Genomic DNA, 139,671 nt, shown 5'->3' on the forward strand with positions numbered 1-139,671 from the left:
AGTTTATGCACTGAGGGCCAGGGTCTGCGCTTGGGGGAAGGGATGCCGACCCCACCCCGGCTACACCACTGCACACCGGGATCCCAAGACCACATCAGAGGGACAGGATTCAGTCTTGAACCTGGGTACACACCAAGGAGAAAGGTCAAACAGGACTCTGCACAACAACCCAGCCACTAACAACGTGTTAACATTCACCCATTAGCAGCAACAACTTATTAGCGCTCTCCTGATCACTCTAGCCAATCCTTAACAATTTAGCCCATTCTCTCTGGGGATCCCCCAGCTGGGAGCTTCTGGGTTCCCACCTACTAGACTCTGGGTGTCCCAGATCGACTGCTGCAGCTCCAGACTTTCCTTCTTGAACATCTTAGGCCCACCATAACTTTTCAGTTCCTTCCCTCTGGCCGACCTACCTTTGCCCCTCTCTCCCATCACCCCTCCCTCCCCTTCCCCACAAACCGACTTCCATCCATCCTTCCTTCCCTGCCCCTCCATTTTATCCTTTCCAAGCTCTGTCCCTCAGCCCCCTTGCTGCCCCACAGCTTTGGCCATATGCTGTCGGCGGAACCCCCACTCCGTCATGAAGTCCCTTCATCCTTGACCTGTTCCTGACCTGCTTCTCCTCACCATTACTGAACGTGACTCTCCAGAAATGACATTGTCTTCCCTGCTGTTCTTGCCAAAGGGGGTCTCATTTTCTCCCACTCCCCAAGACTCAGTGGGAAAGGGGGAGGAATTTCCTTCCTTCTTGCTTCCTAATGCCATTTTCATACCATTCCTGCCTCCTCCATCCCTCTTTTTCCCTTCATTTGAAATCCATATCATGCATGTCCACCACCCCCTGCAGTTACTAATCTACCAGCCTCCAAGCCCCACCTCCAACTTTCTGAATCATTTTGACCCCTTTCTCACATACCTTCTCGCTTTCTCCAACCCTACATCGACCCTTGGGGACTTCAATATGCATGTCAGTGTTCCCGATGACCCAACCATTGTCCTCTTCCTCTCACTCCTCAACTCCCATTGACCTCCTGCTTCACCCCACCTCACCTACTCACCAACTTGGACCCAGGTTTGATCTCATCATCTCTAGTCACCACAATGTGTACCCTCATCAAGTCTGAAATTCCTCTACCCAACCAGAATCTCTTCTGTCTTCTCTCCCACACACCCTCTCTCAGAAAATATGTCTGGTTCTCCCCATAGAGACCACAGTCTTTGAGCTCTCTCCAATTTTCTAAAGTCATTATGCCCTATTTGGTCTCAACACTCAGACTACCTTCTCAAAGCACAAATTGATACCCTCAACACTGAACTCAACTCCCTCGCTCCCCTCTCCTTCCGCCAATATCATACCACTAATTTCACTAATTTACAAACCTGGATCACTTCCACAGTATGCTTCCCCTGCTCCTGAGCTTGAGTTGTGAAGCACTGCTGCTGGACGAAATCCAGACTTTTACCATCTCAAAGTCATCCCCACCTGCTTTGATTCTGCCCATATCGAAGTCATCCCCACCTGCTTTGATTCTGCCCTCTTGTCCTCCTGGCAACAGTACTTCTCCATCCTTATTGGCTCCCATGCCCAATGCCGGCACCAGCAGATCCAGACTTTAAACTGGAGAGGCCCATTTTCCTCCCATCCTTCCTCCAGTTCTTGCTCTTAATGAACTGGCCACATACTTTATTGATAAAATTGAAACCATCAGGAGTAATATCCTTAAAATCTCCCCTGCTTCTCTCCAGGCCCTTCCCCATCCTGTCCCCTCTTGAACTCTCCCGTGTGGGCAGGAAATGTGTCTGTTTATTGTTATATTGCACTTTCCCAAGCACTTAGTACAGTGCTTTGTGCACAGTAAGTGCTCAATAAATACGATCGAATGAGTGAATGAATCTTTCCCAGAAGTGACTCGAGAAAACCTCTCTCCTCCTCTCAAAATCCACCCTCCACCTGCACCTCTGAACCCATTCTTTCACAACTTATCAAAACACTTGCCCCCTCCTTTCTTCCCTACCTGACTGCCATCTTCAACTGTTCACTTCCCAGTGGCTTCTTCCCCACCACTTTCAAACATTCGAAAGTACCCCCTAGCCTAATGAAAACTCCCTTGACCCCATGGCACTCTCCAGTTATCATTCTGTCTCCCTTCTTCCATTTCTCTCCATATTCCCTGAGGGAGTTGTCTACTCCCACTATCTCCACTTCTTCTCTTCCAATTCTCTCCTTGCCCCCCTCCAATTTGGCTTCCATCCCCTTCACTCCATGGAAAATGCCCTCTCAAAGGTCACCAATGACCACCTTCTTGCCAAATCTGATGGCCTCTTCTCCATCCTAATCCTTGACCTCTCAGCTGCCTTTGACACTGTGGACACCCTCTCCTGGAGACATTATCCAAACTAAGCTTCAGTCACACTGTCCTCTCCTGGTTGTCTTATTTTTCTGATTTCTCCTTCTGAGTATCTTTTGCAAGTTCCTCTTCTCCCTACCAACATCTAACTGTAGGAGTCCCTCAGGGTTTAGTTTTGGGTCCCCTTCTATCCATAGGGAGCTCATTTGTTCCCATGGCTTCAACACCATCTCTTTTCAGATGACTCCCAATTCGATCTCTCCAGTCCTGACCTCACTCTTTCTCTGCAGTTTCGCATTTCCTCCTGCCTTCAGGACATCTTTATTTGGGGGTCCTACTAGCACCTCAAACCTAACACATCCAAAATAGAACTCCTCATCTTCCCTCCCCAACTCTGCCCTCTTCATGACTTTCCCATTACTGTAGACAACACCACTAATCTCCCTGTCTCACAGGCCCATAACCTTTTGGCATTATGCTTGCCAATCATCTCTCTCATTCAACCCACATATTCATTCTATCCCCCAAATCCTGTGGGTTCAACCTTCACATCAGTAAAATCCTCCCTATCCTCTTCAACCACTACTACTATCGACTACTATGTTGATCCAAACATTTATCCCTTCCCACCTTGACTACTATATCAGCCTCCTCACAGACCTCCCCATCTCCTGTCTCTCCCCACTCTAGTCTTTACTTCATTCTGCTCTCTGGATCATTTTCCTACAAAACCATTCAGTCCAGTTTTCCCCACTGCTCAAGAACCTCAAGTGATGGCCCATCTATCTCCACATCGAACAGAAACTCCTTACCCTGGCTTTAAAGTACTCAATCAGTTCTCCCTCTCCTACCTTATCTTGCTGATTTCTTAGAACTACAACCCAGTCTTCACACTTGGCTGCTCTAATGCCAACCTACTCACTATCTCGAATTTGCCCAACTCTGTGCTGACTCCTTGCTCATGCCCTCTCTTTAGCCTTAAACTTCCTCTTCCTTCAATCTGACAGGTCATCACTCTCTCCACCTTCGAAGCCTTATTAAGATCATTTCTCCTCCAAAAAGCCTTACCTGACTAAGCCCTCATTTCCCTTACTCCCTCTTCCTTCTGTGACACCTATATATTTGGTTCTGAATCCTGTCAGCGCTTGATACTTATCCCGCCCTCAACCCCATAGCACTTTTGTGCACATTTGTAACTTATTTTCAAGTCTGTCTTGCCCTCTAGACTGAAATTCCCTGGCGGGCAGGGAACATGTCTACATACTCTGTTGTATTTTACTCTTCCGAGTGCACAGTAGAGTGCTCTGCATGCAGTAAGTGCTCAATAAATACCACTGATTGATTTTTCCTAGGCCTGGAGGTGTAAGACCACCATGGCTAAGAAGCTGCAGTGCTCCACACCAGATGCAGCTGCATTCCTAAATGGCCCATGGCCCCTCAAAGCTGCCACCTAACATTCTTGTAGACACCCCACACCAGAACCGTTAGCAAAGGGTTTGTTTTTTCTTCAGGCCCGCCTTGCCACTCTGAAGGAGAAAATGGGCTCTGACTTGGAAATAACTGATGCCTTCTCTGGGTCCAAGTTCGTTTACAAATAAAATTATACCATTTCCTGTGGTTAAGTGATGAAAGCGATATCGGCAGGCAGACTCAGAATGATTCAAATGCAAACAAATCAAGCCTCCTGGTGGAACCTGTTGTTGAAAAAATGCCCCGGCAATTAAAAGAAAAAGAGTAGGGTCCCAAGATGGGAGGATGGGTTTAATTGAACTCAGAATGTTTTCAAAGCACATTTCAGATGTTCCTCAAGTCCTCCAATCAGTCTCTCCCTATCCCTGTCCCCAGCAGCCTAACTCCCCCTCTCTACTTGGTTCTGAGTCAAGCAGTTTGACGAAGATATTTCTACTGCTCCAGTGGCCAGGTCTGGGATGCTTTTAATGTTGGCGTGAGGAGGAGAGAGGTGGGGCTCCTTGTGGTGTTCTTATCAACTAACCCTGCCAAAATGTGCTCCAAAAACAGCCACCCAGAGACGCCCATCAAAGAAGGCTTTCAAAATCCGCTGCACCATTTTAGTTTTCTTCCCGCCAACAGATCATTTTTAATTTCTCAGCAAAAAGAACTCTTCTGGATTCAATCTCCTTACCTGAGGCTTAAAACAAGTTTATATACTTAGAATTCTGGAGTCTTCAGTCATTTTACAGGAGAAAAGGGGCGGGGGGCACTTCCCCTTTTAGCATCAAACACTTCTTTAATTTGGTAGTGAGCCAAAGTCACTCATTAGCTTCAAGGAGACATCAGTTGAACATTATTTTTAAGACAGCATGTTTTCTGGGTCACTGCGATTGAAAAAAAAACTAATCTTTTTCAATACATGATTGAATTCTTGTGTTTAAATGAGAAGCTGTCTCTTCAACCCCATTTTAGAGACAGAGAATGGGGATGCTGAGAGAAAAAGTGACTTTAAATTCCCATCAAAAGTCTGGGGGCAGTTGTGAGAACAGAGCCATAGAATTCCATTTACCATTCCATAACCCAGCCACCTTATGCCCTTCTTTCTACTTGACTTCTACTGTTTGAACCCTTAAAAAGTGACAGAAAATCAGATTTTGGTCTTGATAACAGAATGGGTGGCTGGAAGCATTTTCCTATGCCCTTGAATCCTCACCCATTAACCAATCAATCAATCCGAACAGTCCCCAGCTCTATTCCCCACATCAAGAGTACAGTGTTGTTCCCCGTAAGAGATATGCAAAGCTAATCACCCCAGTGTGGACCTCGCAAACTGAACAGGCATTCTCACTGGGAGAAGACTGGATAAACAACAACCACAAATAAAATGCAAACAATTCAGAGACCACCCACCAGCCAAGAATATTCAGAATCAATCTCATCTCAGTCTCCAGATTTTTATCCATAAGATTTTTTTTCTCTGGTCCAGCACACAAAAATTAAAAACACTCTTGATTGCATTTATACAGTTACTTCAGTATTTTCCATTCTACAACCACTTGCTCTAATCTTATCTTTTAATGACTCCAATATAACCAGAAAAATTATAAAAGGCTAAACCAATGTTAATCATAAAAAAACAAGAACAAAAACAAAGACACTTCAACTTTAACCTTTTCTAACTGTCGGCTTTTCTAACTCTCAGTAGGGTGCCTGCTCTCTTCCTTAGTTGCTTCGTGGGGATTGTCATCTCTCAATTTTGCTAGGTGACCTGGAAGTATCAGGAAGGGAAATTGAGGCCCAGAGTGGTTGGGATTCTGTTAATGGGTGTAGCAGTCCTTTGGTTAGATTTGCCTTTCCCCAGTCACCCTCTATGGAGGTACCCCTCTGCACCTCAAAGCTGGGTTTCATCCCTCATTAGTCAATCAATGAATGATATTTATTGAGTGTTAACTCTGCACAGGGCACTGTCCTGAGTGCTTGGGCGAGTTTGGTAGAATAAGTCGATATGACCCCTGCCCTCAAGGAGTTTACAATCTAGTTGGGGAATTTTAAATCTTGTGCTATTTCCTTTCATTCCTCTCCCTATTTAAGTGCTTGATTTCAAGGTAGATTCGTTGGCCAGAAACATAGCATGACCCCTCCCAGCAGTGTGGTAGACTCGGGGGGGGGGGGGGTGCTTTCTAGGGAAAGGGCTCAGGGACAGTTGGTCTAACCCAAGGGTTCAGCAGAGGGAGGTAGCAGATCCACCCCTTTAGAGATAAGCAATGTGACCTAGGAGAAAGAGCGTGGGCCTGGGAGTCGGGGGACCTGTGTTCTAATCCTAGTCTCCACCACTTGCCTCCCGAGTGACCTTGGACAAGTCACTTCACTTCTTTGTGCTCCAGTTTCCTCATCTGTAAAATGGGGAGTTGATACCTGTTCTCTTAGACTGTTAGCCTCATGTGGGACAGGAACTGTGTCTGATCTAATGATCTTGTATCTACCTCCACGCGTAGTACAGCACTGGGCAGATAATAAACTCTTCACAAACAACACAATGATTCTTATTTGGAGGATCCCAGTCACATTCAGCCCACGCTGGGGTCTAGACCAAAGAATCTCCATAATGATCTCTTCCTGTCTCTTCCCTCTTCCTTCTCCTCTAGCCCTTCTGCCCCTCCTTTCCCCTTGGGGAACCCCAGATTCTGGTGCTGATTCTGGTAGGCATTCTGGTAGATAAGCAGCCTGGCTTAGTGGAGAGAGCACAGGCTTGGGAGTCACAGGTCTTGGGGTAGAGAAGCAGCGCGGCTCAGTGGAAAGAGCATGGGCTTGGGAGTCAGAGGTCATGAGTTCGAATCCCGGCTCCGCCACTTGTCAGCTGTGTGACTGTGGGCAAGTCACACTTCTCTGTGCCTCAGTTATCTCATCTGGAAAATGGGGGAGGCCCACCTGGGGCAACTTAATAATCTTGTATCTCCCCCAGCGCTTGGAACAGTGCTTGGCATATAGTAAGTCCTAAACAAATACCGTTATTATTATTATTATTATTAGTCTTCCAGCCGCACTGAGCTCAGTGGATCCGGGGAGTAGAGTGGCCTAAGGACTGATGGGCAACAGTACCCCCTAGTGGTCCGACTGGAAACTGCAAGCAGTTCTGATCCCTCTCTTAGAGACGTTTAGGGGAAAGTGAGTTCTCAAAAGCAGCGGCTGATGATTGTGGGGAGAAAAGGCCCCAGGAAATGCAGGGCACCTGAACCCTCCCTTCGGCCTCGGTGAGCCAACCGATAGTTGGGTTGCAACTATTGGAGAGAATCTTGCAGCTTGTCCCTAGATTGACAGCCTTGCGTGTCTGATCTGATCATCCCGTGTATCTACCTAAGCACCTAGAGCAGGGCTTGGAACACAGTAAGCGCTTAATAAATACCATTTAAGCCCCGTGTCCTTTGGGAAAGCTGCACCCACACTGCGTTTCTCCTGCTCAGGAGAGCTGCTCCAATCACCGATCGTCAATTTCGCCAAGTTCCCACGGACCTTCCCTCCGGCCCAAGGGAAGCCCCGTGTCTCCCTCCTAGGGTGATGAACCCCAATGAAAAAACGACTTTGCACATCTCACCTGCACGCCTCTGGGGAAGACTTTCTGCCCGACTCTTCGCCGTCCCTCCCCTCTGGCCTGGGAGGCTTTGCAATCGGGCTCCTTCAACGGCTGCCTCCTCTGTGACCTTGTGAACTGCCCCCTGCCGTGATAGAGTCTTGGCACCTTGGCAGGATGCGGTTGGGGAGGAAGCCGCGTCTTGGGGGGCCTGAGTCATTCTGGGGTTTCCGGCAAGCTTATCGCCCGAGGGCACAGACAGACCACTGTCTGGTTCCAACTGAATGTGGCTGCACCCCTCAGCTCGCCCTCCCCCATTCTCACCGCCCCATCTTTGATCAGCTTCGGGGTGGGGAGTGGGGGGAGCGAAAAGTAGCAGTGCCCTGTCCTCGGCTCAGATCCAAGAGGCCAGGCCACCCTGGAACGTTTTAAAGGGTACAATCTGGTGGTGAGGTGCCCAAAATGGTGCCCATTCCTTCTCATGCTTTAGGGAAAACGTGGGGTCGGCATCTCCCCTATCAATCAGTCGATCAATACTTATTTAATGAGCACTTATTAATAATAATAATTGTGATATTTGTTAAGTGCTTACTATATGCCGAGCACTGTACTAAGCACTGGAGGGGATAGAAGGTATTCAGGTTGTCCCACATGATGCTCACAGTCTCAATCCCCATTTTACAGATGAGGTAACTGGGGCCCAGAGAAGACAAGTGACTTGACCAAGATCACACACCAGACATGCGATGGAGTCGGAATTAGAACCCATGACCTTCTGACTCCCAGGCCCGTGCTGTATCCACTAGGCCGTGCTGTTACCGTGTGCAGAGCACTGTACCGTGCATTTGATAAATGTGATCCTCTTCTATCCCCTCTCCTCCCCAACTTTTGCCCCCTAGTTTACTTTCTGAAAGCTCTAATCAAAGGATCACATCATCCTGCGATCCGGAGGGATCTGGAGAGGACATTTAGTGCAACCTCCTGTCTCCAGGCAGAACTACCCCTAAATCATCACAGACAGATACTCACGCAGCTGGCACCTGGTACGCAGACTCAACAGACTCTCACCCTCATACTGATCTTAAGCAAGATCAGTGGTCTTCGGTTCAATTCAGCGTTCTATCTCCCCAGCGGTAACACGGTGCTTGGAGGAACCCTGAGATGGTAACCCTTCTCTATCTCTAGTCTAATGATTAGAGATGCATCATTCAATATGCTTAATCAGCACGGCCTAATGGAAAAAGCACTGGGCTGGGAGTTAGAAGACCTGAGTTCTAAGACTGGCTCCGCCACTTACCAGCTGCATGTTCTTGGGCAAGTCATTTCACTACTCTGTGCCTCAGTTCCCTCATCTGCAAAATGGTTTCCCTCCTACTTAGACTGTGAACCCCATGTGGGACCTGGTGATCTTGTATCTACCTCAGCATTTAGTCCTGTGCTTGACACATACTAAGCGTGTAACAACTGTCATTATTATTACTAATGTTATTATTAACTTCCCTCTGACAGCCTATTATCCAAACCCTGGGACTAGAATCTCCTGATTCCCAGAGGTGTGCTCTTCCCCTTGAACCACAACAGAGGTACTCATCAACTGTCGATGCCCTTATCTGTCCTTAAGGCTTTAGGTCTAGTGACGGTAGCCTAAGCCTTACATTCTCAGCCTTTTTGGTCCCTCCAGAACCCCAGCATTGAAATGTTATTCTCATCCTCAGAATAGCATTCCTCCCTCCAGAGGATCAGAAATACATCAGATGAACCCCAACGGTTAACCAGGGTCGTACCTTTTCCATTCTAGGACTAAAGGGAGACTCTGTCAATACCATCATTATCACCATCTCATCATCATCAACAACAACTAAATCCCTCTTGAACCTGCTATTTTATTTATTGTACGACCTCAGGTTTGAACAAATTCCTTGTACTTACCACTTGCTGGGTTGAGAAGTGTTCCTATTGCTTTGAACTTGCCACCTTCTAGCTTTGGAAGATGACCCTTCAAAAAAAAAATAATAATAATAATAATAATAATAAATTATAATAATTACATTGGTTAAGGGTGTACTATGTGCCAAGCACTATACCAAGCAGCAGGGTAAACATAAGATAATCAAGTTGGACACAGTCCCTATCCCACATGGAGCTCACAGTCTAATAGGAGGGAGTAGGATTTAACCCCAATTTTACAGTTGAGGAAACTGAGGAACAGAGAAGTTAAGTGATATGCCCATGGTCACATAGCAGAAAAATGGCTAATCCTACCCCACCTTGGCTACTGCATCTGCCTCTTCTCTGACAGACCTGCCTTCTGTCTCTCCCCGCTCCAGACAATACTTTATTTTTCTAAAGAAATATTCAGTCCCTGTCTCCCCACTCCTTGAGAACCTCCATTGGCTGCCTATCTATCTCTGCATCAAAAAGAAACTCCTTACCTTTGGCTTTTAAGTAATAAATCAGTTCTCCCCATCCTACCTCACCTCACTGATCTCCTACTCCAGCCCGGCCTGCTTGCTTCACTCCTCTAGTGCCAGCTTACTCACCATAGCCCAATCTCATCTGTCTCACCACTGACACCTTTCCCACATCCTCCCTCTAGCCTGGAAATCCCTCCCCCTCCATATATGCCAAATTACCATTTTCCCCATCTTCAAAGCATTATTAAATTCACAACTCCTCCAAAAGGCCTTCCCTGTTTAAGCCCTCTTTTTCCCAGCTCCCTCTCCCTTCTATATGCACTGTATCTATGACCTTCAGACATTTGATCTTCACCCCACCCTCAAACCCACAGCACTTCTGTAATATCTTTAAATTTGATATTACTTTATTTTACTGTCTGTCTACATTTGTAAACTGTAAACTCATGTGGGCAGGGAATATGTCTAACTCTGTTGTAGTCTCTGAAGTGCTTAGTACAGTGCTCTGCACATAATAAGAGCTCAATAAATACCACTGATTAATTGATTTATTGGAATGACAGATCTGAGATTAGACCTTTGACTCCAGGACTGTGCTCTTTTCACTAGGCCACGCCCCTTCAATCAATCAAATGTATTTATTTAGCTCGTGTGACCCCTGCTCACAAGAAGTTTGCAATCTACCCAGGGGAAACAAAATAATTTACAAATAGGAGGAATATATGCTCAAAAAGTAAAGTGTATAAATTGATATATCAAAAAATCAATCAATCCATTAATCAGTGACATTTATTGAGCACTTATTGAGGGCTGAGCACTGTACTAGGAAGCTGGGAGAGAAAAATCCATTAGAGTTGATAGACACATTCCCTGCCCACAAGGAGCTTACAGTCTAGAGGGGAATGCAGACATTAAAAAAAGTAGTGAATGTATACATAAATGCTGTGGGGCTGGAGGTGGGAGAATAACAAGTGCTTATTGGGTACAGATTCATTCATTCATTCAGTCCTATTTAGACTGAACAGAGCACTGTTCTAAGCACTTGGGAAAGTATAATAAACAATAAACAGTGACATTCATTGCCTACAACAAGCTCACAGTCTAGTGGGGAGAAACAGACATCAATACAAAGAAATAAAATTACAGATATGTACATAATAATGTTGGTATTTGTTAAGCGCTTACTATGTGCCGAGCACTGTTCTAAGCGCTGGGGTAGTCACAGGGGAATCAGGTTGTCCCACGTGGGGCTCACAGTCTTAATCCCCATTTTACAGATGAGGTAACTGAGGCACAGAGAAGTTAAGTGACTTGCCCAAAGTCACACAGCTGACAAGTGGCCAAGCCGGGATTCGAACCCATGAACTCTGACTCCAAAGCCCGTGCTCTTTCCACTGAGCCATGCTGCGTGGTGAGGGGAAGAGCATATATCTATATATATGTGATATATAAATATAGATAGATAGCATATTATATATGTGTGTGTGTGTGTGTGTGTGTGTGTATCCATGCTTCTATTTATCTTGATGGTATTGATACCTGACTACTTGTTTTGTTTTGTTTTGTTGTCTGTCTCCCCCGTTTAGAGTGTGAGCCCATTACTGGGCAGGGATTTTCTCTATCTGCTGCCAAATTGTACATTCCAAGTGCTTAGTAAGTGCTGTGCACATAGTAAGCGCTCAATAAATACAATTGAATGAATGAATGAATGAATGAATGAATGAATGAAAAGATCAAAGGGAGAGAGTCAGGGCAACACAGAAGGGAGTGGGAGACGAGGAAAAGTGGGGTTTAGTCTGGGAAGGCCTCTTGGAGGAGATGTGCCTTCAGTGAGGTTTTGAGATGGGGATACTAACTGTCGGATTTGAGAAGGGAGGGCGTTCCAGGCCAGAGGCAGGGCAAGAGCTAGGGGTCAGTTGGGAGACAGTTGAAATCGAGTCACATTGAGAAGGTTAGCACTAGAGGAGTGAAGTATGCAGACTGGGTTGTAGAAGGAGAGAAAAGAGGTGAGGAAGGAGGGGACAAGGTAATATTCATTCATTCATTCAATAGTATTTATTGAGCACTTACTATGTGCAGAGCACTGTACTAAGCGCTTGGAATGTACAAATCGGTAACAGATAGAGACAGTCCCTGCCCTGTGACGGGCTACAGTCTAATCGGGGGAGACGGACAGACAAGAACAATAGCAATAAATATAATCAAAGGGATGAACATCTCATTAAAACAATAGCAAATAAATAGAATCAAGGCGAAGTACATTTCATTAACAAAATAAATAGGGTAATGAAAATATACAGTTGAGCAGACGAGTACAGTGCTGAGGGGAGGGGAAGGAAGAGGGGAAGGAGCAGAGGGAAAAGAGGGGAGAAGAGGGTTTAGCTGTGGAGAGGTGAAGGGGGGAGGTAGAGGGAGTAGAGGGAGAAGGGGACCTCAGTCTGGGAAAGCCTCTTGGAGGAGGTTAGCTATAAGTAGGGTTTTGAAGAGGGAAAGAGAATGAGTTTGGCGGAGGTGAGGAGGGAGGGCATTCCAGGACTGCGGGAGGACGTGGCCCAGGGGTCGATGGTGTCATAGGTGAGAACGGTGGACGGTGAGGAGGTGGGCGGCAGAGGAGTGGAGCGTGTGGGGTGGCAGTGGAAAGAAAGAAGGGAGGAGAGGTAGAAGGGGGTGAGGTGATGGAGAGCCTTGAAGCCTAGAATGAGAAGATTTTGTTTTGGGCGGAAGTTGATAGGCAACCACTGGAGGTTTTTAAGAAGGAGAGTGACATGCCCGGATCGTTTCTGCAGGAAGATGAGCCGGGCAGTGGAGTGAAGAATAGACTGGAGCGGGGCGAGAGAGGAGGAAGGGCGATCAGAGAGAAGGCTGACACAGTAGTCTAGCCGGGATATAACAAAGCCAGTAGTAGTAAGGGAGCCGTTTGGGTGGAGAGGAAAGGGCGGATCTTGGCGATATTGTAAAGGTGAGACCGGCAGGTCTCGGTGACGGATAGGATGTGTGGGGTGAACGAGAGAGCCGAGTCAAAGATGACACCGAGGTTGCGGGCCTGAGAGACGGGAAGGATGGTCGTACCATCCACGGTGATAGGGAAGTCAAGGAGAGGACACGGCTTGGGAGGGAAGATGAGGAGCTCAGTTTTGCTCAGGTTGAGTTTTAGGTGGCGGGCAGACATCCAGGTAGAGATGTCTTGGAGGCAGGAGGAGATATGAGCTTGAAGGGAGGTGGAGAGGACGGGGCAGAGATGTAGATCTGTGTGTCATCTGCATAGAGATGATAGTTGAAGCCGTGAGAGTGAATGAGTGCACCGAGGAAGTGAATGTAGATGGAGAACAGAAGAGGGCCAAGAACTGACCCTTGGGGAACCCTAACAGTTAGAGAATGGGAGGGGGAGAATAATAATAATAATAGAGTGCTTTAAATCCAATGGTGAGTTTTTGTTTGATACGGAGGTGGATAGGCAATCACTGGAGATTTTTGAGAACGGGGGTGACATATCCTGAACGTTTTTGCAGAAAGATGATCTGACCAGTCAAGTGAAAACTTCTCACTCTAGGCTTCAAGGCTTTCCATCACCTTGCCCCCTCCTACCTCTCCTCCCTTCTCTCTTCTACTGTCCACCCCGCACACTCCGCTCTTCTGCCGCCCACCTCCTCACCGTCCCCCGTTCTCACCTATCCCGCCGTCGACCCCTGGGCCACGTCCTCCCACTGTCCTGGAATGCCCTGCTTCCTCACTTCTGCCAAACTAATTCTCTTCCCCTCTTCAAAGCCCTACTGAGAGCTCACCTCCTCCAAGAGGCCTTTCCAGACTGAGCTTGCCCTTTACCCTCTGCTGCCTCTTTGCCCCCACCTTCACCTCCCCTCAGCTATGCCCCCTTCTCCCCCCTTTCCCTCTGCTCCTCCCCCTCTCCCTTCCCTTCCCCTCCCCTCAGCACTGTGCTCATCCACTCATTTGTATATATTTTTATTACCCTATTTATTTTGTTAATGAGTTGTACATCCCCTTGATTCTATTTATTGCTATTGTTTTAATGAGATGTACATCCCCTTGATTCTATTTATTGCTATTGTTTTTGTTTGTCCGTCTCCCCCGATTAAACTGTAAGCCTGTCAATGGGCAGGGATTGTCTCTATCTGTTGCCGATTTGTACATTCCAAGCGCTTAGTACAGTGCTGTGCACATAGTAAGCACTCAATAAATACTATTGAATGAATGAATGAATGAAAGTATGGACTGGAGTGGGGAGAGACAGGAGGTTGGGAGGTCAACAAGGAGGCAGATGCAGTAATCTAGGCAGGATAGGATGAGTGATTGCATTAATGTGGTAGCAGTTTGGGTGAAAAGGAAAGGGCGGATTAATAATGGTGGTATTTGTTAAACGCTTACTGTGTGCAAAGCACTGTTCTAAGCGCTGGGGGATACAGGTGATCAGGTTGTCCCACGTGGGGCTCACAGTTTTAATTCCCCTTTTACAGATGAGGTAACTGAGGTACAGGGAAGTTAAGTGACTTGCCCAAAGTCACACAGCTGACGAGCGGTGGAGCCGGGATTCAAACCCATGACCTCTGACTCCCAAGCCCGGGCTTGTTCCACTGAGCCACGCTGCTTCCCTTACAGATTACAGATTTAATTACAGATTACAGATTCAAGTGCATAGGTGATGCAAAATGGAGGGTGAATAAGAGAAATCTATTCATTAATCCACTCGTTCAACTGTATTTATGGAGCGCTTACTGTGTGCAGAGCACTTTACTTAGTGCTTGGGAGAGTACAATACAATAAAAAGACATATTCCTTGCCCACAAGGAACTTACAGTCTAGACAGGGAGAGACAGACATCAGTACAAATAAATTACAGACATGTATATAAGTGCTATGGGGCTGGGACGGGGGACAACAAAGGAAGCAAGTCAGGGTAAGGGTCATAGAAGAGAGTGGGAGGCAGAAGAGAAATGAGGGCTTAATCAAGGAAAACTGAGTGCAGACGTGCTAAGGTGGTGCCAAAATGTTCCAGTGATAGTCAGAAGGTTGCCACCTAGAGAAAAAAAATTAATTAAGGAAAGCTTCCTGGAGGAGGTGGGATTTCAAAAGGGCTTTGGCATAGTGGATAGAGCATGGGCCTGGGAGTCAGAAGGTCATGGGTACTAATCCCGGCTCCCACACTTGTCTGCTGTGTGACCTTGGGCAAGTCACTTCACTTTTCTGTGCCTCAGTTACCTCATCTGTGAAATGAGATTTGAGACTGTGACTCCCACCTGGGACAGGAACTGGTTCCAGTACAATTTGCTTGTATTCACCCAGGGCTTAGTATAGTGTCTGGCATAAAGTAAGTGCTTAAGAAATGCCATTATTATTATTGTTATTATCTGGTGGATTTAAAGTAGGAGGGAAGGGTTTTATGGTACTTGTTAAGAGCTTACTATGTTCAAGCACTGTACTATAAACACAGAAATAGATAAAAGATATTCTGGTCAGTCACAGTTCCTGTCCCAAATGGGGCTAGAGTCTATGTTCCAGGCAGAAGGGAAGGCATGAGCCAGGGGTGGAAGAGTGGAGAAGGAGAAAACTCCTCACTATTGGCTTCAAAGCTGTCCATCACCTTGCCCCCTCTTACCTCACCTCCCTCCTCTCCTTCTCCGGCCCAGCCCACACACTTCTCTCCTCTGCTGCTCACCTCCTCACTGTGCCTCATTCTCACCTGTCCCACGGTGACCCCTGGCCCGCTTCCTACCTCTGACCTGGAATGTCCTCCCTCCTTACATCCACCAAACTAGCACACCTCTGCCCTTCAAAGCCCTGCTGAAAGCCTACCTTCTTCAGGAGACCTTCCCAGACTGATGCCCCCTTTTCCTCTGCTCCTCCTCCCCTCCCCATCGCCCCTACTCTCTCCCTCTGCTCTACCCCCCTCCCCGCCCCACAGCACTTGTGAATATATGTACATATTTAATGTTCAATTTATTTTATTAATGATGCATGTATATCTATAATTCTATTTATTTATATTGATGCTATTGATGTCCATCTTTTTGTTTTGTTTTGTTGTCTACCTCCCTCCTTCTAGACTGTGAGCCCGTTGTTGGGTAGGGATTGTCTCTATTTGTTGCCGAATTGTACTTTCCAAGTGCTCAGTACAGTACGCAGTAAGCTCTTAATAAATACGATTGAATGAATGAATGAGGAGAGCTGGGGATGGATAGTGAGTGTGAGCTGGGGTGTAGCAGAATAGAGCAGATAGGTAGGAGGGAGAGCCTTGAAACCAGCAGTTTCTCCTCTGGTGCTTGTTTGGTCCTCTTGGGGACAAGGAACAATTAGTCCAGATCCTTCAAAGATTTTCCCAGGTTTTCCATCCCCCCTTAGAATGAGGAAGTTTTTATTGGCTAGACCTAGGATGGGCACAATGTAATGAAGAAAGCAGTGGCAAGGTAGAAAGGAAAGCAGAAAAAATAAAGAGACAGTTGTTGTGGTTTTAATGTAATCATGTTTGCGCAAACTGTTTGGAAGCACTCTTCTCCAAGATAAACACTCCCATCTCCACCCCCAGAGCCCCCAAGCAGGGCTCCTTCTCCGGATCTGGCTCCAGAGAAACCGAGGCCCGGCCAGAGACGGGAAGGAGCTGCCCAGGAGCAGGAGGGGACCCAGGGGGCCGGGTCTGGGAGGGGCTGGGGTGGGGATCCGTGGGCTGACATATCCCCCACTGCTCAGGTCCTGCTTCCCACCTCCGCCGCGTTTTCCTCCCTCCCTCCCAACCGGGAGACCCCCACCCCGGGATCGAAGGCCTCCCCAGGCCGGCCTCCGGATGAAAGAAGCGCTTTGACTTGGTGAATGACCCACCGCCGGGGCTGGGGAATCCGGCCAGAGAAAAGAGGGGGAGAGACCCCCCAAGTTTGGAAACTGTCCAACAAAAGCGAGAGCCCAGAGGACCCCTCCGTCCCACTCCCATCCCCTGACCCTGTACCCCCAGATCCCCCATACCGAGGATACCTCCCACCCCAGGGTCCTTGGGAAAGGGCTCTGCCCCTCGCAACGAACTCGTCCCCTGTTTGCTTGTGGACTTGGTATGCCCCAGGGACACATGCCTTCGGACACACGCTTTAGCTTTTGCAAGGCTGCAAAGTTGGATGAAGTAGCTGGAGGGTTGGGGGGTGTTGGGGGGAGGGGGTCGATCGGCGGCAGAGAACCCCTCTCTCAACCTGACAGGTAAAAAGGGGACCGGGGCTCTCTGGGCGGTGGGAGTCAGAAACGGGGGTCCCCTAAGGCTGGGGGCGGGAGGTCAAGGCCGGGCGTGGAAGGGGGAAGGGAGTCTGGATTTGGGGGTCTTGGAGGTGGGGGGGTGGGGGGTGATTTATCGCGGGGCGACTCTTCAGCTCCTCACCGTCCCCTGCACTGCAACCTCCTCCAGCCCACCCGGGGCCTGGCCACGGGAAGCAAGGAAGTCAGACAAAAGAAGAAGCCCTGGGCCCTGGGGGAGGGAGCCAGGGTCAGAGGGGCGCTTGGGGAGGGACACCACTTCCCTTCACTTCCTTGCTCACTCTCCTCCTTGGAGAGAAGAAAAATCCCACCAGCTCAGAGGGAGGGGAATAATAATGATGGCATTTGTTAAGTGCTTACTATGTGCGAAGCACTGTTCTAAGCTCTGGGGAGGGATACAAGGTGATCAGGTTGCCCCACGTGGGGCTCACAGAAGAGACACAGTGTTGTGAGTGCTGAAGTGGATCCTTAGGGAGCATAGAATGGGAGCGTAAAATCCGATTCCAATCCCGGCCCTTGAGGAGTTTGTGTGAGGGGAGGGGAAGGGAGGAGGAGGAAAAAAGAACAAGAGCCCAGAGCTTGTAGGTTGGGAAGAGAGGGAGACCAGAGCTTGGGTTGGATTTGGTAAAGACAGCTTGAGGAGGAGGAAGGAGGAAGAGGAGGTGGAGGAAGAACAACAACCAAAGACCAGAGGTTGTTGTAGATGGGGGTGAAGTTGGGGAGAGAGGAGACCAGAGGTTGGATTGGATAAAGAGAGGTCGATGTGGGTGGGGCAGGGGAAATAGAGGTAAGTGGGGAAAAAATTAGAGGGGTTGTGTCTGGGGGAAAATCAGAGATTTGTGAGGGGTAAAGAAAGGGTAGGAGGAAGACCAGAGGAGGTGAGGTGGGGAAGGAGGGGGGCAGAAAAGGATGGAGGTTTGGGAGGAAGGATGCAGAGACCAGAGGTGGAGGGAAACAGAGAAGGAAACAGACCTAGTTATGAAGTTTGTTTTTTTCCTCGTTCAGCCCTCTGAGACTCCACCCTTTGCCTCCCAAATCTGGGCTATAAATCTGGCATGTGATTCTTTTCCATGTAAAAGTGGCTGTCATAGCCAGGGCCAATGTTGATGTTTTGAGTCAGTGTTCGCAGCTTCCTTGTTCCTCTGTCCTTCCTGCTGATCCTGGCCTGGGGAGTGGGAAGCCCAGTGGGAAAGGCACATATCCCAGTAGGAGTCCAGGGAAAGGGACCAGACACCACCATGTGTTCTCGCCTGGAAGATGTGATTGAGGGGTGGGAGTTTTTTGTTTTTTTGTTTTTTTAATGGTAATAGCAACAAGTGAACTCAGACCAGCAGCTGACAAAGTTCTGTGCCCCTTGCTCTGCACCCACGCTGTGACTGGGTTAGGAGAACAATGTAAGATGTGGAGGCTAAAGTCTCTCTGCCCCCTCCCCTCTCCTCCATCTCCTCATCGCTGCCTCCATCTCCGTGACCCTAAAATGGCCATATTTTCTGTATCTCAAAGTGTGGCTTCCAGTGCCGGGAGCTGATGGTCAAAAAGTAGTTAGTTAAGGGAGGATGAAATAATTATTGTGGTATTTAAGCACTCATAATTGATTGACCACTATTCAATTAATGGTATTTCCTGAGTACTTTCTGTGTACAGAACATTGCACTAAGCGCTTGGGAGGGTAAAATAAAATAGAGTTGATAGACACAGTTCCTGCCTTCAAGGAGCTTACAGTCTAGTGGCAGAGACAGACATTAAAATACATTACAGATCAGGGAAAAGGCAGAGTATAAGGATATGTACAGAAGTTCTGTGGGGCTGAGGATGGGATAAGGATCAAAATACTTAATGGATACAAACCCAACTGCATAGGTGATGTAGAAGAGAGGGCAAATAGTTGGGGGAATCAGGGGTCAGGAGAGGCCTCTTAGTGGAGGTGTGATTTAAGTAAGGCTTTGAAGATGGGGAGAGTAGTGGTCTGTCCCATATGAAGGGGGAGAGAGTTCCAGGTCAGAGAGAGAATGTGCCGCAAGAGGTGATAGAAGAGACAGTTGAGATCGAGGTACAATGAACACTGTACTAAGCCCTGGAGTGGATACAATATTATCAGATCATCGACACAGCTCCTATCCCACACAAGGCTCAGAGTCTAGCAGGAGGGAGAACAGGTATTTAATCTTCATTTTACAGTTGAGGAAACTGAGGCAGGGAATGTGCTTACCAACTCTGTTGTATTGTGCTCTCCCAAGTGCTTAGTACAGTGCTCTGCACACAGGCAGTGCTCAATAAAAATGATTGATTGATTGATTGATGGACTTACCCAAGATGAGGGGAGCAGCAAACACACTCAGGTAGAGGAAATGGACACCAACCTCCCCAACCCTGCTCCCTGACGAAACATACACACATACATTTTTGCAGATGAATCTCTGCCTGCTGTGCTAAGCTGCTCTCCAGGAGGTTTCTTCCATGGCCTCCCTGTGCCCAGCTTTGGCTCTAGTGGAAACTACTGGGGAGCTGAAGCCTAGACCATTGTGGTAATAATAATAATAATAATTGTGGTATTTGTTAAGCACTTACTATGTGCCAGGCTCTGTAATGAGCACTGGGTAGAAACAAAGTAATCAGGTTGGTCACAGTCCATGTCCCACATGGGACTCACAGTCTTAATCCCCATTTTATAGATGAGGTAACTGAGGCACAGAGAAGTGAAGTTACTTGCTCTGGGTCACACAGCAGACAAGTGGCAGAGCTGGGATTAGAACCCAAGTCTTTACTCCCTCCGACTCTCAGGCCCGTGCTCTTAGTCAGTGACCATCGTGGTAGGGTCTGGACCATTTTGACTGCCATGTCACCCTGCTACTCGTTGGACTGGGGGTGGGGGGCAGTCAGGCAATCAATTGTATTTATTGAGCACTTACTGTGTGCAGAGCCCTGTACTAAGCTCTTGGGAGAATACAGTATAACAGACACATTCTGTCCACAACGAGCTTACAGTTTAGAGGGGGAGAGAGACATTAAAATAAATAAATTACAGGTATGTACATACGTGCTGTGGGGCTGGGAGGGGGGATGAATAAAGGGAGCAAATCAAGGCAGCACAGAAGAGAGAGGGAGAAGAGGAAAGGAGGGCTTAGTCAAGGAAGGCCTCTTGGAGGAGATGTGCCTTCAAGGCTTTGAGTTCGGGGGGAAGTAATTTGAGGCGGTGGGACTGGGAAAGTCTTTTTAAGGTGGTGGGACAGGTGGCCCATATTGTGGAACTCATGGTCACCTTCCCCTTCCCCCACAAAGCAGCCCCTTTCCCCCATTCACCTGGGATTTCTCCGACCCCTTGAGTTATAACTGAAACCTGTTCACTCCCGGTGCCTCTTCCGTCTGTTCGGTCAAAGTGGTTGTGAAGCCCAGAGTATAATTCAGGACCTAGCCATTGGAAGGGTGCTTCATATACCAGGGCGGGTAGGCACCATAGCCACGGTGTTTTAGGAATTTATGGTAGTTGCTAGTTAATCCCTTGCACAGGCTTGGGAGCTAAGCAGGGAAACTAATAACTCAGGGAGAAACTCAAGCACAAAGCCCAGAAGTTCTCTCCTGCATTTCTGACCAGGCTATCCTGTGGCAGGTGTCCCTGCCACTCAGTCTGGCTGACTCCAGCTAGACTTGGGGGTGGCAGGCCCTTTGTTTTGGGGTGAGAGGGGAGGGGGAGGCGGAGCCGGTGGCCAGGCATCAAAGCTCTGGACTTGCCTTTTCTGTTCAGCTGCCCCCAGAGTGTCTGGGGGTGGGAAAAGGGTTAAGACTAGAGATGTTATCTAAGGTCAGGTGGGCTGGGGGAGGGCCCAGAGATTGTTTGAACTAAAGGTGTAGGGAGGAATGTGAGAGTGCTGGAAATCTGGGAATGAGGGGGTGGGGAGAGGGAGAAGTGAGGAGAGGAGAGCGGTTGTGGGAAGGGGAGGGGCTGGAGGCTACAGACTGAAACTAACATTCCACGTTTCCACGGAGAGATTCTGCCACTCCTTGAACCCTGACTGAGGTCAGCCAGCCTGCTAGTCAATCTGCTAGCCGGATGGAGGATGGACTGTTCGTGAAAGCCTATTATGTGTCAAGTGGAAGGAGCACAGAATTCATTCATTCAATAGTATTTATTGAGCGCTTACTACGTGCAGAGCACTGTACTAAGTGCTTGGAATGTACAATTCGGCAATAGATAGAGACAATCCTTGCCCACTGATGGGCGTACAGTCTAATGAGAAGCAGTGTGGGAAGAGCACGGTCCTGGAGCTATAAAGACCTGGATTCTAATGCCAACTCCATCACTTGTCTGCTATTTGACTTTAGACAAGTTACTTTAGTTATTTGGGCCTCAATTCCCTCATCTGTAAAATGGGGATTAAGACTGTGAGCCCTATGTGGGACAGGAACTGTCCAGCTCAATTTGCTTGTATTCATTCCATCGTAACTATTGAGTGCTTACTGTGTGCAGAGCACTGTACCCGCCCCAGCACTTAGTACAGGGCCTGGCACATAGTAAGCACATAACAAATACCATTTTTAAGAAAATTGGGAATCAGAGGATCTAGGTTCTAATCCTGGATCTGCTTCTTGCCTGCTGTGTGACTTTAGGCAAGTCACTTAACTTCCCTGGGCCACTGTTACTTCCTTCTTAGACTGAGCCCAATGTGGGACAGGGACAGTATCCACTCTGCTTATATTACATCAACCTCAGCTCTTAATGCAGTGCTTGACACATAGTAAGCACTTATCAAATATCACTATCATCATCATCATTATATTAAAATAGGGATGAAATACCTATTCTCCTTCTCCCTTAGGGTGTCAGTCCTGTGTGGGAAAGAGATTGTGTCTGATGTGATTTTCTTGTATCTACCATTGTCTTGTCATATGCTGTCAAGTTGGCTCCGATTCATAGTGACACCAAGGACACATCTCTCCCAGAATCCCCCACCTCCATCTGCAATTGTTCTGGTAGTATATCCATAGGGTTTTCTTGGTAAAAATACAGAAGTGGTTTACCATTGCCTCCTTCAGAGCAGTAAACTTGAGTCTCTGCCCTCGACTCTCTCCTATGCCGCTGCTGCCCAGCACGGTTGAGTTTTGACTTGTAGCAGATTGCCTTCCACTCGCTAGCCACTGCCCAAGCTAGGAATGAAATGGGTATGCCTTTGCTTGACTCTCCCTCCTGTAGTCGGGACTGGTAGAATACTGGAAACTCTCCAGGTGCGACCCTGAGAGGGGTGTATCTACCACAGATCTTTTTTTATGGTATTTGCTAAGGTGTATGTGCTGGACACTCTTCTAACTGCTGGGATAGATATAATAAGGTAATCAGGTTGGACAGTCTCTGTCCCACGTGGGGCTCACAGTCTTAACCCCCATTTGACAGATGAGGTAACTGAGGCCCAGAGACATGAAGTGACTTACACAAGGGCACACAGAACACAAGTGGTGGAGCCAGAACTAGAACCCAGGTCCTTCTGACTCCCAGGCCTGTGGTCTATCCACTAGGCCACACTGCTTCTTATTCATTCAATCATATTTATTGAGTGCTTACTGTGCACAGAACCCTCTGCTTGACCCATCCATCATAAGCACTTAACAAATACCACAATTGTTCTTATTGTGGAAACTGGAGAATAAGGAAGGAAGGAGGAAGACACAGTCTCTGCCATTGAGGAACTGGGAGTCTGTTGGAAGATGAAGACAGACAACTAGACACACAGTAACATGCATGCACTCACTCTCCACTATTGGACACTGTGTGGAGGGACAGAGAAAGGACAAGAACAAAGGAACTGAAAGTTTAAGGGCAGAAAATCAGGTCATAAAGTACAAGTAATAGGGGCAAAGAGCATAAAAGACATATGTGAGTATCATTGACAAAGATTTCAAAAAATCTAAATTATAGTCACATGCTTACAGTGTACTGGATTCAGGGGGGAAGAATAGAGAGAAGACCAGAATGAATGGAATCGGGAAGGGTGAATCTGGAGGAGATGGGTTTTTGCATTTGTACTTATGTATCTTTGAATTATATATTGTAAATTACTTATTTATTCCTATTAATGTCTGCCTCCCCCTTCAACAGCTCATTATGAGCAGGGAGCATTTTCCATTGCATTGTACTCTCCCAAGCACTTAGTACAGTGTTCTTCATGTAGTAAGTCCTCAATAAATACCATTGATTGATCAGTTGATTAGTAGAATTTGGAATGAGATGTGAGAATCAAGTTTGGGGAAGAAGAGATTCTCAAGGTCACAGAGAAGCAGCAGGGCCTAATGGAAAGAGCTTAGGCTTCAGCGACAAAGTACCTGAGTTCCAATCACCTCCACCATGTGCTGGCTATGTGACCTTAGGCAAGTCACTTAACTTCTCTGTGCTTCAGTTTCCTCATCTGTAAAATGGGGATTCCATACCTCCTTCCTTAGACTGGTAGCCCTGTGTAGGACGGGAACATTTGGTGTTTTTTGTGTATCCCAGCATTTAGTACAGTGTTTGGTACATAGTAAGAACTTAATAAATACAGTTACCATCAATCTCATCACACCAGGAGGGGATCTGAGGGGAATAGTTTGAAGGCATAGCTGAAGTGCTTTGATTGGTGCAGAAGTGCTAAAGTGTCAGTTTTCCAGGGGGCTAGGTCCTCAGCAGATTGGAATATAATCGGGGAAGACCTCCTGGAAGAGATGGGCTTCAAAGATGGGGAGAAAGTATTGGGTAAGAGGGGAGGATGGAAGCAAGAAGTTGGGAAGAAATGGGAAGTGGTTCAGTCTAATGGATAAAGCACAGGCCTGGGAGCTAGAGGACTTAAATTCTAATCCTGATTCCACCATTTGTCTGTTTGTGACCTTAGGCAAGTCACTTAACTTCTCTTCCCTTTGTTTCCGCAACTGCAAAATAAGGATTCAATACCTGTTCTCTCTCCTATTTGACTTTAAACCCTATGAGGGACAGATGCTGTGTCCCACCTGATGAACTTGTATCTACCCCAGCACTTTGAACAGCAATTGACACAAAGTAAGCACTTAACAAATACCATTTTTTTTAAAAAAGAGAGTGAGGCACAGTGAGTAGGTGGGCTTGAGAGGACCGAAAAGAGTGAGCTGTGGCATGGTGAGAGAGAAAAGTGGAAAGAAAGAATGCGAGCTGACAGAGTGCCATAAAACTGTCGGTCAAGCGTTTTTACTTGGTGCGCAAAGGAATGGGGGGACCACTGGAGGTTTTTGAGAAGTGCAGGTCTGTAGTAAACAGCCCAGCTCTTGCCCCCAACATTTTGAGTGAACTCTGCCCAGAAGGAGCTGGGGTTCCTGGGCAATGGGATAAGATGGGTAAGGGACTGAGGCTTCCCTTGATATAAGACTGAGAGCTGGGGCCCCTGGGTCCTTGGCTGTGCCCTATCTGGAAGGAGTTGGGGAGGAGCCTCCACTTTTTCATCTGCGGAAGGGGGAGTAGAATTACAGACCCTTTGGAGGGTGAAGGCATTGACCTTGGAGACGGGGCTGGTCCAGAGGGTCCCTTTGCTCTCTCCCAGCTCTTGGATGCCAGGGCTCCATGAATCCTGGACTCCCAGTCCTCAAATTTTGACTCAGAAGGGTCCCATATTCTCCCTGGTTCTCTGGGACAATCCAACTGTGCCATCAAGGAGTTAATCTTCTCTGTTTTCTCCTCACCTCCTCCCCCAACCTCCCCCCCAACACACACACACACACACACACTCCCAGGCACCTGGGCGCCAGCTCTCTGTCCCCTCCCTTTCCAGACAGGGCCACTGAGGCATGGGACACGTGCAGACACGCCCATGGGCCTCCAAGGAAGGGAGGGAGGAGGAGGAAGAGAGGGGGAGCTGGGCTCTGGGACTCGCCCAGTTTACTGACCCTCGAGGTCTCCTTAGAGCAGGAATCTGAGGAGGTGGGGGCGGGGGGTGGGGGTCTGGCCCTTGCTGAGCAGCCAAGGTGGATTCCTCAGCTCCCTTAGGGTCCTCTCTAGGGCTCTCCCGGAAGCTGGGTGGCGGCCGGCTGGTCTCTGGAGCAGGATTAGCCAAGGAAGATGTGGCCCTCACCTGCTCCTCCCCTCTGACTCAAGTCAGAACAAGTCAGCCGGTTTCCCCGGCCCAGCAGCTAGGGAGGAGGGAGCAGCAAGGGAGCAAGCGAGTGAGTGAGGGAGGGGAACGCCAGCCCCAGCCCCAGCCCCAGCCCAGGGAGCTGAGGATGGCAGGCTTTTAGCTTGCAGCAGCAGGATTACTTCTAAAACCTTCTTCCTTCCCTGTCTCGACTTGGACTTCCTTCCCCCGGGACTCAGCAGGTCTGAAGCCAGGAGGTGAGAGCAGAGGCCGAGGGCTTTGGGCCAAGGGCAGGGGGTCGGGGACTGGGGGGCTGGGGGCCTAAGTGGAGGGAACATAACTTGGGGCAGCCCACCCTTTCTGAGAGACCCCCGCTCTCTGCAAGTGGGGCACAGAGAGTCCTATCGGGGCCAAAGGGTAGGAATATGAGCGCCGAGCAAGGAGGAAGTGGACATCTGGGTTTGTTGTTCCTGATGTTTGTCTTGCCTGGGTCTTTCAGGAAGGAGGAAGGGTTGAGCTGACGGGAACAGGCCCTGCCAATGGGGGTCCCATCCCTGTCCCTCTCCCACCTTGTCTTTTTCCCTTGAGATTCCCCCATCTCCAGTGATGTTTGGGCCAGGTGTACCAGAAAAGCGGAGGGAGGGTAGGGGCACAGGGGCCCCAGGTGAGGACTGGCTAACTAGTGACCAGCTGGAGGTGCCAAACATCAGGCCAGGCTGGTGGGATGTGCAGGAGTGGTGTGCCAAACCTGTTCTGGGACTTGGTGGAATTCTCTGGGGCTCCTACTCCCCAAATCAATCAATCAATCATTGGTCTGGATAGTGGGCTGGGGGCCATGTGGGTGGGCTCTGTGCTGTCATTATGGTCCTGGCGGTAACTGGGCACTGCGCCTCTGGGGGCTTGCACTGAGGTGGGCACCCACAGGGCTATCAAGCTGGACCCGAGCAGCGGTGATGAGGACTCTGACATCAGATGGGGGTTCTCGGTGGCCAATGCCTGGCCCCGGGTCACTGTTCTCTGAGCCCTGGGTCACTTTTCTCTGAGCCCCAGGGTCTCCTGTTGTTCCAGGAGGCCCTCAGAGGCTGCTAAGAATGGTCCAACGTGGGGTTGCCAAAGGGTGGAACCAGAGCAGTAGCATTAATGGAGGGTGGGCAAACTTCTGTTGGGGGAGAGGGGCGAAAGAAGTGGAAGACGGTGCTGAGACTAGGGGCTAAGACCCCTATGTTCTTTTCTCAACCCTACCACTGCCTTGTCATGAGGCTTCATTAAGTAGGGAACTGATCAATCTTCCCATCCTTGAGGAAGAATTTCACCCTTAGTGACTATCTTTTTTTTTGGTCTTTATTAAGCGCTTACTATATGTCAAACACTCTACTAAGTGCTGGGGTAGGTACAGATCATTTCGCCCCAACTCCCTCCCTGATGTCAAAGGCAATGACACCCACCTCCCTTATGGGGCCTATTCTGGAGCCAGGAATCAATCAATAGCATTTATTGAGCACTTGCTACACTCAGCTCTTAGGCGAGTACAATACGTTAGAGTTGGTAGACGTGATCCCTGCCCCTCAAGGAGCTTATAGACTAGTGGAAAAGACAGATATTCAAATAAATGACATATAGGGACATTAAAATAAACATGAAGCAGTTGCAGGAATCCAGGGTTCCCCACCTGTCAGGGTGCAGGAGGCTAAGGAATTGGTTGGGGGTGGTCATGGAGAGGAGTCCTCGGCTCTATCGGAAATGAGTTTCTGAGCGCCCCAAGGATCTCAGTGAGGTCAGCACCAGGAAGGCTCAGGACTGGTTGCAGCGGTGAGGTTTTGGGCTTTTTTTATGGTATTTGTTAAGTGATTACTACTGGCAGGCACTATGCAAACTACTAGAGCAAATACCAGCTAATCAAGTTGGACACAATCCATGTCCCACATGGGGTTTACCATCTTAATCCCCACTTTACTATCTCTCCCACTTCCTGCCTCTGGCCTGGAACACCCTCCCTCTTCATATCCGACCGGCTATCACTCTCCCCACCTTCAAAGCCTTATTGAAGATACATCTCTTCCAAGAGACCTTCCCCGACTAGGTCCTCATTTCTCCTTCTACTCTGCTCTGCATCACCCTTATACTTGGGTTTGTACCCTTTATTCCCCCCTTCCTCAGCCCCACGGCACTTAGGTACAAATCCGTAATTTATTTATTTTAATGTCTGTCTCCCACTCTAAACTGAAAGTTTGTGAGCTGAGAATGTGTCTAGCAACTCTGTAATATTGTACTCTCCCAAGTGCTCAGTAGAGTGCTCTGCACCCAATAAGAGCTTGATAAATTGATTGATTGATCCATTGATTGATGAGGTAACTGAGGCATATAGAAATTAAGTGACTTGCCCAAGATGACACAGAAGATAAGTGGCAGAGTCAGAATTAAAACACAGGGCCTTCTGACTCCCAAGCCTGTGCTCTATCCTTTAGACCACACTGCTTCTCAGTTGGGGGTTGAGGCCCCGATTCCCTGCAGCCTCCAGAGACCCATTGTATCACTCAGCATTTTGCTTACACTAAGTATTCTGCCATGCCACTCCCTCTGTGAGGACTTCCCTGCACATCACCCTCTCTACTCTGGCCTTCCTGGCCCTCATCTTATGGATCCCCAGTTCTCACGGAAATTGTGGCATCGTGAGACATGTTTCCTCTCCACCAGATTGTAGCCCCCCCTTCAAGGGCAGGGACTTTCTCCTGGAATCTTCTCAGGACTAGGGCAATTCATTGTCCAAAATAAACAAACATACTCCACGGTAATAGACAACTTTTTGTTTATGTAGGACCTACATGCATGTTTTACATAACTCCTGTGTAAACAAAGGGCTGTACATCTTCCTCTCTCCCAGTCTCATTTATGGTATTTGAGTTCTGACACACCCTCGGCCTCCTCTGCCCTGTGTTATTTGGGGTTGGTTGTGTTGTTTAAGTGGGACCTATAAAAATCTCCTCACTGGTTTGAAAAATGATTCTCGCTAACTCCTGGTTTGGTTTGGCCCCGGAGACCAGAAAGGGGGCCCAGTCCACAGTACTCTAGCTGTTTCCCGGCGATTACGGTCAAGCAATCCCTCCTCCCTGCCCAGCCCCTGCATCCTTGCCTCAGCCCCACCCCACCCACTGTCCCCCAGCTCTTGCTGCCCAAAAGAGGCAGGATAAGCTCCAGACAGAAACTCTGGAGGACTTTTGGACTCTTGTGCAACGAGCTGACTCAGCTAGGTGGTGGCTGGGCTCTTGCTCCAAAGTGCCTGGAGCTCGGCGCTTGTCTCAGCCCATTGTAAGCAGCTGCCAGACCCTCTCAGCAACAGGTGTCTCCCTCCCTTGCCAGGGTCCGGCCCAGGGGGACCGCAGTGGGTGTGTTGGGGGATGGCGGTCAATTCGCTGTTATTTTGGCATTTGAGCTGAGTTGTAAGACCCTGTTCTGTTTTGCCCCTGGAGCAGAGAAAGAGGGCCTGGGGCTCTCTGGACCTTGGAAGACCCCGGTTCCATGCCTGGGGTTCTCCAGCCCCTTAGTGGCAAGTGGCAAGTGGCTGTTGGGTCAGAACAGCGTGGCCTAGTGGATAGAGTATGAGCCTGGGAGTCAAAAGATCAGGGGTTCTAAAGCCGGCTCCGTCACTTGTCTGCTGTGTGACCTTGGGCAAGCCATTTCACTTCTCTGGGCCTCAGTTACCTCATCTGTAAAATGGGGATTGAGACTGTGAGTCCCCTCTATTCTTCCCACCCCAGCTCTTAGTACAGTGCCGGGCATATAGTAAGTGCTTAACAAATACCACAATTATTATTATTATTACTTTTATTATCTCGGAGGGGGCGAATGGCCAGTCCTTTTGGTTAGGCCTTCGGGTTTCACTTGGCCTGGGACTGGGCCATGATGGGTATGAGGTTGGCAGTTCCTCAGGTCTGAGAGCCAATTCTACCTTTAAGGGCAGTAAAGCAGGGAGAGTCCTCTCTTGGCATGCCCCCGGCTTTCTACTGCTTCCTCCCCGCACCCTAACCTCTCTGAGGGAGTAAACCACTTGTTCCCAGGAGCGGGGTGGTTGGGGTTACTGACTCTGAGGGGGTTCTGCCTCTGGGGCAGACTTCTCTGTAAGTTCCTTCATTTCCTCTTGGGACCACTGACCTCTTGGGGTGGCTGGTGTGGGCCCAAAGGATTTTGTGAAAGTGGGGTTTTCTGAGAAGGATCTGGGTTGGGACTGAGACTTGAGAATTGACCCCAGAACAATTGACTCTGCGCTTCCTTTGGGCTGCCTCTCTCTTTTTTTTAATGGTATTTGTTAAGCACTTTGTATGTGTCAAACAGTGTTCTAAGCAGTGGGGTAGATGCTAGTTAATTAGGTTGGACAGAGTCCCTGTTTTGCAGCCTAAGTAGGAGGGAGAACAGGAGAACTGAAACACAGAGAAGGTAAGTGAGTTTCCCAAGATTACACAGCAGACAATGGCAGAAAGAGAAGCAGCATAGCCTAGTGGATAGAGTATGGGCCTGGGAATCAGAAGGACCTGGGTTCTAATCCCAGCTCTACCACTTGTCTGCTGCGTGACCATGGGCAAGTCAATTCACTCCTCTCTGCGCAGCAACTCATCTGGGGATTGACTGTGAGCCCCATATGGGATATGGACTGTGTCCGACCTGATTAGGTTATATCTACCCCAGTGCTTAGTATGGTGCCTGGTACATAGTAAGCACTTAACAAATACCATTAAAAAACATTTGGCGGAGCTAAGATTACAAGCCAGGTTCTCTGACTCCCAGGCTCATGCCCTTTCCACTTTGCCATGTTCTTCTCTCTGTGGGGCCTAGGCCCCTGATCTCCGGCAGGTCTCTTCTTCCTCACTGGGGGCTGCTGTGCCCTTCCTGTTGGGTCAGCTTCCTTCTTGTGAGAGGTGGTCAGGGGAGAGCTTGCTCAGAGAGGGGTGGCATTTGCTCTTTCTCCCCCCACCCCCATCCTGCGTCAGGAGTCTGCTGGAATTAGGGGCTGAGGTCTCTGCCTCTGCTTCTCCTAGAACCCTTGTGCTTCTCCAGCGCCTCAGAGAGAGGGACTTGGGCAGACAGACCCTCCTCTCCATCATGGGACCTTCCTTCCTGGGAAATGGGGATGGGGACAGGGGTCGGGGGCCAGAGAAGGGCTGGAGGAAATGGATACTAAAGGGTTGACATGGGCTGAATGTGAACTAGGGTGAAGGTGGAGGTTGGGAGAAAGAGGACTTGGATGGAGATGTTGGTTTGGAGCTTTGGTTGTCAGTTGAGTACCCTTGGAAATCTCCATGGATCATGCTCATTCTCCTGCCCCCTCTGCCAGCTTGGGGCCTACTTTGGGTCCCAGCAGACCTCACAACCTGGAAGCCGGAGTGGAGGAAGAGGATGGAGGGATTCTGGCTCCCTCCATTCTAATAGCACCCAGTTTGCTACTGCCAGAACAACCAGCTGTTCAGAGCTTTGCAGCCCCAGACTCCACGACCTACTCCTGAGACCTTCTGCCCGCTAGGGGATTCTGCCCTCTTCTTCAAGAAACACTAATTTAGAAGGCAGTTTTATTTATTTTTTTATGGTATTAATTAAGCACTTACTATGTGCCGGGCACTGTTCGAAGCACTGGGGTAGACATAAGCTAATCAGGTTGGATACAGTCCCTGTCCCACATGGGGCTCAGTATTAATCTCCATTTTACAGATGAGGTAACTGAGGCCCAGAGAAGTGAAGCGACTTGCCCAAAGTCACAGAGCAGATGACTGGCAGAGTCAGGATTAGAACCCAGGACCAGTGCTCTATATTTTGCCTCTCAACTCCCTAAAACTGCAATCAATCAATCGTATTCACTGAGCGCTAACTGGATGCAGAGCACTGTACTAAGCACTTCGGAGAGTACAACCCAACAATATAACAGATAGATTTCCTGACCACAGCAAATTGCAGCTGGCCCTGCCCCTGGTCCCATCATGTATCCTGGCTGGGGTTGGGGCTGTCCCCTCCACAAATTCCTCTTTTGTCCCCTGGTAGAATGGGGTTCTTACCCCGGGGGTTGATTGTTCAGCTCCTGTCCTGGGGAGCGAGGGTGTTGTCGGCCTGCTGATCACATTTTGATTCATTTTGGAATAGGGGAAACTCCAGATCTCCCCAGGCTTTGCCTAGGGCAGAGAGTGGTGTCACCTACCACGCGGTGGGGTGAGCCCCCTCACTCAGCCCAGCCCACCATGGAGAGCAAAGATGAGATCAGCGACACAGACAGCGGCATCATCCTGCAGTCCGGTGAGTGAGATGTGGGGAATTTCCACCCCTCTGGGGGCCGTCTTTCTCTAGGGAATCACAGTCTGGATTCCCTCTGTGTTGGAAAGTGCTCCCACCTTCTTCAAAAACCCTTCTAAAAGCTCTCCTCTTACAGGGAGCCCTCCAAACTACCCCACCAACTGACTCCAGTCATTATGATTGCTCCAGTTACGTGGAGTGCTATAAACTAGGTGCTTTGATCACTTGCAGTCTCTGGTCTGCTATTTATTTCTCTCATTTATGTTGTGTACCTGTCAATGTTGTGTCTGAGGGTTTGTTGGCTCTCTCCCTGCATCAGAGTGGCAGCCCCTCGAAGACAGGGACCAAGGCTTCTCCTCCCTCTGTTCCTTTCACTGCCTTCTGCACCTCCCTGCTCAGCACCCCATGGGTGCTGGGGACCAACTTTTCTCTGCCCCTCAGGTAGCCTTGAGAACAGGCTCTGGGTTCACTGTGAGGCAGAAAAGGCAGCTGCCTAAACCCTGAACCCTGCTGGGCAGAGTGCCCAGCCCTGGCTCTGTGTGTGTGTCTGTGTGTGGGGAGCTTCCCAGTTGGCTGCCAGTGTGCATGTTGGGGGGGATGACTCCCCAGTTGGCTGCCCATGTGCGTGTTGTGCCGAGGGAGGGTGCTCCTCCAATAGTTGCCCATGTGTGAGTGTGTTGAGGTGGGGTAGGGATGGCTCCCCAGTTGGCAGCCTGTGTGCGTGTTGGGGGGGGCTACCCCATTGGTTGCCCACCAGCGGGTGGGAGTGTGAATGCTGCATACATAGGACTGGATGAGAGTGGAGGCTTGGCACTTTAGAAGTGAGGGCCTCTCTTTGGCCCCGTCTCTCCGGCTCCCTGACGCCTGGTGCCTGCTTCTCCTCCTCCTCCCCATGCAGGTTCCGACAGCCCTGTGTCCCCACTGAAGGAGCTGACGCGGGCCGTGCGCAAACAGCAGGAGTTGCTGGAGGCGCGGCTGGAGGCCTGCTTGCAAGAGCTGAGGAAGCTGTGTATGCGCGAGGCGGTCAGTGCGAGCCCCATGGCTCTGCCCTAACCCTCCACTTCCCCTCCGGTCCCCTTGACAGAAGGAGGGCAGCTGGGAACCTGGGGTGGGTGGAGGGCAGTTGGGGGAGAGGGGTCACGTGGAGGGTACTGGACTGAGTCGGAATGGGAATGAGGGAGTGCCCGGCCTATCGCTCGATGTGATTTATTGAGCACCTCCTGTGAGCAGAGCATTGGCATTGAGGCTTCACGAGAGTCCCTCAGGAGCAGATGCAGTCCCTGCCCTCAGAGGATTTTTCCCTCCTGATGGTAACCTTTCTCCACTCCCTTGCCTCTGCAGGAGCTGACAGGCACACTGCCCCAAGAGTACCCGCTCAAGCCTGGAGAGAAGCCCCCCAAGGTCCGACGGAGGATCGGCGCTGCTTACAAGCTGGATGACCTGGCCTTCCACAGAGAGGTGAGGGGGACCCCGAAGAGGCACGCCCCCAGATGAGCTGACGCGGGCCTTCCACAGAGAGGCGAGGGGGACCCCAAAGAGGGATGATTCCAAATGAGCGAGGAGACACAGTTCCCTCCCGGGCCCCAGTTGTCCCTGGCCATTCCACTCGCTGGCCAGCGCCTGCGGGCCAAGGGGTGGCTGAGGGACCAGGAACTCCCAGTTGGGATCTTCCACCGGTCAGCTGCCATGATCCCAAAGGTGACCTTTGTTCCCGACTCACCAGCCCCACCCTGGAGGAGAAAGTGTTTCAATGTGCTGGCCAGGCCAGACCTGGGCAAGGTCTCCACCCTCTTAAGCCTCCTGGGGAGGGAGGGATGGTGGCTTGTGGCCCATGGCTGGGCTGTCTGGTCCGTGGGTGAGCCTCAGACCTGGCTTTTCTTGCTAGTTGAGGTGGCTTAAGTTTGGCTGTGGAAATTTCCGGGTGTTTCCTGTGACTTTTCTGCTGCAAGAAACTGGGCCCTCGGTCTCAGGAGAGAACCTCCTTCTCTCCCCAACAGCTGGTTACTGAGAGGCTAGGATGAGGGGGTGGCATCCACCCCAAGTGGCCCCGATTGGCTCTTGTCGCCTCCCTTTCGCCTCTAGTTGGCCATCTGATCGATCTCTTCCCCGTCTGCCCCCAGGACCCTCTGAGCAGCCTGGAGGGGGCATTGGTCCTGCAGCAGCAGATCACCGAGGCTGCCCGTCACCTCTACCACGAGGAGAACCTCAGCAAGCAGGTCCGCCGGCGGCGCAAGCATGCGGTCCTTCAGGAGGAGAAGAAGCTGCAGGAGCTGCAGCGCTGTCTCAGCGAGAGGCGCCCGAGCAGTGGAGGCGGCCCCCTGCCTGCAGTCCCCCTGGGGAGAGGTGAGCTGACCAATCTTGGGGCGGTGGGGACCGGCCCCTGGGTCCCCCGGTTAGGCTTCGCCACATGCCTGGGGTCAGCATTGGAAGAGACCTCAGGAACTAAGCCTCCACTTCAGTCGGAGGTATTGAGTGCTTACTGTGTGCAGAACACAGTACTAATCGCTTGGGATAGTACAGTACAGCAGAGTTGGTAGACACAATTTCTGCCCTCAATAATAATAATAATAATAATAATAATAATAATAATAATAATGATTGTGGTATCTAAGCACTTTTGTGCCAGGCACTGCTAGAGGGAATACAGGTAAATCAGGTTAGATACAGTCCCTGCCCTGTATTGGCTTCACAGTCTTAATCCCCATTTTACAAATGAGGGCACAGAGAATTGAAGTGACTTGCCCAAGATCACACAGCAGACAAGTGACAGAGCTGGGATTAGAACCTATGACCTTCTTATTCCCCGGCCCAGGCTGTATCCACTAGTCCAGGCTGCTTATTTGGGAACTTACACTCCCCCATTTGGGGTTTGGTTGGGGCTGGGATGGCAGGGTGGAATCTGGGGGTTTATTGTCCTGCCCAACCTCCATAAACAACCAGGGGTGCATGGAGGAGAGGCAGAGCAGATGGAGATCTAAGTGGAGGCCTGGGGAGCCCCAGCTCCATGGTGGTACCTGTGGACCCCTCTCGCCACTGGGGCCAGTGAGCCCATCCATCGCCATCTCATCTAGGCATCAATCAGTCAATCAATAGTATTGATTGAGCATCTGCCCTGTGCTTTTTGGGAGAGTGCATTAGAATTAGTTGGTACCATCCCTGCCCTTGAAGAGCTTACAATCTAGTGGGGGAGACACACAGAAAATGAAAGAGAAGTAGCATGGCCTAGTGGATAGACCCCAGTCCTGGGAGTCAGAAGGAGCCTGGTTTCTAGTCCCAGCTCTGCTACTTGTCTGCTATGTGACCTTGTGCAAGTCACTCAACATCTCTCTTCCTCATTTACCTCATCTGTAAAATTGGGGATTAAGACTCTGAGCCCTATTTGGGACATGGACTGTGTCCAATCTGATTACTTTGTATCTACCCCAGCGTTTAGAACGGTGCCTGGTACATACTAAGTGCATAACGAAGGCGGTTTAAAAAAGAAGAGAAAGAATGAGAATTGAAGAGAATGTTAGCCCCCTTTTTCTGGAAGCCTCTGTCCATCCTGTTATTTTGCCTTGAGATCTGGGTAATAATAATAATGTTGGTATTTGTTAAGCGCTTACTATGTGCAGAGCACTGTTCTAAGCGCTGGGGTAGACACAGGGTCATCAGGTTGTCCCACGTGAGGCTCACAGTCTTAATCCCCATTTTACAGATGAGGGAACTGAGGCACAGAGAAGTTAAGTGACTTGCCCAAGGTCACACAGCTGCCAAGTGACAGAGCCGGGATATCACTCTGCTGTCCTCTTGTTGCTGGATCCTTCGACCTCTGTCTCTCCTGGGCCAGGGTCAAGGTCTGAGCCAAGCCTACTGGGTTGTTAGCTCTCAGTTTCTGTCCATCTGTAGTAAATGATCTAGTTCCCCTCCTCCTCACTTCTCTCCCTTCTGCCTCTTTTCCCTTGCTTTCTTTCCCTCCTCTCTCCTTTCTTCTTCTTCTCTACTCTGTCTCCTCCCATTTCCCTTCCCCCTCCTTCCTTTCTCCTCCTTCTTTATGTGCCACTCAATCGGGGAAAGCAGGGGAGGCTCATGTGAGGAGATTGAGGAGGGGAGGGGGGTGGACACTTCCCCGGGGTCCCCACCAGTGAGGCTGGCTGGGTTAAGAACTCCTGGGTCTTGGTCTCGGGCTCAAGTGAGTTTACCTTAATGCCCCCACCCTCCTCCACCTCTCCCTGTACCCCTACCCCCCTTCCAATGCCTTCGCCTGTCCTTCCCTGCTCCTTTCAGTCAGGCCTTGGGAAATTTGAGAGCAAAGGCAAGTGGAGCATGAGAAGGGATTGGTCTTGTCAATATGGGGATCTCATGTTCCCCACAGCTGGGAAATGTTCCCAATGATGGGGGGACCCTGGGCCTGTCCTCTTTGCCCCTCCACCTTCAGGGTTCATGGAGGTTCATGAACCCTGAAGGTTGTCTGACCCCTGCCCCAGTTACCCCCATTCCAGGGTTGGTGCCAGGCCTCCCCCCAACTGGGAAATTCCCCATAGGAAGTGGGAGGGAGCTGGGGGAAGCACCCCATAAATCTGTCAAGGGAGAAGAGAAGAAAGGGGCATTGACCTGGACCATGAAGCCAGACACTTCAGGCCCAGCCTGTTGGAGAACGATATTTCTGGTTCTTGTTGTAGGCAGAGAATGTGTCTGTTTATTGTTATATTGTTATTGTTATATTGTACTCTCCCAAGATCTTAGTACAGTGTTGTTCACACAGTAAGCATTTAATAAATACAATGACTGACTAACTGGGATCCTGGGGAAGTCCTGGAGGTGCGCAGAGAGGGGGTGGTCCAACTGTGACCATGGGGAACCATTTGGGTGAAGGAGCAGCCGGCCATGCCCATATGCCCACTCCCATGCCCATATGGAGCAATGTTTGGTTGATAGCTGGAAGAACAATTTCCACATCTAGCTCCTTTCTCCCTCTCACCCTCTTCCCTCCTTGCCTCCATCCTGTTCTCAAGCCTACTCCACTTGAGGCATCTAGTAAGCTCTTCAGAGTCAGTGCAGGCCAGGCCCTGGGTCTCTTCTTAGGGCCTTGAGCCAAGGCTGGAAGGGTGGGAGCTACAAGGGGCACCCCTCCCCCCCACCCACCCAGCAGCTTCCTCATCTCAACCCAGCATCCAAGTTGGCTGCTGGGAACCTCTCTTTGGCTGGGCGGAGGTGTCCCCAGCATATGTCTCCTTGTTAGAGATTGGCACGGGGGTGGGGACAGGGAAGGAAGGGATGGAACACAAAAATTTACAGTGTACAGGGTGATTTTCCCTTCTTTTCTTCCTTAATAATAATAGCTGTGGGATTTTTAAGCCCTGTCTATGGACTAATAATAATAATAATGGTATTTGTTAAATGCTTACTATGCACCAAGCATTGTTCTAAGCAATGGAGTAGATACAAGGTAATCAGGTTGTCTCACATAAGGCTCACAGTCTTAATCTCCATTTTAGAGATAACTGAGGCAACAGAGAAGTTAAAGTGACTTGCCCAAAGTCATACAGCTGACAAGTGCCAGAACTGGGATTAGAACCCACGACCTCTGACTCTCAAGCCTGTGCTCTTTCCACTAAGCTATGCTGCTTCTCAAGCAGCACTGGGCAGATAAGGATAATCAGATCACAAGCAGCCCTTGTCCCACATAGGGCTCACAGTCTAAGGGGGAGGAAGAAAAGGTATTTAATCCTCATTTTACAGAATAGGAAAGGAAACTTGGGCCCAGAAAAGTTAAGTGACTTGACCGAGGCAAATGGTGAAGCCAGAATTAAAACCCAGGTCTCCTGTATCCCAGTCCTGTGCTTTTTCCTCTAGACCAAGCTGCTTCTCCTCCTCCTCTTCCTTCCTTCCTCTCCATCCCTGACCCTTGCATTCTGGCTTCCCCTTACCTTGGCCCCAGATGGCCTGGGCTAGCTGTCCCTCCCAGGTCCCAGGAAGGTGGAGATGGGGGAGGGAGTGGAGCAGGTCTGCCGTGTGCTTTTCCCCCCTTCCAGTTGTGCCCCATGACGTCGTGTCCGCCGGGGCGGGCGTGAAGAGCAGGCAGGAACATGCCTGGCTCTGGGTGAGACGTGGGAGCATCTGGCTTAACCCTTTAAGGCTGAGGAGCCTGGATCCTCAGGACCCATCTGGGCAGGAGAAAATGGGTAAAACCCCTCTGGGACCAAGGGCCATGGGGTCTCTGGCCCCCACCCCATTTCTGAGCTGGCTGGGGTCTGAAAGTGGCTTGCCCCTGGTGGAGAAAGAGGGTGAGGAGGAAGAGGAGGGGAAGGGGAAGGGAAGGGTTCTAAGAAGGAGGAAGAGGGCAGAGGCAGCAACTGTGAACAAGCTTCGTACTGGAGCTTCCTGGCACTGCCTGAAAGGATAAAATGGAAAGAATTAATAAGTTAATGACTGGCAAGTAAAGAACTTTGAAGGCAAAAAAGAGTTTCGCCCATTAAAAGGAAAATTTTTCTATTTTGAAAGCTAATTGTCCTCATCAAGAGGCTGGTTTCTCCCCGAGGACCTGCTGAACAGCTAGAGATGCCCAGAGACAGGATGTAGATGGGCACAAGGTTACATGACCACAAAAACACAGGGCCAGAGGCACAAGGCCACGAAGCCATAAGGCCTTTCCCCCTCTCTGGGGTGAGGGGAGGGGTCAGGAGAGCCACACCTTGTGTTTACTGTCTCTAACCTCCTGGGAAGGCAGCCATTTTGGGGGCATACTTGCGTAATGAAGGGGTACTCCTCACTGTGGTGGATAAATACTCTTTGGGGCCACATGGATTGAATTCGATTCGATTCGATTAGATTAGATTCGGTTAGATTAGATTAGATTAGATTAGAGCAGCAGTGTGGCCTAGTGAATCAGAAGGACCTGGATTCTAATCCGGGCTCTGCCATTTGTCACTACTGAGAGCTCACCTCCTCCAGGAGGCCTTCCCAGACTGAGCCTCCCCTTTCCCTCTGCTCCCTTCCCTTTTCCCCCCTACTCTTCCCCCTTCTCCTCAGCACTGTGCTCATTTGCTCATTTGTATATATTATTACCCTATTTATTTTGTTAATGAGGTGTATATCTCCTTGATTCTGTTTATCTTGATGATGTCTTGTTTTTGTTTTGTTCTGTTTTGCTTTGCTGTCTGTCTCCCCCGTTTAGACTGTGAGCCCGTCACTGGGCAGAAAGTGATCCCTATCTGTTGCCGAATTGTAATTGTACATGCCAAGCACTTAGTACAGTTCTCTGCGCATAGTAAGCGCTCAATAAATACTATTGAATGAATGAATGAATGAATGAATGAATGAATGAACACAGCAGACAAGTCACTTCACTTCTCTGTGCCTCAAATACCTCATCTATAAAATAGGGATTAAGGTTGTGAGCCCCATGTGGGACACAGACGGTACAATCTGGTTAAGAACTTGTATCTACCCCAGCTCTAAGTATAGTGCCTAGCACATAGTAAGCACTTAATGACAAATACCATAAAAAAAGTTTGATTAGGACTTTCTTGGTGAGGAGGCTGAGTGTGCGTGGTCAGGGGTCGGAGGTGCTGAGGTGACCGCTCTGTGCCCGGAAAGAAGTCCTGACCTTCTCTCCTGACTCCCTGTTCCTCTCCTCTTCCCGCCTCCAGTAGAATTGAGCGCCTCTGACGACAGCTCCCTCTCTGATGCCGTCCTGCTAGAAGAAGGTAAGAGGTGCTTTCTTGGGGGAGGGTCTGCTAGGATGCCCCTCAATGTCATTTACAACATTTGGTTTCATGCCCCTAAGGGCCCAGGCAAGGACTGACAGTGAGTCTTCACAGAACAGGATTGGGGGGACCCGGGGAGGGTTCTCTTCCCCTACAAGGGGGAATCCAGAGAGAAATAATATGTCATGGTCCAAGCAGGGAACTGGGACCCTCTGGGTTCAATTTCTCTGCTTTGGCACAAGCTCCCTGTCTTTCCGAGACCTCTTTCGGTGTGCCAAGGTGCACCCCTGCTGCAGGGTAGGAGATCCATGGGGCTGAATCTCCAGGGATGATGAGGTCAGGGGTTGCCAGCTGCTCTGGGACCTCACCTGTAGGACTCTGGGATTTTGGTCTGTGGGGCTACCAGGGTGGGCAGGCCAGAGTGTGGAGAACACCCTGCTGGGACTTAGAAGTGCCTCAAAGCAGTTGGAGTTAGAGATGCAGACATGGGTGATCCCCAGAGCTGGGAGAGATCTTCTTCAGGGAATGTCTGTAGTTTCCAAGGCAGTGGAGGGCGAGAAGAAGAGGAGGAGGAGAAGACAGGGAAAGAAAGAAATTTACACAGATTGTTCTCCACTGCTCACTTCTAGCCCCACCCGGGGCCAAATGGAAAGCTAGTCCGATCGCCTGAGTCTGGTCCTGCTGTCCCTAAAGGGATTTGGGGTTTGAGTTGGGGCCCGGGCAGAGGGAGCAGAGGGCTGGACTCGAGCTCCGGCTTTCCCGTCAGGCCAGTTTCCCCGCCCGTCGCCAGCTCACCCTGCCACTTGTCCCCACAGAGGAAGCCCGTGTGCCACCCCCAGAGCCCACAGTGCCCCCGGCGTCCCCGGCGCCCCCCTCCCGGCCCCTCCCGCCCCAGGAACTGGAGGGGCTGCAGCCCGTCCGGCCGGAGTCCGGTGGGTCCGAGCGCTCCCCCATACAGAACAGCCCCTGGAAGGAGACCAGCCTGGACCACCCCTATGAGAAAGCTAAGAAGTCGTCGTCAGAGACCAGCAGTGAGGCCAGGTGAACGCATGGGAAAGGCCTGGCGTGGCCAGAGCCCGGGGAGCTGGTGGGAAAGATGGTGACAATGGCAATATCAGCTGCTGCTGCTGTAGAAGAGTGATTGGTGGGAGGGAAGGCAGATTGACTTGGCTTTGTCAAGTCTTTTTTTCTTTTTAATGGTATTTCTTAAGCTCTCACCATGTACCTGGCTCTATACTAAGTACTGTGGTAGATACAAACTAATCGGGTTGGACCCAGTCCCTATCCCTCATAGGGCTCACAGTCTTAACCCCCATTTTACAGATGAGGTAACTCAGGCCCAGGAAAAGTTAAATGACTTGCCCAAGGTCACACAACCCATAAGAGGCAGAGCTTAGAACCCAGGTCTTCTGACTCCCAGGCCCGTGGTCTTTTCACTAGACCATGCTGCTTCTTCCTCCTAGTAATTGTAGTTGTAACACTGTGTGCCAAATACTGTGCTAAGCACTGGGGAAGAAGCTAGATAAACAGATTAGTAGATGCTAGATAAGCAGTGCCACTTAGGGCTCTAGTAAATTCTTTTCTATGCCTATCTCCCCATGTTGAATTTTAATTTTAAACAGGGTTTGTGTCTACTCACTCTATTGTATGCTCCCAAATATTTCATACAGTGTTCTGCACTCAAGTAGCACTCAATAAATATGACTGATTGATTTTTCTGAGGTGCTGTTGGGCCTCTTCAATTATTGTATTTTTCAAGAGCTTACTCTGTCAAACACTTCTAAACACAGGGGTAGATACAAGTTAATCAGATTAGATACTATCCCTGTCCCAACTGGGGCTCATAGAATAAGTAGGAGGGAAAACAGGCATTTAATCACCATTTTACAGATGAGGAAACTGAGGTACAGAGAAGTTAAGTGTCTTTCTATGCTGCTTCAATTCAAGCACCAGTCAAGTTCGAAGCACTGTACTAAATGCTTGGGAGAGTACAACAACAGCAATGCTTAGACTATAAGCTCATTTGGGGCAGGGATCATGTTTTGGGGGGGTGGTTTATGTAATCTGTTAAGTGCTTACTATGTGCCAGGCACTGTTTTAAGCGCTGAGATGGGTAATCAGGTTGGACACAGTCCACCTCCCACATGGGGCTCACAGTCTTAATCCCCATTTTATAGATGAGGTAATTGAAGCACAGAGAAGTGAAGTGACTTGCCAGGGTCACAAAGCAGACTAGTTGCAGAGCCAGGATTAGGACCAAGGTCTACTTACTCTGTTGTATCAATCAATCAATCGATGGCATTGGTTGATTGACTGAATGACCCATCTGACCCCTTTCTCTGCAGCAGCCCGGCTACCACTCCCCAGGAGGGACCCAGCGTGCCCGACTTGTGTGTGCCGGAACCTGCCTCGTACCATGTGGTCCACGTGCGGGGCGTGCCTGGGCAGCTGCAGGGCCGGGCGAGTGCCCCCTCCACGCCGGAGATGACCGGGAGAAGAGGGTCGGTGCAGTGTCTCAGGTGTGGAATGGGACTCCGTAGGTGGCCAGGATGTGTGGAGGAGGTAAAGGGGGTTGTCCAGCAGGAGGCCGGAGCCCAGGAGGCTGGCGTGACCTAATGACAATAACTGTGATGGTTATTAAGTGCTTACTATGTGCCAGACACTGGACTAAGTGCAGGGGTAGAGACAGGATACTATCCCCGACACACCTGGAGCTCGCAGTCCGGGGGCCCTTCTGCCAACTTTATGCCCCCTCGTATCCTGTCGTCCATGCCACCGCTACAGCCCTAGCAAAGCCAAGATTCAGGAGGTCATCTGATTCAGCCCCCTGCCTCCAGAGGGGTGCCTGTTCAGGTTTTAAAAGGTCTGCAGAGATAGAGGTTTCCTGATCTTTCTAGTGGGCCAGATCCAGTGTTGGAACTCTTAGCGCCGGCCCCAGCCCCCGACGGTCCCGTTTCCCCTGTGGGCTTTCTCTTTTCCAGGCCACACGAGCCCAGGCTCCCTGACCTTTCACCTTTGTCTCTGGCTCCCAGAGCGGAGGCTGACGGGGTGGGGCTACCTCTCCTCCCTTCAGGGTGGACTCGATCCGGGACAACCCCGAAGGCAGAGGCCGCAGTTCCTTCCCCCGTCGCCGCCCGACCCACTACACGGTGACCGTGCCCGACTCCTGCTTCTCATCGGCCAGGCCGCCGCCAGCCCGGCCCGCCCGGCCCTCCGGTGCCGAGGACAGCGGCTCCGACGTGTCCAGCCTCACCTACGTCTGCTCAGCGGGTCGCGGCAGCCCGGACATCTTCCTGCGCCCGGGCCCGCCCCCGCCGGAGCGGCCTCGTGGTCCCCGCTACTGTTCCACACTGCTGCTCCCCCGTGGGCACCTGCCGGCCGGCGGCTACCTGGTGCTGGCCGAGGGCTGCCTGCCGGAGTCCGGCTGGGAGCGGTGCCTCCCGGGGCCCCGCGACCCCCGTATGGATGGGGATGGTGCCCCTGTGCGCTACCAGCGGCTGGTGCCGTCCCACAGCCGGATCGTGCGGACGCCCTCGCTGAAGGACTGCCCCTCGGCGGCCGGCCGGACCCCCAGCAAGGCCGCCGTGTCCGAGGAACTCAAATGGTGGCACGAGCGGGCACGGCTACGAGGCTCCCGCCCTCACTCCCTGGATCGGCACGGGGCGTTCCGCAACCGCTGCTTCCCTGTGGGCAGGGAGAGCTTGGGTCGAGGCCCAGGACCTCAGACACAGGTATGGGCACCCAGCTGGAGGGGGAGTATTCGGGTGGCAGGGGCCTGAGCCGGTGGGGGTGGCTGGGGGAGCCGGAGGAGCAGCGGGTCGGACAGGCCGGTAAATCCCCGGGGAAAGCGACGACACAGAGAAGACCGAGTGGCTATCGTGGCACGTAGTGAGCGCTTACTGTGTGCTGGTTGTGCTAGGTCCAAGTGAATCAGATCGTACACGGTCCCCACCCCATGTGGGACTCAAAGTCAAAGAGGGAGAGAGCACTGGTGTCCCTATTATACAGTTGAAGAAAGTGAGGCTCAGATAAACTAAATGAGTATCCCAAGGTGATCCAACAGACCAGGGGCAGATGTGGGACCAGAATCTGGTTCCCTGATTCCCAGCCCCGAACTCAGACCACTAGGCTACGCTGCCTGTGGCGGGTGGGTGCAGTGAGACTCTGGGTCACGGTTCTCGGGGCCAATGCCAAAGTCAATAAAAGGTGGTCCTAGCTGGGGATGCCTTGGCTTTCAGGGGTGGAATAGAAGCTGAGGCCCCTCAATTCTCTCCCCATGGGCTGTCCCCTGCCTCTTGACCTGGGCCGGCTCAGAGGGCATAGCCTAAACAGCATCCTCCCTCGCGTGAACGGTGTCATCGGGGACACAAGGAACACCCAGATGGCAGGGAGGGGTGTCCTTACAAGGACCAAATGCCCCGCCCCCAGCTGGCCCGCTGACCAGCTGTGTGTCCAGGCCTTTCTCAACCAGTCAATCAAACATGTTTATTGAGTGCTTATTGTGTGCAGAGCACTGTACTAAATGCTTGGGAGAGTACATACAACAGAATTAGCAGACACGTTCCCTGCCCTTAGCAAGCTTACAAGTTCTCCTTCTCTGGAGGGGTGAGGGCAATTGATCAGTAATATTTATCGAGCACGTACGTGAACAGAGGACTGTACTAAATGCTTGGAAGAGTAGGTAGACCTAGTCCCCGCCCACAGTGAGCTGGATGCCCAGGATCAAGCTCACTAAGCCAGCCCTCTCACTCTCCTTGCGGCTGCCTTGAGCCAGGAGGACAGGCAGGGGATTTAGAGACGGGAACACGAGACGGGAGTCCCCAGGAGCCCGGGTGCCCATCCCCTGGGTTCCGACTGCTCCCCGGGTCTCGGCCCCGGCCACCCTCCCAGATGACACGCTCGGCTTCAGGGCGAGCCAAGGCCTGTCCCTCCTACGCTCGGGCCGCTTCACTCTTGCCGGGAAGCGGGAGGAGGGGCAGGCTCCCCCAGACCTCGCTATTCCCCAAGAGGGATTCTGGGAGCTGGCGGGAGTGGGCGGAAGAAGGTGCCAAGACTTTAGGGGCGTGACAGGGGCGGGGTGCGCCAGGGAGGGTGGGGCAGGGAGCCGTGTGACCTCAGGGCCGCGGGTGGGTGGTGCCCTGGGGGGTGGGAAGGGGCGTGGGGCATCCCGCCTGGCTGGCTAAACCCGCTCCTTTCTTTCTCCCCGCCCCGGCAGGTGCCCACAGTCTGTGTGCTGCGGAGGTCGCCTGATGGCTTCCCTATGCAGGTGTTCCTGCCCGAGAATGGGGAGATCATCAGCCAGGTGTGACGGTGCCGCTCTTCTGTGCTGCCGGGCCCCTCCAGCCAGGCCCCCAGGCCTCACCGCCAGGTCTCTGGTTCCCCGCTCGTGGGCTGGACCCCAGATTTCAGGAGAGGGCAGCTGGCCAGGGCCCGTTATCTGCCCCCTGAATCTCCTTCAGCTCTCCAACCCCCATTGCAGGTCAATGATTGGGAGCTAAGGTCTCCTTCCCTTTCCCATCCCTCCGTCCTTCCCTCCTCCATCCCTCCCTTCTCTTTCTTCTCCCTGCCACTGGGGACAGCTGTGCCCAGTACTTGCTTGTTGTTCTCCTATATCTTTAGCATTGGGAATGTGGCCCCAGGAGAACTGATTCTACCTGCCCACCCACCTACCACCTGTCTACTCCCCTGCTCCGCCACCTGGGCAGCAGAGCCAGGGATGAGGGACCTCAGGGCTGGGAGGACCCAGGTCCTGAGTTCGGGGCCCCATTCCGCAACCCCGACAGCACTCCGGAGCGAACACTGCCATCTGCGACGTTGGGCTGCGGTGGGGCATGGGACCCAGATAGGGGCCCTTCTGGCCCTCGTCTGATTCTGAGTCCTCCAAGGATGGTGACGGGGGTAGGGGGTGGGAGGAGCGCCTGGAGTGTAGGTGGTTATGTCAGTCATTCAATCGTATTTATTGAGCGCTTACTGTATGCACAGCACTGTACTAAGCGCTTGGGAGAGTACAGTATAGCAATAAACAGACACATTCCCCACCCACAATGAGCTTACAGTCTAGAGGTGCATTCCTAGGGCTCTGGATCCCCTGCAGGATGAGTTGAAGATGCTCTCTTCAGGATGCTCCTGTCTCCATGGGGCTGCAGAGGTTGGGGAGCCGGAAGGGCCCTGCTTCCTGAGCAGATGATTTAAACCCTTCAGAAAGACCCTTGGGAGGGCATTTCTCAAGACCTCAGTGCTGCTGTGGAACCTTCAGACCCAGAGGCCCCATCTCCCTATTAGTCTGTGGGACTGTTGTTTGGGAGATGCCCACTGGGAATCGGCAAGTCCTTGTGGATAAATCCCAGAGATGCCCAGCCCTTATCCCTGGCCCACAGGGTGTCGGGTTCCCAGCAGGATGAAGGTGAGAGTTTCCGAGGCATCGCCACAGCACCCACCTTGGTGAACATCTTCAGAATGGTCCTGCCACTGCTATTCTGTTTTATGGCACAGTCTGAATGTCCAGAGAGGACATGGACTCCTATTTGTTCATCTTTTCACCTGCTTTTTCTAAACTTTATGGCCAGAAGAGTATTTAACCAAGAGGTTTGCTCCCCAGGTACCTGCCCGGGCATTCCAGCTAGAAGAGACCAGGAATGGGGCAGCCCAGGGCAGAGGTGTGAAGGGAATTCAAACAAGGGCCATATCTGCCATGCTGGTGCTATTCCTCTGAGACAGTAGTCCACCAGTAGGCGACCAATCTCTGGATTTTGGTCTCTGCCCGGGAACTCTGTCCACTTTCCCTGCTGCTTGCGTAGCCCCCCTTTCAGGCCTTACCCTGGGACCAACCTCCCCTACCCCCTTCCCACCTGTCCCCAGCTCACTGTCCTGAGCCGGGCAGGGTGTCCCCCCAGGCAGACTTTATCCCCCTGGGAACCAGAGCCTTTTTTATTAACTTATTTGCCGTGAAGTTACTGCATTTGATACTGTTGTAAAGACAATTTGTATTCAGTTTTGTATGCAACCTCAGGGGCTCGAACTATGTAGAATTGTGTGCCAAATCCTCTTTTAATAAAATGTATAACCAGTGGATGGCCCAGATATGCTCCAGGTGGGATGTCCTCTACGGGGGACTGTGGTGGAAGGGTGAGGGGTCACGGGGAGGCAGAACCCCTAAGAGCACACTTGGAAGGTGGCCGGATGCTGGGAGCTACGTGAATGGGGTGACCCAGCCTCCTGCCACCCCCCACACATTCATTCCGCTGCTCAGTTCATTCATTCAATCATTTATTGAGCACTTACTGTGTACAGAGATTAGCAGCGTGGCTCAGTGGAAAGAGCCTGGGCTTCGGAGTCAGAGGACATGGGTTCGACTCCCGGCTCTGCCACTTGTCAGCTGTGTGACTGTGGGCAAGTCACTTAACTTCTCTGTGCCTCAGTTACCTCATCTGTAAATTGGGGATTAACTGTGAGCCTCACGTGGGACCACCTGATTACCCTGTATCTACCCCAGTGCTTAGAACAGTGCTCTGCATATAGTAAGCGCTTAACAAATCCCAACATTATTATTGTATCTCCCCCCAGTGCTTAGAACAATGCTTGACACATAGTAAGCGCTTAACAAATACCATCATTATTATTATTACAAAGGTCTGTACCAAACACTTGGGAGAGTATAATACAACAACAGGGACATTCCCTGCCCACAATGAGCTCAGGTATTAATCAGTGATATTTACTGAGCGTTTAGTGAGTGCAGAGCAGTAATAGAGTTGCTAGGCACAATCCCTGTCTAAAGTATTCTTACAGGCTAGAGGGGGAGAAAAATGGGAGGGTTTTTTTTTTCACTTTAGGGGAGCAGCTGGGGATATTGAGGGATCAAAAGGGGGCACAAAATGAGGTTGGCGATCTCTGGTGGCAGGAGCTGACTGAATGCTGCGGCTTTTTCTGGGGGATGAAAAGAAAAGGCTGAGATCCATCAATCGGTCGTATTTGTTGAAGCGCAGCAGTGTGCCAACTGAAAGACGAATCAAAAGAGAAGAAAGTACCAGGTGTTGCTAACTTTAAGTACAGTAGCACAGTAAGTGACAACCTTTTTGAGTGTTCATTGTGGCCGGAACTGGATCCCGTATTGGTCTATCCAGTCACACACGTATTTGCCTGTAAACTTCACTGTCGGAGGTGTCTTCAAGTACAAAAGATATGTGTGCACACACACATGGTGTGCTGAGTACTGTATCGGGTGCTTGGGTAAGTGCAGCATGAGAAGCAGCGTGGCTCAGTGGAAAGAGCCTGGGCTTGGGAGTCAGAGGTCATGGGTTCTAATCCCGGCTCTGCCACTTGTCAGCTGTGTGACTGTGGGCAAGTCACTTCACTTCCTCTGTGCCTCAGTTACCTCATCTGTAAAATGGGGATGAAGACTGTGAGCCTCACATGGGACAACCTGATTACCCTGTATCTACCCTAGCGCTTAGAACAGTGCTCTGCACATAGTAAATGCTTAACAAATACCAACATTATTATTATTATTACAGGAATTAAGACATGATTGCTGCCCTCAAGGAGCTTACAGTCTACAGATGATTGCCTGAGGCTTTCTGTTCCAAAGTGTCACTTTTGGGAAGTGGGTTGTGGTGTATAAAAGGCACAGAGCCCCCACTTCAGTGTTTCTTCTAGGCCTAATCTTAGCTCTTCCCAAACCTTTTTCCCTCATAATGATAATAGTGATATTTGTTAAGTGTTGATTGTGTGCTTCATGGTGGGGCATATTCAAGATAATCATATCAGACACAGTCCCTGTTCTGCATGGGGCTCACAGTCTAAGGACATAGAAAAAGAGCTATTTCAATCTCCATTTGCAGGTGAGGAAACTGAGGCACTGAGAACCTAAGTGAATTGTCCAGTTACACAGCAGTCAAGGCGGGGAACAAGCACCAGAACCGGTGGGCTAGAGACAGAGCACAGGCCTAGGATTCGGAGAACTGGATTCAAAGCCCTGCTCTGGCACTTCTTTTTTTTTTGGTACTTGTAAGCTGTGTGACCTTGGGCAATTTCCTTCACATCTCTGAGCCTCAGTTACCTCATTAATAAAATGAGGATTAAATCCTCCTCCCTCTGACTTAGACTGTAAGTCCCATTTGGGGCAGGGAGTATGTCCAACCTGATTATCTTGTATCTATCCAGCACTTAATATAGTGCTTGACACATAGTATTATTAACAAATATCATTAAAAAATAAACTAATATGAAAACCCCAGGTCCTTGGAGTCCAAGGTCTGTGCTCTGTGCACTTGACCACATTGCTTCTCCTCCCCCTTCCCACCTGGTTTTCCACAAGACTAAATACCTTGTAAAATGTTTTCCACTGAGCCAGTTAGTGCTCCAAATAAACCAGTCTGTCATTTAAGAAGTTGTCTCTCCTGTCCCCTGCCCAGCTAGGCGGTTGCTTCAGGGACCACACCTTCCTTAACCCCTGCACTTGGCCTTACGGGATCCCTGGCATCCAGGCTGATCCACCTGGGCCACTTAGCTTGGCTCAGTAGTGCTTTAAGTGGGCCTAAGTGCTTCCTGCTGGCTGTTGGCTCCCCCCACCCCCAACCATCAAAAGATTGACCAAATTGGGGAAGGTGGGTCAGGCTGGCCCCAGGAAATGACTTCTCGTGCTGCATTCTTTGGCAGGACCAGTCTAGGGTGGCAGCCAGGGCCTGGTCCCCCACATCTCTCCTCCGCTGCCCAGAGTCGGAGCTAAATCCGGGAAGGTCCGACTCCCTGCTGGCCCTCAGCCTGAATCGGGTTTCTGGCTGAAAGGTTATCAGGGAAACGGAAGGGCCAAAGGAGCTGCTGGGAGCCCTGTTTCCATGGCAATTCGGGGGGGCAGCCCGGAGCTGGGAGAATGACCATATCCCAGAAGTCTTTGCGGCAGAGACAGGCCAGTACAAGGGGGCTGTTTAGACTGGTGGGAAATTTGTCTTGAAAGTCTTCAAATGGCCCTGTGTATTTCACGCTTGGGATGATGATCTAGGTCCCTGACTTTCGGTTCTTGGGCTGGCTTGTCGGGGGTCAGGGAGGAAGGAGACGGGTGGAAGTGGTGTCCTGGACTTCCTGAGCTTTGCAGACAACTGTACGTACCAACTCTTAACCTATTTCCTTCCCCCATTCCACACAGAGACCATATCTCCTCTTGGCCCAAATGCCTCCTCTGCCCACCCCCACTATCTTCTCCTACCTTTTAGCCAGGCCCCACTCCCCTCTCTGCCACCCGTTGGGCACTTTAAATCATGAGCGGTCCCCATGGTCAGGAGGCTTGGGCTCTGGGGTGACTCTGAGTGATCGGTGCTCAGGCCAGGGAGGGTTGGGAGCAGAAGCCTGGGGTCTCCTGGGATCACCCCTCCAGTGACCTGTAACCCTTGGCCCGGTTTTTTGCCTTGGCTGTGTGACAGGGTCAGGAGCTATGTAGAGAAGTGCATGTGGTCATCAGGGTGGCATTTGCAAGGTTTTGGAACCAGGAGGGCAAGTAGCTGGTCTCCCCTCCACCTGAATCAGGCTGAGGACTCTAGCCTCAAGCTGCAGCAGGAGTGACTTTGGGTAGACGCCAGCAAGAATTTCCTGACCAACAAGGGTGTGTGTGACATGCTGGAACAAGTGAGTGAGGGTGGCAGCCGACTCGCCTTCCGTTGCGTCCGGGGCCTAAAGGGAGATGTCAGGAGTCAGGTGAATGGGAAATTGAGGATCTACTTGCCACTCCTCTAGAAATCCAGTTGTTCCCTGCAGTACAGGCTCTGTCGCTTCACCTGACCCTTGGCTCCAGGCCAAAACAATTTTTTCTGGGGCCAGATGCCCATCCAGCTCCAGATGCCCATCCGGCTCCAGCAAACCGATAACTGCCAATCTTCCCGTCCTGCCAGGGATGGAAAACCAGCTGGAGCGAAGGTGAGCCGGCCTCCCCAGACACTGTTCCTAGGACGCCCGGATGGAAAGACCATCTTCAATTCTGTATGTTTTACCAAAACCAGGCACTTCAGTCTGATTACCCAGAAAAACTGTAAAAAGAAATTCTCTCACCCTCACCCTTACCACATGCTCCTGAAGTTTTATTTGGAGAAGGAGTTTGGCCTAGTGGAAAGAACATGGACCTGGGAGTCAGAGGACCTGGATTCTAATCCTGAGTCCTCTTCTTGCCTGCTGTGTGACCTTAGGCAAGTCACTTAACTTCTCTGTGCCTCAGTTCCCTCATCTGCAAAATGGAGGTTCAGTATCTGAGATCCCTCCTACTTCGAATTTCAACCCCATGTGGGACCTGTTTATCTTTTATCTATTCCAGAGCTTAGTACAGTATGTGGCTTATAGTAATTGGGAAGCAGTGTGGCTCAGTGGAAAGAGCCCGGTCTTGGGAGTCAGAGGTCATGGGTTCGAATCCCGGCTCCGACACTTGTCAGCTGTGTGACTGTGGGCAAGTCACTGAACTTCTCTGGGCCTCAGTTACCTCATCTGTAAAATGGGGATTTACTGTGAGCCCCACGTGGGACAATCTGATTACCCTGTATCTGCCCCAGCGCTTAGAACAGTGCTCTGCACATAGTAAGTGCTTAACAAATGCCAACATTATTATTAAGTGCTTAACAAATACTACAATTATTATTATTATTATTAAATACCTAGAAACAGGCAGTTCACTCAGATCCAGAGCAAGGAGGTTAGGGAGTATGGGCTTGGCCATTGCTGAACTGGATTTGTTTCAGCTGTCCTTGGGCAAGTTTGGATACAGCCCTGCCTAGAGGCAGGGAGATGGATGAGATGATCTTTCCCAGGCCCTTCTAGCTCTGTGACCCTGTGATTTCCCCAGACTTACGACAGACCCCATAGAGGCAGATGTCCAAGTTAGCAGAGAGGGTGCCAGTGCCACCGAAGGATTCTGAATATTTCATCCCAGGAATTCCCTGAAACATGACAGGAAAAGGATCACCTCTCTCCTGAGCCCGCTCAGCCACCTCTCCCACCCCCACCCATCCATGCTTTGCCCCCAAGGTGGAGCTGGGACCCCGGGAGAGAGGTGTAAGCTACCAGGACTCTCGTTGGGGCAGAATGGCAGATGCCTCCAGGGCAGAAGACGACCCGGACCCCGAGTCCCCGGAGATGTGAGTCCAGCTTATGGTTTCTGGAGCCCCTCCCTTCATAGTGAGACCCTCTCTCTCACACTGGAGCCCCTTTCCTGTGAAACCCCTCATTACAGCTCAGCTGGGGTCCGGGGGACCAGAGTGGGAGTTGGACTTGGGCTCAGCCCACTGTCCTAATTGGGCTTTTCCCCTGCTGTCATTACAGAAAGCTGGTGGTGGTGGCTCCCCAGGTGAGGTCAGAGCCCGAGTCCTCTGAGGAGCCCGGCCCACCAGCCTCCGGCACAGATCAGCCGGAGGAATCAGCCCAGCCGACTCCCACCCTCTTGGGCGACTCTCAGGCCTTCAGTCCCGGTGAGCAGTCTGGTGAGGCCCGGGCAGCAGTAGACGGCACCTGGGAGGTGACATCCGATGGGAGGCATCTGAGGGGTGGGTCTCTAGGCCTTCGCTGGCTCGATCGGAGACCTTCTGGGGCCACTCCCACTCCCGGGACGTGAAGGTGCCTCCGATCTTTCCGGTCTTCCCTCTGCTTCCGGCCACCGCCTCCTCGTCTTCCTGATGCTCCTCTCCCCGATTGCCCTTTCTGGAGCAAGGCCTTCCAGGGCGGCAAGGAGTGGGCGGAGACAAGGGGATAGGCTGGAGTCCCGATACTTTGTCCCCGCCTCCGAGAGAGAGAGAGGCTAGCAGCTAGAGCCGAGGAGACTTTGGTCCAGGTTGGCCTGAGATGAGGAGGATTAAGCTGTTAACCCAGATCCCATCCTCATGGGGAAGGGGGGAATTAACCCAGATGCCATCCTCATGGGGAAGGGGGAACCGTGTCCCCAATTTCACTTCCTGATGTTGGCAGTAGGGATTGGGAAGAGGACAAATGCAAGGATCCAGGGGAGCTGTGGCCTCCATGATCCCACTTACCTTACATTAGTAAAGCAGGAGAGGAAGAAGTGTGTCCGTTCTCTCCCCCTCTTCCTCTGTCCACCCCCCGGCCAGGCGTTTGGACAACAGTGGGCCATGCTCAGATTTGGGTGTGGTTGTGGCTTGGGGGCAGAGCGGAAGGGCACTCCACTCCACTGTCTAGCTGCTCAGATAAGTGTCTGCAGTCCAGCTGTGGGTAGAGTTTTCTAGGGTGCGGTAGAGGTTGAGAACTAGCCAGGGATCATCTACACCCTCAAGAGCTCCCTGGAGCACTCCCCTTTCAGAACACTGGACAAATGTCCAGGTGTACAAGTGTTCTCTGGGCTCTGCCTTGTGCTCTGTGCCTGCAGCTTCAGGGGCGGGGGATAGGGAGGTAACTGCTCTGTATCCTGGGAGGTGCCCTCTGGACCTTGCTTTGCTCAGAACCCAATCCTCGCCACCCACTTCCCAGAGTTATCCTCAGAAGAGAAGGCGGCGCTGGACTTCATCGAGACCTTTCTCAAGTCTGAGAATCAGGTAGAGCTATCCTGAAGGGCAGGACCCACAGTGGCTTCCTGTATGGTTCGTTCCCAACCCGGGCCCCGCTTCTAAAAACCTAACTTAAGGCTCTTAGGAATATCATTTCCCATAGTCCTCAGGACTTGGGCTTACATGGGTCCTTCCAGAAGCTCCCCTGAAGTGTCTGCACCCTGTCTGAGGAGCCCCTGAGGGTCTGGGCTGGACTGGGGCATCCTTGGTACTGAAGATCTTGGGAGACAATAAAGCTATCGATCAGTTAATTGGCTCCAACTCTCTCCTCTAAACCTTTGGGCTGGTGCTTGGAGGTTCTGGGAAGGTCTGGGTTTGGCCTAGCCCGACTCCTCTCTCTAGGGTTCTTGGGAAACTTTTAATAATGAGAGTGGAGGAGTCTTGGGCCTCTGTCCTCAGGAAGCTGGGTGGGATGAACAACTCTGCCTTGACCATGTGCTGGCCAGTGCTCAGCTGTGTGTGTGTGTGTGTGTGTGTGTGTGTGTGTGTGTAATAAGTACCTCCTGCTGTGGACCTGGAGAGGGGGAGGAGAGAGGCCAGGATGGATGGATGGGGTAATCTGTGGGTTGTTTCCTAGGATGAAACCAGCAAGCTCAGTTTCCTTAAGTCAGTCAGCCTCTTGTGCCAGGCCGAAGGAGTCATCCAGGGCCACCTCGAGAGCTTCTGCAGCAAAGAGGTTCTGGTCCAGACACTTCAGGTCTGTGAGAGGATGGACAGGGAGGGAGGGGAAGCAGGGAGAGAACGAAAAGGGGAGGGAGAGGGAGCAGGGAGAAGGGACAGAAGGGAGGAGTGGGTGCCTGGGAGGATTCTGGCTCTTAAGAGCAATCTTTCTGAGTGGTGCCCCTTCTTCCCACAGTGCATCCTGCCCTTTCCGCTACCTCCCCAGGCCAGGTCGGGGCCTGGTCCAGAGGCAGTGATGCCCTCCCACCTATCACTCCAAGAACCCATTTTGTTCCAGTCCTGTGGAGTTGGTGTGCCATGGTGGCACCCTCTACCTAGTCCCAATGGGAGGCTGCAGGGGAGGGCTTGGGCTCAGGAAGCTTGTGCTCCCGTTGACCCTCCTCTTCCTCCTTCCCATCCTTCTTCTCATCCTCTGGGTGCCCCAGGCTCTGATCCTGCAAGAGATGGATAACTTTCTGCCCAGCTCGGTGTTACCGCAAACTTTGCTTTGCATTGCTGATCTCAGGTATCCACCCTCCTCTGGGGCCAAATTTGTAGGGGTGACTTGGTGCTCCCGAGGTTAAAGATCCCTTGGGCAAATGGGGTGTGGTTCAGCATGCTATCCTGACTCAGGCACTTGGGGTCTGCCCTGCACCAACAGTCAAACCTTTCAGGTCTGGGGCCCCAGCTCCCATCCAGAGACTTTCTCCCCGTCATGCCCCACTACCAGACCCACTGGGCTCAATGCAACAGGCCTCTTTCTCCTCTTCCCCGCCTCTCTCCCCCGTCTCTTCTCTTCCCTCCCCCTCCTCCTCCTGCCTTCCCCCGCTCCCCTCCTCATCTCTCCTTCCCTCCTCTTTGCCTCCCATCTCCTCCTCTCTTTCTCTCCCCTCCCTTGCCCTCACTACCCAGTCAGGTGAAGCCCGGCCTGCACCCCCTACAGAAACAGGGCCTGATCGAAGTGAGCATTGGCAGCCTTTTCTCCCTGCCCTGCATCATCCTGCTGTCCCCCGATCCCGTGGGCCCCGCTGCTCTGTACATAAAGGTAATCTCTACTTCTGGCCATCTGGGGCTTTTGAGGGCAGGGGTCCTGCCTGCTGCTCCTGAGCACTGGATCCCAAAGGCCCAAGACCCTGGGAGAGAGCTAGAAGAGGGCCTGTGTCCACCAGAATGGGTGAACCTAATGGATTCCTGCAAGATAGCACCTCTGATATCATCATATTACGCGGCAGTGCCCGGAGTGATACGGTGATACGGTGATGCAAGTGATACGGTGATACAGTGGTGATACGGTGGTGTCTCATTATCTGGATACCCCTACTGTTGCCCTCCAGGGGAAGAGGCAGCTTTGTTTGCCGGCGGGGGTCCGGGACCCAAGTAGTGGAAGGGGGAGGGGAGCAGGGCCAGGTTAAGAGGGGCCTCTGAAGGGATAAAATCTGGGCAGTGGAGGTTTGGTCCAGCTTCCAGCTGGTGCCACTGGGGAGGGGTGGGGGCCACATCCTGGGCTACTTTCTTTTCCCACCAGACGGTGAATGCTCTGAGTACACTGCTGAGTGCTCTGTTAGTGGAGAATTCGAAACTGAACATGCTCGTGTTGCAGGACATTGTAGAGGTCTGTCGGTTGACGGTGGGCTAGTACAGGGGGTGGGACTGGGTTGGGCAGGGCACCAGGGAGCAGGGGGCTTGGGAAGCAAGGGGCACAGGAGGTTGGGCCTGCAGCACAGGCTCTGGACCAGCTCAGAGACCCACAGAGGGTCATCCATTGCCTTGAGAATCACCCTGCAGTCACTACAGATGGAAAGGCGCCAAAACCCTACTAAAATCACATCTCTTCCAAGCAACTTTCTCTCACTAAGCCTTCATTTCCCCTACTCACTCCCTCACTCCTTTCTGAGGTCACTTCAAAACTTGAATCTATATCCCTTAAGCACTTGATACTTATCCTATCCCCATCCTCAGACCATTTATGTACATACCTTTAAACTCTTCCAGTCCCCTAACAGTAATGTATTTTAATACCTTTCTTTCCCTCTAAACTGTGAGAATGTGCCTAATACCTCTTTTATATTGTGCTCTCCCAAGTGTTTAGTAATGTGTTCTGCATACAGTAAGCACTTAATAAATATGATTGGTTGATTGACCTACTATATTGTTCTCACTCAAGCACCTTGTACAGTTTTCAGCATACAATAAACACTCAGCAAATACTGTTGATTGACAAATGAATTGAAGAGGAAACGGAAGAGGAGGAGGAGGAACAGTATGGGTGGGATGAGGGATAAAGGGAGACCAATGGTCAACATTCAGGCTTAGTCCTCGCTTCCAGGCCCAAGAGGCTAAAGGCATCAAGGCCTCTTCCTCCTTGAGGTAGTGCTGACAGCATTAGACTGTAAGCTTGTTGTAAGTAGGCAGTATCTATTATATTGTTATATTGTACTCTCCCAAGCCCTTAGTACAGTGCTTTGCACACAGTAAGTACTCAGTAAGCACGACTGACTGACTGACAGACTGGCTGGGAGACTCCTGCGGGATCTCCTCATCCCTCAGCCTCTCTTCCTAGGTCACCCTGCCCTGGTTGGCCTCTGATAAGGTCCATGAGCGAGCCCGAGCTGTGGGTACACTCGCCCAAATGCTGAAATTTGTTGACGATTACCCCGTGCTGAAGGTGAGTGCCGTGCACGGGGCCCCGCTTTGCCTGGCCCGGAGCCGGGCCTCTCCGGGAGGGTGGGTTAGGGTCGGGGGAGAGGGAGGAGATGAACATGCCCACTCTTTCTGGAGCAGCACATGGATCTATTCAGCTTGGCCGGGAAGCTGACGGGCTCCCTCAGTCTTTGCTGCATAGACCTGAGCCAGGAGATCTGCTTGTGGTCTTCCCAAGCCCTGAGTTATTTCTTCAGCATCATCACCAGGCAGCGGTGTAAGTGAAGCTTTCCCCCTCCCCCTATGGCAAGTAGTCCAGTAGTCTGGCCTGGCCCAGAGAACCCCACCCCCAATCCCCATTCCCATCCACTCCACCATCCTCTGTCCTTTTCCCCTCTGAGTCCTCCAGACCCTTTTGTGCCAGCTTGGGATCACTCCTAGGGGCATGAGCAACCCCAGCCTCAGGTTCTGGGTGGAGGCACTTGGGTGCCCTACCTGGTTCTTGCCCTGTATGAGTGGAAGCCCCCGGTGGGGCAGATTAAAAAAAATCATATCAATCAAAGAATGGTATTTGTTGAGTGCTCACTGTGTGAGGAGCACTATCCTAAGCACTTGGGTGAGTACAATACAATGGAGTTGGTAGACATGATCCCTGCTCACAAGGAGCTTATAGCCTAGAGCAAGAGAAGCCCGTCAAATGGCAGGGACTGTCTCTATCTGTTGCCAACTTGTTCATTCCAAGCGCTTAGTACAGTGCTCTGCACATAGTAAGCGCTCAATAAATACTATTGAATGAATAAATACTATTGAATGAACATTGAAATTAATTATGGATATGTACAAAAAGTGCTTTGGGGCTGAGGGTGAAGTGATTACCAAGTGCTTAAAGGGTACAGATTCAAGTACATAGGTGATAGAGAAGAATCATTCAGTTCGTGTCTCCACATTCCTCAAGAACATTTAGTGCTTGCCCTTTGCGTCATATAGAAACTCTTTACCACCGTTATTAATGCAGTCAATCAGCACTCCTCCTCCTATCTTACTTCTCTGATTTCCTATTTCAACCTAGCCTGCAGGTTTCGCTCCTCTATCGCCCACCTCAATCTCATCTATCTCGCTGTCAACCCCTTGCCCACATCCTCCGTCTGTCTTGGGACTCCCTCCCCTTCATGAAGCAGTGTGGCCTAGAGGAATGGGTATAAACCTAGGAGTCAGAGGACCTGGTTTCTAATCCCAGCTCCACCTCTCACCTGCTGTGTGACCTTGGGCAAATCACTTAACTTCACTGTGCTTCAGTTCCCTCATCTGCAATATGGGGATTCAATGCCTGTTTAACCTCCTTCTTAGACTGAGGTACATATGAAGCCTGATGATCTTGAGTCTAGCCCAGTACTTAGTTCAATATTTGGCACATAGTAAGTGCTTAGCAAATACCATCATCATCATTATTATTTATTAATATCTGACAGCCAACTACTCTTCCCACCTTCAAAGCATTATTAAAATCACATTTCCTCCAACAGGCCTTCCCTGGCTAAACTCTCATTTCCCCTATTCACTCTCCCTTCTGCATCACTCTTGCACTTTGGACCTACCCTTTAAGCACTTAATATTTACTTCATCCTCAGTCCCATAACACTTATGTACATATCCATAATTTATTTTCATGTCTCGCACCCCCTCTAGACCAGAAGCTCCTCAAGGGCAGGGAAAGCACCTGCTAACTCTGTTGTGTTCTCACAGGTGCTTAGTACAGAGCTTTGTACACAGTAAGTGCTCAGTCAGTGGAAAGAAATGGAGGGTTTAGTCGGAGAAGGCCTCTTGGAGGAGTTGTGATTTTAGTGAGACTTTGAAGGTGGGGAGAGTGGTAGCTTGTTGGATATGAAGGAGAAGGGAGTTCCAGGGCTGAGGGAGGACATGAGCAAGGAGTTGGTGGCAGATAGATGAGACTGAGGTACAGTGAGCAGTAGGTTGGCGTTAGAAGAGCAAAGAGTGTGGGCTGGGTTGTACTAGAGATGAGCGAGGTAAGTAGGAAGTCAAGAGCTGATTGAGTGCCTGAAAGTCGATGGTAAGAAGTTTCTTTGATGTGAGGGAGGATGGACAAAGGGCGGATGGACAACCATTGGAGGTTTATGAGGATTGGGGAACGTGGGTTGAACTTTTTTTAGAAAAATGACCTGGGCAGCAGAGTGAAATAAGAGTTGGAGTTGGGGGAGACAGGAGGCAGGGAGGTCAGCGAGGAGGCTGATAATAGTAATAATAATAATTATGGTATTTGTTAAGCACTTACTATGTGCCAAGCACTGTTTTAAGCCGTGGGGTAGATACAAGGTAATTAGGTTGTCCCACGTGGGGCTCACAATTTTAATCCCCATTGTACGTATAAGGTAACTGAGGCACAGAGAAGCTAAGTGGCTTGCCCAAGATCGTACAGCAGCCAAGTGGTGGAGTCAGGATTAAAACCCATGTCCTCTGACTCCCAAGCCCTCGCTCTTTCCACTAAGCCGTGCTGCTTCTCTATGCAATATCAAGGAGGGCTAGGATAAATGCTTGGATTAGCGAAGTAACTTTTTGGATGGAGAGGAAAGGATGGATTATAGAGATGTTGGGAAGGTAGAACTGAGAGGATTTGGTGACAGATTGATTATGTGGGTTGAATGAGAGAGATGAATTGAGGATAATGCCAAAGGGAAGGGCTTGTGAGACAGGGAAGAAGAAAGGAGGACAGGGTTTGGGTGGAAAGAAGAGGAGTTCTATTTTGGACAGGTTAAGTTTTGAGGTGCTAAGAAACAGGAGGCAGGGAGGTCAGCGAGGAGGCTGATAGTAATAGTAATAATAATTTTGTTTATTTATAAATATGCTGTCTGTATGTCTTACCCCTAGAGTGTAAGCCCCTTTTAGGCAGGAAACATGCCTCATGCTTCTCTTCTACTTTCCCAGACATTTGAAAATCAATGCGCTGCACTCAAGACAAACTCAAATTCTACCATTGAGGAGACCTAGGTTCTAATCCTGGTTCTTCCATGTGCCTACTGTGTAACCTTGGTCGTCACAATTACTACTCTGAGCCTCAGTTTCCTCATCTGTAAAATGGGGATGAAATACTTCTCTTCCCCTTTCCCCTTAGACTGTGAATCCTATGTAGAACAGCAACTATGTCTGAACTGATTATTTTATATTTTCCTCAGCCCACAGTACAGTGCTTGGCTCCTAGTTACCTTCTTTACAAATACCACAGTAAAAAATAATTATTATTAGTATTATTGTTACTATCATTCCTACTATGGACTAATAATACGATAATAATTGTAGTATTTGTTAAGTACTTACTATGTACCAGGCACTAAGCTTTGAGGTAGATACTAGCAAATCAGGTTGGACACAGTCCCTGTCCCATGTGGGGCTCACAGTCTCAATCTCCTTTTACAGATGAGGGAACTGAGACATAGAGAAGTGAAGTGACTTGCCCAAGGTCACACTACAGACAAGTGGTGGAACTGGGATTAGAACCCATTACCTTCTGACTCCCAGGCCCATGCTCTATCCACTATGCCATGCTGTTTCTCCCACAGCATTATCCACAACAGATTTCTATGCAACCTTTTAGCTTGTTTGTGCCTCAGCTCCCTCTTCTGTAAAACGCAGATTAAGGTTGTGAGATCCACATGGATCATGGACTGTGTCCAACTTGATTATCTTGTATCTACCCCAGTACTTAGTACAGTATATAGCACATAGTAGGAGCTTAACAATACCATTAAAAAAAACCAAAAACAAACCCAGTTGCACTCCTACCTGCCTTCCATCAATTTTCTCTAGACTCTGTTCACCCAGGAGAACAGGGTCTGGGCTCATTTCCCTCTCTCTTTTCGGTACTTTCCCCTACCTCCTTTACCTTCTTCCCTTCCCCATCTGCCCTCCCTCAAACAAATACAAAACTGACCGACTGAGGTAAAGCAATTGCCCCTATTTTTATTATGTTACACAACCCAAACTCTTCCCTTCATAACTGGGGTGGGATGGGGCTGGGGGAAACTATCCTGTGTAAACAGTGCCTGTTCTGGGTGCTCCTTGACCGGAGGCCGAAAGGAGTCAGAGGGTTGGCTGGCTGCCCATCCACTGTCTGTCCATCTGTCTGTCTCTTCCCGCTGCCATGACTGAGGGAAGCCTGCAGCCAGACCCTCCAGGGTTGCTTTGTTGTTTCAGATACGTCTCTGAAAACCACGCGGGTAGACCACTGGAGACTCATGAGAGACTGTGAGTTCCAGAAGAACATCCACTCCGAATGGTTCACCAACACGGAAGACATTGTTCTGGTAACCCTGGCCTTGGGCTCTTCCTCTTTCCTCGGTCCCTAATATCCCTCCTTCTTCCCCATCTGTCAGTTGCATTTACTGAGCGCTTTCTATGTGCAGAGCACTGTACTGACTTGGGAGAGTACAATATATCAGACATATTCCCTGCTCATAATAAGCTTACAGTCTAGAGTTTACAGTTTACATCTCTCTTTCTTCCCCCGCTCTCTACTTCCTCTCCATGTCCCCCACATTCTCCCCCTTTTCTCCCCTTCCTCCTCCTTCTCCTGTTTGTCCTCCCTGCCTTCAGCTCTTCTCCCTCCTCTCCCCTTCACTTCCTTGCTCCCTTCTTCCACTCAGCAGATTTGATGTCAGGACACCAGAAGGCCTCCTCTTGTCCAATCCAGAAATCCCAAGATTTGGGGGTTTGGAGATCCTCTCCATCTGTGGATGTGTGTGGTTTGTAGTGTGTCTTCGATTGGTGAGGGTAGACACAGCAATGAAGACCTTTTGATCTCTCTCTCTCCACTGTGCTGGCTAATGAAGGGGTTTTGTTGAGAGAGAGCTTCTCCTTAAGGGGAGCCAGCAAGAGGAGCCTGACTTCACCTGACTTTCCTCCCTCCCACCCTCTCTCCTCCCCATCCTTCCCTTCCTCCCTCCTTTCCCTCCTCCACTCCATGCCCACCTTCCCTCCCTCCCAACTTCCTACCAGAAACTCCTTCCCCCTTTATATCCAACACACCATCCCTCTCCCCATCTTCAAAGCCCTCCTACAATCTCATCTCCTCCAAGAGGCCTTCCTTGACTAATCTGTCTCCTCCCTACCTTATTCTCCCTCCCTTCTGCATCTCATCTAGACTTGGGGACTCATCCCATCCCACTTCCACAACTCTTTTGTCCATCTCCTTCTATTCTGGTGCCTTCACTCTCGGTAGTTTATTTTAATATGCATCTATCCCACAGGATTACAGGCTTCTTGAGGGCAGGAATCATGTTTACTTACTCTATTGTATTCTCTGAAATGTCTAGTACAGTGCTCTACACACAATAAGCACTCAGTCTGTAGCACTGATTGATTGAGTGAATGAGTAAATGCTTTCAGGGTAGTCCAGAGCCAGAACCTGGGGTCTTGGTTACCCTATTTGCCACTAGGACCTATGGTCCTACTTGTTCCTGGCCCTGGGGGTGCAGTAGAGGAGGGTGTGGTGTTGGGGGAGGGAGTACAGACAGCAGGAGGCATTTCCTCAGCTCTTTCAGAAATTCCTGAGCCCAGAAGAGAGGGCAGATATGTTGCTTGCGGTCACAGAAAGCATGAGGGACGCCAGCCGACACAACAGCTGGGTGGCCGACATGATCCTGCATGTGGTGCTGAAGCCGCCGTTACCCAGAATTGGGAAGGTAGGACTGAAACTCAGCCTGGAAGAGAAAGAGAAGGCTGAGAGGGGCCTTGGTAGCTTTCCTCGTATCCTGGGGCTTCAGCACCGACTCAAGTCCATATTCGTATTTCCTTCTCCCCCTTATGGGTAATATATCTTAGCATCCATCTCTCTCACTGGACTATCAGTTCCTTGAGAACAGCGATCATATCTACTAACTCTACCGTACTTCCCAAGCACTTAGTATGGTGCTATATTTATTAATAACACTGATTGATTGAAAAATCCTCTTGGGGGTGGATATACTGGGGACTCCCACCACACCCACCTCCCTGTTCTCCATCTCTCCTGAGGACAGAACAAGATAAAATTACATTGCAAGAAGAGCATTCATTACTGAATCAGATGACTGGATGGAAATTTGCAAGGTCCAGTCCCCTGCCTCCAGACAGAACAGGAGCTTAGTCACTGCAGATAGACAGGGGGGTTGGGGAAGGGAGGATTGGCTTAGAATAAAGCTCCGTAGAAGATGTTTCCTTGGCCCCAAAGGGACCAAGGTGGTGGATGGGGGTGGTCCCATCCCCACAGCACTGTGCTCGTCCGCTCAACTGTATATATTTCCATTACCTTATTTATTTTGTTAATGAATTGTACATTGCCTTGATTCTATTTAGTTGCCATTGTTTTTACGAGATTTTCTTCCCCTTGACTCTATTTATTGCCATTGTTCTTGTCTATCCGTCTCCCCCGATTAGACTGTAAGCCCGTCAAACGGCAGGGACTGTCTCTATCTGTTGCCGACTTGTTCATTCCAAGCGCTTAGTACAGTGCTCTGCACATAGTAAGCGCTCAATAAATACTATTGAATGAATGAATGAATGAATGGCAGGAGTTTCCAAGGCAATGGTGTGTTTGACTGGTGAGCCTGTTCTTACCAGAGGACTAACTGGAAACAGGAAATGAGTGACCTTTTAGGGAAGGACCCCATTCACCCATCCATCTACTCCGTCCCCCGTTCCCCAAACCTTCTCCGTAACTTTAGACTCGCACCTTCTAACCCCAGGACATCCACCCACCCACCCATCAATCCATTCATCCATCCATCCACACACCCACCCATTCTTCCATCTCTCCACACCCATCCACCTACCCACCCATTCATTCATCCACTCATCCATCCACATCCATCCTGAACACACATTTCTGACCACCAACTCTGCTCCCTCCCAGGTGCCAGAGTTGGTCCGAGCCATTAATTCTCACCTGCAGAATTTCAGCTACCCCTGGATCCAGAAGGATATGCAGAAGATTTTTCATTTGCTGACTCAGAGGCACCCAGAAGACGTTATCTGGACCTTAATGGAATATCAGGACTTGGATGAACAGTAGGGCCCATCCCTACCAACCCATGCTATACCTTTTTTTCTCTCTATCACCCTCTTTCTCACACTCCTCCTCCCCCCATCCACCATATTTCCTCCCTTGTTCTCAGTTCTCCATCACTCCTCCTTCTCCTTCCTCCACCATCATATCCCTTCTCTTCCTCTTCCTTCATCCCTTCTCCTTCCACCATCATTTCTCCTTTTTCCTCCTCTATCATCCCTCTTCCTCCTTTCTTCCTCCTCTTCCCTCCATCATATCCTCCCTCCTTTTTCTGCCTCCTTCATCATCCCTCCTCCCTCCATCATCCCTTCTGTGCCCTCCCACTTCATCTCTCCTCTTCCATCTTCTACTATCCCCCTTCCCCATCTTCTATCACCCAGCCCCTTCTTTTCTCCATCATTCCTCCTCTTCCTCATGGAGAAAGGCCCATGGGAAGGGGGCCCAGGGCCACTGAGGCAAGGGTCTCGGCTCCCAGTAGTGCACAGAGCCAGGGGGGCAGAGGTGACCAGACTCCTGTGTGGGTGTTGGGTCAGCAGGGAACTATGGAGGATCCTGGCGTCAGATGCAAAGACAAACCAGGAGGTCCTGAGTGTTCTGAAGAAGAAGCTGTGGACAGTTCTGGCCCATGAGACAGAAGAAGGGGACTCCAGAGAGCCACTCCAGCTGACCACCATACAGGTACGGGGAGCTGCTGACATGGTCCTGTCATGGGGCTGATGTTGGGATGGGGAGGCAGTGACCCTGATTTCCTCCCCCTGAAGTTCCTGGCTCCAATCCCCCACCCATCAGAGCTCTGATCCAAGGATGCAGAACTCTGGACAGGGTGCCTGGGTCAGGGACACTTGAAACCGCAGACACTCTCTGCCCCTCTCCAGGCCACTGAGGCCCTGTCCAAGCTGTTGCTGCAGGCTGGCTGCCGCCGGGAAGTGCCTGCCTTCTACCCAACCCTGCTGGTGGCCCTCCTCTACCAGCTGTCCTTCCTGGTGGCCTGTGAGGACAGAGAAAAGTCCCAGGAGCAGCAGGGAGAGCCTGCCAGCCCAGACCTCATGAGGTAGTCCCTGTCCCACCTCAGCTCCCAAAAGGGGCTTCCAGGTGGTACTTGAATCGACCCCAGACTCAAAGGCTCCAGCTTTTGGCTCCCCTTGTCCACCTGCCTGGCTCTCCCCCTCCCCTCTTTCCTGACTTGGCCTCTCCATTCCCACCAGGCTCCCCGGCCTTCAAGTCATCTCTCAGGCCACCCCCCTCCCTGGAGTTTCTTCCCCCATCCTCTTCTCCCAACCCTCTCCTCCAACATTGCAAAACTCTGCTGAAAATGTCCTCTTCCCTAAAACCTTCCCAGTTTTAACTCCACCACTCTCTGTAGTCATTGAAGTTATTTCATAAGCTCCTTAGCCCTTACTGCAATCTCTGTATGGGGTAGCTTGGCTTTGGCCACTTGTGTTTTATGTGTGTGTGTAGGTTTGTCTTTCCTGGCTCTCCCAGTAGACTGTGAGTTCCTTAGGGGTGATCTGGAGGTATCTTCTTCCTCTGACACTCAGTGGAAAAAGTGAGAGAGAGAAAGAGAATGAATATGTGTGTGTGTGTGTTTGTCCTGATTTCCCCAACTGTCAGATCCAAGGGCACTGGGCACTGGGTCTTTCAGTTGATCAGTCAGTCAACCAAAGTATTTATTGAGCACCCACTGGAGTCTTCGCCAGTCCTCTGGCTCCAGACCTCATTCTGGAGCCACTCCCCAGGTTCTGTGCAGGGCCAGGCAGCCAGAAGCTCTCAGGGAAGACCACTAGCAGGCTGATTGGGCAAGAGAAATTTGGCTTCCTGGCCCCCTGCCCTTCTGCCCCCCCCAGGCCTCAGCTAGGCCTTTTCCTGAAAACCGACCCTCCTCTCGCTCCTGTCCAGCTGCACCCTGCAGGTCCTGAAGACTTTGATTCGTTGTGTTGGAAACGGTGACCAGGTGACCTACGTCCAACTTCATGGGGGCTGGAACATGCTGTCCGGCCAACAGAGCCACTTGAAAGGCATCTCGCTCCTGGGCAGGTCAGTGTGTGGGCTCTGCCAGGCTCAGAGTGAGCTTGTCCTACACAATCAGCTCCCAGGGCAGTCCAGCACTTGGTGAGGGTTTCTACGAAGGCTGCACTGTGGCTATCCTAGTCCTGTCCTAGTACTGTTCTGGTCTCTGGTCTGGGTTTTTCCTGGGCATCCTGGATCTGTCCCAGGTCCGTCCTGGTTGTCTAGAATCTGTCTTGAGTCTGTTCTGGGACTTCCACGCCTGCCCTGGATGTGTCCTGGGTCTACCCTGGATCTGTTCTAAGTCTGTCCTGCAAATGTCTGACCACTCTGACCTGGATCTGCCAAACCCAACAAACCCAACTCTGGGGTGGAGCCCTGGTGCCATCCCTGCCCCTTGGCCATCTTCAGCTTGGGTCAGCTCCCCCTCCAACCTTCCCGAGTCCCTCAGGAACCCCCAAACTTTCCCTTAAGTTTCTTCAGGGCAACCCCCGATGTCAGCTTCTCCTTTGGGGCAGCTGGGCCTCCAAGGGTCAGGGCCTGGGGCCAGCAACACTTCCTCCTTGGGGGAACTCCTCCCCTCAACAGGGGGCTGACAGTCCCTCTCTGCCCAGCAGGTCCATGGTGGAGAAGAATCCCCGATACAATCCATCCCTCTTCAGGCTTCTCTTCCAAATCCTGCAGGAGGGGAGTCACGAGAGCCTGGTCCCCACCATGACCTTCTTCACCGAGGTCAGGGCACTGCTGGCAGGTGGGGGTGGGTACTGGAGTGGTGGGGGGCAGCTTCTCTTTCTGGATCCCTCAGAGGTGACCAAGAAGCCGTGTGTTAGAACAGTGCTCGGCACATAGTAAGCGCTTAACAAATACCAACATCATCATCATCAAAGGACATGTCCAAGGGTCACCAACCCTCTGGCCCAGGAGGAAGGAAGATTTGGTAATTCTGCTTTTCCAAAGCATTTTCACATTCCTTCTCTTCTTCGTATGCTCACCAAATCCTCCAGAGGCAGGTATTGCTCTCCTCATTTTACAGGTGAGGAAATTGAGGCCCAGAGAACTTCACTGACTTACCCAAGGTTACCGAGCAGGAACTAAGTCCCTGCTCTCCCGACTCCCAGTCCCAGACTTTCTCTACTATGCCCCGCTGCATGTGTTCCTTAGAGAGGAGTGAGGATTCTCAGTTGGGGCTCAGCCCAGACTTAGCCCAGAAGACTCCCTAGAGGTGACAGGTGGCTACGGGCCAGCCTGCCTCCCTTCCCCAGGACCCGCTGCTGTCCGGTCCACCCCGTTTCCCCCTCTCCCAGCTACCCTCTGCCTCTGACCTTCGGCAGCTGCTTCGGAGTTCGGACGTGGCGGCCTTGGTGGACGAGTCCATCATCGGCCTGATGGAAAGCTGGATGGAGGCCAGGGACCCCGCGGTTCACCTGCTGACCCTGCGGGCCGTGGCGAATCTGGGCCTGCACCAAAATACGGTGAGACGGTGAGATTGGCATCTCAGACTGTTGTCTGGCAGAGTTGCCTCCCCTGGGCCCTCCTGTTGGGGGAAAGAGGAGACAGGCTCTAAGGACAGGGAGCCTCAGCCTGGGGCTGCCTCCACAAGTGGCCCTGAGCACCTGAATATCCCCCTCAGTTTTCCCATCTTTTAGATGGATGTGGGGATGTTGGAATGAAGGGAAACCCCTGGCTGAGGAGCGATGCCTGGCTCCCCAGCTCCCCAGCTCCCCTTGGCCTTTCTGTTAGAGTGAAGCGATCCCATGGGTCGGGCTCAGGCTGGGTTGCTGGCGCCAGGGGCCCTGGGTGAGGTGTCCGTGGGGGTCTGCTGGCTGCAGGAGGGAGCTGCCGTTGCCCTGGATGGTGTCATCATCATCATCATCATCATCATCATCAATATTTACAGAGTGCTTACTTTGTGCAGAGCACTGTACTAAGTGCTTAGGAAAATACAATATAACAGAACTGGTAGACACATTCCCTCCCCACAATGAGCTTATGGTCTAGAAGGTGTCTGTGGCGGTCTGCTGGCGGTGGGAGGGGACTGCCGGGGCCCGGGGTGGTGTGACTATCTGCTGACTGCGGGAAAGGGTTCCTGGGTCATAGGCTTCTGGGAAGTTGGCAATACGGGGCAAGATGAGGGTAGGAGAGGATGCTGCTCCTACTCTCCAGCTCCCCAGAGAACCATGGGCAGCCCCATGAGCCCTCAGCCAAATGCACAAATACCCTTAGGAGTCACTCAACCCCTCACCCCACCAAACTCCAGCCTGTGACTCTCCTCAGGAGGGCTACCTTCTAGAGCTGCAGCCTGTGGTTCTGAGCTGCTGCTGCTACTCCAAGCCAGAGGCCACCACACGGGAAGCCTTGGCCGTGCTCAGACACATCATCCACATGGCCGACCCTCGCGGCCAGGCCCTGCACACCCTGGAGATCGCCGCCGCCCTGCACCCCTTCTTCGACGATGTAAGTCAGGGGAGACTGGTCGGGTTGGGAGTGGGGGCTGGAGTGGATCAAAGACCTCACGGGAGCGAGGGAGGGTCCATGGATCAATCAAAAGTATTTACTGTGTGCTTACTGTGTGCAGAGCACTATAAGGAGAATACAGTAAAGGTAGTAGGTGTAAATCCCTGTCCACAGGAGCTTGCATTCTAGTGGGGAGATGGACACTGAAATAGTTTATAGATAGGAGTTCTCTCTCCCACATCCTCTCTCTCTTTTACTCTCTGCACCTCTCTCTTTTCATCCCTTTCCTTTCTTTCTCCTGTCTTTTTCCCAGCTTTCCCTTTTTCCTCCCTTTCTTCCCTGCCTCTTTCCATTCTCCCCACTTTCTCCTATTCCTTTCCCTTTCCCACCCCTCCTCCCCAACACTCCCACTCATCTCCTCTTCCCCTTCCTGTCCTCTCTCCCTTGCTCTCTTTCCCTCTTCATCCCTTTCCCCATCTCTCTTTCCCTATCCTTCCTTTTCCTCCTTTCCCTCTCTCTTCCTCCCTCCTCCCCATCCCTCCTACTCCCTGTCTCCCCTTCCCTTTACTGTCCTTCTCTCTTCCTTCCTCCACCTCTCTTCCTCTTATCTCCCTCTCCTCACCTTCTCTCTTTCCCTCCTTCCCTCCCTCCTTCTTCCTCCCTGTCTCTCCATCTCTCTCTCTCTCCCTCCCTCTCTATCTCTCCCTCTCCTTTCCTCTCCCCTCTCTCTCTTCCCCTTTCCCCTCTCCATCTCCCTCGGTCTTCCTCTGCCCCCACGTGTGGCTGCCCCATGCAGGAATCAGAGGATCTGCGCCTGGCAGCCATTGAGACCTATGGGGCTCTCATGGACCGGCTGAGGGGTCTCTATTTGGAGCCGCGAGTGCGACGGCAGGTCCTCAGCAGCCTGGTGCCCCTAGTTCTCCACCTGGAGGATGAGAATGTGCATGTGGCTCAGGTAAGACCCAGGAGGCAAGACCACCTCCACCTTCCCATCGGCCCACCTGACAGCCAGCCGGCCCACTGGCTCTCCCTCAGGCTCGTTCCATAGTCCGTGGGAACGGACAGAGAAGGCTCAGTTCAAACAGGGAAACAGGCCCTGATCCTCCCAGTACTGCTGTCCCACTTTCTCCCCACCCACCACCTCCTCCAGACGCTGAAGAAGCCGTGGGGTCAAAGACCACTTCCCTACCTCTCCCCTTCCTGGTGGGGTGCTGGCAACCAGTGAAGCAGCAGGAGCTTGGAAGTAGCTGGAAGAGGAGAGGGAGGAGGAGGAGGAAGTGGAGGAAGAGATGGAGGAAGAAGAGGAGAAAGGAGAGAGGGAGGAGCAGGATATGGAAGATGGAGAAGGCAGGGGTTGGGAGAATTTACAAATGAAATCTCTGCACACTGGCCTTAGGCTACTGCAGGGGAAACACAAGCCTGGGCTAACTGACTCCATCCCAGCTCCCTGCTCAGTGTTGGTCTCTCCAAGGGCCAGTTGGAACTTACCCATGTCTGTCAGGGAGATCATTTCCGGGGATCAGGGAAGGGAAGGGCACTGAACTCCACCTCCCACCCACCCCTAAGTCCACCCACCCTGGGTCGTTCAGTCATTCACTGGCCTGGAGGCAGCGGGCTGGACCAAATGACCTCTCAATGCCCCTTCCAGACCAAAGTTTTGAGTGTCCACCTACTTCCCAGGGAGCTGCCCCAGAGGCTCAGGCTCTGTGGCATTCTGGGAATTTTTCTGGCCTGCCTTACTAGTACACCTGCTCCCCTCCTTCCAGCTGTTTTTCTTTTCTGTCATTCTTCCTTGTAGCTCTCGACTTTTAACCATATGTGTGGCTCCCCAGTCCCCAGCCCCATCCCATACGTGTGGGGACCCCTCCCCTGCTCTTTCTGTCCCCCAGGAGTGTAGGCTGGCCCTCCTCCATATCGCAGATGTGCTGTTTTGGGCCAAGCTCAGGCGGGTGCTGACCCACGTGTTGGCCCAGGGAGCTGTGTGGCGAGTCAGCGAGTCCCTGGTAAGTTTGTCTGCCATCTGTCTGTCCTGCAGGGCAGCAGGGCAGGCCGAAGGCAGGGCTCTGTAGAAGGAAAGGCAGGGTGGCATGTGGTCTAGGCAGGTCTTCATTCACTGAACCCCCAACCCCACTGCCAGCTCTCATCAGCCCCGACATCCAATCTGAAGCCAAAGCCTGCCTCCTCGCTGACCTCCCTGCCTTCAGTCTTTCCCCTCTCCTGTCCATGCTTCACTCCACTGCTCAAGCACTTTGCACAGTGCTCTGCACACAGCTAGCACTCAATAAATACCATTGATGATGATAATGTTACCCGGACTAATGTGCCATTGTGCCTACAACTTCCAACTCCTCAGAAACCTCCAATGATTGCTTATTTCTTAACCCTTGTCTCTCAGAAACTCAATTAGCTCTCTCCCTTCTACCTAGATACTCTTCTCCCACTACACTGCAGTTCGCACTCTTTGTACCTCTCAAACGAGACTAATCACTATGCCTCGTCTTCACGTCTCCCACCGTCCAGTTGATGTCATTCCCCTCTGCTTAAAACTTCCTCTTCACACTGGGCAGATCACAGCTGTTTCCATCCTCATAGCCCTCTTGACAGCACATCTCCAATAGGCCTTCCCTGATTGATTTCTAATCTCTCCAGATTATGTCTCCTCAATTACCTCTTCAGCACTTCTACACCACCTTGGCACTTAGGTCCTCAAGGCCTCCGATGGCACCATGCCTGTCCTACAGACCCACTCACTTAACCACCGACTCAGTTCTCTCCCTGTTTACTTCTCCCTTCTGCCTGTAATTCATTTTAGTTTCTATCTCCTCTGCTACATCCAACCTCCTTGTCTTCACTCTCACTACTGTACAACCTTTAGTAGATTGTTGTGCATGCAATAGGCAGTTGCATGCAGTCAGTCAATTGTATTTATTGAGAACTTACTGTGTGCAAAGTACTGTACTAAGTGCTTAGGAGGGTACAATATAACACACATTTTCTGCCCACAGTGAGCTGACAATCTAGGGGGGAGACAGATATATTAATATGTTATAATATATAATGATAATATGATTAAATTACAGGTGTGTACATACGTGCTCTGGGTCTGGGAGGGGGATGAATAAAGGGAGCAAGTCAGGGTGACAGAAAGGAGTTGAAGAAAAAGAAAAGAGGATTTAGCCAGGAAAGGCCTCCTGGAGATGTGTCTTCAATAGGGCTTTGAGAGGGAAAGAGTAATTGTCTGTTGGATAGGAGGAAGGAAGACATTCCAGGCCAGAGGCAGGATGAGGGCAAGAGGTCAGCAGCGAGATGGAAAAGAACGAGGTATAATGAGAAGGTTAGCATTAGAGGTTAACATTAGATCACTTAAAAAATGCCACTGATTAACTAGAGAGACTTGTGCAGAATGACTTTTTAGAAAAACATCTGGGCAGAAAAGGGAAGTGTGGACTGGAGAGGCTGTAAGGTCATAATGGACAGAGAACATGTCTGCTAGTTCTGTTATATTGTACTCCCCCAAGCCCTTAATACAGTGCTCTGCCCACGGTAAGCACTCAATAAATACCATTGATTGATTGAAAGGGAAGCCAGGCTGAAAGTATAAGAAAAAGGCCTGGAACCCCCTTTTCTAGGGCAGCTGTGAGAGCAGCAAAGGGTGGGATGATGCAGTCCTGCCCATGTGGGGCCAGGTTCTGGAGGGGCTGCCGGACCCAGCCCCACGCCCCAGCCTCTCCCTCAGCCCTCACTGTCTGTTCTCTCTTTGGTCAGCCATAGCCATAGCCCCACCTCTCCCAATTTTCTCTATCCCGAGGCCCCGGAGCTGCAGGCAGGCATCTTCTTCAGTGGCTGTTTGGTACCCATCTTCTCCCCATCCCCACCCCCTCTGGAAAACCTGCTTAGCTTCCCCCTTCCACTTCCCCTGCCCCAGGCACCAATGGAAAGCCCGCTCCTTCCCATTAGAAATTTTCACTTCCGGTCCTGAAGGTGGAGGCTGGAGGCAGGGAGACCAGTGAGGAAGCCGGCCCAGTCGTCCAGTAGGACTATGCTGAGTGCCTGGATCAGCAAGCTGGCTGTCTGCATGGAGAGGAAGGGAAATATGATGGAAGTAGCTTGTGTTCTGCAGTCACAAGGAGCAGAGCTCTCTGGAGGATCAGGGGGCCAGGGGAGACCCCCTGTCCCCTGGGCCTCGGCCTTGTCTGTTCGCAGCTGGAGGAGGGGAAGAGGACGGCCCGCCTGTTCCTGAGCCAGACTCTCGGCTTCTTCACCCACTCCCAGGCTTCGATCCGCCGTGTGGCCGTGTGGTTTGTTGGTAAAGTCGTTGTCCCTTTCAGACACACCCCTCTTCCCCAGGCAGGGTTGGGCTACCCCAGGGGAATTTGGGCACTCATCAATCAATCGGTGGTATTTATTGAGTGTTTGTAGTTGGCAGAGCACTGAACTAAGCACTTGGAAAATTACAGTCCAATAGAGTTGGTAGACACAATCCCTGCCCTTAAGGAGCTTGCAGTCTAGAAGATTTGGCTCTAATAATTATAATAATTATTAATATTATATAATTATTATTATAATGGTACTTGTTAAGCGCTTACTACCTGCCAGCCTGGGGCAAATCGGGTCGGACACTGTCCCTGTCTCACATGAGGCTCACAATCTTAATCCCCATATTACAGATGAGGTAATTGAGGCACAGAGAAGGGAAATGGCTTGCCCAATAATAATGTTGGTATTTGTTAAGCGCTTACTATGTGCAGAGCACTGTTCTAAGCGCTGGGGGAGACACGGGGGAAGCAGGTTGTCCCACATGGGGCTCACAGTCTTAATCCCCATTTTACAAATGGGGTAACTGAGGCCCAGAGAAGTTGAGTGACTTGCCCAAAGTCACACAGCTGACAAGTGGCCTAGCCGGGATTCGAATCCATGACCTCTGACTCCAAAGCCCGTGCTCTTTCCACTGAGCCACACTGCTTCTCTATAAGATCACCCAGCAGACAAATGGCAGATCTGGGATTAGAACCCAAGACCTTCTGACTCCCAGGCCCCTGCTCTATCCACTATAATAATGTTGGTATTTGTTAAGTGCTTACTATGTGCCTGGGAGACACAGGGGAATCAGGTTGTCCCACGTGGGGCTCACAGTCTTAATCCCCATTTTACAGATGAGGAAACTGAGGCACCGGAATGAAGTGACTTGCCCAAAGTCACACAGCTGACAGGTGGCCGAGCAGGGATTTGAACCCATGACCTCTGACTCCAAAGCCCGTGCTCTTTCCACTGAGGCCTGCTGCTTCTCTAACAGCCATGCTGTTTCCCAGGCAGTCACAGTAATAGCACTTAATAAGCACCTATTGTGTGCAGAACATTCTACAAGGCACTGGAATAAATAATGTTGGTATTTGTTAAGCGCTTACTACTTGCAGAGCACTGTTCTAAGCGCTGGGGTAGATATAAGGTAATCAGGTTGTCCCATGTGAGGCTCACAGTTAATCCCCATTTTACAGACGAGGTAACTGAGGCACAGAGAAGTGAAGTGACTTGCCCACAGTCACACAGCTTACAAGTGGCAGAGCCGGGAGTCGAACCCATCATCTCTGACTCCGAAGCCCAGGCTCTTTCCACTGCGCCACGCTGCTTCGAGGTAGTTAGGGTCCCTTACCCAGAAGGGACTCATAGTCTAAGAATAAGGTGGGAAGAGACAGGAAAGGACAGATAAAATGATCGAGATACAAAAACAACACAAAAGACTCACAAGAGTCCTGCACAACACGAGCCCTGCCGTAAAGGGCACTCTTCACTTGGATCCTCAGGGTGCAATCACAGCTCATCCGAAGGCTGAGGCTCCCATAGTTCCTGCCCACTCTAAACCCTGCCGAGGCTGCGGTGGGTTGCTGTGGCCCAAATCCCAGTGGCCCCGGGCACCCTGGCCCGTGCCAGAGAAAGAGGTGCTGAGGAAAGGCAGAGGAGGTTCCCAAAGGAAGAGTTGCTATTGCTTGCATTTTCATCAGTTTGACTCTGCCCCGCCTATTGGTGACATCACTTGGGACACCAGGATGCCCACAGGACCCACTCCACCTTGTTCAACCCCATTAGAAGCAGCGTGGATTAGTGGATAGAGCACGGGCCTGGGAGTCAGAAGGACCTGAGTTCTAATCCCAGCTCTGCCACATATCCGCTGTGTGACCTCAGTTACCTGAGCTGTAAAATGGAGATTAAGACTGTGAACCCCATCTGGGACAGGGTCTGTGTCCAACCTGATTAGTTTGTAGTTACTTCTCTTAGAACAGTACTTGGCACATAGTAAGCACTTAAGTACCATAATTATTATTAGCTCCACCCAAGCAGAGGGACAAAGTACTAATTCTTAGTGGACAGCTGTCCCCTCCTCCTTCTCCTCCTCCTCCTTGCCCTAGTCCTCCTTGGAATGTGTTGCGAGTAGAGACCTAGGTCCTGCCTGTCCTTTTGCCATGAGGAAAAGACCGTTTCGGTTGGGGGTTTTACGGGGACAGGTCTCACGATCCGGCACTTGGATGTCCAGGATGAGGGGGAGCTAGAGCGTGTCTTTGTGGGTGAGTAGGGTAGGCAGGGGTCTCTCCCCCAGGACTGTAGGGAAGGAGGCATGGGGAGGGACAGGGAGGAGGAGGGCCAGGGAACCAGGAAGGGCCTGGTCAGCCAGTCACAAATGTTTCGTCTGTGGGGCTGAGACTGAGCTTGAGATAATCAGTAGTGGCTTGGGGGCTGGGGCCTGGAGAACTAGGGCGTTGGGAGGCTGGGGACTTGGGACCTGGAGGAGTGGGAGGCTTGGGGGATGGGGACTGAGGGGCAGGACAACTGGGGGAGTTTGGGGGGGGCGATTTTGGGGTCAGTCTGTTCTGCTCCCCTGACGCTTCACTCTCGCAGAATTGTAGCGGCCTTGGCCTGTGGAGGTGGGAGCCCGTCTCAGCTCTTCCCCTCCGTCAGGGTCATCGCTTCCTCAAGCTGAGGGGAAGGGGCTAAGAGAAGGTGGGGACACCTTCCAAGAGTGGGGCGGAGTCTGAAGCTGGACAGCTCAGGACAACTGTTTTTGGGGGGTGGGCTCTGGCAAGTCAAACTGTGGTGGAGTGGAGGTGTGTGTGCGTGTGTCGTTCTCTCTCTCTCTCTTTCTCCCCGTCCCGAGTCACCCAGTCCGCTATTTGCCTCGCAGCTCTGCGACGGCTGCAAGGAGACCCCGATCTAGAGATCAGCTGCCTCGCCTCCCAGACCCTCCTCATCCTGGAAGCCCGAGAGAAGCAGTCACCCTGCTGCAGGGGTCTGGCCAGTGGCTTCTCCCTTAGGAGAACTTCATGAGAGAAGGAGCCACCTGGAACATCCATTCTGGCCCAGCCCCGGAGTCTGGGGTATCCTGTCCCTTTCTCCCCTTCCCAGACACATCTCAGGTGAAATGTTTATTGTTGCAGAACTTCTGTCATAAAGAGAAATTGGAAAGTGGGGTGGCCGGTGGCCTCGGTGTGCACATTTCTATGGGGGTTAGCGTCCACCGGCCCCTCCCCGCTGTAGGCTTTGTCCACATGGCCTCCGCTCCTCCTCCCTTTTGTGTCTTCCCTGCTCCGCCGACCAGTGGCCGGGGTGTGGACTGAGCACGTGATCTGAGCTCAGCACTGGGCTGGACCCTGGTCTGGGGGAAGGAGTGGGGCAGAAGCAAACAAACGTAAAGTGGGTAGGGCGGGAGCATACACACATGTGGGGAAGATGGGAGCAGTCAGTCAGCTGTATTTATTGAGTACTTACTGTGTGCAGAGCACTGTACTAAGTACTTGGGAGAGTACAACAGAACAATAAACAGACACGTTCCCTGCCCACAGTGAAAGTACAGTCTAGAAAGGGAGACAGACATTAATATAAAAAGGGGGGAGGGAGGAGGGGAGCATACCCACATGGTGGGGAGAATGGGAGTACACTCGCATAGGGGGAATATGGAAGCACACACAAGTAGCGGGAAGGATGAGCACATAAACACACGCTGGGGAAGACAGGAACGTAAGCATTCATGAGGGATGGGTATGTAGATGGGGAACTGAGAGACTGGAGAGGGAAAAGTCATAATCCTTGTCCTTGAGAAGTTTTCAGGCTAAAGGTTAGACGCCAAAGGGCAAGGGACTCAGGGTCAAACACAACTTTCCGAAGCCGGCATTCAGGATCCTCCACCAGCCTTCCATCCCTTAATCCTCAGATCCTGCCCTCCACCAACCACCCACCTCCTATCCCCTGCCCTCTATCCCCTACCACTCGTCCCCACCCTCCACCAACCATGGGCTTCCTACCTCCTAATAATTAATAATTATTATTATGGTACTTGTTAGGTGCTTACTATGTGCCAAACACTGTTCTAAGTGCTGGGGTAGATTCAAGTTAGGTTGGACATGGTCCGTGTCCCACATAGGGCTCATATGCTTGATCCCAATTTTACAGATGAGGTAATTGAGGCTCAGAGAAGTAAAATGATGTGTCCAAGGTCACACAGCAGACATGTGGCGGAGCTGGGATTAGAACCCAGCTCTTAATACTGTGCCCTGCACACAGTAAGCACTCAATAAATACGATTGAATGAATGAATGAACGCATGACCTTCTTATTTCCAGGACCATGCTCTATCCACTAAGCCGTGCTACTTCTAAAATAATAAGAATTGCATTTAAATGATTACTTTGTGCCAGGCACTGTACTAAGCACTGGAGTGGATACAAATTGGGTTATGATTATTTTAATTATTAATGATAATAATAATAATGGTATTTATTAAGTGCTTACTTGTGCCAAGCATTGTACTAAGTGCTGGGGTAGGTACAAGCAAACCAGGTTGGGCAAAGTCCCTGTCCCATATGGGTCTCACATTCTCAAACCCCATTTTAGAGATGAGGTAACTGAGGTCCAGAGAAGTAAAGTGACTTGCCCAAAGTCACACAGCAGACAAATGACAGAGTCGGGATCAGAACGCTTGACCTTCTGACTCCTGGGGCTGTGCTCTACCCACTTTGCCATGCTATTTCTCCTCTTGTCCTCCATCCCCTACTCCTACCTTCTGCCCTCAACTGACGACCCACACTATCCCTGCCCCCAACTCCCATCACCCACCTCTGGCCCTCTAGGCCCCACCAGCTTTCACTTTCCATTCTGTCCACTGCTCCCTGAGAAGCAGCGTGGCTCAGTGGAAAGAGCACTGGTTTTGGAGTCAGAGGTCATGGGTTCGAATCCCAGCTCGGCCACTTGTCAGCTGTGTGACTGTGGGCAAGTCACTTAACTTCTCGGTGCCTCAGTGACCTCATCTGTAAAATGGGGATTAAGACTGTGAGCCCCACGTGGGACAACCTGATTCCCCTCTGTCTACCCCAGTGCTTAGAACAGGGCTGGGCCCATAGTAAGCGCTTAACAAATACCAACAAACAAACAAGTCTCCCTTCTCCCTTCCTCATGTCCCGCCAGCTCTCCTTCTCTTACTCTAAGTCTTTGCCCAAGGTAACCCTTATGCCCAAGACATGTCTTGCTATAATAATAGTAATAATTACGGTATTCCTTAAACTCTTACTATGTGCCAAGCACATAGGGGTAGCCCTGGGGTAGATACAAAGGTAGTCAGGTTGTCCCACGTGGGGCTCACAGTCTTAATCCCCATTTTGCAGATAAGGTAACTGAGGCCCAGAAAAGTGAAGTGACTTGCCGAAGGTCACAAAGCAGACAAGTGGCGGAGCCGGGATTAGAACCCGTGACCTTCTGACTCCCAGGCCCACGCTGAATCCACTCCCTCTTTCCTTTCCATTGCTACCTAAACCCTCAAGGGACAGGGCGCTTTCCCTGATTAGCCCAGCACTCACCCAGGCTTCAACACCACCTGTGACTCACTCCTCCCCTCTGACTCAGTCTGACACCATCGGAAGTGTGAGTGTCTATGAGCCCTAGAGATCATCAGTGTGCCTATCTTATTTCCCCCATTAGGCTGAGTGCTCCGTGAGGGCAGAGGCCAACTTTATTGTCTCACCCAAATGCCAAGGGTCTAGTGTGTGGCAGCAGCAGAGCTTTCTGAGAAGCAGTGTGGTCTAGTGAAAGGGGCACGTGGACTATATCTGAGGGGTTGGAGGAATCTGTAACATTTATTTATGTTGGTGTCTCTGTCGCCCCTCCCCCTCCCAGACTGCAAGCACAGTGTTTGATACATAGTAAGCCCTTAACAAGTACCATCATTATTATTAATAAAAATTGTGGTAATTTTAAAGTCTTTACTATGGGCCAGTCACTGTACGGAGTACTGGGGTAGATTCAAGCAAATTGGATTGCACACAGTCCTTATTCCACATGGGGCTCACAGTTTTAATCCCTATTCTACAGATGAGTCACAGAGGTCACAGAGCAGACACGTAGCAGCGCCAGGATTATAACTCAGTTCCTTCTGACTCCCAGGACCATGCTCTATTAACAAAAGTAATAAAGATGATAATAATAATAATAATAATGGTATTTGTTAAGCACTTACGAGGTTCCAAGCACTGTACTAAGAGGTGGGGTGGATACGGGGCCATCGGGTTGGACATAGTCCCTGTCCCACATGGGGCTCACAGTCTTGATCCCAGTTTTACAGATGAGGTAACTGAGGCCCAGAGCAGTGAAGTGACTTGCCCAAGTTCACAGAGCAGACGTGGCAGAGCCGGAATTAGAATTCGCTTCCTCTGACTCCCAGGCCCATGCTCTTTCCGCTAGGCCACACTGCTTCTTGCAATAACACTAAAAAAGTGGGGTTGCTTGACTGACCAGCTGCTTTAGTCTGAAGGGGAATTTGAGGAGGGAGCTGCTGCTAGGTCTGGAATCATTCCCAAGTGGCTGACTGGGAATCTCGCTGGCCCTTGGCCCTGGACTCTACCAACAAAAGCCTACTAGGCGTCCACACTGAAGCCTGAGTGCCTGCCTTTGGCACTGTGGGGAAGGGCAGCAAGACCAAGATCTAGTCCCTGCCCTTGAAGAACTGACTCTAACAAGGGAGAAGCATCCCATCTAGACCCTTAAACACTTTGATATTCACCCCAGGCCCCCATCACTTATGCAAATATCCTCATAGTCTACTATTTCCTCTATCTGTTATTTATTTTAAAGACTGCATCCCCCTATAGATGGTAAGTTCCTTTTGGTTGGGGATTGCATCTACGAATGCTATATTTTACATTACTGCCATGCTTAGTACAGTACTTTGAACACAGTAAGCACTCAATAAATATGACTGATTGATTAATTGATTGATAAAGCAGCAGATGTGAAGAGGTAGAAAACAACATATACTTTAAAAAAACCCCAAAAGATCCTTATAAAACAATACAAACAGCCAAGAACCTCCAATGATTTCCCACTCACCTTGGCATCAAACAGGATACCACTATAAGATTCTCTGTCAGGTCTTTCTGTTTTATTTATCTTCTTACTTTCCTACCGTAGTGGGCCTACTCTGTGACCTTGAGCAAGTCACTTCATTTCTCTGACTGAGTTTCCTCATCTATAAATGGGGACTAAATTCCTTCCCCCTCAGCCTGTGAGTCTTACGTGGAACAGGGACTGTGTCTGACCTAATTAGTTTATTTCTATTCCAGCGCATAGTACAGTCATTGGCACATAGTAAGAACCCCAGTGCCTGGGACACAGTAAATACTTAGAACATAGTATGTGAATAACAAATTCCACTTTGTTAATCATTATTATTATTACTGTACCCTAGCTCATATTTTCCATTCTATTCAAGCTCATCTTTTCTCTTTGCCTCATTCTCCACTCTCATGCATTCAGTCATGTTTATTGAGCATTTACTGTATGCAGAGTGCTGTACTAAGCACTTGGGAGAGCTCTGCCACTTATTTGCTGTGTGACTCTGGGCAAGTCACTTCACTTCTCTGTGCCTCAGTTACCTCATCTGTAAAATGGCGATTAAGACTGTGAGCCCCACGTGGGACAACCTGATAACCTTGTACCTACTCCAGTGCTTAGAAAAGTGCTTGGCACATAGCGCTTAACAAATACCATCATCATCATCATTATTATTATTACAATGCAACAATAAATGGACACATTCCCTGTCCACAGTGAGCTTACAGTCTGGAGGAGGGAAGGGAAAGGAGGGGCGACAGAGACATCAATACAAATTAGTAAGTTACAGATTCCTCCAAACCCTGGTTTATGTCCTCCCTCCTGATTGAAATTCCTTCCCCCTTCCAACCTGCCAAACCACACCTCTGACGATCTCCGAAGTCCTCTGAAATCTCAACTCCTTCAGGAAACCTTCCCTGATCAATGGATTGATTGTGGTATTTGATTGATTATGGTATGTAAGTGCTCACTATGTGTCAAACACTGTTCTAAGTTCTGGGCAAGGTACAAATTAATTAGATCTGACAGAGTCTCGCACGGGTCTCGCAGTCTAAATTTCTTCTGATGTTTCTTCTCAGGCCTGCATGGCACCTATGACTTTTATACTTACAGCCTTCCATCATATTTTTGTGCCTATCAGTTTACGGGCTCTAGTGTTTGAACTCTTCTTTGTCTTATTTGTAAATTGTAATCTCTGTGAGGGGAGGGATCATGCCTTTCTCTGATGAACAAGCGCTTGGAACAGTGCTCTGCACACAGTGAACACTCAGTAAATGCAATTGATTGATTAGTGCCTTGCTGACTCTGGTACCAACAAGACCCAAGGGCTTCCAAAGGGGGGCCCCAATTTGGTCTCTCTGACCTATCACCTCTTTTAAGTTGGCCTAAGCCCCTCCCCCGGCCTGGCTTGTAATTTGGAGAGAACTGAGAAAGGTGTTTCAGGCACTTAGAGATACGTGTTGACTCCGAGGCAGGAGAGGCAAGGACAGGGTTGGGTGGCCAGTGTCAGGGAAATTAAATGACTTGCCCAAGGTCATACCAAGTAAATGGCAGAACCAGTATTAGAACCCAGGTCCTCTGACTCCAGGCCCTTGCTCTTTCCACTAAGCCATGCTGCTTCTTATGGTATTTGTTAAGCATATACTTCTAAGTGCTATGGGAGATGTAAGGTAGTCAAGTTGGACACAGTCCCTATCCCACATGAGGTTTACAGTCTAGGGAGTGAAAATAGGTATTGAATCCCTATTTTACAGATGAGGGAACTGGGGCACAGAGAAGTGACTTTCTCAAGGTAACATAAAAGCAAGTGGTGAGTTGGAATTAGAATCCAGGGCCTCTTATTTCCAGACCCATGCTCTTTCCACTAGGCAATACTGCTTGATATGGGGAAGGCAACCACGGGGAATTTTTGAAGAGTAGGAAGTCAGTGAATCTGAGTTCTAATCTCAGCTCTGCCATCTGTCTGCTGTATGACCTAGTCCAAGTCGCTTAACTGAATCTCCATGTCTCAGTTTCCTCGGCTGTAAAATAGGGATAAAATACCATTCTCCTTCCCACTTAGACTGTGAGCCCCGCATGGGACAAGGATTGTGTCCAAGCTGATTCCTTAGTACCCCCACCCGAGCACATAGTTCAGTGCTTGGCACAAAGAAAGCACTTAATAAATTCCACAATTATTATTCTGATTAGCTCCTGAGAACTAGCTGACCTGACCTCTGGTTGGCTTCCCTGTCCCTGGTGTCTCAGGGATCTGTTCCTGCAGCTCCACTCCCCTACAATGCCAGCCACAGTGCCCACAACACCCACAGCACCCACAGCGCTTTCTGACCCACGGTCTCGCTGCAGGCCGGATTCACCAATTGTCCACCTAGGCTCCTGCCCCCCTCTGCCCTGCTCCTCCCCCTTGCCCCCCCAAGGACATTCCTCAGTCACTTGTGGCCTTTCTGAAAATAAACCTCAAAAACAAAATGAAAAGGGCCCCTTCTTCTGTACTGGCAGGACCCGGCCTCTCCCTGCTCCCCCCGCCCCCTCCAGGCCCCAGCTCAGGTCTTCCCATTCACCAGCTGCTGTGAGATGTCCCCAGGAATGCGCAGACTGGCCCAGCTGCCATGGGCTCTGCTGACTCAAAATCAGGGGCATCATATGAGGGCCCCTGCTTGTTGAATGAGGATGGCAGCCTCCCCCAGCTCCCCCATGTCAAAAAAAGTCTCACTCTATAGGCTGAGGATATCCAGTGCCACGGGAAGGGGCTGAACCCAAATCCAGTCTCTGCCATCAACACCTGCGGCCCTTGCCAAACCCAAACCCGGTCTATGTTGTGTCCCAGTAATAATAATAATAATAGTTATTTATTAAATGCTTACTATGAGCCAGGCACTGTACTAAGCACTGGGGTGGATACAATCAAATCTTGTTGGATCCAGTCCCTGTCCTACGTGGGGCTCACAGTCTCAATCCCCATTTTACAACAGTGGTAACTGAGGCACAGAGAAATGAAGTGACTTGCCCAAGGTCACACAGCAGACAAGTGGGAGCAGGGACTGTGTCCCAGGGGAGCAGGGTCCGTGTCCGAAGGGAACAGGAACCACATCCCAGGGGAACAGGGGCTGGGTCCCAAGGGAGCGGAGGCTGCATTCCAAGGGAACAGGGGTGTCTGTGGTTGAGGTGGAAAGCAGAGCCCCCTCTACTTTGCTGGAAAGTCGCTAACAATGATAACAATAAAAATCACTGTCACATTTCCTCAGCGCTTTCTATGTCCCTAACACTGCTAAGCGCTGGGGAAGGCAGAAGAAAATCAGGTGACTATGATGTAAGAGCCTATGACTTCAGCACTAAGGGGACGGTGACTTCCCCAACACCTGTTCCGGTAACTTTTCCAGTACGTTAGCAGGCTAATCTCAAGTCGCTTGCTAATCTATTGTCCAAAGGTCGGGGATCTGTAAAACACTTGCTGTCAGAGTTGATGAAACAAAGGGCCTTTGCTCCAAAAACCCTCCAATAAAATCATCAAGAGATAATTCCCCGCTGTTTATTTACCAAGACCTTGTGGGAACCAACACAACCGGCTGAAAACAAAATGTACATCAGGAGGCTTAAATAACTTTCTTACACTTTGTACAGAGGCTCAGGGAGGTATAAAAGATCTATATACACCTTGGTCTATACACATCACACCAGGGCACAAGCAGGGGAAGGGGAGATGGAGGGAGTCTCTGGAGATGGAAGCTTCAGAGCAGGCGGTGGGGAGGGACCTATCCTCAAGACCAAGCCTCACTGGTGGGCAGTTCTCAAATACCTTATACCCACCCCGGGGCTTCACGGGCCCTACCCTGCCCTCTCGTGGCTCACATCACGGGGAGGAGATGGGGAGGTCTGGGACACAAGAAAATACACACAGTAGCCTGCTCTTGGCTCCCTGTGAAGTGGCTCCACACAACGGGGAGATGGGGTCTCAACAACTCTGTCTCCGGGACGTGGCCGGCTCCAAGGGACGATCCATTCTCCAACCCATCATGGAAATCGACTCACCACCCTGAGAGGTGTAGACAGGACTGGTGGGAGTCAGGCACCCCTGGTGGAAGAGAGACTTTGGTGGAGGTGGGGCCAGGTCAGGTTTCAGACCACACAATGGAAATTCCACTTCTGGAGGCGATGCCAAAGAAAGCAACGTGGTGTTTGGAGAACGCCACCGTCAGCCAGACTCAGACGGGGCGTGGGTAGCAGAGGGGGGAGATTGGGAGGACAGGGCTGTAGGTGCTGGCTCTAGGTCTGCACTTTGGCCAAGGTGGCCAGTGGATGGCAAATACCTTTCCCCCCATGGAGACTGGTTTCTTGCCTGACCGGTGCTCAGAGGCTCTCTTCTAGGTGGTCTGTGCTTTCAAGTGCCCCCGGAGCAATGTGGGACGGGGACCACGTCCAACCCGATTAGCTTACATCTACCCTAGAGCTCAGAACAGTGCTTGACACATAGTAAGTGCTTAACCGGCACCATCATTATTATTACATAGGGCCAGGGGCCATTCTGGGTGTCATGTGCTCCGCTCCAGCCTGGCGGGAAAAGGAGCCAGAAAAAGACTTAGTTTGAGCCTAGTGCCAGTCCACGGCAGCTACTGAGCACGAGGGCGTGCACAGACTCAGCCATTCAGCGGTGGGGGCACGGAAAGCTTGGACCACTCTGGCATCTCCCCTCCTCTTGGGGTGAGAGCCTGGTGCCCCACTCATGCCCAAAGCTCAATTAGTTCTGAGATCTCTGCACTTCGACGTAGTCCCTCGCTACCCTCCTCCCCTCAAACAGAGGTCAAATATCACGACGTTAGGAGAGGAGGGCAGGAGGTGGCACGGGCAGAGTGGGGGTGAAAGAGTGGGAAAGAAATGTCCCCCTTCCCCGGCCCTGCTAGGGCTCCTCCGGGGCATTAAAAGGTGGACCTTTTAAACCCTGTGCAACCTGAACGAGCTCGCTGGGCATGGCGGGTGTGAGGCGTGACAGGGCAGGACGGCTGACTGGGAGGTGGGGCTGGCATGGGGCGAGGGTCAGACCACTATCACTCTGCTGTCAGTCTGTCCAGGGGACCCAAAGCCAGAGTGGCAAGGGGAGTGGGCAGTGTCCGTCTGGGTATCGGTGACCACAGGAGGCAACAGGATGGCGAGCTCTTGCGCCACCTGCTGGTCAGAGGCAAATGACACTGCAGGAGGACACTGACACTGGCCCTGCCTCCACCTCCAGCCCCCCCAAACCGGGGGCTCTGCTGTCTCTGCAGCAGTGAAGGACCCCTGCCAGGCTGGAGCCCCTGGCCTGGAGCCCCAAAGGGCAGCAGTTTTTCAAGGAAAAAAGTCCTCACCTTCTTCAGTGAACAAACCCGGGGGCTTGACCGAATCTCCCTCCACGGCAACTTGCGCCATCTGAACCTAGAGAGACCACGAGCGGGCACAACATGGCAAGTTCTCTGTTCCCACTTCTTCCAGCAAGGAGATGCCTGGCCTCGGGCCCGGGGAGCGGACGGGTCCACAGCTAATTTTAGGCCTGCTCAGCAGACCCTGGATCTGAGCTCTTCTCTCCCCCCTCGGGGGACGGCTACCATGGTCCGGCAGGCAGAGACCGATGCCATAGGACAGGGCCGCCGGACAGTCACCCATCAGGATGTGACCCCAAAGCCCCCGCCGGGTCATTCTCTGGTGTCATGATCGGCCGTGAGGCCGGCCTGGTTGGGGCAAAGGGGTAGCCGGACGCTGGGAAGGGGCTGGGTAGCTCAAACGTGCCCTGGCCCTGAGCAATCACTGTCTTCCAACTAGAAGGAGAAAAAAAATGGTCATACAGACAGACCCACGACAGGAGTAAAGGGCTATGGGACAGGGAGGACAGGACCGAACCAGACAGGGAGACGGGCCTCGGCTTCTAGGCCAGCCGTGGGGACTTGTGCTCAGTTCACAACCGTTGTGCTGGGGTCACCATCTAATTGTGCTTCTACCACGAAGAGTTGTGCGAGGGCAGGAGCCCTCCCTTTGCTCCTCTGGTCCTCAGCTAGCCCTGCCCACGGGCAGACTCAGGGTCCACTCCCACAGAGCCAGCCGGCCCCCAGGCCTCTAGCCGTTCCACTCAGAAAAGGCAGCAGGCAACGGGAAGCGTGGCTGGGGGCACACATGCGAAGGGGGGGGTCTCTCGGGGATGATTTCAAGATTTAAAGACTGACACTCACTGACGCCAAACCCCAGCTCTGATCATGAGGTAGCTTCCCCAAAGGGAGAACACGAAAACAACATCACATCGATAAGATTCGGAACCTTCCAGCAGAGGAAGTTCCCCAGAGGGACGGCCCCCAGAGGGACCCCCAGAGAAACTACACATGCCACAGCAAGACTCCCTACTGTAGCGCATCACTCCCCTTCCAGTGCAGCGCAGGTGCAGGGCTTGAACCCGGTGTATCTGGCACGGGGACCTGGTCCATCCCTCGGTGAGACACGGCGTCAACTCGGTGAAGGCAGGCCCCGGCCATCGCGACACTCCCCTCTGTCACCAGGCAGGCGGGAGAGAAGCCAGAAATCCGCTGGGGGATTCCGAGACTAATCCAGCGGGAGAGGCTTAGGCACCGGTGCAGTCTTTGGCTGGAGTGGAAAACACCAAAGGTCGGGGGTCCTTGGGGTCAGAGCGGACAGCCGACTGCAGGACAATCACCCTTTGACCGTCCGCACTGGGTTTCAACACTCCTAGGCTCCCGTTGTCCATCGGCTCCAGATTCTTCTCTCCTGCTCGAAGGTGTCGGAGGTTGAAATCCTTGTGCTGTGTTGGACTTCCAACGGCCTAGGGCTAGCTAGGTGGCCCAGCCGGTCTGTGGAGCCTCAAGAGGGCAGAATGCAAGGCCCGGCATCTCCTGCTTTCTGTCCCGGGGGGAATGAGATGGCCAGGGGCAACGTGGAAATGGAAAAACTGTTCTGGGGATGGAACTGAGATCCAGATCAGTCTAAAGGGAGCGCCTCGAGTTGATGTCTCCCGCCAGTCACTTCCACCAGCAGGAGGCACGCACTCACTAATTTAAGTCAAACAGCTAATTGCGACTAATTTAAAGTCGGAGAGCTGGTCCCTGGCCAAGGAAACGTTTCCCACGAAACCCTGAGACAAACCACCTCCCAGGCTTTCGCCATCATTTCCAAGCTGGAAGAGTCCATTACCCAGCTCCCAGGTTTAAGGCTTGAAAACGGGTCTCCTGATTGAGCTTGTGGAAAGAAGCTGGTGAGATAGATGTTGTGCTATTTCTGCTTAAAAGTAACAGATCTTAAAACCTCACTCCCTTCTTCCCGCCCCTGCGGAAAGCAATCTGTCCAGACTAGATAATGGAGGGGGTGGGGGAAGAAGGAGGGAAACCTTAAATCTGGTCCTCACTACAGAACGGACACCCTACAATAAATAGTACCTGGAAAACTCCCCTAGCTGCTTCTTAACGGGACATGGTTCCAAGTGAAGAATGGAGGAGCCCACACGGGGGTTGTGGGTGGGCCCAGGGAGCGAAGCGGGGAGAGGGAGCAGAGTCAGCAGGGAGAGGAAGGGGGGGAGCATCTCCCTTGGGCCAGCTGGGACTCAAGTCTGGCAACTAGGAGGAAGAAGGGGTTGGGGAGGGAGGGTACTGTGGGACTGGAAAGGCAAGCAGACACGCATATCCAGTTCAGGGAATAAGGGCCCAGGAGAGCGGCAGGCCTCGGCTGATGGGTGGCCTGTGGAGATCCCCCTTCCCCATCACCACCCCTACCCCCATGCACCTGCAAGACCTGCTCAGATCAGAGGGACCCAGAGCCAACGGCTGTGTCCCGTGGGACCCTCTCCGCAAAAAAAAATAAAAATTATCAGGGCTGAGGAGCCCCAGCACCCAAAGAAGTTCAGTGAGGGAGAGAATTCATGGAAAGAAACTTCAAGTCAGTTTCCAGGAGGCATTCACAGAAAATAAATAAATACTGCCCCCCACCCCCACCCCCGAAACCCAGGAGTTGCTCACCCCTTTCCTAGGGAGCAGCTTTCTGACAGCTCTGTGGTTAGGAAAGGGTTATCCCTGAGCTTTCCTCTCTCCCTCACCTCCCTGGGCTCCATTGGCTGCCCTGCTGGAGATGAAGGGGAGGAAGGGAAAGCTCGGGGCCAATGTCTGCTGGGAGAGATACCCCGGTTACCAACTTGGGTTACCATCCCCGTCCCCTCCCCATCACCGGGTACCCCGGTAACATCCAGGAAATGTCTGGGAAACGGCTCAGGGGATGGTAGTTTCTGGGGATGCGATGCATGGTGGGGTCAGGGGGAGGCGGGGGTGGGGGATTCAGTTTTCAGATTCACAGCAGGCCCCCACAGCGGGGAGAAGCTGGCTCAGAGGCAGCTGGCACAGGCGGAGGGGATTGGGGAGGGTCTGGGGCAGTTGGAGGGGGCGGATGGGAGCTCCGAGACATGACAACCCCCTACTTGAGGCTGGGAAAAGAGTCTCTGGGGATCGGGACCCCTGTCCTGTGACCTTTGGAGCCCTTAGCTCTTGTAGGTCAGAGTCTGATTTCCTGACAAGGATTCATCTCCAGCTCAGGAGGTCACAGGGGCAGGGGGTCCACAAGGGACCATGAGGGGGAAAGGGGAGGGTTTGGCCTTGGGCTGTCTCAGGTCAGGCTGAGGGCAGCGCCTGGCTCCCCTGGGGTCAGCAGAGGGGTGAGGGGGTCAGTGGCTCAGCAGGGGGCACGGGGAGGCGAATAGGCAGCTCGGTGGGAGAGCAGGGTGAGGCCTGAGGGGAGGAAGGAAGGGAGAGAAGGCGATGGAAAAGGCCCTTGGGCTTCACAGCTTGGTATCCGCCTACTCCTCTGACCCCCCAACCTCACTGAGCCCGAGTCTGTCTCCCCCCGAGGACCCAAGAGGGTCCCAGCACAGACCCCAGCCCTGGGGAGGAGGCAGAGGAGCAGACTCAGAGCCCCAGAGCTCCAGAAAGGGCACCAGACCAGCTGGGTTGCCTCTTCCCGGAGGCTCGGGGAGTGCCGGGGACGCTCTGTCAGAGGCTGTGCATGACACGGGCCGGCGGAGTGCTGCATCTCTGATCCAACCCGTCGCTCTCCGCTCCTCCTATCCTGTGCCTTTGGGCAGACGCCTTCCACTCCAGAGCTTCACCGTCAAGTCACTGGGCGGAAACAGACAGGATGGGTCAAGGCGGTGTCCGTTTAGCCGCTCGAGCCGAGAGCACAGGGGCCGTGCTCCAGGTTCCCAGGATTCCCTGAGCCTCGGGGTGGGTCCCGGTGGGGCGGGTGGCTGTGGGGTGAAGGACACAGGGGTGGCTGAGGTGGGTCTTGTTTGAGGGTGGAGGGCAGAGAGATTCGCCCAGCCAAGGCAGACCGGTGGTCTCAAATGGGGAACCTGACATGGGTGGATTTCAGAAGACTGCACTTCCTTGCCCTACCCTGCCCCCATGCCAGCCCATCCCCTATACCCTCAGCCCCAGCTACCCAAGATAGGCCCAGCCAGGCCCCTGGAAAGTCCCCAGTGCTCATGCTCAGAAGAAGGGGGTCTGTGCAGGCAAGAAGTGTGAGGGAGGGGCCAGTTACTGTGTGAGGATGGGGGCACTGGCAGACCAGAGGGGGGATGGAGGTGTGATGATGGGCTCTCTCTGGACCAGACTTATCAGGGCAGAATAAGAGGGAGGAAGAGGGAGTAAAAATAATCTCATACCGTTAAGAAGCAGCTTGGACCGAAGTGGAGAAAGAGAAGGAAAGGGAAAGGGAGAGAGAGAATGGAGAGAAGGGGGGAGGGGGAGGAGGGTCAAGGCAGGCTAGTGGCTCGACCCTTTATGGCCAGGACCCGTCGCGGGAGGCAGGGGGTGAGTCCAGGCACGTAACTCCACAACTTTACCCGGCAGTCACTGCAACGTGGAGAGAGGGAAGGGCGGAGGAAGGGAAGGAGGGAGGGCCAGAGGGGGAGAGAGCCGGAAACAGAAAGAGAGAGAGACAGAGACAGAGAGAGGAAGACAGTGAGAGAAAGAGAGGAGAAAGGGACATGGTTGGGAAAGAAGGAATAAGAAGAAATCAATCTGAGCACTAACCCAAAGGGAGAGCAAGCTTGGCGTTCTGTTGGGGGAGCCTAGGGGGGTGGGGGGCAGGGCACAGGCCCTCCTGGGGGTGTGTAGCGGGGAAGAGGGCCCTCACGTACTTGACTCACTTATGGGGAGGGGAGCAGGGAGACAGGCAGGAATTGGAGCCTCTGCAGGGACTGAGGAAGGGAAAGGAAGGGACGGAGGGACGGGATGGGGGGAAATGGCCAAGGAGAAGATGGAGAACTGATGGATTGAGAGCAGAGTGCCACTCCCCCACCCCACGCCCTGCTCTGCCCTCTCCTGGCCCCCTTCTCTCTCCCCAGCGCCAGATCTCGGGGCTACGGATTGGAGGCATGTCCTTTGCAAGTTGGACCACCGCAGGCGGGCACCCAGGGCCCCACCCGCTGTAGCCTTGGCTCTCAGGGATCATGAAGGGTCGCTGTACTGAGGGGCGGGCAAGCAGCAAGAGGAACAGAGCAGGATGGAGGCGACTGGGCAGGAGGTCTTCCTGCGCTCACCTGGAGGCAGTGAAGATGTGCCTGGAATTGGTGCAGATGGCATTGATGGGGCTGTCGTGACCTTTGATCTCACCGACGGGAGTGAAGTTGTCCCCGTTCCACACCTTGATGACGCCCCCACGACAGGCGCTGAGCAGCATGGGGCGCCCAGGGACGAAGGCCAGGGCACACACCCAGTCCTTGTGTGCATTGGGGATTTGCTGGCAGAGGAGACGAGGACAAGGCAGGGCAGAACAGGGGAGGGGAGAAGATGGGATGGGAGGGCAGAAGACGGGAGGGAAAGACAGGAGAGTAACTCCTTGTGGGCAGGGATCGTGTCTTCCCACTCTATTGTACTGTACCCTTCCAACTGTTTAGTACATGGCTCTGCACACAGTAAGCTCTAGATACGTACCCCTAGATAAATGCGGGCTGGAAACATATCTACCAGCTCTGTTGTTCTGTTTTCTCTCAAGCACTTAGTACAGTGTTCTGCACACAGTAAGCACTCAATAAATGTTATTAGTGAGAAAGAGGGGTGGCGGCAATCAAATTCCCAGAGCTCTGGGTACCACACCAAACCCCTCTGTCTCCCTATAATAAACTGGCCCCTGGTCAGCTAGCTGGCCTGCCCTCAGACCCCGCTCCTGACCAACGGTGACCCTCTCCCTCCATCCACAGCCATCACATTCAGCTCGGCTAGGGGTGGGGAGGAGCAGGAGGACCAGATCGAGCAAACCCTTGGCCACGTCTTTCCTCTGCCTTTCCCAGCAGCCCCTTCTCCCCCACACCTCACCCGCCCACCAGGTTCCCAGTCTCTGCCTCACCCCTTTTCTTCCCTCTGCCCACGGCCCCCTCCCCGGGCCTCCCCAGCCCCTACCTGCATAAGCTCCTGCTGCTCCAAGTCCCATTTCTTGATGCCGTTGTCCCGAGACCCACTGAAAAGCAGGTTGCCCTGGATGGCCAGGCACTCGATGCCATCGTAGTGCGGGGGTTCAAAGTTGTGAGTGGGGCCCACGTTGCCGGACACGCCCTCAGCCAGTTCAAACATCTGCCAGGGGCCCCCCGAGAGCAGAGACGGGGTGTCATCTGGGACCCCTGTTCACTTGGTCCAAGGTTTGGGGAGGCCAGGCGCCAGGAAGCCAGGAATGGGGGAGCCAGGGTTGGTTGATGAAAGGGTGGGGGAAGCCAGGGTTGAGAGAGGCCAGGGTCAAGGGAGGTCAGGTTCAAGAGAGACCAGAGTAGGGGGAGGGCAGGCGGGGGAAGTAAGGATCAGGGAGGCTAGGGTTGGGGAAGCCCAGGCAAGCAGGAAGGCCAGGGTCAGGGACGCCAGGGTCAAGGGAGGCCTTTCCAGACCCAGAAGATTACCAACACCACTCTCCGGGGCCGGAGGGAGGTTGGTCCCCGTGACCTCCACCAGGCATTACCTTGACGTAGTGATCCTTGGAGCCGGTCACCACCAGGTCATGGTGGCTGGGGGTCCGATTCACCGTGAGGCACATCACGGGCCCGATGTGTCCTGTCAGCTTCCCCACGGGCTGGAACCTGTGAGGGGCAGGGTGAGGAGGGGCAGGGTGGGGCAAGGACCACTGTCACCTTGGGCTCAGGAATGAGCCTCCTGGTCCAGAACCTCTTTGTGGGGGCCACTGGAGACTGGACTGGGGCTAGGACTCTGAAATCCCCCAATGGAAGGGAAGTAGGGTGCGGAAGCAGGGACCACCAAGGCAGTCACAGAAGCAAGGAAGAAGGGCCATTCCTCGCCAACAACCCCGAGTCCCTGGGACCCGGCCCCTCCAGTTCTACAGATGACCCCTCCAGCCCCTTGGGTACCTCCCACACTTGATACCCTCAGGTCCCCACTGTAAGCGCCCTCCCTTCCCCTGGCCCCCTTCAGCCCCACGGGTACCCTCCTCCCCTCCCCCTGACCTGCTGAGCTCCCAGATGCGGACAGAGTTTCCAGAGGCGGCGTAGAGGGTGGTGCCTGAGGGGCTGAGGGCGATCTGGTTGATCTGCTGCTCACCAGGGGCGCTGGTCATGGGGCGGGTAGAAGTGCTGGCGCAGGCATCCCCTGAGATCACCTGTCCAGACGACCTGCTGGCCCACAGCCCTCGGTCACAGCCAGACAATAGGAAAACCCCTGCTGCCCAGACCTCGGCCCCCCTCAAACAGATGGAGATAGGGCCCTCCTGTTCCCTGTCAGACAAATATTCTCTGCCTCCTTCTTACCCCCAAGGGCTCATTCTCCCCACGTGCTTCTGGAACTGCCCCCTGCTTGGGACGAGGGGTCAGAACATCCAGGGGCAGCAGCCGGGGGTTGTGGGACTTGGAAAGGAATCCCTACCTGGGGTCACCGGTGGTCTAGTGGATAAAGCACGGGCCTGAGAACCAGAGGATGGGAGTTCTAATCCCAGCTCCACCACTTGCCTGCTGTGTGACTTTGGGCAAGTCACTTCTCTGTGTCTCAGTTTCCTCAACTGAAAAATGGGGATTTAATACCTGTTCTCTCTTCTATTTAGAAGGTGACCCCCATTTGGGATAGGGACTGTATCTGACCTGATTAACTTATTCATACTCCAGCACTTAGAACAGTGCTTGACACAATAACTGCTTAACAAAATACCATTAAAAAACAAACAAAAACTGGGCACCGGGAGAAGGTGCTCGAAGGGAGGCGAGAAACGGGGTGGAAGTGGAGTGGCCTAGTGGAAAGAGTCAGAGCCTGGGAGTCAGGAAGTTTGGGTTCTAATTCCAGCCCTGTCACTCACCTGCTGCTTGATCTCGGGCAAGTCATTTACATCTCTGTTTAGCTCCTTGTTGTATTCGCCCAAGTGCTTAGTACAGTGTTCCATACCCAATAAACTCTCAAAAATACCATCTATTGATCTCTGAGCCTCAGTTCCTGCTCTCCCTCCCACTTAGTCCGTGAGCCGCGGGTGGGACAGGGACAGCGGCTAATCTGAGGATCCCAAATCTAGCCTGGCACCCAGCATCCAGCAAACGCTTCAGGCCCCCCTGGAGCCGACAACGTACGTTAAGGTGCGCACGCACTGGGCGGAGTCCCGGATGTCCCAGACCTTGATGTAGGAGGTGGAGACGGAAAACACCAGGCTGGAGCGGGCGCAGAACTTGACGGAGACCACGTTGTTGGGGTGGCCCTTGAGGGCGGCGATCTCCTGCCCCGTCACCAGGTTCCACATCTTACAGCTGCGGTCTGTGGCAGGAGGCCATTGTCCATTGAGGGTGGGTGGCTGCTCTTTAGCATCCCCAACCCATGGCCCTCCAGATCATCCCCACTCACCATGCCTGACCCTCCTGGTTGGAGGGGGTGGGGCTTGGTGGGGGCATCGGGGAGAGGAGAAGGTCCAGGGAAGGGGGAGCGAGAGGCTGATTCACCTGTTTCCTTGGTTCACCACCTGTTTGGAGCTTCGTGATTCCTAGAAGCCCCTGGGGTTCATCCCTCACAACTCCCTGGGATTTCTCCTTGGGGCAGTCAGTACCCATCTTCCCAGCCAGCAGCTAGCAGAGAGGTTCAGTGGGAACCGAAACCTGGGGCCACCCCTTTCTCGGCCCCCTCACAGAGTGGTGCCTACCTTTGGACCCGGTGAAAAGGAGCTCGTCGGTGGCATCCAGGCAGAGGATGGGCTTGGTGTGACCCTCGGCCACGGCGATGCACTGCAGCGGGGCCGTCCGGGCGCTCTTGGCCCCACCCACCGGGTTGATGATTCCCCTTTGGAGGGAGAGAGTGTGCCCGTTAGCTCTACCTGGTGAGGGGTTGGACTTGGAGGGTCAGGGGAGGGGAGGTGGGCTGGGTGGAGAACAGAATCTCACAAGCCCTGAGTCGGGCACAGAAGAATCTTCCACCAGACCCATACAGGAACAAGGGGAGGGCCAACTCCAATTCTCGGGGACCCACCCCCTTGGGGTCGTGGGGCTCCCCCAACGCCTCAATCGCCTTTCTCCTGAGAAAGCTGGGCCCCAGGGATTCCCTTCTGCATGCGTCGAACCTCAAGAGGCTGCTGGGCCCACTCCACACAGGGTTTGTTCTCCAGTGAGGGTGACCACTGGTTGACTGCCAGAGGCCCCTTTGGACACCCCTAAGCCCCCTCAAAATGTGCCGACACTGATGTCAGGACATTTCTCCATTATCTGAGATTCAGCTCTGGACCTGCCCTGAACTAGGCAGCTAGGTCTTTTGGGGTGGAGGGGAAGACCCCTAAATCCAGCTCCCTGAGGATCCCTGGCCTGGGAGCCAGGAGTCTTGGACCACTTGGGAAGCCAAGGGACAACTCCCAAATGGGAAGCTTGTTCTATTGGTAGTCAAGAATCAGCTCTGGGTGGGGGTTATGGCAGGAGAGGAATATTAGCAACACCCTGTTCCTCCCCTGGACCATCCCAGGGCACCCCTCTAGGGTCACCCAGGAAGTCCCAGACCACAGGGCCTCCACCCCAAACCCAAAGGGTTGGACATCCCCAATTCAGCTAAGGGGCCCCCTATTCAGTCCCAGAAATTGGGCCCCGCTCCACCCCTGCAAATAGGTCAAGGGTACCACAGAGGAGTCCTGGGGTAGGGAAGGGCTGATCTGAGGCTTCTAACTTAGTCTGCAGAAATCAGCAGAGGCCTTGGTGCCAGCCCTGCAGACAGCAGGCCATAAAGGGCTGACAGCAGGCCAGTACCAGCCCTCCCATCCCCGGTCAGAACGGTACCGGGAACACAGAGCTTTGAGAAGGCCAGAGAAGGTCTGGGAAGGCCAGAGACCCTTGAGGGTCAGGCTACCCTCCCCTGAACCTGGACAGAATAATAATGATCACTATGGTATTCATTAAGTGCTTACTGTGTACCTGCCCTGAACTAAACGATGGACTAGATGCAAGATAACCAGGCCAGACACAGTCCTTAGGCCATAGGGGTTCGCAGTCTAAGATGGAGAGAGAACAGGGATTTCATTCCCATTTTACAAATGAGGTAATTGAAGACCAGAAAAGTGAGGCATCTGGCCCACGATCACACAGCAATAAATGATACAGCTGGGATTGGGACCTAGGTTCCCTGACACATGCCTATGCTGTTTCCACAAGGCCTCACAGCAGTAAGTCACTCACTGGGCAACCTTTTCACCAGGCAAAGCCTAGTGGAAGGGGCCTAGGGCAGGGAATCAGGGCACCTAGATCTGCTGGGTAGGTCACTTAACCTCTCTGTGCCTCCATTTCCCTCTCTATAAAATGGGGATACTTGGTCTGGCCTACTGGTATGACAAAGCCATGGGTAGGGCAGGGCCTTCATGTGGGCCTTCTCCAGAGACTAGCACCTCAGAATTGCTCTTTGGCATTTTGGCATATATCAGATTGGGCAGCGATTTTAGGACGGGGGGGGGCTTGCTTGGTGTCTATTTTGGGGGATAAGAGCGGGTGGATTGGGGGGGGGGCGGTGCCCACAGCCCCATCTCAGCCTCTCTGCTCTGTATCCCCGTCTCCTCCCCTACTGCCCCACCTGACTCAAATAAGAGCAATTGGTGCCCCAGATACCCCAGTTGGACACATCCCAAAGGGCCTGGAATGAGTTGGGGGGGCGAGAGGGAAGGAAGGAAAGGGTCTCCGGGCAACCCGCCACATCGGAGGGACGGGCCTGCATGGAAAGGGCTGAGCAGGGCGGAGATGGGGCTGGCAATTTCTCTCTATGGGGTAAGGACGCTAGGTCTCCAATCTTGACTCTTCCCGGTCCCCATCACCACACAGTGCCCCGGTTTCCCACCAGAGGCCTCCAGACACCCAGGCACCACCACCAGCACAGGAGGAGGAGAGAGCAAGCCCGAACAAATGACAAATCCCAGCCACCCAAGCACCAAGACCCAGCCCCAGGCCAGCCCATGCCGGCCCAAACCGGCCCTCAGATCAGCACCGGTGCCACGAGCAGTTCTGAAATCCATGCAGCAGCTGTCAGGACCACCGGGACCCCCGAGCCCCAGTGCCCCAGTGCGGGCAGGGCAGGAACGGGATCTGCGCAGAGCAGCCGGGAGCAGGAGGCAGGGGGTCCAGGAGGTGGGGGCATCAGGGACATGCTGCAGGAATGGGAACAGGAAGGGAGAGAAAAGCAGGCCCGAGGAGAGACTGGAGGGCTACGGCCCCGTGGAGAAGTGGGGAAGGGAGAGAGGCAGAAAGGAAAGAGACTGAAAACACACAAAAGCCAGAAGAGCTGTATGTACCTCAGGACCTCCGAAACAGAGGAATCACTGTCGTCAGACCTATGGGCAGAAAATTAGCTGGATTAGAGGACAGAGGAAAACACAAAGAGACAAAAGGTGGCAGCGGAGTCAGAAAGGTCAGAGGGTTATTGTGTCCAGTTCAGCGCTGAGAGAGGCAGAGGAATGACAGAGGCTTCCGGCCAGGAACCTGATTTGGGTTGGAGCAGGGAGAAGAGAAGGGGTCACAGACGGGACTCAGGAGATTGAACCCAGGAGTCCCGTTGTTGGCGAGGCAGGAGGCAGAGAGGTTTGTGGTTAACAGGAGCTACAGGGAGGAGGAAAGAGGAGTAAGTGGACATTACAAGCTGAAGTCCCCACCCTGGATCCCGCGGGCCTCTGGCTGGACCACAATGGTGGCCAAATGGAGTCAGTGGCCCTCTTGCGGAAGTCCATCTCAGGCCCACCCCAGGCCCAGATGGAGAGCCCCACCACTACCCAGGTCCTAGAACTGGCAGTGTCCATAGGAAGGCTAGGGTGGCCTTTGGCCACAGGATCTTCAGCTGTCCACTGCTGCCCACTCGCACCTCAAGGCCAGGATCTTCTCTGCCTTCTGCCCCTTCCTCTCCCCTCAATCCAGGGCTCGGTCCTCAGTGGGCTCTCAGCATACACCGTATTAATTGACCAGAGTCAAGTCCCAGGGAGAGGCCAACTTTGAGAAACAATACAATTGTAAAGCTCCCAAGCTCCTCGTTGGTAGAGGAGCAGACAGGCCCCCACCCTGGCACTGCCCCTGAATAATAATAACAATAATGATATTTGTTAATTGCTTACCAAGCACTGGGGTGGATACAAGTAAATCGAGTTGGACACGGTCCCTGTCCCATGTGGGGCTCAGAATCTCAATCCCCATTTTGCAGATGAGGTAACTGAAGCACAGAGAAGTGACATGATTTGGCCAAGGTCACACAGCAGGCAAGTGGCAGAGCCAAGATTAGAACCAAGCTAACAAAGCTCAGCCCCACCTCGATCCCTGCATGCTCTATCCCCATAATGAAGTCCAATGCTGGGGTCTTGGACGAATTCTCCTGCCGTGACTGACACCAGGCATCCTTGTCATCCTCAGAGTGTTGGGAAGGGGTAGGAGAGCTCCTTCCACATAGGGAATGGGTCACTTGGTTATTCTGTTCTTCCCAAGCTCCTGGTACAGTTCGTCACACCAAATGGGCACTCAACAACTATCATTTTTACTACTTATAGGAGACACTCCTGCCCCCTGCAGCAGGTTTCAGAGGGGTTTGAGTGACTTCACGGACACGAGAGTTCTATAATAGGCTACTAGATGGAAAGTTTGGAGTGTTGGATGGGCGGCTCGGAACCACGAGGAGAGAGGTCCAAAAAGGACAACCATCACCAAGTTCTTCCAGGCATCTTGTTGCCACTCTCAGAGACAGAACCCGGACCAGATGGACCACTGGTCTGACCCAGAATGGCCCAGCTGATGGTGTCATTGCTCTAGGTCACAGCACTTCACCATCAAATCAATCAATGGTATTTACTGAGTGCTTATTGTATGCATAGCACTGTACTAAGTGCTTAGGAGAGTACAAGATCCTAGAGTTGGTAGTCATGTTCCCTGCCCTCCGGGAACTTCCAGGCTAAAGGGGACAGTCCCTATGACTCCCTGGTATGGTAGTGGCCTGGTGGTTCTATGGGCAGATGGTGATGATAGAGTCACTCACCAGAGAGGAAGGCACCAGCCTCGAGTTCAGAGTTCAGAACTGAGGTTCTGCATAGAGGCACCAGTTTCAGGCCTAGTTAGTGGCTGACATGCTGCCTTTCACACTCTTTCACTCTTGCTAGTTGTGCTTCCACGGGGGCACAGAGTGCAGTGAGTGAGGTGGTGGATAGGGTCTAAACTTGGCAAAGTGCTCACAACATGCAGGACATACTTATGGTCAAAATGGCTTAAGTCCTTGGGTATTCACAACCCCACGAGTTGCACTTATAAACACATCTATAGAGGAGTAGTATAGCCTAGTGGAAAGAGCATGGGCCTGGGAGTCAGAGTTCATGGGTTCTAATTTCAGCTCTGTCAGTAGCCTGCTGTGTGACCTCAGACAAGTTACTTAACATCTCTGTGCTTTACTTTTCCCAACTGTAAAATGGGGATTTAATTTCCGTTCTCCCTCTTCCTTAGACTGTGAGCCCCGTGTGGGACAAGGATCGTGTCCAGCCTCATTAAACTTGTAATGATAATTGGTAAAGTGCTTACACTGTGCCAGGAACTGCACTTAGTATCGGGGTGGTTACAAGCAAATTAGGTTGGACACAGTTCCTGTCCCACAGGGGACTCACAGTCTTCATCTCCATTTTATGGATAAGGTAACTGAGGGACAGAGAAGTGAAGTGATTTGCCCAAGGTCACACAGCAGACAAGGGGTGGAGCCAGTATTAGAACCCAGGTCCTTCTGAATCCCAGGCCCACCACTAGTCCAACACTGCTTCCCCTATCTACCCCAGTGCTTAGAACAATGCTTGACACATAGTAAGCATTTAACAAATACCATGGTAGTCATCATTTCATCTATTTGCTCTATTACTTCTGATCACTAATTCATTGTAACGTCTGTTTCCAGGGCTAGATTGTGACTTCTTTGAGAGCAGAAATTGTGTGTACTCTCTCTGCTGTGCTCTCCCAAGTGCTAGTACAGTGTTCTGCACACAGCAGGCACCTAGTAAATGCCACTAAGTGATTGACTGGCTGAGCCCAGCCCACTGATATAGCTGGGTCATTGTCCCTGGGGGATGCTGTGGTCTTCCCCACCTATGTTGTCCGGACATTTTACAGGATTCCTGCTGGATCAGTCTACCTTGTGGATCATTCTAATTGGTTCAATGGTCAGAAATCTTCAGCACCAAAGGCTGAGTCCCAGAAGGCAGAGCCCACCAGGCTAAAAACCAAGTCTCTGGATTCCTAGAGCCAGGCTCCTTCCCCTGAACCACCAATGGGCATTTCACACAAAAATGGGAGAATTGCCCCATGGTGTGGAACTCAGGGCCTACCCAAGCCAGCACACTGCCTTCATGGTGGCCCTTCTCGCATTGAGTCTCACGGGTTGGGATGGACCAACTGGTGTCCTTTACTTCTATCCATCTGAGGATCTAGTGCACGCTCGAGTATTCTACATCCCTCCAAATAATACACTGGAGACCTCTCATCCAACAGTGTTTCCAAACCTCTTTGGAGCCTGTTGAGGTTTTCCAGAGAGAAGAGAGCTGGGCCCTGCCTGTGGCTGAGGGATCCCAGGAGGACTGCCTGGGGAGGCACTCGGCACTGGCAGCCTCTGCTCAACCCAACACCCGGTCCCCAAAGTCTCCCTGAAGAGGAGAGGCATGACTGCACCAGAGGACACGAGTTCATGCTGTCAACAGCTGGATGGCCTTCCCGGGGTTGCCCCAGAGGCTGCCTCACAGCTGCCAGCTGAAGCCTGACTCAGTGTCAAGGCAGAAAGTCTCCTAACCAAGTGCAGGCGGGGGTTGGGGGGCACTAAGGAGCCTCGGGAGCTGCCCCTCTGGCCCAGAGCTCCCAGCCATCCCTCCAGGTCTAGGTGGTGTGTGGGAAGCACAAGGGGAAGGGGAGTTCAGAGTTGGAGGTCCCAGGGGGCTCAACTTCTCTGCCCCACAGATACATGGGCAAAAACACCATGCAGTCTACCCTCGATGGCAGCACCTCGGCAGAGCTCCAGTTTGGCTGAGGAGGCCAGAGACTGACCGTGGTGGGTGGAGTGTCCCAGCCCTCTGGCTCAAGCGGCTCCAGACCCATTAACAGAGGGCCTCCCCCGACCTGCCCCCATGGCCCAACTCTTTGCCAGCTCCAGCCGGAGGTGCCCGGAGCAACTCCCACGAGGGCAAGGCAACTCTCAGACCCGGCTCTTACTTGTCCAGTGCGGAGCCCTGGCTCTGGTTACTGGTAAGACGTGAGAAGACGTTGCGATCGTTTCGGGGGCGGGTTGGGGGAGAGGAAGGGGGAGTGAACCCCACATCTGAGGACCTGGAATGGAGCAGACAGAGCAATGAGTCACCCCCCGAAGATGCTTCCCCCCAGGCCAGTCACCCCATGAAAATGCTTCCCCCTGTGCCCAGCCCTCACCCCGCCCTGGCCTGGCCCAGCTTGCTGGGACCCAGCCAAGGCTGAGCATCCTCTCCCACCCTGGCTCCTCCCTCTGTAATCTCTCTACCGTTTTTCCCTCTCCAACTACCACATCAGCACTTGTGTACCACCTATACACTTGGGTCTTCACAGCTTCCTGCAGCAGGTGAGTATGTAATTTATAAGCCCTTTCACTCAACCACATAGTCATTATCTCATTTCCCTCTTCCTCCTCTACGTGATTCATTTTTGTGACCGCCTCCCCGGCTCGGCTGTAAGCTCCTTGGGGTCAGGGAATGTGTCTACCAACTGATGATGATCCTTACGATATTAGTTAAGCACTTACTATGCATAAAGCACTGTTCTAAGTGCTGGGACAGTTACAAGTTAATCAGGTTGGACAATCCCTGCTCCATATGGGGCTTCCAGTCTAATTGCCATTGTTCTCGTCTGTCTGTCTCCCCCAATTAGACTGTAAGCCCGTCAAACGGCAGGGATTGTCTCTATCTGTTGCCGACTTGTTCATTCCAAGCGCTTAGTACAGTGCTCTGCACATAGTAAGCGCTCAATAAATACTATTGAATGAATGCATGAATAATTAGGAGGGAGAACAGATATTGAATCCCTAATTTACAGTGGAGGAAACTGAGGTACAGAGAATTTAAGTGACTTGCCCAAGGACCCATAGCAAACAAGTGGTAGAAGTGGTATTTGAACCCAGGGCCTCTGACTCCCAGGCTCATGCTCTTTCCAGTAGGCCATTCTGAGGTAGGTATACTCTCCCAAGCCCTTAGTATAGTCCTCTGCACACAGTAAGTGCTCAGTAAATAGCACCGATAGATTGATTGGCCTAGATTGGACTGGACCAGGTTGGACTGGGACTGGCCCTTGCTGCTCCCTCTCAGTTTTGTCCCGGAATCCCTCCCTCAGGCGGGTCCTCTACGCTGACCACCCTGGTGGCCAGCTTTGGATGACGGCTGAGGGGCAGGGACCCACTCTGCTGCTTGTCCCAGCCCAGAGCCTTTCTCTTGGCCAGGTCTGCCCTGAGCTGAATGGGCCCAGAGCTGCCAGCCTGGATTTCTGGGGAAGATGGTAGATCTCCCTCCTGCCTCCATTCCTCAGCATCAGTCCCAGGAAGCCATTTCGGGTGTCCCAACTGCCTCTCTGCCTACTGCGCGCTCACCTGATGGGCTGTCCGCGGTCATAGGACTTCCTCCGTGTCAGGGGCGAGGTGTCTGAGGCGCGGGACTGCCGGGGGCTGAAATGGTCGACACCCAATCAGGGACCCAGGATTCCTCTGAGCTAACAGGGCCCTTCTGCTGGGGATCTCAAAACACTTGATCTGAGCCCCATGGGGGCCAGCCAGCATCTCCCCTGGTACCCCACCTAATTGCCCTACCCCCTTGGCCTCCCCTCCCCTATGTCCCAGCCCTGTCCCCGACTTCCTCGACTCCCCCACCCGCGAGGCTCATGCTCTGAGATCCTCACAAGGTGCTGCCGCGGGAGGGAAGGCTGATGGTGCGGGAGACGCTGTCCCGGTAGCAGGAGTCACGGACGGAGAAGCCTACAGCGTCCTCCTTGATTTCTGTGAGCGAGGCCAGGGACTTGGTGATGTTCTTGGTGGCGATGTCCAGTGGGGGGCCCAGGCACTCAGCTGACACGGCCTTCATCTGCACCGACAGCTTCGGCTCTCCCTGAGGAGGAGAAGGAAGAGGATGCCTTCTCTTTCCCTGTTGGGGTTTGGAGGGGTCCTGATGGGGGAGGGGCTGATCCCAGCGGGGTTTGGGGAAGGATTACGATTAGGGGCGCATAATTCCCAGGTAGGGAGCCATGTGTAATAATAGTAATAACAACAAAAATAATAATAATTATGGTACTTAATGTTGGTATTTGTTAAGCGCTTACTATGTGCAGAGCACTGTTCTAAGCGCTGGGGTAGATACAGGGTAATCAGGTTGTCCCACGTGAGGCTCACAGTCTTAATCCCTATTTTACAGATGAGGGAACTGAGGCACAGAGAAGTTAAGTGACTTGCCCACAGTCACCCAGCTGACAAGTGGCAGTAGTTACTATGTGCCAAGCACTGTTCTAAGTGCTGGGGCAGAGACAAGTTAATCAGGTTGGACACAGTCTCTGTCCCACATGGGGCGCACACTCTTAATCCCCATTTTACAGATGAGGTAACTGAGGCCCAAAGAAGTTAAGTGAGTTACCCATAGTCACAAGCAGACAAGTGGCAGAGCCGGGATTAGAACCCAGGTGGTCTGTGATCTATCCACATAGTCATGCTGTGTAGACAAGGATAGCAACGAGGAGGACAAGAGGGGCCAGCTGGGCCTTCCAGCCCCTGACAGGGTTTTGAGCCCACCTTGAACTTGAAGTCATCATGGCTGGTAGAACCCTTCATGGTGAATGACTGGGAGAAGCTAGAAGAGACAGTGGATCAGGCTCGGGCTGGCCTCTCTGGAACCAGGTGCCAGGCTGCAGTTACCAGCCAACGGGCCCGAATGGCCTAGCCACTCAAACCAAGCCTGTCAAGAGCACACAAGCCCCTCCCCATCTGCCAGGCCTCAAACCCCGAGGCCCTGGACCCTTGGCCTCCCAGATCCCAGTCCTTCCCAATCCCCACCCCCACCCCCCAGTCCCCAGGCCCAGTCTCCCTGATCTCCCAACCCCTCACCCCACCTGTCTTACCTGGGCTCTGAGAACTCAGAGATCTCCTCATCAGTGCTGGCATAGCCGTTCTCTGTTCGAGGGGGAAGACCAGGGGAAAGGTCAAAAACACCTAAGAAGGGCTGACAACCCCCACCCTGCCCACTGTCTGGGCACCATGCGGTCTCTCACTCTCAGTCCTCCCCAGCCCCACAGCCTCATCCTCAAGGTAGGAATCTGAGTGCCTCCTCTGAGTAGGAACAAAGAGGAGTTAGCACTGGGCCCTTAGCCCTTACGGGGCAAAGCCCCTCCCCCCAGGAGGGGAGGTGGGGAAGGAGCATATCTGTGCACTAGCCTCTCAGGGATGGATTAGTGGGAGGCCAAGCCACTGCAAAGTGTTTCCGGGGAGGGGGGACAAATTGAAAGTGGAGCTTGGCTCCCCTTCCCTAGGCCATGGAACAGGAGCCTAGGGCCCGCGGGAGGCCTGGGGCCAATGGGATCCCCAGGAACACTGGAGCCTAGGTCCCGCGGGAGGCCTGGCTCAGGCCTAGGCCCACATCACACCTTGCTGCACATTGTGGATGAGAGCCTGCAGCTCCGGGTGAGCCTCAGCCTTCTCCCGTAGCGCGTCCAGGATCAAATGATTCTGGGAAGACCCGGTCACATCTGTCTGCCTCAGCCGTCCCTCCAGCAGCCGGATCTGGGCCTCCTTCTGGGCCACCTGCAGTCCCTGGTGGGGAAGAGCCAAGAAGTCGGGGGCTCCCTCTTCTGCCGGGGCCTAGTCCCGCTCCCTCCAGGCCAGGCCCCCACCCCACACATACCTTGTCGATGGAGGCCTTGAGGAAGTTGTCCAATAGGAGGCGGGCTTCTGCCAGAGAGCAGGAGCTGATGACCACCGAGGTGTCCGTGGAGTCCAGCTCCTCCTGGTGAGGGAGACTGGGTCATCCTGAGCTGGGGTTGGGTCTCTGGGACCTCTGGGGGCACCACTCAGAGGGAGCAGTGGGGTGGGACCGAGAGCCGGGGGCAGTGGATCTGCCCACCCCCACACCCCTGCTCCCTTCCAGGCCCACCAGGCAGTCCCTTAGGGCCAGGGGAGCCACCTTGGTCTCCTCCAGCTGCACGATGGTGGCCTGGCAGTCCGAGATGCTGTCGTTGATGTAGTCGATGTTGGCCGTCAGGGCCTCGATCTCCTCACTCAGCTCCTGCAGGCCCTTCTCCTCCTCGGGACTCTCCGCCTGCAGCTTCTCCCGCTTCCTGCGCAGTGTCTCCTGCAGCAGGGACAGCTCCTCCCGTTTCTGGGGGGACACCGCCGGAGGCGGGGAGCTTAGCCTGAAGCCTTGGATTCTCTGCTCTCCTCGGCCTGAGCCGGCCAGGAGCAGCCGATTCACAGTGCTCACAGCACTGGCCATATTCTGCCTTGACTGTGGCCTCAGCCATTCCTCATTTGACTTCCCTGCCTCCAGCCTAGGCCTTCTCCAGTCCCACACCTCAGCCAGATCAATGGATATTCCTGGATCAACGCTCCTGGTCTTCAAAAACCTCCAGTGCTGCCCATCATGCAGAACTCCAGGACATCAACTTCAAAGCTATCTCCCTACTACTTAACCACATTCTTCTCCCATTACAACCAGGCCCACACTTTGCTCCTCTAAAACCAACCTACTGACTGCCTCACCATCGGGCCCTAGCTCAATTCCTCCTTCCTGCCTTGAACTCCCTCTCTCTTCATGTCTGAAGGAACACCACTCTCCCCACCTTCGATGCCCTACTAAAATAATTTCTCTTCCAGGAAGCCTTCTCTGACTAACCTCTCATCTTCTCACTCTATTCCCCATTATCAATAAGTCATTTGTTTAGTGCTTACTATATGCCAAACACTGAATTCTCTGAGCAATTTGTGCTCTGCACACAGGAAGTGATCAATAAATACCAGTGATGGATTGAGTTCTAAGCCCTGAGATAGGTAGAAGATAATCAGGTGAGACATAATTCCTGTCCACATGGGCTCAAAGTCTAAAAAGGTGACAGAACAGGCAAATGATCCCCAATTTATAGATGAGAAAAGTGAGATCAGATAAATTCAGTGACTTGCCCATGATCACACAGCAGTCAATTGGCAGAACCGGGATTAGAACTCCCAGGCCCTCTGATGCTCACCCCATTGCTACCTCCATAGCTGTTATGCCCATATCCTTCTACTCTGCTGCTTCCCAGAGCTGTAATTTATTTTAGTGTCTGCCTCCCCAGATAGACTGTCAGGTCCTGGAGGAAAGGGATAGCATGTACCCACTTTTCTATATTGGATTCTTCCAAGCACTTAGACCAGTGGTCTTCACACTGTAAGTTCTCAATAAATACCACCGATCAACTGATTGATGGACAGCTGACCACTGCTCCCCTGGACTAAGTGCAGACGTAGACGAGGTTGGGGCAGGGACAGGGACCACTGGAGGAGCTCCGCAGCTCTCACCTGGATGAGCCGCTCCATGTCAGCCTCCAGGTTGACGATGGTCATTCGCTGCATGACAATGTCCAGGATGCGCCGCTCCAGAGACTGCCACTTGAGTCGGGCAGCCTTGCTGAAGCTCTGGCCGGGACCCTTCTTCTGAGGCTTCTTCCTGTGGACAGGGTGGAGCCACATTCCAACCACAGCTCTCCTCGGCCCCTCCTGACCAGAGGGGCTCCTTGCAGCTGGGCATCGGGCACAGGACCATTCCATTCCCAAAGCCCTCCTGCATCAATCCCAGGACCACCCAGGGCTTTTGTCAACCAGCCCTCCCCTCATAGCCCTGCCTGCAGGTGCCCAGACCCCTGGGACCATCCTGTGGTCCCTGGACTGATCCCATGAGTCAGGGGTCACCCTTGAGCCTGTCCCGATCCCTCTTCAGCCCCTGACCTTGAGGACTGCTCAATCCCACCCCCCCAAGGGCCACCTGACCCCTCCCAGTTCCACCCCTGACCTGGCTGGGCGGATGCCATTTACAGAGGGCCCGGGGTCCCCCAGGAAGTGGTTGATCTTGCGGTTCCACTGGCGCACGATACTGGAGACAGAACGTCCTCCTGCTTCTGCATCTGACGAGGTGGTGCTGGCCGACACCTCGGCCCCAGAGTCCAGCATGGGTGGTTTGAGGCCCGCCCGCCCTGCTACCCGGTCCGACATGGGTTTGGCCAGCCGCCGCAGGGCTGTAACCTGAATGAGAGTGGGAGGAAGGCTGGTGGGGTCAGAGCAGTTCAGGCTGAGAGGGATGGGGGAGCCCAGGAGAGGCAAGAAAACCCCTCCAGGGCTGAGCCCAGATTGGACAGGTTGGACACTCCCGGGGTCACTCTGGGCTGGGGGGGAGGAGTCCTAGGCCCAGGTAAGGTATTTTTAATAACAATAATAATGATTGCATTTATTAGCACTGGTCACTAGGGTAGACACAAGATAACGAGATCAGACATAATCCCTGCTCCACATGGGCCTCACAATCTCAGAGAGAGAGAGAACAGGTATTGAATTCCCGTTTTACAGAGGAGGAAACGGAGACAAAGAGAAGTGAGGTGACTGTTCATGGACACACAGGAGGTGAATAGAAGAGGCTAGGATTAGAACCCAGGTCTTGTGATTCCCATTCCTGTGCTCTTTCCACTGGGTATATCACTCTTCCCTAGGCTCATCAGAGTCTCTGCTCAGGGTTCCTACTGAGAGAGACCAGAGGCCAGACCAGAGGAAAAAGGGAGATTTGCCCCCACTTTGCTACTCTATCTCTACGTGTTTAATCAAGAGAGGGGCATGGAGGAACATGAGGGGAAGGGGAAGGAGTGTTCCCAGAGGAGGGATCGAAGAGGCCCTCCCCTCCCAGCCAACCCAGGACTCAGCTCACCTCTTGGGTTTTCCTCCTTAGCACGATCTCCTGCTGCCGCTTCTGGGACTCCAGGGCTCGGATCTGAAACTGCAGGGCCCGAGGAAGGAGAGAGTTTTTTCATTCAATCCCAGGGGAACAGAGCCAATGCTCTGCATTCAGAAAAAAATGGCTAAGGGCTTCGGGCAGCGCTCTACAGGGTTGCCCCAGGACCCCTTGCCCCCCAAATCACCTCCCCAGCAAGAGAAAACTGCCCAGACATTCTCCACAGCTTGAAGGTAAACTGCAATACCGATCTCCAAGCCTGGAGGGAAGCACACGTCTTCCCTGAGGGCTGGAGGCCCTTCAGAGTCCTGGGTTTCGGCAATTCCAAGCAAAACCCCCCATTCCCTGGGTGCTCCCCCCTGCCCCCTCCCAGGCAGGGAGGGGCAGGACAGGGCAATGCCCAGGACATGACAAGGGTAGCACTTACCACAATCCCCAACGGGGGGTAGATCCCCAGTGCAGGATGGCCCATTTGCCTACTGGACCATCCAGTTGGCAGCTGGCCTGACACCCACCCGGGACGGATACAACCCGGGACCCGCTTATGTCTACCAGTTTACTTTTCAGGGCCGAGCCTCCCACCTCAATTTGTGCCTAGTTCCGCAGCTCAGAGGTGGTGCCTGTGTTCAGAAGGGTTTGGGGAGGGAACTCGATGGCTCTGGAGCAAGTTGCGGGGTCTGTGGTCCCCTTCCCAGGGCCACCCTCTAGCTTCTATTCCTTCTAGGCCAACAAAGATACATCCAGTATCATCGAGGGGCTTTGGTACTTCTACAACTCTGCTGCCACAGCTGAGGGAGGAGGGCAGAGAACCAGCCTTTTCCATGAGTGTCATCCTGCTCGCCGATCCATCCCGGTTAACTTAGCAGTGAGTTGTGAGCCCTGCCCTGGGCCACTGGCCCCACCGGTTGGCTGTGCCATGGGGCTAGTGGCAACGGGGTAGCGGGAAAGGGTGGGGGATGGGTGAGAGGAAAGGGCAGGGGGTTGAGGGCAGGGGGCCGGGCACCTCCTGCCGTCGCTGCTCCTTCTTGAGCTGTGCAATCTCACGGTTCCTTTTGGTCTCCACCAGGCGGCGGCGCTGCTGCTCCTCCCTCATTTGCTTCATCAGGGCCACCTGAGGGGGAGCGGGAAAGGGTGGGGAAAGATGGGCTGGGCTGGCTCCACCCAACTGGCACTTCTCCCTGCTGGACGAACCCATCCCACCGGTCCGGGCACGGCAGAGAGGGAACGGGGGCAAGGCCAAGGCCACCCAGCTCTGACGCATTCGTTCCCACCGGAGCCCGAGCGTTTGCCGACAAAGCTCGGCCACTCTGGGCACCGGGCTGGGCACCCATCCTCCCTGGCTACCTTGGCTTTCTTCATCTCGGCCACCTCGGCCTGTAGCTTCTTCAGCTCCCTCTCGTAGCGCGACTGGTTTTTGAGCAGCCTGGTGTGCTCTCTCTGTGCCGCCTGCAGCTTCTGCAGGTCCCGGTTCATCTCCCGCAGACGCTTCTCGTAGTCGGCCTTGATCTTGTTGGCCTTCTCCTCCGTGTAGCACTCCATGGTACCTGGCGGCCGGAGGGGTGGTGGGAGAAAGGGAGGTGGTGGAGGCCTATGGGAGCCAGCCTGGAGGGCTGAGCCCACCCCTCCTGAAAGACCATGTAAACCATCTTCCTGGGATGACTGTGGGGCACAGGACATGGGGGAAAGAGCACGGTCTTGGGAGTCAGAGGACGTGGGTTCTAATCCCGGCTCTGCCACTTGTCTGCTGTGTGACCTTGGGAAAGACACTTCATTTCTTTGTGCCTCAGTTACCTCATCTGTAAAATGGGGATTAAGACTGTGAGCCCCACGTGGGACAACCTGATTACCTCGTATCTACCCCAGTGCTTAGAACAGTGCTTGGCACATAATAAGCGCTTAACAAATATCATAATAATAATTATTATTATCCTTGGGGCCCGAGGTGGCACTTTGTGGGTCCGGGGTTCCCTTTGGGAGGGGAAAGGCTACTTCATTCTGCAAATTATGGGCAATCTGTGAGGTTGGGACACTAGCTGGGCAGCCCCTGTGGGCCAGACTCTGGCTGGTCCCTCCCTTTGGATGATTTTCTGTTCCTTACTCTTGTAGGACCTTGTGTCCCAAGGGTCCTTAGGTCATAGGTCAGCTCTGGCTCTACCTAGAGATTTGACCAGCGTGGCGCAGTGGAAAGAGCACGGGCTTTGGAGTCAGGGCTCATGAGTTCGAATCCCAGCTCTGCCACTTGTCAGCTGTGTGACTGTGGGCAAGTCACTTAATTTCTCTGTGCCTCAGTTCCCTCATCTGTAAAATGGGGATTAAGACTGTGAGCCCCACGTGGGACAACTTGATTCCCCTGTGTTTACCCCAGCGCTTAGAACAGTGCTCTGCACATAGTAAGCACTTAACAAATACCAACATTATTACCTCCTGGTCCCAGGCCCAGTAGAGACAGTGGGGCAGGGGTCTGGGATTTGCCCCAGTCCTGTCCAAGCCCCAAGAACTGCAACCACTGCTCGCCTCCCTCAGACCAGGATGACTCAGGACACGCAAGTCTCCCTCACCCTCAGGGTCCCCCAAGTGGGATCTGCCCTGCCCTGAATCCAGCACTTTGAATCCACCACCCGAAACCTGCACACAGTGGTCTCAAGGTGTCCAGGCAGGAAGCGATCAGGGCCTCTGCTTGGTGTTCAGTACAGTTCCCCAAATGGAGTAAACACTCAATTGATGCCATCAATTGACTGATTGGCCCCATGAACCAGCAGGGAGTGAGGGAGAAGGTGGCAGGAAGCGATCCCCTCCCCACACCCGGCAGCGCCTCCCTCTCTGTTCTCCGACTCTCCAAGACTGGACAGGAGGGTCCGGGCAAAAACTGCAGCAGGAGAGATGGAAGTCAGATGACAGGAAGCACTTCCTGTTAAATGGGGCTGTAAGAGCCTCAGCCTTGGGCACCGGTGGATATGTGGGCTGGGAGGCAGGGTGTTGGGCGGCTGCTGATAGGCTAGGCCTGGGAGAATATGGGGGAGGATGGGGGTAGGGGGCTGAGGGTGGGGTCGTACTGAGGTTCTGGAGCACACGGTCCCTCTCCAGCTGGGTGTCCCGGATCTTGTTCTGCAGGAGGACGAGCTTCTCCTCATACTGGTGCTTGAGCGTCTGCAGCCGCCGCTGGCTGTTCTCCAGCTCATCAATCAGCTTCTGCTTGATCTCGATCTCACAAGTCAGGTCGGCCAGGTCCGCCTGGAAGGTCACCTCTGGGCGGCCGGCGGGGGCGGCAGAGGAGCAGTAGCGTGAGGCATTAGACTGCCCAGGAGCTGTCATCTTTGCCCCCCGGCCCCAGGTTCGTGGAAGGCACCCAGTAGCCAGAGGCTGCTCTCCCGCTGGCCTCCAAAGAACCCCGGGCCAACCCTTTCCCAGGGCCCCCAGCGGCCCCCACTCCTTCAGCAGCTTCATGCCAGTCCGGTGCCCCCCACCAAACCCGACACGTTGTCCCCTCCTCCCTGGACCCCTCACCCTTTTCCTCGGGGTCTGAGTCTGAGTCCACTAGGCTTTCCTCACTGGCCGAGTCCGAGTCTTCATCTTCTCGCCCTTCCTCTTCTTCACAGCCGCTCTCGTCTGGCTCCTCCTCCTCTTCCTCCTCCTCCTGCCCACCAGATACTATTGTGGGGGCACATTACCCCACACCCACCTTCCCATCTCCTCCAAGGGCTGGGGGCTTCACGGGGGGAGGGTGGGCGGGGGTGCTGGATGGGGCGGAGGAACTGGATCGGGGTGAGGCTGGACAGAAAGGGAGATGGCTGGCAGTGAAGATGAAAGGGAGCACAACTGACCAGGTGCATTGTAGGAAACTACTTCTCTCTATTTGGGGCTGGAGAAGCCAGGGTCCAGGGAAGATGGTCAGGAGGTTTTGGGCTGTGGAGCCAGCACCTCTGCCAGACAGACAGACCTCGAGATATTGGATAGCAGCTGGGGGGAAGGGAAAATGGAATGGAGATAGAAGCGAGGGGTCTCTCACCTCATTCTCGTCTGACTCCTCTCGGTTCTCCTGCTGCAGTTTTGCTCTCTTCTTAAACCCCTCCTTCTCTGGGCTGTCCAGGGAGAGGGAACAGGTTGGCCAAGTTGGGAGACCAAATTTGAGGGGGTGGGGGGAAGAGAGAGAGAGAGAGAGAGAGAAATGTGGTGGTTGGGGGTGGGGAGTGCACTGGGTTGCAGGTCCGTGCCTATCCATTGTGCCCGGACTGCCCTGCTGCCCTTTTCACCCCCCAAGACTGGTTCTGGAGCCCCCCTAGTCCGAGGGCCCCAGTGACTCAGTCCGCCCCCTCCCACTCTGGCCTCCCAGTTTGCTGTCCGTAGATGGGGAGACACCTTGGAGGGCCCTGGTCCAAACTGCCCTAATACCAGAGCTCTGAGGATATGAGTGAGAAGAAAGGAACCCCAATCTGGACTAGCCTGGAACCAGTTTGGCTGCAGGGCTGAAGGGAAAAAATGAGGGGCTCCACCCTGCCTCCTCTACCTGCCTCCCTGCATGCCTGCCCGGTTCCAAATACGGCCACTGGCCCCACCCGCCTGCCTCCAGGGCCAGGCCCACACTGTCCAGTGGTGTTGATCTCCACTCCCAGTGGCCCCCAGATGGGAGGATGCCCCTCCCTCAGTCTCCCCACTCACCTCTTCCTTCTCTGCCTGGTCTCCTTCAGTCGTTCCAGGTCCTGCTTGGCCTTGCGGATCACTTCAGAGGCCTCCGCCTCCATGGAGCCTGCTGGACTGCCCAGCATCCCGAGACCGGAGGGTGCCGGGGAGCCCCCCAAGGAGTAGGGACCGCGAGCAGAAGCCCGAGAGAGGCTTCGTCGCAGAGATTCGTTCATGGCCTCACTCTCCAGGAGCTTTGTGCTGTTGGGGGTAGGAGAGGTCAGCCGGTGGTCTTGCCAGCACCCTGTCTTCCCTTCACCCCCCATATTATTTTTTTTAAATGGTATTTGTTAAGTGCTTACTATGTGTCAAACACTGTTCTAAACGCTAGGGTAGCATCAAGTTAATTGGTTGGACACAGTCCCTGTCCCACATGGGGCTCACAGTCTAAGTAGGAGGGAGAACAGGAGAACAGAGAAGTGAAGTGACTTGTCCAAGGTCTTAAAGCAAGCAATTGGCAGAGCTGGAATTAAAACCCAGGTACTCTGACTCCCAGCCTATGTTCTCTCCACTAGGTCAAGCTGCTTCTCTTTCCCTTGGGTTCTTCCCCACACCCTGTGTCTCCACTTACCGCAGTTCCTCGATCTCCCGGATGTAATTCTGAATTAAGGCCCCAATGGCCTCATTGCCATCACCTGGAGGGAGGAGAGAAGTCCTGGAGTACGGAGGGAGCCATGTCAGGGGCCACATGCTCAACACAGGGTGCCAGGGAGCCTGATGCAGGGTGCCAGGAGGCCTATCCCCTTCTCAGGCTCTAACAGGCAAATGTGCAATCAATACAACAGAAATTGTTCTCTCCATTGCAGCAGCCTCAGGTCATACTGTTGAGTTCAAACAGATGCTTCTCCAGGCTGGCCCACCTGCTCCAGCTCAGGATGTTCTGAGGGGCTAGGCTGAGGTTGGGGGAGGATCTAGTGCAAATGGACACTGGATCTAGTGCAAATGGACACTCAGTGCAAAGTCTCCTGAGCCCCCCACCCATGCTTCCAGTCTCACCAGCCTTGGAGAGGAGCAGGCTGGCCTCTTGGCTCATGAGGTGGGTAACGCGGCTGTTGATGGCATCGATGGCTTCCTGCATGGCCTTGACCCGCAGGCGCAGGGCCGCATTCTCCTTCTGCAGCATCGCATTCTCCCGGAACAGGTCGCTGTAGCCCTCCGCACCGTCCTCACCCAGCACCCGCTTGCCCTGCCAAGACAGAGGTCAGATGTCCAGACTGGGCCCAACAGTGCCCTGGCCCTCCTCAGTCTTGCTTGGGGTGGGGACCCAGGGGGTAAGGGAAAAAACAGGGAAGGGAGCAAGGGGGATCGAGGAGAAAGTCGGGAGAGCAAGGCCGGGGCCCTTCCAGCCTCAGGCTAGACCGGGCCAGGTGTCTAGGAGCAGGGGCAGGGGGTCCCCTGGCTGTAGAGTCCCTCCCTCACCGTCTTGTATTCCAGCAGCTCCATCTGCAGGCGGGCTATCTCGGCCCGAAGGGCGCTGATCTGCTGGCTGGTCTTGTCCTGGTTGACCACCACCTTGTTCTTGATGTTGCGGGCCCGGTTGGCGTACTTGAGGGTGTTGAGTGTTTCCATAAAGTCCCGGTCTGAGGGGCTCACACAGGCGATCATGATGGTCTGGCTGAGTGGGGAGGACGCCGGAGCGGGGGAAGACACACCGGGAGAAAACAATGTGGGGGCTCTCCTTCCAAGGACCTTTGTTTCTGGGGGTTGGCAGGGAGGGAGTGGTCCCAGTGGGAATGGCTCCCCAGCCCAGGAAGGTAGCAGCCCCAACCTGGAATTGCCCCATTTCTCTGGTGCCCTCCAAGAGGATGGGGGGAGGTGGAGTGGAGGAGGGCCTGGAAGAAACCAGGTGGAGACTCCAGAGACCTCAGCCCAGCACAGTGGGCTCAAGAGCGAGGGAGAGCAAGGCTCAGCCCCAGGATAGGCCCAGTCGCCTGGAGCCTGAGATTCCCCAATCCCCCAAGGCCAGGGAAACCCCCAGGGTAGGAGCCCCCATGGAAGATTCCCCCAGGGGTGGAGCCTCCATCAGAGGCTCCCCCCCCCCACCATAGAGAAGCCCCCATGGGAGGGGCCCCCAGGACAGCATGTCTGGAGCTGTGCTGCAGGGAATGGGTGGGCAAGATGGAGGAGGAGCAGAGAGCGGAGTTAAGGGCCTGGGGACCTGAGGGCCTATGGGGGTCTATGAGGCCCTTCCCACCTGTGGCCCGGCAGCTCAGTCCACCCCCAAATCATGCCAGCTAAGCCCTCACTTCAGGTGCCATAGTTACCTGTTGCCTCCTAGCGAGTCCTGCAGGAGGCGGGTGAGTTTGGAGTCTCGGTACGGGACGTGGACCACCTTCTTGCTCTGGTCACCCAGGGCACTGATCACGTTGCCCAGGGCCAGCTGCCAGAGAGCCAGGACTCTGAGCCGGTTGGCTGCCCTTGACCAGAATTCCACCCTCCACCCTAGCCCCCGCAGGACACCCTTGGGGTAGGGGGAGAGCATGACCGAGCCAGCTGCATTGCTTCCCTGCAGGGGGAAGGGAATGAACCCACCCATCTCCCCAACACAGAGACACACGTGGGCCTCCCAACCTGGGGCAACTGGGCACGTGGGAGAGTGTGGGAGGTTGAGTTGTCAGGTCCCCACAGCCCTGGACTCCATAAGGAGCCCAGAGTCCAAGTCCAAGCAGGGGCTGTCATCCCACTGGTAGTGTCCCCGTCACCGCCCTCAGTGCCCGTACCAGGCCACAGTTGATGGAGATGCCTTCTTTGGCCCGCTCGCCCGTGGCTCCTGTCCTCTTCAGCCTCTCTGAGCCTGCCAGATCCACAAAGTGGAACTTGGCTGTGAGGGTCTCATATTCACTGCTGGGAGCTGAGCCCTCTGGGAGCCCAGGCCCCTCTCCGTTCACCTGCCGGAGGAGGAAATACCCTTATCAAGCACCATCCCGAAGCCCCCCAACCACATTTTCCGAGCACTCACCGCCAACCTCCTTGGGAGTTCCGTTCATCCAGGGACTGAGCAGAGAATCTTCACACCCACCCCTAGCCCTGCCATCTGCCCTGCTCCCCACCATTGCTGCAGGGCTCAGAAGGGAGCCGGGGTTAGGACAAGGACAAAGGGACAGTGGGATTGGGGTTCTGCCCATGTCCGCCTTAGGTCTGTCCACAGAAACCCGGCCCCTTCCCACCACCTCCATTCCCCACGCCCTGTCCCCAAGGCTGCTTGTCACCGCCCTGACCAGGTCGGGCCGGGCACAGAGGCGCATCTGGCACAGGTGGATGGTGAAGATGGCGTGGGACCGGGAGCTCTGCACATTCATCTGGGTGCTGGCAGTGGTGCGGGACAGGGCCCCCTGCTTCAGACACTGGATTAGCTGTGGGAACAAATGGAGAGTAAGCGAGGCACTGGGTGGGGGCCACCAGGCATGGCAGGGGGTACACAGGGGAAAGGGTGGGAGTGTGATACCCCTTCCAGGCACCAGGCGCAACTCTCCAGCTACTCACCTCCTCCTGGGAGCCAATAAGCCGCGAGGTGACACCTGTGGTGTAGATGCCACCGCTGGCATCCTCGTGGATCTTGATGTTGGATTTACGGTGTCTGGAGTCCGGGTCCCGGGTACTGTCGAACAGGTCCAGGATTTCCTCATTGTACAGCTAGGGATGGCGTGGGGGTGGTGGGACAAAGTGGGGGTGGGATGGGATAGGGAGGGTGAGGCCCAAGATCCCGGTCCCAGCCTGGCACAGACACACCTGCCACCACCCCTGCTGCCCACAACCACAGTCCTGATACTCCCGCAGCTGGGAGGTCCCAGGCTGTGAGACTGATCGAAGGGCTAGCATACTTCCTCCGGCCCACTCACTCTGATGGCTTAAGCTCCCCGGCCTGGGTTCCCCAGAGCAGCAAGAGTGAGAAAAGAGACCCTCCAAAACACAGAGGTCAGTACAGATATGCAGGGGCCACCATCCACCAGGTTCCTCTTCCCCAAGTCCCTTCCCTCCAAACCCCAGGACTGACCCCCAGCCTCCTCGTACCCCCGGCCTCCTCCCTCCAAGCCTCAGGACATCCCCCAACCTCAGTACCTCCAGGAACTGGGCGCTGACTTTGAATTCGGGCCCGACCAGACCCTGCTCCTGAGCCCGGCGTTTCCGTTCCTCGATGCCCCCAAAGAGGTGTGCGATGGCACGTGGGATAATGCCATGTTCGTCCTCTGCCGTGCTCACGTCAAAGCCTGTGCCCATTGTGTAGGTCTTCCCGGCCCCGGTCTGCCCTCGGGAGAGTGCAGGTGGTCACAGGGGCCCTTCTGGTCACAGCTAGAGCTTAGAGACCAGCCTCCTCCAAAGCCCCCTCCCCTCCCTGGCCACTGCTGACCAGACTCCAAAATGCAGTTAAAACCAAGCAGGGCTCCTCGCAACCCCTGGACCTGGGTCAGGTCTGGTTTTCATGGCCCCTCGGGTTAGGGGCAGAAACTCCCGAAGACCCATCCAGCCTTGGGCTCCCTCCAAAATGGCCCTCCCAACCCATCCCCAGGTCTCCTCCTCAGATCCTCAAGGAACCCATCTCCCAGCCTCCAACCCAGACTCTGGGAAACCCGCTCATCTCCTACCCCAATCTCTACTAGACTGTAAGCCCGTCAAACGGCAGGGACTGTCTCTATCTGTTGCCGACTTGTTCATCCCAAGCGCTTAGTACAGTGCTCTGCACATAGTAAGCGCTCAATAAATACTATTGAATGAATACAAGGCCCAGAAGTGGTTGTTTCCTCCCAGGCCCCAGCTGGATAGGGGCCCACCTGCCCAGCAAAGATTGGGACCTGCCCAAAATCACGACATCCACCCAGTGTCTGAGCAAACCTCTTCATGGGCGGACCGGGGTTGGGTGACCCCACACTGCTGCCTCCCCCTCTAACCATCTTCCTGTCCCCCTGCTTGGTGATGGGACAAACCCAGGTGGACCTGCCCATGGCCAGGGTCCAGAGCTGCTCCCACCTGACCATATGCCAGCACGGTGGCATTGTAGCCCTCAAAGCAGCCCTCGATGAGCTTCCCCACGCACGCTGTGTAGATCTGCTCCTGCAAGGTATCCAGGTCAAAGACGAAGTCATATGTGAAGGCCTTGTCCTTTCCCAGCAGCACCTGGGGTTCCCCCGGGGTGACCGACGTGCAGATGTGGCAGCCCTCGATCTTCTCCTTTGACAGCTGAGGTCGGATCCTGCCCGGAACCAGGTGGAGAGCAAAGATCAGACCCAGATGGCGAGCGGCCACATTCTCAGTACACTGGGGGTCCGCAAAAAGGACCTGGGGAACACAGTGGGTGAGGGATGCTGGGAAGGGGCCCGGGAGGCTGAGGGAGCAAGAGAATGGGAGAATGGGAAGAGATGTCCTCGAGGATGGGGAAGGAAAGAAAGCTAGCTGAACCGGGCCACAGCACAGGAGACTGGTAGCCAGGTCTCAGGTCTCTCCATCACCTTGCCCCCTCCTACCTCTCCTCCTTTCTCTCTTTCTACCGCCCACCCCGCCCGCTCCACTCCTCTGCTGCTCACCTCCTCACTGTCCCCCGTTCACGCCTATCCCGCTGTGGACCCTTGGCCCACGTCCTCCTGCTGTCCTGGAATGCCCTCCCTCCTCACCTTCGCCAAACTAACTCTCTTCCCCTCTTCAAAGCCCTACTGAGAGCTCACCTCCTCCAAGAGGCCTTCCCAGACTGAGCTTTCCCTTTTCCCTCAGCTCCCTCTGCTCCCTCTCTGCCCCCCTTCCCCTCCCCTCAGCTAAGCCCCCTTTACCCCCTTTCCCTCTGCTCCTCCCCCTCTCTTTTCCCCTCCCCTCAATACTGTGCTCATTTGTACATATTTTTATTACCCTATTTATTTTGTTAATGAGGTGTACATCCCCTTGATTCTATTTATTGCAATTAGGTTGTCTTGTTTTTGTCTCTCTGTCTCCCCCGATTAGACTGTTAACCCATCAATGGGCAGGGATTGTCTCCATCTGTTGCCGAATTGTACATTCCAAGCACTTAGTACAGTGATCTGCACATAGTAAGTGCTCAATAGATACTATTGAATGAATGAATGAAAGGTAGCAGTTCCCCTGGTTTCCCCTCAACACAGTCTGGACCTGGAGTGGTGAGGGTGCAGTGGTCCAGATCCTGCTCCAGAACCTGACCCTTCCCTCCCTTTCTCTCTCTCCCACCTTCCCACCCTCCCTCTTGCCCTTGGAGTCAGCCAGGGTATTTCCTGGCCTCTCTTGGGCCCAGCTAGAAGAAGGGGCACAAAAGGGGAAGGAAAGGAGAAAAGGAGGAGGGTCAAAGCAGCCAGCGTCCCCACAGTCTGGCTTGGGCTGCTGGCAAGGCTGGTGGGAGCAGGTGGGGCAAGGGGATACCCAGTCCGGGAGAGTCTGTCTGGGGGATAATAATAATAATAATGTTGGTATTTAAGTGCTTACTATGTGCAGAGCACTGTTCTAAGCGCTGGAGTAGATACAGGGTAATCAGGTTGTCCCACGTGAGGCTCACAGTTAATCCCCATTTTACAGATGAGGTAACTGAGGCACAGATAAGTTAAGTGATTTGCCCACAGGCACACAGCTGACAAGTGGCAGAGCCAACTAGGACTACCTACTACAGGCAAGGGCAAGTGTGAAGATCCATTTTTTGCAATCACCCCTCTGCAGTCGTGAGGGTTCAGCCTGTCCTGGGCCCGGCAGGCCAGGTCAAACTTGGCATCCCTGAAACCCAGACCCCTTCCCCAAGCAAAGGGCTCCCCTCCTCAAATTCCCCTCACCAGTCAGCACGGGGACCCGCGCTTGGACCATAGGTATCTATGTTCTGTCATTTATTCCCTTGTTTCATTTGGAAATGTGCATTCCACTCCTTACTGTGGGAGTGGGGAAGCAGCGTGGCTCAGTGGAAAGAGCCTGGGCTTCGGAGTCAGAGGTCATGGGTTCGACTCCCGGCTCTGCCACTTGTCAGGTGTGTGACTGTGGGCAAGTCACTTAACTTCTCTGTGCCTCAGTTACCTCATCTGTAAAATGGGGATTAACTGTGAGCCTCACATGGGACAACCTGATTACCCTGTATCTACCCCAGCACTTAGAACAGTGCTCTGCACATAGTAAGCGTTTAACAAATACCAACATTATTATTATTATTACTGTATCCTTGTTCTTCCTCCTCTCCTGCTGTTGGACTGTGTTGCTCCCATTAGACTACAAGCTCCTTAAGGCCAGGGAATGAATGTTACTTGCTCAGTTCAGTGCTCGGCCTTCTGTAGTGTTCAATAAATATCCTGATTCACTTATTGATTTGATCAGACCCCGGAGGCAACCTGGTTGACAGCCACAGAGGATCCTAAAGCTGGGAGAGATCTTGAGAGGTCACCTAGTCTAGCTCTCTGCCTCCAAGCCAGATATGTGGTCCTGCCTTTAAAGATCTTCAGAACAAAGCTCCACCCCTTCTCCTCTCCTGTTCTAGTGTCCAGTTCCCCTGGTAGACAAGAACTTGCTTTCATACCCTACCCCGATCTGGCCCTGCAGCTTACCCTCTGTGGATTCAGAGAGCAGCGGATCAGTGCCCTATTCAGAGGGTGGTGGGCAGAGGAACACTGGGCAAAAGGGACGCACTACACTACCTACTCCGCCCCACTCATCTCTTTCTCGCCTGGGGTAAATTTTAATTCCTTTTCCCTTTCTCCTTCCCTCCCTTTCATCATTCCCACTGTGTGCCCAACACCAAAGCTAGTCAGCAGGGTCAGCCCAGTGCTGATAGAGAGCAGAAGGAAGTCAAGAATAAAAATACTTATTACGCTCTTACTATGTGCCAGACGCTGTGTTTAGTACTGGGGTAGATTCAAGATAAAAAGATGAGACTGTCACTGTTTCACCCAGAGCTCCACAGCCTAAGAACGAGGAAGAACAGGTATTCTACTCCTACTTTAGAGATGAGGAAATGGGGGCGCAGAGAGGTTAAGTGACTTGCACAAGGTCACAAAGCAGGCAAACAGCACAACTGGAACTAGAACCTGGGTCTCCTGACTCCTGGCTCCAGGCTCTTTCACTAGGCCACACTGCATCCCCAAGACCACCAGTGGCCAGTGTGCCCTGTCTCTGGAGCCTGGAGGTGACAGCACTGAAATTGGCTGAAATTCAGAGACTGAGACAAGGCACCCAAGTGGTGCTCCGAAGCCTCCCGCCACTCCGTCCCCAACCCCACCCCCAAACCGGCCATTCTCGTGGCAAGGTTTCCATGGTAACCAAGCTCTCCTCCCCCCTCTCCGAGGGGTGAGGGAGAAAGACTAAGATCACTTCCCACCCCAGCCAAGGCAGAGTCTGTGACACAGCTCTTCATGCCAGGGTCCAGCCCCCATCCCTCCCGCCCCTCACAACAGGTCCCTTGTTCCCTCAGTCACCCTAAGCCAACATTTAGAGAGAAGAAAAGTCCGAAGGACCCAATTGGGCAGAGATTCAGGGCCAGAGGAGCTTGGCTTAGTTGCCCTGTGTGCAGGAAACTGGCTTCTTCCCCTTCCTGTTCCTGGGATTCCCTCTGCTTCCCGGGGTTCCTGGCAGAGGGAAGGGTAGGGAGAGGAAGGGGGAGCTTGTTGCCCTGTTCAGGGGCTGGAATGATTTTGGGCAGTTCAGCTCTGAAGGGTCTGGCCCAGACCCTGTTGGGAGAGGCAGCTGGGGAATGTAAAAGCCACCCCAGCCTTGCAGCCCTTGCCCACGTCCCAAAACCTCACCTTCCAGCCACCACCTGTCTCCCACCCCCACACCCATCCCCCACTCTCTTCCTGCTTTCTCCATAAACAGTAACCTAACCCAGCCCCTTCTCCTTTGGGGGTGAAATGGCTCTCGCTGGGCCCCGAGATGGGCTCTGCCATTGAAGGGTGCTTCATCCCCAGACCAAATAAATGATCCCCATTTCATTAGGGACATTGTAAAAAGGGAGGCAGCATGCCTATTGGATAAATCTTGGGCCTTGGAGTCAGAAGGATCTGAATTCTAATCCCAGCTTTGCCATTTGTCTACTGTGTGGCCCTGGGCAAGTCACTTAACTTCACTATGCCTCAGTTACCTCATTTGTAAATTGGGGATTAAAACTGTGAGCCCCATAAGGGACATGGACTGAGTTCAATCTGATTTGCTTGTATCTGCCCCAGTGCTTAATACGGTGCCTGGCACACAGTAAGCACTTAACAAATACCATACAAAAAAAATGGCTCTGGCCTGGGAATGACTGGCGGGCAGGTACTTAACATCTCTAGGCCTTAGTTTCCTCATCTAGAAAATGGGGACAAAAGAGATGTGAGCCCTGTGTGGGCCAGGGACTGTGTTTGATCTCATAAACTGAATCTGGTCCAGTGCTTGGCATATTCTAAGCACTTAATAAATACCACAACAACAATCATAATCATTATAATAACAATACAAAACAATCCTCCTACAAACACTCCCCTGAGGATTGGTCCATTAGATTGTAAGCTCCATTATATTATGAGCAGGGAATGTGTCTCTTGCTCCCAATTCAGTCCACTCCCATCAGCAGGCACTCAATAAATACTACAACTACTACCAGGCCTTGGATGGATGGGGAAACTGAAGCCCAAGAGGGTGTGGGCCTGCCCAAGGTCAACCGGCTGGCTCCTGGATCTCCAGGCTAGAGTGGACTCTGTTGAGCCCCCGTGGAACCCAGCAAGGTGGGAAATATCCTCCCACTCCTCCGGGGGTCTGAACAGAAGGACAGTGGGGAGAATCGCCAACTCTGACCCTGGAGAAAGATCCTGCCATGGGTGGGTGTTTTGGCCTCTTACCAAATCTAGGGATGAGGAAACCCTGCGGGAGTGAGGGATCACAAAAATAGAGTGCTTTCTTCCCCTGGGACTAATCAATCAACAGTATTTACTGAACTCTTACTGTAAGCAGAGCAATCAATCAATCAATCATACTTATTGGGCATTTACCATGCAGACCATTGTACTATGCACTTGGAAGAGTATGAGTACAAATGAGAGAAGCAGCATGTCGTGGTGGATAAAGCACAGGCCTGGGAGTCAAAAGGTCATGGGTTCTAATCCTCTTCCTCCACTTATCCGCTGTGTGATCTTGGGCAAGTCACTTCACTTCTCTGTGCCTGTTACCTCATCTGTAAAATGGTGATTGAGACTGTGAGCCCCATGTGGGACAGGGACTGTGTCCAACTCGATTTACTTATATCCACCGCAGCACTTAGTACGGTGCCTGGCACAAAGTGCTCAACAAATATCATCATCATCATTATTATTATTACAACAGAGCTGTCAGGCAGGCACACTCTCTGACCACAGTGAGAGCACTGTACTAAGTGTACCATACAACATAACTGATTGGCACAATCCCTGCTCTCAAGGAGCTTACAGCCTAGTGGGAGAGATAGACTGTCCCTTCCCCCACCCTGGCGCCCGAGAGCCCGGGACAAGCTGGAGCCGGACAGGCCATTCTAGGCTATGCAGTGGATGGTGGTCGGGGATGGCCTGCTTCCCTGAGCCCAGCCCGTCCTCCTACTCCGCTTTCTCTCCAAGCTGTTCTTCTCTGGCTGGACTCCCAAAGGAGCAGCCCACAAATCCCCAGAGTGGAAACGAGGCCGGACCCATCCCCTGGCTTCGGTCCAGGCTGGTCCAGGCCCCCTGGACTACTGGCAACAGGAGGAGCCCCCCCCCACAACTCCACAGGCAGGATCGGAGAGCTGCTGGAAGGGGCGGGAGCCCACGGACCTGTCTTTAAGTTCAGCGCCGCACGCTTGTCTCAGCTGAGTTTTCTGGCCCCGATTCAACCATCATTTCATTACCCTGGCGGATGGCAGAGAGGGCGATAGAGGAAATCAAATCAGAGGCCCTGAGGGTGATCGGCGCAGAGCACAGGACAGGATCTGGTCTCCAGCTCCAGGCCAATCGGCTCTGGCAGCTTGAGCCAGGCTCCATTCCTTTTGCTGGATGCAGCTCATAGTGGGGAGAGAGGCTGGGCCTGGGGTAGGCGAGGGGAGCAAAAGGGCCGGCAAAGGGAAAAGATGGACATGATCTTTTGGCTTGGGGGTCTTTCTGACTCCCAGGATGGACTCCTCAGCGGGCTCCCCAAAAAGGTGGTTCTGGGAAGGCAAGGAGCCCTTGTTCCTGGGCTGCTGCGTCCTAAGACCGTTGAAGGACTAATGAAAGGACCCAGGGGTCCTGATGCCCAGCCTGACCCACCAGGGACTAGTCTCACACAATTATGTCACAGAGGATCTTGGACTGAGGAAAAGGACTCCGGAGATCTTTGCTCAGATCCCTGCTGGTCTCCTGATATGCTGTGTGACACGGGGGAGGCCACTTGGCCTCTCTGGACCTACTCCCCCAAGGTAGCCAATGGGGCAACAGCCCCTGCTCTTTCCTGGATCTCAGCAGGTGAGGGGAGCCAAGAGGAGAGCTCTGGACAGGACAGTGTCAGGCTTCCCCATTCGGTGGAGCAGTAGTCGAGGCCTGGGGGACAGTAAACCTACAGTTTCCCCATTTTCTGGAGGGGAAAACTGAGGGCCAGCGAGCACCAAGCCCCACAAATGATAACAATAATTATGATCATGATAATTATGATTATTATAATATTCATTAAACAGCTACTATATGCAAAGCATTGTACTAAGCACTGGGGCAGAGGCAAGATAATCAGGTCCCACATGGGGCACTCAGTCTAAATAGGAGGGAGAACAGGAATTGAATTCCCATTTTGCAGATTTGGGAACTGAGGCTCAGAAAAGTTAATTGACCTGCTCAAGGTCACACAGTGCAGACAAGTGGTGGAGCTGTGATTAGAACCCAGGTCCTCTGACTCCCAGGCCTATGCTCTTTCCACTAGGCCCCACTATTTCTAGCTCCCCAAGCCCAATGGCCTTTGTGGGAGACGTAATAATAATAATGTTAATGATGGTGTTTGCTAAGCGCTTGCTATGTGTCAAGCACTGTTCTAAGCACTGGGTAAGATACAAGCTAATCAGTAGTTTCTGGCAGTTTTGGCTGATGGGCATGTGAGGCCACCTGGCACGACCCCTGCCATACTCCCTCTGGGTAGTGAAGTGCTGACCAGGCCCCAGAGCGGGAAAGTCCTGGCAGAGAGTCACTGCCTTTCTCAGATCCCGTCTCGGAGGGTTTCCGGTCTCTGCTGGGTTTTCCAAGATCAACAATGCCCATCGTCCTGAGTGTTTCCTGAACGGCTGTCCTCCGCACAGACCTGGCCTGGGGGGCGAGGAGCCCGAGGAGGGGTGGAGATTGGACCTGGGCCGTTACCAGGCAGAACATGATCCCCAGAGCCTCTCCTGTCTCCCTGCCCTGCCCAACTCTGGGGCCTTTGGACACCAGGCGGAGAGGTTTAGGAAGGCAGCAGGGCATAGTAGGTAGAGTATGGACACTTGGGAGTCGGAAGGTCATGGGTTCTATTCTTGCCTCTGCCACTTGTCTGCTGTGTGGCCTCGGGCAAGTCACTTCACTTCTCCATGCCTCAGGTCCCTCATCTGTAAAATGGGGATTAAGACTCTGAACCTTATGCGAGACAAGGACTGCGTCCAGTACAATTTGCTTGTATCCACCCCAGCGCTTAGTACAGTGCCTGGCACATAGTAAGAGCTTAACAAATGCCACAGTTATTATTATTATTATCAATAAAGCTGTGGGGAGCACTCTTCACCTTTCAGATAATTTTTCCTGCACAGATCTTTGGATTTAGTCTACCCAACAGGTCTCTCATCCACCTGATCTCTGGGGTTCTCTGACCCCCAAGGAATGGGGCAGAGCAGGAACACAGGGACAGGTTCTAGTCGAAAACCAGATCTTTCTCCCTCAGGGAGTCAAGTCCTGGTCCCCTGGGAAAATCACAGCCTTGGGTCTTTAAATCTAGAACAGACCTGAGGGGTGAGCAATCTCACAATCTTTCAGAGTGCCAGGGCTCCCCATTCTGAGAACCCAGCTTCTTCCCGGCCCCAGCCCTCATACTTTGACAGCTCTACTACCAAAAGCCTATCAGCTCCTGAGGAAGGAGGGAAAAGAAATGAACACTGAGCAGCTGACTGGGCGGTTTTGTCCTCCAAGGGCAAAGGTCAATGTTTTATAGTGCAGTAATCGGGACCTCAGAGGGGCTGGGGGAGGGAAAGAGCCAGGGTGACATTAAGAGGCCTCTTCCTCTCCCCAGGGCCCCTCCCACAGTTTGGTGGGGGAAGGGTGCTGTGAAAAGCAAGACTCTGACATCTTCCCCTCCTCTAGGTTCCTCTCTTCCTGAAAGGCAGGGCTGCTGGGGTTCCTTACTCCGCCCCCTGGTTAGACCTGGCACATGACCTTCCCCTCTCACTCCTTAGTCCTTTGACTAGCATTCTTCTCCCCTCACATCCTCCCCTGCCCCACCAGGCTCAGATCCCTGCCAGGCAGAGGCCTGGACCAGTAGGACCAGTGTTGGGGTGAATCCCAGAGGAGAAGGGACTCAAGCGCTTTGTACAGTGCTCTAATAATAATAATAACTGTGGTATTTGCTAGTACTTACTATGTAGCAGGCACTGTACATAGTGCTGAAGTGGATACAAGCAAATCCGGTTGGACACCGTCTTTCTCCCATTCTTGATCCCGTTTTACAGATGAGGTAACTGAGGCACAGACAAGTAAAGTGACTCGCCCAAGGCCACACAGCAGACAAGTGGCAGAGTCGGCATTAGAACCCATGACCTTCTGACTCCCAGATCCGTGCTCTAGCCACTACGCCATGCTGCTTCTCTCTATGGTATACAGTACGTGTTCAGTAAGTACCCGTGATCCATTAATTGACTGCTTGAAAGGGATTCATAGGAGTGAAAGGCCAAAGCAACAGTACCTTTGGACCTCCGAACACAGAGTTGGACTTTGGGAGGCGGAGGCTGAGCCACTGTCCGGACGCTTGCCCCGAGAGCAACTCGGGGAAATCGGAAGGCATTTTCCCCTGAGAAGCCAGGGGACTCCCAGCCCAGCTCCAACCCACGGGCTGATCTGGGAGCTCCCAGGGAATCAAGAGGCAAGAAAGGGCTCAGCTGTGGCCCCGTCTCTCCCCTCCCCCCAGGCCGAGGGGTGCATCTGTCGGGAGTTTCCCACGACCTCCCCGGGGGCTCTGCTCCCCCTCCCCCACCAACCACGGCTCCTTTCCTGCTCTGGGAAAGACCCTGTGTGAGGGAGGAGACCAGACCGCATTGGTAGAGGCAGCAGTGGTGGCATCTGGCCGGGAGCAGCAGCCTCTGGCCCAGGGGACTGGCCCTTCTGCCTGCCTGTTGCGCCACATTCCTACACTGTGGGGCTGGTGCCCGCCCCGGGAGGCGCTATCTGGGGCTCCCCAGCTTCTCGCCCCTCCCAGCCCTGCTGGGCCACCGATAATGGGGTGGAGCCTGGACCCGAGGACCGGAGAGGGTTGCAACTGAGTTTTAGACAGCACCTGAGCTGTGGACTCAGCTACCTGGAACACTGTTGCTGTCTTCAATTAAGCATTAGTGACCCAGCTCCTTCCCCACCTGCAGGAGATGTAGAGTCAGGGGAAAGCCACCAGGTGAGACAGCCACTGGTCTGGGGGACAGCCACCGAGTCGGGGAGACAGCCCGGCCTGGAACCCCCGCCACACGCTTCTCTGGAGCAGGGCCAACTGAACCTCAAAACCCAAGTTCCTAGACCCTCCCCTCATGGCATTATTGGCATCATTGAGGTCACTGGCAATTGGACTAGTAAGAGCTCGTAGCCAGCAACTCTGTCTGGCCAGTAATCCTGGGCAGCCATGGAGTCCAGAGTTACCAGAGGGTCCTTTATTCTGTTTGCTAATCCTGGCCCTTCCAGCAGTCTCCGGGTATCTCCTCCTTTCAAGCTTTTCTCTAACTTTGTTCATGGGGCTCTCCTTTCAGCATCTCCCCTTCCCTCCCCATGCAGCTCCCCAGTCCCCCGGAGTAGCACCCAGGCCTCCCTTCACCTGAGACCCAGACCTCAGCAGCAGCAGCAGCAGCAGCAGCTGTGGGTACAGAGCAGGCTGGGGTCTGGGAGTCAGGGCACCCAGTTTCGGCTGTTAAATCCCCAGGGTCCAACATTTTGGTACTGGGAATCAGTGCCCAGATGTGCCTCTAGGGCTACGGAGGTGGGTGAGGGGTGGAGCTGGCAGGGCTCTGCCTGAGTCTCTCCAGATGGCATGACCTCTAGACTCTGCCTCAGGGGCTGGAACCTGGGCCCAGCCCCTTTCTGGCTAGCTGGCTGTCCCCTTGGGCATCCTCGGGGAGCAGAGAGGATGCTGAGGCTGTGGGGAGAGAATTTTTCCTGTTGGGGGCAGTGGCACATTCCCCTTTCTCTGGCTCCAGGGTGCGATCCTGGGGGTAGGCAGAGAGGAGAAAATGACACAGGGAAGACTGGGATCAATCCCCAGAAGTAGCCGCATTGCAGGGATGGAGGAATATAGACATTATGAAGCAGGGGATGGATGGACCTGCTTCCTCACTGTGCTCAGTGCCCCCTTTTACTTAGCCAAATCGTTAATTTGTTCCACTGGGTGGCAGGGCCTTTCCCCAAGCAGCAGGAAGTCCTTCTGAAATCTCACCTCCCCCTGACTCGCTGCAGTCTGCAGAGCCAGGAGAAGAGGATGAACAGGGTGGGGGCAGCCCAAGGGAGCTGCCTTAGCCCATCTGTGGAGAGTCGGGGGCAGGACCCAGGAGCCCACAGACCACTTCCTGCCCTGGGGACTGGACCGCTTATGGCAGAGAGCTGGGCGGACACCTTGAGAGGCAAGTTTCCAGCCTCCACCTTCTACCTCAGAGACCACAATGGCCACTGAGATGGGGAGGGATTGCATGAACATGCCTCACTGGTGCAAACTAGATGTGTCTCAGGCCTACATCACTTCTGCCGCCAATCACAATCGTTCAGGCTGGGAGCCAAGCATAGCCCAGTGCACTAAGGAGGAACTGAGTCCTGGGCGGAAGTTGGCTTCTGAGGGAGCACACACATTTGCTTAACTTCCTGGAGCTACTGCAGGTCCGACCTGGCCCTCATCACTCCTGGGCCCCAGTTTCCTATGGAGTTTAGGCTTGGAAACCCCCAGGGTGGGAGCAGAAGGGATTATCAGACTGAAGTGGGCTCTGCCTTCAGCTGATTGTCCTTCAGGCTCTGCTTTTCTGAGAGGTGGTGCTGTCCAGAAGCAGGAGTCGGACAAAATGACCCCCAGCTCCTGTGTCCTCTGTTTACTTTTCCTTGTCAGCTGTGTGTGACTTTGGGCAAGTCACGTAACTTCTCTGTGCCTCAGTTACCTCATCTGTTAAATGGGGATTAAGACCGTGAGCCCCACGTGGGACAACCTGGTCACCTTGTATTCCCCCCCAGCGCTTAGAACAGTGCTCCGCATAGTAAACGCTTAATAAACGCCATCATTATTATTATTATTATTCCTTCCATCTCGGTCCCAGCTTGACCCAGTCAGGACCCCCCAGGAAGAGGACATCTGGTGGCTACCACCTTCGTCACCTTGGGGACCCCATAGCTTACACAGATGAGGGTCCCTCAAGACTGGGCCCACCACCCAGGTACCTCCCAGAGCAAATGAAAGCAGAGTGATCACCAACTCCATCATCCCTGAGTGGGGGCTGGGGAGAGCCCAGATGCCTCAGTTAGGAAGGAAGGCCAAGCTGGGTGGGCAGAGATAAGTGGGACTGGGCAGGCAGAGGGGTTTAGGGGCTGGAGGGGTGGACTGTGCTCATAAGCAGGGCTGTGGTCGGGGGTAAGTGCATTGAAATAAACTCGCTAGCTGACTCAGCTTCCTTCCCCAATCACTGGGGATCCATTTCCTAGCCCCCAGGAGACGGACTGATGGGTTCACCAAGATGCCCCCTGGGCCTGTTTTTTTGTGATGGTGGGGGAGGGGGGCTACCCTCCACTCCCTCTGGCCAACCGGGGTTACCTTGCTCCCCCTGCACCCACCCACCCCGGCCACCTCCTTGCAAGGAGAGACCAGCAGATGATCCCGCTCCCGGCCTGGCCCTGGTAGGGCCAGTGGCCCCCACCTTGGAAGGCACCACAGATCAGTAGACAGAGAGTGTAGTGGGCCCAAGCCTGCCTTGTGAGATGAGGCCCTGGGTCTAGGAGGTACTCTTGGCAGTAGGTGTCAACTCTAACCCTCATTAAAGACACTCCCTATGATTTCTCCACTGAATAATTTACCAGACCCCAGCAGGGCCCCTGGGAACAGGAAAACAGCATGGCCTAGTGGAAAGAGCACAAGCCTGGGAGTCAGAGGTCCTGGGTCCTAATCCCAGCTCCATTATACCTGCTGTGTGACCTTGGAAAAGCCACTTAACTTCTCTGGGCCTCAGTTGTCTCATCTGCAAAATGGGAATTCAATAACTATTCCTCAGTGCCTGTTCCTTTGTGCCTCAGTTCCCTCATCTGCAAAATGGGAACTCACTACCTGTTCTCCTTCCTACTTAGACTATAACCCCTATGTGGAAACTGGTTAGATTGTATCTACCCCAGCGCTTGGCATATAGAAACACTTAACAAATACCAGATATTATTAAAAGGAGTAGGAGAGGCAGAGTCTAGGGGGCACCTGAAAGCCAGGACTCTTGAGCGAGTCACCTCCTCCATTTCCTCTCCTCACTCCTCCAGGCCAAGACACTTTCCCCACCTTCAAAGCCTTATGGAAGGCATATCTCCTCCAAGAGGCCTTCCCTGATAAGCTCTCCTTTCCTCTTCTCCCACTCCCTTCTGCGCCACCCTGATTTAGTCCCTTTATTCAACCCTAAATTCCCAGCCCCATAACACTTATGTACATATCTGTAATTTATTTATTTATATTAATGTCTGTCTCTCCCTCTAGACTGTAAGCTCACTGTGGGCAGGGAATGTGTCTGTTTATTGTTATAGTGTACTCTCCCAAGCTCTTAGGACAGTGCTCTGCACACAGTAAATGCTAAATAAATAAGACTGACTGACTGCCCGCCCCAGCACCTTCTCTCACTTCACACCTGCTCTCCAGTCACTCAGTCCTGTGGATTACAGGTCCTGATCGCATTACAGGGGAGATTACCACTCACAAAGACAGCAGAGTAGGCCCCTCAGCAGGTCCCTCACCCCCCTGACCTTGCCACACCAGACTGTTTATATTCAGATAATCTCCTCACCCCTAGTGCCCTTCCCTCTGCCCCTCCCATCCCCACATCTTTTGTCCCAAAGATTGAACAATGTTGGACAAAAAAAAAGCCATTAAAATCAGGTTTTGTAAAGGATAGAAGGAGTTGTTTGGCACAAGTCCCTTGGGAAGCAGCATGGCCTAGAGGAAAAAGCACAAGCCTGGAAATCAGAAAACCTGAGTTCTAATCCTAACTCAGGATTCACTTCACTTCAATCAATAGTATTTTTTGAGTGCTTACTGCATGCAGAGCACTGTACTTCTCAGTTCTTCAGTAGTTTACTCATCTGTAAAATGAGGATTCAATACCTGTTCTCCCTGTCCTTTAGACTGAGAGCCCCTTGTGGGACAGGAATTGGGTCTGATCTGTTGGGTCTGAGTGAAGGGAGTGGTTGCCTGGAGCAAGGGGCTTGGCAAGATGACCCAACCCCCCCCTCCCGCGCCCCCCCCCCCCCCACGCCATTTCTTCCATTCTACAGTGCCTCTCCTCCCCCTTCCATCATCAATTTTCCCTTGGGGGTGGGGAGGGGGTAAGGTAAAACTAATTGACTGACAACCTCCACCTTTCCAGCCCCCGGGGCCACCTGTCCCCACCCCAATCCTCGGGTGGCAGAAGTGTGGCCCAGATCCTGGCCCGGACCAGCCACTCTTTGCTTTCCAGAGCCAGTGATTCCTTCCCACCCGAACCTAATAATTATTGTGCTATTTGTTAAACGTCTATTATATGCCAAGTACTTTACTAAACACTGGGATAGATGCAAATTAATCAGGTCAGACACAGTCCCTGTCCCATTTGGGGATCACAGTCTAAGGAAGAGGGAACCACAGGTACTGAATCTCCATTTTACCAATGAGGAAACTGAGGCACCCAAAAGTTAAGTGATTTGCCCAAGGTCACACAGCAGGCAAGTGGAGAAACTGAGACTAGAGCCCAGGAGGTCCTCTGACTCCCAGGCCCGGGCATAAATTGGAGGCTGGCCCAGCTGATCGGAGGGATGGACTGGGCGTTGGCTCACTCAGATGCCCTCACCCCGGGCAGGGACCCATTCCCAGCTCTCTGTGGTCCTGACCTTCAACGATTCTGCAGCGGACTGCATTGCCCCATGGACACAGTGAGGAGGGCCAGCCCCTTTCCCCAAGCTCTATGGAATGGTAGGGGGAGGGGGATTGGGGGGAGGAGGGGCTTGGAGGGGAGGTTGAAAGGGAGGGAGGGCCCTAATCCTACTTTTTGGAGGACATGGGGCAGATGACACCCTCCCCATCCCCTCCTTGTCATTGTCCCCGAAGGGCAGGGCATCTTGCTTGGAGATTCCTTGTTTGACAGCCAGGGAGTCCCACGCTCGCCCACCCTTGTCCCCACAGGCCCAGGAGGCCAGTCCTGGGGAATCAGAAGGGTCAGAGGTCAGCCTGTCCGGCGAGCCCTGCAACCCCGCAGGGCCGAGGGGAGGAGGGAGCCTTTGTGCGACATTCTGCAGTAAAATGGTGTCCAGAGAAAGAACCCCCAGGAAGGATTCTCCCCTCCCCCGCCTGGCCCCCTCCTCTCGAGGGCTATTCAGGGAGGGGGCCGGGCCTCCATTTCCCTTTTATGGCGGTTTCTGTCTCAGCCTCCCGCGCTCCAGATGCCGGATTTACAGTTCCCTCCCTCTGCCCCTCCTGGTACCCTGCCCCCCACCAGCCCCGCGACCTCCGCAGGATCCGGATGCAATGTCAGCCCCAGAGCCGAGCCCCCGCCCCCCGCCTAGGGAGAGGGGTGGGGGGGGGGCGGGGGGGAAGCAGGGGAAACCCGCCGCTCGGGCTCTTTGTCTGGCAGCGCGATCCATCGAGGCAGGCAGGGTGGGCAGAGGGCGAACCCACGGAGATGGGCAAGCAGGAGGAGATGCCAACGCCGGCCTGGTGGACGGCAGGGAGCGGCTCCATTCCTGCCCCTGGGGGTCAGGTCTTCCCAGCCACTGGACATGTGCAGATCTGTCAGTCCGGCCCCGCCCATCCCATCTGGGCCTGCTCTCCCAGCCCGGGCACTGCGGGCATCCCCAGTGGCCCCCGGCCCCGGAGAAGAGAAGTCGGGAGAGGCCGAGGGTAAAGGAGGGCGATTCTAGATTTCGGCCTGGCTCTCGCCCAACGGAGGTTAGCTTCCTCCTCCTGAGATCTCGGGAAAGAGTCGGAGAGGGGGGTTCTTCCCTCCCGCCCCGCCCCTCACCATGCTGCAGCCCTCCACGCACTGTCTGACTCCCTCCCCTCTCCCCACGAGCCAGGCCAGAACCTGAGCCACCTCGCCCCAACCCGATCCCCACCCACCGCCCCACTGTGCTGCAGGCTCCATCCGAGCATCTTCTAACCGCTCCCCATTTCAGCCCTCCTTCCCCATCTCTGTAAATCCCCAGCCCCCGACCCCCAGGCCACCCTCTTCCTCCCCTGGCTTTTGACCCCTTCCAAACACCTAGCACGACCCGGCCCCATCCCCAGAGGGAAGCTGTCACAAAGAACTCGGACGGTTCGACTTCGCTGCGGTTTCCTGTGTCTCCAGCTCTGAGACACCCAGCTCTCCCCCCCTCCCTAAAACAAACCCCCGCCATTTCCTCTCCCCTTCTCCCCCCTTCCCCAAATCCATCTGCATTTCACCCCAATCTCATCGGCACAAAATGGATCCCTCGGCATCTCTCTTCTCCTACAAAGCGACCCAAACATTTAGGGGCATCCTTCGGGGGGGATGGGACGCCCTCCTCTAGAAATGACCTTCGCCTCTCCTTCCTCCCTCCCCTCCCCCCAATTCTCTCCCTGTCCTGCGGACCCCGGCCCGGACCCAGACCAGTCCAGCGCTTCGGGGTAGCCGGGTTGTCTTCCGGCGACAACTACGAGGGCAACATCAGCCTGGGATCCGGGAGAAAAATCCGGGGAAACCTTTGTATGCAGACGGACACGCCGGGGGGGGGGGGGGGGGGGGAGAAGGGTCACCAGGAGAGGCCACAGCGGGGTATGTGTGTGTGTGTTGGGGGGTGGGGGGTGCGTGGGACTGTGTGTGAAGAAGATGGGATCCATCGATTTAAGGCCAGCACATGGAGAGGTGCAGAGGAAACGCAGAGACACACTAACAGCCCGGCCTGGGTGTGAAATACCGGATTTCCTTGTTTGCTAGATTTTTGATCATTTTGCGTGTGCGGGCGCGTGGGATGGGGGAACGGCGCAGCATTGCCAAAACAAAGCATCCTCTTTAGAGGGGAGGGGAATTGGACACCCCTTCCTGCCTCTCGCATCGCACCGGCTCTTGGGGATCACACGCGGAGAGGGGTGAGGGGGACGGCGGGGAGAATTGTAGGACAGGGAAAAAGGGGTCGGCTTTCCCCCCGGCCTCTCCCGCATCATGCCCTCCCCGCGTTTGTTCTATAGAACAAAGCAGGCACCCCCCTCCACACCCCCCCCCCCCCAGGACCTTACCTCACGGCCACCTTGACACAGCAGTCCCCCTGGCTGGCCATGGCTCTCCCGGGTCCCGAGGGGCGTTAGCATGGATCAAGGGGAGGGGGCGAGGCTAAGAAGCCCGGGGCTGGAGAGTTGCAAAAATGCGGCTGGAGGAGGTGGGGGAGGCAGGGTCTTTTGCTGCTGCCGCTGCCGCCGCGGCAACCAGAGAGGGTGGCATGCTGGCCCGGGGCTGCACAGCCCGAGCCGGTGCAGGCGATGCTCCCGGGCCTGGCCTCCTCTTTCCCGCCACCGTCCACGAGGGCTCCGCACCGGGGCTGACAAGCAGCTGAGCCGGCCACCAGCCCGGGCTTGAAGCCTCTCCACCGATCTCGGCCCCGCGGTGGCCGAAACAAAGGGGGCGGGGGGCGGGCCGGGCTGGAGCCCCTCCTCCCAACGCTCTGCAGAGCCTCAGTCCGGCCCCGCCCCGGGACGGCCGCGCCCCAATCGGCAGCTAGGCTGGACCAAGGGGCGGGACCCGGTCTTTTAAAGGGTGTCTTTCGGAGGCGGTGACCCTAAAGATCTCCCTCCGACCCTCCCCTGTCCGGGAGCCTGGGTGGAGGCTTTGGGGGAGATGGCAAAGGAAAGGGTCTAGGGGAGCCTCCGCCGGGAGATCTCCTAGCCCAGAAACCCGGGGTGCATTTTCTGCTGCACTGATTGCTCACGGGCTGGTCCCTGCGCCTGGAAACCGTGCGCGGAGAATAATAATAACGCTGGTATTTGTTAAGCGCTTACTATGCGCCAAGCACTGTTCTAAGCGCTGGGGTAGATACAAGGTAATCAGGTTGTCCCACGTGGGGCTCACGGTCTTAATCCCCATTTTACAGTCGAGGTAACTGAGGCACAGAGAAGTTAAGTGACTTGCTCAAAGTCACAAAGCTGACAAGTGGCGGAGCTTGCGGCTGCCTCCTGCCGAAGAGAAGCTTGGGTGGGCGAATCCCGGGGGGCTCAGCCCCCTGGCAAGCCCGCCACAGAAAACCTGAGACTGTGAGTCCCACGTGGGGCAGAGACTGTGTCCAAAACAAATTACCTGTATAATAATTAATAATAATGGTATTTGTTAAGCCCTTACTATGTGCCAAGCGCCGTTCTAACCACGGGGTAGATACAGTAATAATAATGACAGTATTTGTTGAGTGCTTACTATGTGCCAGGCACTGTTCTAAGTGCTGGGGTAGATACAAGGTAATCAGGTTGTCCCACATGAGGCTCACAGTTTTAATCCCTATTTTCTAGATGAGGTAACTGAGGCACAGAGAAGTTAAGTGGCTTGCCCAAGGTCTCACAGCAGACAGTGGCAGAGCTGGGATTAGAACCCACCTCCTCCGAGTCCCATGCCGGTGCTCTTTCCACTAAGCCACCCCAGCGCTTAGTACATGAGTGGCACATAGTAAGCGATTAACAAATGCTATAATTTTTTGTTATTATTACTACTGAGGGGTTAACTAAACCAGCCCCTGCCTTCGGGGAGGTGGCTGACCATGGGAGAAGGTGACGGCTCAGCCTCGGGGTTCCTCCTTCGAGAGTCGAACACCCTTGCAGCTTGGAAGGTCTTCCTTTAGTCATCAAACCCCCTTTTTTTGAATGGTATTTAAGCGCTTACCATGTCAGGCACTGTTCTAAGCACGGGGGTAGATACAAGTCAGGTTGGATGGGGGCTGGATCCAGGCAAGGAGCCAACACTGCAAGAGGGAAGCAGATTCCTAGGGGAAAATGGATTTGGAGACAGTGGCTTTCCTGGCAACAGTAAGTAGCTGCTCTGGTTCTTTTCCTAAGACATTCACCAATCAATTAATCAATCCCCAGCCTTTCCTGTCATTTCAAAGTCATCAGTGATGGACGGGGACACAGTCCGGCTCCCATATGGGCTCAGAGTCTTAATCCCTATTTTACAGAGGAGATAACTGAAGCACAGAGAAGTTAAATGACTCTGGATGCAGAGAGGTTTTCTTCCTCTTGTTCTACCCTCAGAAGAGACAGAGAGAAAGGAAAGGGGTTCTATACTAAGAAACCTGCCCTGACAGTAGACGGGCTGACTAGTGCCCACTAGGCAGCGTGACCTAGTGGAAAGAGTATGGGCCTGAGAATCAGAGGACCTGGGTTCCAATCCTAGCTCTACCACTTGCCCACAGTGTGCCACTGGGCAAGTCACATAACTTCTCTGGGCCTCAATTCCCTTATTTGTAAAATGGGGATTTGATGCTCGTTCTCCTCCTATTTAGACTTTAAGGCCCACGTGGGAAGGGTCTATGTCCCTGTCCATCACTGTTGACTCTGAAATGACAGAAAAGTGTGGAGATTGATTAATTGATTGATGAGCATCTTAGGAAAAGAACCAAAGCAGCCACTTAGTTTTGCCAACAAAGCCGCTGGCTCTGAATCCATTTTCCCCTAGAAATCTGTCTCCCTCCTGCAGTGTCTGCTCCTTGCCTGGATCCAGCCCCCGGCTGGGAACACTGGCTCATTCAGGCAGTCTCCTCTGCAGCTTAACCAGCTGCCTCCCCTTCACCCAATGCCTCGTGCCACCCTCTGCCCCCCACCTCCCCAGGAAGGGTCCAAGAGGAGGACCCAGCTGGGCTTTCCAGATGTGGAGCGACTCCCAGCTGGGGATGTTGGGATGTGAGAGGTGCTGCCAGGCTCACACCTCTTTCCATAGCCTCTCAGCATGAGACGTGATCCGGGACTTTGGACAGAGGCTGAGTCAGGGATCAGGTAGAGATCTCCCTCTCTCCCTTCCTCTTCCCTGGAGCCTCTCCACCTCTGGTCCCGAGGGAAGTACTCTCTCAGGGAGACCTTGGAATAATGAGGCACAGGGATGATGCCAGGGACTGTCTCCAAGCATCCCCCGTTCTCGCCCATCCCGCCGTCGACCCCTGGGCCGCGTCCTCCCGCAGTCCTGGAATGCCCTCCCCACTCACCTCCGCCAAACTGATTCTCTTCCCCTCTTCAAAACCTTACTTAAAGCTCACCTCCTCCAAGAGGCCTTCCCAGACTGAGCTCCCTTTTTCCCTCTGCTCCCTCTGCTCCCCCACAACCCCCCCCTTCACCTCTCCTCAGCTAAGCCCTCTCTTCCCCCCTTTCCCTCTGCTCCTCCCCCTCTCCCTTCCCCTCCCCTCAGCACTGTATTTGTTCGCTCAGCTGTATATATTTTCATTACCCTATTTATTTGCTAATAAGATGTATATCACCTTGATTCTATTTATTTGCTATTGTTTTAATGAGACGTTCATCCCCTTGATTCTATTTATTGCTATTGTTGTGTCTGTCTCCCCCGATTAGATTGTAAGCCCATCAAAGGGCAGGGACTGTCTCTGTCTGTTACCGATTTGTACATTCCAAGTGCTTAGTACAGTGCTCTGCACATAGTAAGCGCTCAATAAATACTATTGAATGAATGAATGAATGAATGAATGAATGAATCTTTGGGCACTTAATTCCCTGGTGCAGGGAATTCTGGAACACATCAGCCTCTCCCCTCCTCTTCCCCTGCCCCACTTCAGACCCTCCTGATTGCTGCAGAATGGTGAGCAGAGGGCCTAACTAGTGATCTGCAACCTCTGCTTGTCACCCTTGCCACTGTCCTGAGCTGTGGGAGAGCCTTACGTGCATCTGAAAGAGCTCTGATTCATGCCCTTGTTGCCCCTCCCCTCCCCCACCACTCCCTGGTCCCTTTCCTTCCAAGTCCATCCTCCAGGCAGCAGGTCTCTCTTACAGCCGAGCCCAGAAGCAAAGGGCAGGATGCGGGAAGCTCGGGTGCCGGGAACCTCATCTGACTCAACAGAGGCTGCCGCCGGCGGCAGCTTAAAGAAAATAAACAGAGGAAGAAGCAGCCGTCCAGAGGGATGGAAGGAGGGACATCTTTTGGATCCTTGGCGGTCCCTGGCCTCTTCTCCTTCCTGTTGGCTGAAGCTAGGAGACAGCAATGGTCAGCAGGAGGCCAGCTCACCAGAGGAACTAGTGGAGGGGGTAGAAGTGGCTTCATTGGAAATGGACTTGAGCTGCAGTGAGAGGGATTTAGGCTAGACTCCAGGAAAGTTGGAAAGATGACCCGGTAGCAAGCCAGCCTGGAGTCCACACTCCCCAAAATCCCCGCCTATCTGAACCCTGTGCTTCTGCCCTGGAGAAGGGTAGGCAGCCTCGGCCACCTCATTTTTACTGCTTTCAAGATCAGTCTGCAGTGTGGTAAAGAAGCAGCATGGCTCAGTGGAAAGAGCACGGGCTTTGGAGTCAGAGGTCATGGGTTCGAATCCCGGCTCGGCCACTTGTCAGCTGTGTGACTTTGGGCAAGTCACTTAACTTCTCAGTGCCTCAGTTACCTCATCTGTAAAATGGGGATTAAGACTGTGAGCCCCACGTGGGACAACCTGATTCCCCTGTGTCTACCCCAGGGCTTAGAACAGTGCTCGGCACATAGTAAGCGCTTAACAAATACCAACATTATTATTATTATTAAAGCAGAGCAGATGAGTTTCCCAAGGCAGCCTGCCCTTCTCGAGGGCAGAAGCAGAAACACAGAGTGCTGACAAGTGGGGGATTTTGAGGAATCTGTTCTCCAGGCTGGCTCGCTATGATGTCAGCTGGTACCAGCTGCCCAGGTGTTAAATGCCCCAGAAAGTGCCCAAAAGCAGGGCTGGGTACTAGGAGCTCTTTGAAAAGTCCTGAACCCAGGCCCCCAGATCACAGAGGGCAGCATCTTCTAGGCAAACCATTCTGTCTCCTTCCTGGGAAGAAGCTGAGAAGATGGGCATATCTCGGCTGGTAGGCGGTAGGGGTGGAAGGGCAAGGGGTGACATTGGTCCTGTTTTCTTTCTAGCCCCCATAAGCTCAGGGGAAGGCCAGTAGAAAAATGTATCCAAAATGGAACTCCTTATCTTCCCTCACAAATCCACTCCTCCACCTGAGTTTCTCATCACATCTCTAAAGCCAACCCATCTCTCACCCCTCAACAAATACCATAATCATTATATTCCCCCAATCTTCCCCCATTGCACTTATGTAAATAATTTTAAACTCTGTTGCTTTCTCTACCTGTAATTTATCAATCAGTGGTATTTATGGAGCACTTGCTGTGTGTTAAGCACTGTACTAAACACTTGGAAGAGTATAATAGAAAAGGCAGACAAGATCCCTGCCCTCAAAGAGCTTACAGCCTAGTGGTCTTTTCAAGTCTGCTACCCCAGCTAGTCTTTAAACTCCTTGAGGGCAAGGATCATGTGTATCTAGTCTATTACACTCTCCCAGGGGCTTAGTACACTACTCTGAACAGAGTAAACATTCAATAAATGCCATTGATTAAATGTCTGAAAAAACCATTTGATGTTCTATTTAATTCTGATGGCAAGGGATTGTTCCGGGCTGCCTGCTCCTGCCCCTCACGCTCCTGCCCTCTCTGGTGTCTCATTCCAGGCAGGCTGGCAGGGAGGGAGGGAGGGTTGTGGGGCAGAAAGGGAGAGTTTACCAGCTGAAGTCCCTTGGGTGTCAGCTGAAGAGGGCAGGGGGAGGCTTGCAGGTCTGCAGGAGGCAGGGTGCCAGGACAATGACAGGGGACCTGGTATACCACCTGGATGGAGATACTATCTTCTCCATCAATGTTTCTGCAGTTTTCCTCATCTCCCATCTCCCACTGCACTCCCAATCTTCCCCAGGGCCCCTGCTCTGATCTTTCCCTGGGGCACAAAAACATCCATACAAATATTTCAGCATTTCCTAGTCCTTTTCCTCCTTCTCCTGACTTCTGGGGGACAGGACAGGGCTTGGGCAAGACCCCAGGGGCAGGAAAGGAGATACCTCCAATCAAACCAGCAAGCCCTGGCCTCCCCAGACTCTCCAGCTGGGCCCCCTGGCCATGGCAGTCCAGAGAAAGCTGCTGTTTTCTTGGTTTCTCCAGCCTAGAACACCTGTTAGGGAAGCAAAGGGCCCCCTTTGTTTCCTTATTTTTACTCTGGTCCCTGGGAACTGAGCACTAGGGAGGCCTTATTAACCCTTCAGACTTCCCTCCCAGTCCTCCTCCTCATTGCTCCATAAAGTGTGCTCCAGGCCCCCACCCTCAGCTGCTGCCTGAGGCATCCCCCTTGCCCCCACCCCAGGCCTCTGGTTCCTTCTTCTATCATCTTCCAAAACTTCCTCCCCCCACACCTGGCCCAAGGATCAGGATTCTTCTCTCCCCTGCTGTAGGCCTAGAACCAATAACAGCCCAAAACAGCTTGATCAGTTTATCTGGGAAAGGCACTTGAGGATCCCAGAGGAAACCTATCTTCCTCATTGAAGCCACCCTCCCCTGAGGGACCTGAGTCTCCAGCTCCTGGGAGTCCACCCACACCCAAGCCAGCTGGATAGAGCATGGACCTAGGAGTTAGAAAGTCATGGGCTCTAATCCCAGATCTGCCACTTGTCTGTTGTGTCACTTCTCTCTGCCTCAGTTATTTCATCAGTAAAATGGGAATAGGGAAAGTCACTTCATTTCTCTGTGATTCAGTTACCTCATCTGTCAAATGGGAATTTTAAGCTTGCTGTGGGCAGGGAATTTGTTTATTGATCTATTGTACTCTCTCAAGCTTTTAGTACAGTGCTTTGCACACAGCAAGCGCTTAATAAATACAATTGAAATAAATGAATTGAGACTGTGAGCCCCATATGGGACAGGGACTGTGTCCAACCCGATTTGCTTGTATCTACCCCAGCGATTAGTACAGTGCCGGCACACAGTAAGTGTTTAACAAATACCATGATTATTGTTATTATTATTATTAGATCAGGAGTAGAGAACACATGAAGCCCTAGCTAACTGATCTTGGGCTGCGAGTGGAGACCGATAGGGAGTGGGCAAAATCTCCCAGGCTTTAACTACCCCGTAGACTACAGCAGAGTAGAGAGGGAGGAGGAGAGAAGCCAGAGGAATGAGAAAGAGAGAGAAGAGGAAAGAGGGGGGAGGGGAAGAGGGAAGGCGAGCCAAGAGAGGCGGATGGTAAGAAGGAGGGAGAAGGGGAGAGAAGAGATGACCCAAGAGGCTCCTTTCGCTCCCTCCCTCTCTTTCCCAGCCCTCTCTAGCCCAAGCCCCATCTCTCCATTCCCTTCCCTTGGGGCTTTCCTGCGCCAGCTTCCAGACCTCCGTCCCAGACGCCGCTCTCTACAACCCACTTCCCTTTGATTAAGTTAACAAATAAACACCCTCCTCCAGACCGGGGAGCCATTGAGTTTGGAGTCTCCAGGGATGCATAATTTCATTGCATTTTAATAGATATTAGCTTGAGC

The 139,671-nt window shown here is 53.0% G+C and overlaps 3 protein-coding genes and 1 non-coding gene across 15 annotated transcripts; 2 read left to right on the top strand and 2 right to left on the bottom strand.

Moving 5' to 3' along the window:
* Nucleotides 1–22,130: 22,130 nt before the first annotated feature.
* On the bottom strand, nt 22,131–22,268 carry LOC114813349. The gene has a single exon (XR_003761071.1). It is a non-coding gene; the product is annotated as a small nucleolar RNA SNORA7 (small nucleolar RNA).
* An 8,909-nt stretch (nt 22,269–31,177) lies between these two features.
* On the top strand, nt 31,178–46,117 carry INAVA (innate immunity activator). The gene is made up of 9 exons (XM_029068500.2): nt 31,178–31,363; nt 32,259–32,383; nt 32,702–32,818; nt 33,481–33,703; nt 38,992–39,048; nt 39,864–40,089; nt 41,394–41,567; nt 42,122–42,779; nt 44,264–46,117. Exons 1-9 carry the CDS (start codon nt 31,309–31,311, stop codon nt 44,354–44,356), a joined length of 1,728 nt encoding a protein of 575 aa, XP_028924333.1. The 5' UTR covers nt 31,178–31,308; the 3' UTR covers nt 44,357–46,117.
* A 2,825-nt stretch (nt 46,118–48,942) lies between these two features.
* LOC103164938 (maestro heat-like repeat-containing protein family member 7) lies at nt 48,943–74,847 on the top strand. Of its 9 annotated transcripts, none has more exons than XM_029068147.2 (25): nt 48,943–49,147; nt 49,861–50,019; nt 51,052–51,161; nt 51,346–51,491; nt 52,501–52,565; nt 53,155–53,274; nt 53,684–53,763; nt 54,150–54,282; nt 54,763–54,849; nt 55,798–55,902; nt 56,019–56,154; nt 60,084–60,193; nt 61,421–61,570; nt 62,779–62,933; nt 63,465–63,609; nt 63,807–63,982; nt 64,828–64,965; nt 65,550–65,667; nt 66,267–66,407; nt 67,210–67,389; nt 68,186–68,344; nt 69,279–69,392; nt 71,593–71,695; nt 73,890–73,949; nt 74,564–74,847. In XM_029068147.2, exons 2-25 carry the CDS (start codon nt 49,861–49,863, stop codon nt 74,704–74,706), a joined length of 3,033 nt encoding a protein of 1,010 aa, XP_028923980.1. In that variant the 5' UTR covers nt 48,943–49,147; the 3' UTR covers nt 74,707–74,847. The 9 variants fall into 9 exon arrangements, with proteins under 9 accessions (XP_028923980.1, XP_039768608.1, XP_039768609.1 ...); XM_039912674.1 differs by having other exon boundaries at nt 65,553–65,667; XM_039912675.1 differs by having other exon boundaries at nt 63,468–63,609.
* A 7,413-nt stretch (nt 74,848–82,260) lies between these two features.
* On the bottom strand, nt 82,261–132,750 carry KIF21B (kinesin family member 21B). 4 transcript variants are annotated; one of them, XR_003760895.1, is made up of 36 exons: nt 132,400–132,750; nt 115,798–116,020; nt 114,892–115,074; nt 114,316–114,465; nt 114,051–114,185; nt 113,553–113,720; nt 113,097–113,212; nt 112,252–112,447; nt 111,829–112,018; nt 111,404–111,467; nt 110,812–111,033; nt 110,162–110,234; nt 109,660–109,789; nt 109,209–109,400; nt 107,500–107,699; nt 107,159–107,266; nt 106,132–106,200; nt 105,229–105,458; nt 104,739–104,886; nt 103,369–103,563; nt 103,090–103,191; nt 102,833–102,998; nt 102,311–102,362; nt 101,985–102,042; nt 101,105–101,310; nt 100,800–100,874; nt 99,404–99,517; nt 95,488–95,526; nt 92,878–93,014; nt 92,318–92,498; nt 91,214–91,378; nt 90,715–90,832; nt 90,168–90,338; nt 89,309–89,508; nt 88,430–88,619; nt 87,796–87,884 (listed from the first exon to the last, which is right to left on the bottom strand). XR_003760895.1 is itself a non-coding variant. In XM_029068989.1 (35 exons), the coding sequence occupies exons 1-35, from the start codon at nt 132,438–132,440 to the stop codon at nt 87,830–87,832; spliced, it is 4,872 nt and encodes a 1,623-aa protein (XP_028924822.1). In that variant the 5' UTR covers nt 132,441–132,750; the 3' UTR covers nt 82,261–87,829. The 4 variants fall into 4 exon arrangements, 2 of the variants coding, with proteins under 2 accessions (XP_028924822.1, XP_028924824.1); XM_029068989.1 differs by lacking the exon at nt 88,430–88,619 and having other exon boundaries at nt 82,261–87,884; XR_003760896.1 differs by lacking the exon at nt 95,488–95,526.
* Nucleotides 132,751–139,671: the final 6,921 nt, after the last annotated feature.

This window comes from Ornithorhynchus anatinus, chromosome 7 (genome assembly GCF_004115215.2).
Source record: "Ornithorhynchus anatinus isolate Pmale09 chromosome 7, mOrnAna1.pri.v4, whole genome shotgun sequence".
In the NCBI taxonomy this organism is placed as follows: domain Eukaryota; kingdom Metazoa; phylum Chordata; class Mammalia; order Monotremata; family Ornithorhynchidae; genus Ornithorhynchus; species Ornithorhynchus anatinus.

Excerpts from the sequence above, each read along its gene's own strand:
- LOC103164938 (XM_029068147.2), top strand. The coding sequence starts at position 49,861 with ATGCCCATCCAGCTCCAGATGCCCATCCGGCTCCAGCAAACCGATAAC. Across the intron at positions 55,903-56,018 it reads ACGATTACCCCGTGCTGAAG|CACATGGATCTATTCAGCTT; the intron begins GTGAGTGCCGTG and ends TTTCTGGAGCAG. Across the intron at positions 68,345-69,278 it reads AGAATGTGCATGTGGCTCAG|GAGTGTAGGCTGGCCCTCCT; the intron begins GTAAGACCCAGG and ends TCTGTCCCCCAG.
- INAVA (XM_029068500.2), top strand. The coding sequence starts at position 31,309 with ATGGAGAGCAAAGATGAGATCAGCGACACAGACAGCGGCATCATCCTG. Across the intron at positions 31,364-32,258 it reads CGGCATCATCCTGCAGTCCG|GTTCCGACAGCCCTGTGTCC; the intron begins GTGAGTGAGATG and ends CTCCCCATGCAG. Across the intron at positions 39,049-39,863 it reads TGCCGTCCTGCTAGAAGAAG|AGGAAGCCCGTGTGCCACCC; the intron begins GTAAGAGGTGCT and ends TTGTCCCCACAG.
- KIF21B (XM_029068989.1), bottom strand. The coding sequence starts at position 132,440 with ATGGCCAGCCAGGGGGACTGCTGTGTCAAGGTGGCCGTGAG. Across the intron at positions 111,468-111,828 it reads CCTGCTCCTCTCCAAGGCTG|GTGATGGCAATGAGGCCATT; the intron begins GTGAGACTGGAA and ends TCCTCCCTCCAG. Across the intron at positions 87,885-89,308 it reads CACATCTTCACTGCCTCCAG|TGACTTGACGGTGAAGCTCT; the intron begins GTGAGCGCAGGA and ends GTTTCCGCCCAG.